Source organism: Mesoplodon mirus (genome assembly GCF_964341445.2).
Source record: "Mesoplodon mirus genome assembly, chromosome: 5".
Taxonomy (NCBI): Eukaryota; Metazoa; Chordata; class Mammalia; order Artiodactyla; family Ziphiidae; genus Mesoplodon; species Mesoplodon mirus.
This window is the reverse complement of record NC_138980.1, coordinates 184,041,848-184,181,392: the sequence shown is the minus strand read 5'-3', so window position 1 is coordinate 184,181,392 and position 139,545 is coordinate 184,041,848. Positions and strand designations below refer to the sequence as shown.

At 59.8% G+C, this 139,545-nt stretch overlaps 2 protein-coding genes across 6 annotated transcripts; one reads left to right on the top strand and one right to left on the bottom strand.

Annotated features, from left to right (window-relative positions):
* The first annotated feature begins 50,823 nt into the window (after nucleotides 1–50,823).
* Nucleotides 50,824–78,316, top strand: NKD2 (NKD inhibitor of WNT signaling pathway 2). 2 transcript variants are annotated; one of them, XM_082621659.1, is made up of 10 exons: nucleotides 50,824–51,006; nucleotides 51,100–51,135; nucleotides 51,468–51,565; nucleotides 72,662–72,722; nucleotides 74,143–74,270; nucleotides 74,604–74,699; nucleotides 75,412–75,559; nucleotides 76,001–76,085; nucleotides 76,571–76,698; nucleotides 76,872–78,316. In XM_082621659.1, exons 1-10 carry the CDS (start codon nucleotides 50,982–50,984, stop codon nucleotides 77,435–77,437), a joined length of 1,371 nt encoding a protein of 456 aa, XP_082477785.1. In that variant the 5' UTR covers nucleotides 50,824–50,981; the 3' UTR covers nucleotides 77,438–78,316. The 2 variants fall into 2 exon arrangements, with proteins under 2 accessions (XP_082477785.1, XP_082477786.1); XM_082621660.1 differs by lacking the exon at nucleotides 51,100–51,135.
* A 3,577-nt stretch (nucleotides 78,317–81,893) lies between these two features.
* On the bottom strand, nucleotides 81,894–124,061 carry SLC12A7 (solute carrier family 12 member 7). Of its 4 annotated transcripts, none has more exons than XM_082623795.1 (25): nucleotides 123,918–124,061; nucleotides 109,361–109,455; nucleotides 108,961–109,083; nucleotides 106,191–106,337; nucleotides 104,916–104,988; nucleotides 103,811–103,941; nucleotides 103,337–103,578; nucleotides 102,499–102,710; nucleotides 101,814–101,981; nucleotides 100,212–100,310; nucleotides 99,584–99,641; nucleotides 99,099–99,273; nucleotides 98,337–98,455; nucleotides 97,993–98,091; nucleotides 97,564–97,683; nucleotides 96,667–96,771; nucleotides 96,058–96,226; nucleotides 91,161–91,356; nucleotides 90,761–90,930; nucleotides 90,252–90,383; nucleotides 89,520–89,627; nucleotides 88,273–88,451; nucleotides 87,673–87,687; nucleotides 84,488–84,621; nucleotides 81,894–83,370 (listed from the first exon to the last, which is right to left on the bottom strand). In XM_082623795.1, exons 1-25 carry the CDS (start codon nucleotides 124,039–124,041, stop codon nucleotides 83,279–83,281), a joined length of 3,285 nt encoding a protein of 1,094 aa, XP_082479921.1. In that variant the 5' UTR covers nucleotides 124,042–124,061; the 3' UTR covers nucleotides 81,894–83,278. The 4 variants fall into 4 exon arrangements, with proteins under 4 accessions (XP_082479921.1, XP_082479923.1, XP_082479922.1 ...); XM_082623797.1 differs by having other exon boundaries at nucleotides 104,916–104,970; XM_082623796.1 differs by lacking the exon at nucleotides 87,673–87,687.
* Between the last annotated feature and the right edge of the window lie 15,484 nt (nucleotides 124,062–139,545).

The window sequence follows — 139,545 nt, the reverse complement described above, 5'->3', positions numbered from 1 at the left end:
GTCAGAGTGGCCATCATTGGGGAGGGGGAAGGGTAAGCTGGGACGAAGCGAGAGAGTGGCTTGGACATATATACACTACCAAACGTAAGGTAGATAGCTAGTGGGAAGCAGCCGCATAGCACAGGGAGATCAGCTCGGTGCTTTGTGACCATCTGGAGGGGTGGGTTAGGGAGGGTGGGAGGGAGACACAAGAGGGAGGGGATATGGGGATATATGTAATGTGTAGCTGATTCACTTTGTTATACAGCAGAAACTAACACCCCATTGTAAAGCCATTATACTCCAATAAAGATGTTAAAAATAAATAAATAAATAAATAAATAAAATACATTTTCAGAAAAAAAAGTCTATAAACAATAAATGCTGGCGAGCGCATGGAGAAAAGGGAACCCTCCTGCACCGTTGGTGGGAATGTACATCGGTGCAGCCACTATGGAGAACTGTATGGAGGTTCTTTGAAAAACTAAAAATAGAACTACCATATAATCCAGCAATCCCACTCCTAGGTATTTATCCAAAGAAAACGGAAACACTAATTAGAAAAGATACATGCCCCCCAGTGTTCATAGTGGCATATTCACAGTAGCCAGGACGTGGAAACAACCTAAGCGTCCATCAACAGATGAGTGGATAAAGAAGATGTGGTGTAGGTATATATGTATATATACAATGGAATACTACTCAGCTATAAAAAGGAATGAAATAATGGCATTTGCAGCAACATGGATGGACCTGGAGGGTATTATGCTGAGTGAAATAAGTCAGACAGAGAAAGACAAATACTGTATGTTATCACTTATATGTGGACTCTAAAAATTAAAGCAAACAAATATAGCAAAGTGGAAATAGATTCACAGACACAGAGAACAAACTAGTGGTGACCAGGGTGAGAGGAGTAGGGGAGGGGCAAGGTAGGTGACGGGGATTTAGAGGTACAAACCACTAGGAATAAAACAACAAAGTTACAGGGATATAATGTACAGCACAGGGAATATAGCCCATATTTTATCATAACTTTGGAGTATAATCTATAAAAGTACTGAATTACTATGTTGTACAGCTGAAACTAATATAATATTGTATGTCAACTATATTCAAATAAAAAAATGTGAAATGGGGATTTAAACCACTTCATAATTAAATTACCTTAGAATTTATTTTTTTTAAATTTTAATGAATTTAAGAAAATAACAGAAAAACAGGAAATGCCAGTGGGAAGACTTAATCACAGAGGCACTGCCGACTGGCCTAATGTTTCCCAGTAACATGGGCTGGTGCTGCCCCGGGGCTGCTTCATCCCTGCGAGGGCCCAAGATCCCCATGGGCGGAGGGCTCCCCTGGCGGGGCTGGGGTCCCCACGGTGCAGGCCCCACGTCGCAAGTTTCGGGAGCCCAGCAGCTGGGCGGTGGTGATTAAGTACAAGCGCCGCCCAGCTCTGGACAAAGAACAAGCTGATATTAAACACCTGATAGACACTGATGGATGTCGGAGGCCAAGAGTCTCCCGCTGTGTCTGTGAAGCAGCACGTGCTCAGTGACCCCCGTGTCCTCTGAGGGCCTCACAGGAGCCCCCTGCCCCACCTAGCAGAGGGCATGTGGCCCCCGGGATCACAGGTCTGGCCCTGCTGAGACCCACCGGTGCAGCTCGGTCCCGAGCCCACGGCAGGGCTGGCTGGGGTCCCTCATGGGAGGCTTTGAGCTCTAGCTAGGGCCCTCTCCTTCACGCCTGGTGCCGACTTCCCTTCCTGCTGCCACAAAACACGGGAACTGGGGCCTAAATAGCAGATTCACTCTCTCCCGGCTCCGGGGCCAGACATCTGGGATCCAGGTGCCCTAGGGCTGCGCTCCCTCCCGAGGCCCCAGAGAGCGTCCTTGCCACCTCTTCCGGCTCCCGGGGCTCCAGGTGTCCCTGGGCTTGTGGCCATGTCATCACGTGGGTCTCCTCTGTGGCTGTGTCTCTCTTCCCCTGTCCCTTGTAAGGACCCTGTCTTTGGGTTTACAGCCCGGCGGATAAGCTAGCATTCTCTCACCCTACGACACTCAACACAATCACATTTGAAAGAATCTTTTCCTAATAAGCCAATACGTTCATAGATTCTGGGGTGAGGCGGTGGACATCTTTTGAGGGCCACCCTCAGCCCACACGGGGCTCTGGGATCAGCCTGCAGGCCTTCCACCCTCCCCTCCTGAAAGCAGCGCATCTGTCCTGGGCAACTTCCCTCTGGGCCGGCCAGCCTTCCAGACGCAGCATTACTTCCAGAGTTTGGCCGTGTCCCAGAGGTCCTTCAGAATTTGTTCCAGAGCTAGAGCAGCAAGAGAGGAAAGCCCAGGCCCTGCACACGGGTAGGGGTCCCCGCACAAGGCCACCCCTGCCCTCGTGGGCATCAGCGGGGCTCACCCGTGGCCTCCCGGCCTGTGGGTGCCCCTGTCACACCTCTGGACCAAGGACGTGCCAGTGTCCCAAGGAACTCATGGGGTGTGGGATGCCTCATCACCCCCTCTCCTGTGACCCCGAGGCCCTTTGCCACTTCTGGTCCCTGCAGGTGACAGGCCGGAGTGCCACACCTGGACGCGAAAGAAACAACAGCTCTTGTCCAGCCTCTCGCGACAGAGGCTGACTGGTTCCGTGGTGGGAGTGGCTCCAGGATGCCCCGCCCTCTGCTCTGTCCGCCATCCCAGGACCACCCTCCTTGTCCACCTGACAGTTGTGTTAGTGCCTGGGGCCCAGAGATCACCCTCAACCCTGCATACTCGGGGGGAAGGGTCTCCCTCTCCCCTCTCCCCCACTTCTCCGACGCTCTGGTTCTGTTGAATCCCACTCCCCCTCATCCCCGGCCTGGTCTCTGCGTCCCCCCCACTCCACCTGGTAGACATGAACCTGGTCCCCACTTGGGTCGCCCCCCCAGTGCTCCGCCATCAGCCCCCCTGCATTCTGGTTCCCTAGAGGGAAGCACTGCATGCTGATCAAATGTGCAAATGACAGGAGGCTGGGAGGGAGAGCTAATGTACTGAAAGATGGAATCAAGATCCAAGACGACCTCACCACCCTGGAGAAAGGGCTCAAGTTAACAAGATGGAAGATGGAGGGAGAAGTCCGCAGTCGTGCCCTCGGGCCCACTCGGTTCACAAGAGGAGCAGGCAGACCCAGCCTGACAGTCTGTGAAGAAGATCTGAGAGTGTCAGTGGACCACACGCTCATCAAGAGACAGCTGTGTGGCTCGGCTGCTTAAAAGCCCTGGTGGAGCCTTGAGCAGCCCGGAGAGAAGAGGACCCTCAGGCCAACAAAGGAAATAACCCCACCTTGCCATGGTCTCCCCTGGCCGGTGCCCACCAGTCAGACACAGGGCAACAGCAGCCCACACCGATGGGGCAGCCCTGTGGCCCTGTGTGGACATTTCATGGGTTAATAAGGGTGTGACCCTCACATCATGCAGTGGGTCTTTCCGCTGAAGGGGACAGGAGGTGGGCCCAGGCAGTGGGAGGCGAAGCTCCGTCCTCGGGTGCCTCTCAGGGGTCCTGCAGGGCGTCCGGCCCGGCCTCAGGGTTTCCAGAGGGGCAGTGACAGACCCGTGAGCTTTCAGCAGAAGGGCAGGGTGGCAGGAGTCACGCACTGTGGACCTGGACGTCGGCGGTGGGACCGTAGACGCTCAGCCCCTGGAAGAGCCTTCACTGAAAAGGGAAGGGAAATTGTCTTCTCTGTGGCCACGAGGTGAGTTTTCAGAGCCGTGGGGATAAAGCAGCCGGGCAGGGGCAAAGCAAGGCTGACTGAAGGGCCCAATGAGCCACGTAAGCGGCCCTGGCCACGTGCTCGTGGTCTGTTCTGTTCTGGTTTGGTTTTAGAATTATGAGACAAAGCAAGGTGACAGGACAGCATACAAAAGCGTGTGTGCACAGCTTAAGGGACACGGTGGCCAAAGAGCCTCAGGCCAGACCCCACGGGAACGACATGCCTTGCTCGCCCTGATCAACGCCTCTCTCTTCCTCAAAAATAACCACCATCTGGAGGGTGTGTTTCTACCGGCATCCCTGGAGAAGACGCTGCTCGGTCCTGCCCAGTGTTGGCCTCTGTGAAGGGGGCCGCACTCTGCTCTGTGACCTGCTGCCTTTGCTCACTTTGCGCTGGAGCCTCCCCTGTACTTTCACAGACGTTCGTTGGCTGCCACAGGCTGCGTCGGTTTGTCCATGCTGCCGCCGTCGAAGCCCCTGGTCCAGACCCCCCACTGCAGCAGTGACGCACGGCGCACAGGCACCGCGGGCCGCCCCGCGGTGAGCCCACTGGGACGCATGTCTGGGGGCCTGACTTGACCACGCGGCGGTAGCTGCTCCCTGCAGGGCTTCGTGGTCTCCTCCTCGCCTGCTGTGGGTGAGAAAGAGGGCCGCCCTCGGTGTCCCTTCTCGCCAACTCTTGGTGTTGCCTGACCTGTAAATTCTGCCAAATGGTTGGTGTGAAATGATGTCCAAATATATCTGTAATTTCCACTCACCTGATCACTAATGAGGTTGAACATCTTACAATTATTGGGTCGTTTGTGGTTTCCTTGTCGAGCATTGGGGGTCTTCACGTAGCCTGAGTATTAACCCTTGGTGAAGAGTGGAAGGGATACCTCTTTCCTGCTTTGTGACCTCTTTACTCTCTGGCACGGGCAGACGTTCTTCATCTGAACGTGGTTGAATAGATGAGAATTCTCTTTGCCGCCTGTGCCTTTTCTGGGTTGTTTAAGGAATCCCACGTACCTTCAGGGCTTACAGATGACCTCCTGCCCCAGCTTCTAAGTTGTTGTTAACAGTCAGGGCTATGAGGGCACTAGGATCTCTCTACGTGTGGGGTGAGGGAGCAGCGCGTCCTTTTTTTCTTGCGATGACTAACTTCCCTCTGACTTTCACATGGGAGTCCAGCCACATGGTCCCCAGAGTGGGCTGGTCTATCCCCGCACCAAAGCCACCCGGCCCCTCAGCAACAGCTCTCAGTGTCGGTGGGGAAGGTCCCCGCCGTGGTCTTCTGCTTCTGGTTCATCTCTGCAACTCGTATTCCTCTGCCCATCCACGTGAATAATAGAATCATCTCACCAGGGTCCACAGCAAGCCCGCTGGAAGCTGACTGGAATTGCGCTGGATTCACAGACCCATTGGGAGGCCCTGGCGTCCTCACAGCATGAGTCCTGCACTCTGTCTGCGTGACAACCTCTCCTGGATTTAGGTCTTTATTAATGTCTCAGTAAAGTGTATGATTTTCTCCTCAATTGCCCTGTTCATGTTTGGTTAGCTTTTTATTTTTTTTATTGATTATTTTTTTGAGGGGGTGGTGTGCAGGCCTCTCACTGTTGTGGCCTCTCCCGTTGTGGAGCACAGGCTCCGGACGCGCAGGCTCAGCGGCCATGGCTCACGGGCCCAGCCGCTCCGCAGCATGTGGGATCTTCCCGGCCCGGGGCACGAACCCGTGTCCCCTGCATCGGCAGGCGGACTCTGAACCACTGCGCCACCAGGGAAGCCCCAGATATTTACATTTTTAAAATGTTTTATCTGGGATATAGAAATGCAGGTGATTTTGTGTGTTGGGTTCACATCCGACACACTTGCTACATCTTGTTACGTCTAAAGTATGTGCAAATTCTTTTGGATTTTCTATCTTTATTCTCTTTTATTTCTTATCTTTATTATTCTTTTTCATTTTGTTCATTTTCCCTAATTTCTATAATATAATAATACCATTTGTGAATAATACATTTTTTCTTCTTTCCTTTCCAATCCTTAGCCGTTGTCTCTCTCTCCATCTTCCTGTCTCTCTTTGTCTCTGTCTCTGTCTCTTCCTGTGTGTGTGTCTCTCCCGCAGATGACGTGACCGCCTACCTCTCTCTGAACGTAGCAAGAAGTGCAGTTGGAGGTATACGTACCCATCCTGTTCTTAAGGGGAATACTTTCTGTTTCACCCTTTAGTGTTATATTTGCTGAAGGTTTTCTGAAGAGACCCTTCATCCAGTTAAGGAAATGCCTTTCTAAGTCTGATAAAAAGTTTTTCGTGGATGACTGTGAGTGTTCTCAGATGTTTTTCTATAAGCTGATCACATGACTGAATTGGAATTTTGTCTGTCTGTTCGCTGCTGAACGCCCACTGCTTAGAAGTGCTGCCAGGACAAAGCATCTTGACTCCTCCATCTGGAAAATGGGTCCATCTCGGTGACCCAGGCCTGGAAATCTGGCTCCTGGGGGCTCTCTGTGGCCAGGTCCGGGTGGCACCAGCTGGGCCCAGGGCTTGGGCCAGTGGTCAGCGTGAGCCGTTAGGCCACCAGGAGGGACGGTCTTCCAGCTCTGTCTGCTCTCCTGGCCCAGGAGACGTCCCAGATAGTGGGGGCCCGTCGTTGCCACTCCTCTGGGGTCTCAAACCCGAGAGGTGGCCTTCAGAGGACTGCTCCGGCACGAGGGAGCCACGGGGTCTTCGGACTTGCCCGTGAAGCCCGCGACCCCTGGGGGCAACTCCAGCGCCCATCCCAGGGCAGCTGGGCGTGGAGGAGAGGCCGCAGGGTGCCGGGCGCTCCAGGAAGGGCTCTGCAGTCTGGGTCCGGGCGTGAAGAGCACACGCAGCCCGAGTTCACCCCTCCATCCCCCGGGCGCCCTGCAGGCCCTGCCCCCCACCCCGGGCTCAGCCTCCACTGGGCTGGCGGCTCCCGTCGGCCTCCCCTCCCCTCACAGGCCCGCAGCCAGCTCACGTCTCCAGGGTGATTGCACGTTCCTTCACCCCCCAGAAGCCGAGAGCAAGCGAGGTGCCGATGCTCCAGTTCTTGGAACGTTTTCCGGTTGTTTGGGCCGAGCTGAGACCCCAGGCTGTGGGGCTCCATGGGGAGCCTGGCCTTGGGGCTCCTCCAGAAACCCTCTTTTGTGGCATTTCATCAAACTACTGGAACAGAAAATGAAAGGCCCTTGATGACCAGACAGTGGGGACCTGCCGGCCCCACAACTCTGGCTCAGTGGACGCCAGCTCTCTCCCCAGACACCCAGCCCGGCTGCTCCTGCCCCATTGCTTCCTGTTCTTGACCTTAATCTGCAGCGGCCACGCTGCAGGGACAGAGCTTCTTCATGTTTCAAGACCAGAAACACCTGTGTGGGTCCTGCCCCAAAGGGGGCTGTCGGGAGGAGACCGGCGATCCCACCCCGAGAAACCACGTGGTCAGCTGGGCCCCCTACTCACCTCCTGCAAGTGCCAGCTTTTGGGAGAGACGGACAGACTCAAGCTGCTCTGTGGGCTTGCCAAGTATTTTAAGCAGTCATTTGATGAAATCCCATGTGGTTTTGGCCAAGTCCTTTTCCCAGAACTGTAAACATGCATCACAGAGGGGAAAAAAAAGCGGCACAGATGTTTCTGATTCCTTCGCACTTGAGGGACCGTTTCCTGCTGTTCGGAGACTCCAGGCCCCTCCTGGGGTCCCTCCCCGCTGGGCCAAGAAGGGGCGGTGGGTGACCTGGGCGGGAGGGTGGGGAGCCGTGCTGGGGGCTCTGTGAGGGGGATGGGTCTTCCCACGCTGGAATTTCAGGGTTTGTAAAATAGGCAACTGCCCACCTCTCAGGGCAGAACCGGTGCCCCAGGAGGGACCTGCCTCTCTCCGCCTTTGCGTCCCAGGGCCCCGCACCCCTCTCCGCCCCAAACCCACATTCTCCTCCAGGTCGCCCCTGAGCATGGAAAGGGGGCTGTGTGCCTGCGACCTCGTCTCACGTCTGAGCGCCGCGTCCTCCGCCAGCTGTACGTTAAGATGTTATTGCTGTTGCTCCGAGGATGGCCTTCATGCGGGAGTTTCCCTTCCTTCCTCTCTTCCTTTTACCAGTCCCGCCCTGTTGATGATTTACAGATTCTAGGCTGAAACCGAGGAGGAGAAAATGCATGACAGAGTCGACAAAACCTGACCAGAACTCTCAGCCAGCCCCCAGTGGCCAAGGGCGCAAGCCTGGTGACACACGGGGACGAGGCTCAGCAACGCCGTGTGTCGGGGACCCTGGTTGGGACAGCCAGCCATCAGCACCTGCAAGGTGGTCAGGATCGGAAGCCACTCCCAGCAGATTCCTACCTCCATCATTTTCTCTGAGGAAAGCACATTAGGTCCAGGCGAGGGTGAAAACCAAACGAAACACGGACACGGTTTGGGAACGTACGTCACACCACAAACGCCAGCGCCTTGTGGCTCTGTGTGATCACCACCAGCTGGCAGATCATCACAAACGTGTCAGTTCACAGCTACAGTCACAGGCTGGTTCCGAACAAGGAGAGAAGGGGGCTTTCATGTTTCCAGGAGTGAGGATACAACAGGAGTTTAAGGGACACAGAAACATTGTGACTGAATCAAACTTGGGTCCCCTCGCCCGTGTGCAGTAGAGCCAGTCTACTGACCCCGGGTTGTGGTGAAGGAAAGGGGAGCGTTTATTGCAGGTGCCACAGCCGAGGAGTCCGGACAGCTAGTTCTCAAAGGGCTGGAACGCCCCCAAAGGCTTCTGGGTGGGGGTGGCTTAAGGGCAACATCAGGGGTGAGGATTGTAGGGTGCCCGATCGGCTTGTGGGCACTCTTCTGATTGGCTGGTGGTGAGGTCATCAGGAGTCGGCATCATCAACCTCCTGGTTCCAGCTGGTCTGGGGTCTACATGCTTGTGGGCAGCAGACAGTTAACTTCCTCCTCCTGGTGGGGTTTCAGTATCTGCAAAGCAGCTCAAAGATGTGGCTCAGACTAGTAACTATAGCCCTTGAGGAGGAACTAAAGGTCGTTAATTTTGTGACGGTTTTCCTTGGTTTCACATTTTCTCACTTCTCTGATGAAACTTTCTCTTTGGAACTCAGGGAAGTCCTAGGAGGCTAAAGCTTTTCTACAGACAAGAGGCAGGAGGAGGACATGGCAGGGTCCTGCTTGGTCTCAGCGTGCGGTTGCAGAACATCTATAGACTCTCTTCAATTCCTTTTCTAAGGGGCTGACCCAAAAGTCAACCTGGGTCTATGATAATGGGAAGTAGAAATGTCGCAGGGAGGGGGAGTCAATTTGCAGTGATGTCATTTTATTTGTGGATGTCACAGCAGAGCCATTTCTCAACTCCACGTTCACATTCAGTGTTCTCTCTTCACAAACAAGAACCACAGATTAACGCAGAGAATGTATTTTTGGTAACCAATAGTCTCTGAGAGCTTCTATGTACAAACCATCTTCCAATCAGTTCACGTATGTCAATACACCCGGTTCTCTCCTCAACACCGTGAGGGGGGCGCCTTCCACCCCATTTTACAGATGTGGAAACAGAGGCTCCAGAAGAGAAGCAGCACCCTCAAGGGTGCCAGCTGGAAGGGCACATCCAGGCAGCCGCATCTCTGAGAAGTGGCTCCCTGGGTTTGGGACTCCTAACTTGGGGAGCAGACGGGGAGGAGAAATCCCCCAGGCGTCAGGGAGCCAATGCCACATCTACTGGTGCCGATCTAGGCCTGGAGGACAAGGGTGTCCTCGGGACTTCTTCCTTCCAGGAGCACCAAAATTCAGAAACTATCAACAGCAGTTTCCTCGGGGCTCAGAGTGATGCTGAGGACTGTTACTTTTTAGCTTTGTGTACATTTTAAAATCCATGGACACTACTCTTTTGTACTTTTTGTTTTGAGATAATTTTAGACTTAGAGAAAAGTTGAGAAAGGGTCCAGAGCTCCGGTGTACCTTGTGCCCAGCTCCCCGTGCCGGCGTCCTGCGCAGGCACACCGCAGCGCTCCAGAGCGGGGATTAACACGGGTAGAATACGGTCAGCTACACTGCTGGCTTGGGTCAGATTTCACCAGTTTCCTCACAAGTCCAACCCCTGTTCCAGGTCCTACAAAGGACCCCACTGCACTTTGTCTCCTCGTGACCTTCACACTTCTGAAGGTCAGGGGTTTGCCAAATGTCTCTCCATTTGAGTGTCTGTTATTTTATCACGACTCGGTTGAGGTTACGTATCTTTGGCAAGAAAACTGCAGAACTGCTGTGCGTTTTCTGGTGTGTCTTGTGGGGCTCAGGAAGCCAGAGTGGTTTGACTTGATTCCCCTGGGAAAGGTGGTGTCTGCCAGGTTCCCCCACTGAAAAGTTACTATTTCCTTTGTAAGTAATAAACATCTTGGAGAGATTCTTAAAACTATGCAAATATCCTATTTCTCCTCAAACTTTCGCCCACTAACTTTAGCATCCACTGGTGGATTTTGCTGCGACAATTACCCCTGTGGTGTTCTAATGGTGACTGTGTGTTTACCTCATTCCTTCTACATTTAAGAACTGGAATTTCTGTGTAAGGAAGAACTGTCTCCCTTTCCCTCATTTTTTGCTTATTCCATTATTTATTTACATCAGTATGGATAGTGGATACTCACCTTACACTGAGGGTATATCCCTGTACTGCTGTTAGTTGTTTGACTGCTCAAATGGTTCCAGTTCTGGCCGTGGGGCTCTCCCAGGTTGGCTCCTGTGCCCTTTGACACACACCTCCCTCCTCACCATCCTCTTCTGAGCGCTTCCTTGCTTCCTGGCACAATGAGATACTCTGGGCTCATCTCATATTTTTGCCCAGCCCTGGAATCAATCACTTCTCCAAGGAGCCCTGGTGCCTTTTATTGGGAAATGGTATTAGAAACCAGTATCTGGGCATTAGGTGTGCTCTCTGCTATTGGGGTGTCATTGAACAAAGAGAAATTTAAGCAGAAAATTAGCCTGCAATTAGTATTAAAATAAATGTGTATCAGATAAATCAATGAAAGAGTGAATGAAGGAACTGATTCTTCAAAATAGTCAAAAGATAGATTTTGACTGACTCACTTCCTCTTTATAAGAAATAATTTAAAAGTAAATAAACCTATTTTACTTGCATTGTCTTTCCTTCTCATTTCTCTCCTCCTTGCATTTAGAGAAAGAAAATTGCTGAAAATATGTTGACTAAATAATGTTGTAGTTCCCTCTCAGCTCCTTTCCAACTCTGAAACAGCACCTCTCACTGTCAAAAGGAATTCCTGGGGGTCTTAATAATGTAAATGAACTTCTCAGCTGAAACAGAGTGATCCAGATTGGGCTTTTTCACCTGAAAGTAAATGCCTGCACGATGCTACATCAGTAAGAGAAGTGCAGACAGCAGTGTGTTCAGAAGGCAGGGGCACAGCCCCAGGGGACCTCTGGAGCAGGACCTGTTCCCGATGCACTGGGCGCTCCGCACACACATCGGCCTCTTCGCCTCGGATGCTGCTCCTTGACCTGCACTTACACTGTTGTACTTTTCTTTGGTACTTACATTATTTTGGTACCGTGTTAACTGCATTCGTAGCAATTACACAAAACGTGTAGGAGGCGCTTCTGTCCCTCCTGAGACATGGCTTGTCTGGGGCAGCCACTGCTCCCCTGCCCCCTGCTGCACCCAGACTGGACGCTGGGTAAGAACACTTGTCACACCGCAGCACAGCCTGAGTGTACGTTTTCACATGTGCTGACTCCATCAGACTGTGGTGAGGGCAGGGTTCGAGAGCTAGAGGCCCAGCCGAGCGAGGGCCTTGTCATCTTCCTGTGTGCAAGCTGCTGAGACACATCAAAACGCAAGAGACACCCCACTGCGTGCAGACAGAAATGCTGCACAAAACACAGCAAAAGCAAAACAAGGATTGTAGCGGAGTAGCTGTGCTTACGAGAAAGAAACACCACGTTCGGAGACATACCTCCTCCCGACACAATGAGGTGGATCAAGGAACACAACGGAGCCCACACTCACATCACTTCTGCGATCCGGGAACCCCCAAGGTACAACGACAAAGAAACGTGTTTCCAAGCTGCTGATAAGCCAAGATTCCTGCCGAAAGTACAGGCCAGAATGTGAAGGGGCCCCCCAGCCAGCCTGCTCGGATCCCCCGAACAGTAGCCCGTAGTCCTAAGGACAAACACGCAGGGAGACGGGGGAGCACGACAGGGAGTGGGCAGAGGCCAGAAAGCAACGGGTTCAAACCCTGGAATCTGCCCCAAGGCACTCTGTTTAGAATCATTAATCATAAAGGAGGGACTGGAAGCCAAAATAAAATACAAAAATGAAGAACAAACGTGAAATGTAGAAAATAAACAGGAATAATGTTTAAAAGGTCAAAATAAAACTGTCTTATCAGTTCAGCTGCTATGACAAAAACACCACAGACCAGAGGCTTAAATGACGATGTGTATGCCTCACGGTTCTGGAGGCTGCGGGTCTGGGATCAGCAGGATCGGGTTCTGGTGAGGACCCTTCCTGGTTCATAGACTGCCATCTTCTCACTGTGTGCCCAAAATGCAGGAAGTGTGAGGGAGCTCTGCAGGGTCTCTGTCTTCAGGGCGCTGATCCCATCACGGGGGCTGCACCCTCATGACCTCATCAGCTCCCAAGGCTCCCACCTCCTAACACCATCACGTCAGGGGTGAGGGTTTCAGCATATTAATTTGGGGGGACCCAAACATTCAGTTCATAATAAACTCCTAAGAATGAAGTATATTGTTCATTGAAATTAAAAATACAAAGAATGGGATAAGCAACAGATGAAACATGACTGCAAGTTATGCTTTGAAGAAATAACCCACAGTGTTCATTCATAGAGAAAAAGAGATGGAAAAACATGAAAGAGGAATTAACATACATGGAAGAGAGAATGAAAATGTTCAGCTAGTTTTCATGGGAGTCACAGAAGAACAGAAAAAATAAACCTTAATGGCTGGCAGTAAATAGCAAAAGAGATAGAATAAACCAAACTTAGATCCATTGTATTGTAGTGAGATTGCAAGATACGAACAGTAAAAACAGCTTGAAAGCATGTTGAAAAAAGGCAATTTGCCTGCCAAGGAGCATTTAGACAGATGCAGGCTTCTCAAGATCAGCAGCGGTGGCCAGAAGACAGGACAGTGACACCCAGACGTGAAGGAGAAGGACGTCGGCCTGAGGTCCACGTGAGCCATAGGGGTGAGAAGTGCTCAGCCTTGATAGTGGTGATGGGTTCACAGGTGTGTATCTATGTGATGAAACTCACCAAATTGCACACTCTAAATACAATCACTTTTTGTATTTTTGTATATCAATTATTTCTCCATTAAGTTATAAAAAGAACGTTTAAGACAACTCTTCATAGGCAGGTTTAAAAGCAGATTAGACACAGGAGAAGAGGGGATTGGAAAGCTGGACTGTAAGACGTAGGAAGTACCTGGGCTGGAGAAGAAAGACAAAAGAATTAAAATAGAAAAGAAACATAGTTTAAAAGGTGAAGATGTGATGAAAACACCTAACCCCACGTACATATTTGGAGTCCTAGAGAGAGAGTCGGGAAGCAAGACCAATTTCAACGCCAAGATCAGTGCTAAGAAAACCATGTATTGATGCGTCGACAAATCACAGGAGAACTGCTGAACACCAAGGGCCAAGGGACATTTTATTTTGTTTTTTTATTAGTTATCTATCTTATACATATTAGGCTATATATGTCAGTCCCAATCTCCCAATTAAGGGACATATTTTAAAAGCCAGAGGAAAAACACAAATATCACTTCATAAGGGGCAATAAAGTGATGCAACCCAGAAAAGAACAGACTGGCATCTTTGTGGTGCTAAGAGAAAGTAAGTACATCCAGACTCCTGTACCCATGTGAGTAGCCTTCAACATGAAGACGGAACAGACATTCCAGGCTGAACACCAGAGATAAGACATTGCCAGGGGCCGGCACCGAAGGAAACGCCAGGTGAGTTACTCAGGTGGAGGAAGCGCATCCCAGGTGGAGGCACGAGAACGCAGGTGGAGTGGAGGCCACGGAAGGGCCGCCCGCTGCCACATCAACAGCCAGGGTGTCGTGTGGGACCCGGGATGCTGCGGGCTCACGGGGTGCCTCACGTGGGAGGGGCGGAGCAGGGGGGCACCGGGCCGGCGCTGCGAATACCGGCTGGACCCTAAGGTCAAGGTCGGGGCAGACCGTGGGGCTGGAGTGTTCACGGGGGTGAAAAGGCCATCCCAGCGGGCGGTGCAGTGATTCTGATCTGTCCACGAGACACAGCCTAAGTGGTGACGGATGTCAGGTCCACAGAACCAAAGGATAAAGTGGGTGAGTCCACAGTCATCGCGGGAGATTTTAGCACACGAAGCTTAGCAACTGGGAACAAACTGCCTAAAGACATAGGTTTGTAAAACACATTTACATAATTGACAAATGTAGACCAGCGCGTTCAGTGCATACAACACAAGCCTTTCAAGGGTACGCAGGACACAACTGACAACAAGTGGGTCACGAGGCAAGACTCCGCAGAACTGAAGGACTGGATCGCTCGAGCGTGTTTCCTCTAACTGCAGCGGGACAGCAGAAACACGATTTAAGAAATCCTCAAACGTTTGGAAATTAAGCAATAACCTTTTGGATAACCCATGGGTCAAAAGTAAATCACCATGGAAATTAGAACGTATTTGGACTGAGTGATAAACATGACAAATTTAAACTTGGGGGATGCAGTGGTTTTATAGCCTTAAATGAACATTAAGGGAAAAAAAGAATTTAAAAACAATGACCTAATTTCCATCTTCAGAAATTAAAGAAAAGCAAATTAATGCCAATGAAAGTGGCAGGAAGGAAATAATAAGGATAAGGACAGAAGCTAATAAAATAAAAACCACAGGGTAAAGCATTGTTTTTAAAAAGCTGGCTCTTTGAAAAGATCAAAAACACTGATAAAACCCTGACAAAAGTGAACGAAAAGGGGAAAAGGCCTAAATTGCTAACATCGAAAATAAAAAGTGATGTTGCTGTGTGTTCTGTGGACAGTTAAAGGGTGTAAGAAAGCGCTCTGAAACACTCTGGGCTGTTATATTTGAAAATGCAAAAGAAATGGATGAGAGCCTCAATAAACACAATTTTCCAAAACTGACACAAGGGAAAAAGGAGAAACTGAATCCCTTAGCGAAATGAATGTGTCATCAAACCTCTCCCACGGAGAACATGCTACGCCTCACCCGCTTTTCTCGAGAATTTTCGGGCGAACCCGGGCACCGGAAGTGCTGCCTTCCCTCCCCCGCCAGGCGCTCAGGGCCCGGGTCTCAGGCGCCCGGAGGGCACAGGCAGGCCACGTGGGTGGCGCCACCGCCTCCCCTCAGCCCCGGGCCAGGGCTGTCCGAGAACCCAGAGCACCCGCGGTGCCGCCGGCTCTGTGCTCGGCTGGTTTCCGCCGAGGGACCCAAGGCCTGGGGCCCAACCCTGTGCGGACCCAGCCCTGAGGGCGTCCGCGCTGAGAAAGGGTCCGAGACAGCCCTGCCGGGAGCGGCTCCTCCCTCCAGCCCGAGGGCCAGCTTTTCCGGGAGAAAAGCCCCGCCCCGTTGCCATCAGGGTGTCACGTGGGCCCCACGGCCGCACCGGGCCAGGTTGGCTGTGTTCCCATGCGCATGCGCACCCCCTCCCCCCCGCGGGACTTCCGCCTGCCGCCTTCCGCGCAGCTGTCGCCGTCCTGCAGGCAGGCGCGCGAGTCCTCCTTCGCTGGTCCCTTCGTGGTAAAGGTGCCGGAGGCTTGGCAGACAGGATGGGACCAGAGTCTGACGCGTGTCACGGAACTCACACCTCACCCTCCAATTTGTACAAAGGGAACCAGATGGACCACGAACAGCCCACGGAGTGGGGGGGCTCTGGGTGTGGCATGTTGTGCCCCCTCTTCTCCACGGGAGCCCAGCTGGGTGACAGGACGTCCCCACAGGCCCCTGGCGTTCCCTCTGCTTCGCTCTGAGTGCTCGCCTGGGGAGGGGTGGCATGTGCTAAACCTGCCTCGAATCCTGTTTTCATGACTTGGAGAGTGTGTCGGTCCTGCCCAGAGGGCCGAGAGCCGGGCCGCAGCCACTCTGGCCCAGAGCACCCGGAGAGGCCCCCGGAGCGGAGGGAGGACCTGGGGAGGATGAGAACCCTGACCCCGCACCACACCCAGCGGGGACGCGTGGGAGAGGCCCGGGGTGCCCAGGGCTCAGCAGGGGCCGGGGGGCGATGGGCGTGTGTCCCCTTCCTCCCGAGGGGCCGCCCCCAGTAGAGGGACCCGCCCTCCTCTCTCTTCTCTTTGGTGCTTTACTTCCCTCCCTCTCGGCTTCCAGGGCTCTCACAGCAGGAACTGTCTCCCCGACGTCCCTGCGCCCACCGAACGCCCTACACACACTAGGGACCGATACACGCCGTGGGGGCGAGCGGTGAGCCGTCAAGGCAGGGGACGCAGGAGCTCCGAGCCTCGTACAAACTCTGCGGGCCCGGCAGGCTTGGGGGAGCAGGCTCGCCGGGCTGCTGGCCTTTCTGCAGGAGCCGGAGCCTGGGAGGGCTGGCCTGCCTCCCCTGGGCAGGTGACGTCGCCCACCGCCGGGCCAGGTGAGGGAGGAGTGCGCCCGTCTCCTCGGAGACACACGGACGCCACACTGGGACTCTGGGTGGGTGAGGGGGCTCCTGAGCAAACTGTTCACCTCCTGAGCTCTAATGAACCGGGGGAGAAACGGGGGCCCAAAGGAGATCAAAGGTTGACAGATGGTTCGGGCGGCCACATCAAACAGCCTGTCAGCTCTGTCCACTGTTCAGCCCACGTGGGCCAGCGACTCGATTTTTGCCTTAATTGACTTAACATGTTGGTGTCATGGAGATGCTGACAAAGAGTGAGTTCCTGGACAGAGCTTAAACTTAAGAGCGGATTTCCAAGGGGGCCTGCGTTCTTCTCCCCTCCGGGGACTCTGGGCAGAGGAAAACAGGAAGGGAGGCTGAGGGCTTTAACGCGGTTGGTTTCTGCCCTCCTGGACCACCAGAGTCACGAGATGAGATGCAACACCGACAGGTACATGTTAAAGGATCTTGTGTGCTTTCCGGAGTGACGGGGGTCTCGTCCGGAACCAACGACTAATTCTCAAGTAGGTCGGTGTGTGATGAACACTTACAACTAATCTTTTATGCATTTTAACACATAGCTCGTCTTTTTAACAGACTAACTTTTAGTGAATACTCATGCATGGGAGGCCCTGAACTGAAGTTTCTAGAAAAGGCCTGACGGGGAGAAGGGCTTGTTCTAGGAAGTAGCATAGCCTAGAGCGGACCTTTAGACAGCATCTCGCTGGGCGTTGGGCAGACTCTTCTCTGAGCAAAGGGAACTTCTCTCCTCAGAACAGCGAGGACAGACGTCCTCCTGTCCTTCTGGGCACGAAGCTGTGTCATGACTGCAGAGGCGGGGAGGGCATGGCGGCCTCCTTCCAAAGTGTTTTGCAAGCCTCTCAAGATTAGACCCTGGGCCGCTGGTCGGGTTTCAAATCCTAACTGGAAACAGATTTGTTTTCTCTGCTTTGATGAAATTCTGCTGTTTTGTGGGGCTTTGAAGTTTATTTTTTTGTCCTTAAATTGCATTAATTATTTTTGAAGTTTATACTTTTGTTCACGAAGTCTCTGTGAAGGGCATAACGTGTGTAGATTCAAATAATTCAAAGGGACGTGTCTAATAGTTACTCTTAATTGGTAGCAGGGGACGGCATTCAACTTACTACAAACCTACATGCTATGGTTGAGAACTAATTAAACTTCCCCTTGAAGCTGGAATTCAAAGCCTCACTCATGGCCTGAAGTGGTATTATCTGGGGAGAATGTTTGTTTCATAATTTGAAACAAGAACCAGGATCTTATATGAGGCGCAGTATTACTTCCATATGAGGGGGCTGGATGGAAGGACAGAGCTGGACCCCTGACTAGCGCCTCTGCCCTGGGGGCGCGGGCCCCTGCACTGGGGGCTGCCCTACCCTGGGCCCGGGGTGCAGCCACCTGGTGAGGCTGGGAAGCCATGAACATGTCTGTGTGCCATGTCCCCACAGCGACCGTGAAAGCAGGGGCCCAGGGGATGGGGTGTGTCCATGGTGCAGCCTCTGAGCAGAAACTGAAGGCCTGTGAGACCTGGCCCAGAGAACTCCTATCCTGGGGGCAGGACAAGTGGGTTGGGCTGGAGGAAGCTGGGGAGGGCGGGCAATGACCTGGGGCTGCAAGCGTTTTGGGGACTCTAGCTCCTACCGGGAGGGAGGAGGATGGGCACGGGGGGCTTCTTAGGGGGTGGCTGGGCCTGACTCTCAGTTCTAGGGATCCTTTGGCTCCCCATGGAGGAGACACTATGGGGGGCATAAGAGCAAGACCTGCCAGGAGGCTGTGGCCAGTGCCCAGGGCGGCTGGATGGGGACAGGGGTGCGAGTGCCTGGGTCCTGGGTGGGTTGGCAGGAGAGCTGAAAGCGTCTGCTCATGGCTGGGTGGAGTGTGAGGGGGCTGCCAGGAGAATCCTGGGGTTTCATCTGGAACCCCTAGAGGAGGGGCTGCCAGTTCCTGAGAGCAGGGGAGATATGGGGGACATGTAATGAACGTGCTGGAGGGGCACCCAGAGTGGATGTCATGGAAATGCACATCTGGGGTCCCAGGGGGAGGAGCCAAGGGCATCATGTGACCATGAGCCAGAAGGACACACCCCTGCATCCCAGTACAGAGACCTAGGCGCTTGAACTCTGAGGCTGGGGACCAGGAGGAACGGTCAGTGAGGTGAAGGGAACTGAGAAGAGGTGTCCAGCAAACACAGGAGGCCTGGCGCAGCCCTGTCAGCCCACCCAGGTTTTCAGAGATTATTGATGTATTTGGACGTTTCCTATCACCTCTTAAATTTCAATTTGCTCTACGTTTTCTCATTCATTTTTCTTGTTTTTGCCTTTATTCAGATTGATAGCAAACGCTCACTCGACCAGAGGAGGGTTTAGTGGCTCTCAGAACGCCTGGTCTCCACGTCCTGGTCCCTCATCTCTTGAAACTACTGGGAGTTCTTGTTCTGGGTTCGTACATACGTGTGTCCATGTTTCTTTTCTTTGGTCTTAGTTTTTTCTTAAGACAACAACAAACTTTATAAAGTTATAGTTTTAATCTTTCTTTGTATCTTCTCACATCTCTTGCAGCTTTTCTGGGTTTGTTTCTTTATATTTTGAGGTTTCCTCCAAAAATGTTTTCATTGTGGGTTTTGTTGGCAAATCTTTTGAGACCTTGTAAGAATAGCTTTATTATGCCCTCAAAATAGTTTGTCCTTTCAAATATTGTGTACCTACTATTTCTACTTTCTTCTTTTTTTAGGGTATTTTTTTCTTTTTCCTATTGCTAATGTCTTCCTTTATTTTTAAAGCATACTTGTCATACTTATTTCAGATAATTTGTCCTAACACTTCTGCTTCAGATGTTATAAGCTCCCTGGTTTGTGGCTCTTTCTTTGTGATTTTTAAACTTCTTGGGTGTTTAGATTTCTTGACTCGGAGCTCACTTCCCACTAGAAGTGAATTAAGTGATCTTTGGAGGAAAATACATCATCCAAGACCTCTATTTCCATGCATGGCATCCAAAACACACTCAAACTTTCCAACCATACCAAGGACCAAGTGGCCAAAAACCTTGGGACAAAAAGACAATGTAAACAGCATCAAATGTGAACAGATGCTGGACTTGCCAGATATGCTTTTTAAATTAACTGTTTTTAACCCTTCCCTGCCAGTTTCTAACAATTAAATTAACTATTAATATATAAACAGAAATATGACAGGATGACCAATTTCACAGGAGAACTGAAATCATTTTTTTAATCAATGGAAATACTAGAGCTAAATCTACATTAATTGAAATTAAGTACTTGAAAGGTGGATTTAGTGATGGGTTAGAGCACAGAATAGAGGTCAGTGAACTGGCAGAGAGGTCGGCAGAAAATATCAAAAAGAGCATAAAAACACCTGAGATTTAGTGAAAAGCTATAGCATGCATGGATGGGAATCCCAGAAGGAGAAGAGAGAGAACGAGGGGCAGGAAATATTTGAAGAAACGCTTGTCAAGAAATTCCCAAGGCAATGGAAGACATCAAACCACATATTTGTGAAAATGTACAAACATGAAGCAAATGGACACAAGGAAACCACACCTGGGCACATCATAGTCCAACTGTCAAAAATATAAATAAAAGGAAAATTGTAAACAGGGTTACAGACAGCTGACTTCTTCACAAAATGATGGAAGTTGGGAGACAATTGAAGGGTATATTTAAAATCCTTGGGAAATAACAGCTCACCTAGAATTCTCTATCCAGTTAAAATGCTTTTTGGGAGTAAATATGAAGTTAAGATATATTAAAATGAACAAAAATTGAGAGAATTTGCCAATAGCAATTTTCACTAAAATAAATGTTAAAGGAAAATTTTCAGGCAGAAGGGAAATCTTGTTATTTTAAAGAAAGATAATAGAGAAAATTGTGGAAAACAATAGAAAGGGTACATATGCGGGGAAACCCAGATGGCTGCTGACTGACTGCAGCAATACAATATCTCATAGAATTTAAATAAATGTAAAATTAGGATACAGGGGAAAAAAAAAGCCAGGATAGGTAAATGGGATTCAAGAGTTGAAGTGTGGTTGCTTTGTCCAGGAGGCTGAGTACTAACTCTAATATATCAAGGATGCATGGGGGAAATCATTAAAAGAAAAATAGAAATCGTATTTAGGGGAAATAATAGGAGATATTTAGATATTAGTCAAAATCTGTCGGAGAAAGATTTAAAAGGGACAGAGGAGACCACTGCAAAGCAAACTATAATATGGTAAATTTGACACAAATGTACCATTAATTACACCAAAAATAATTATTATTTCGTTAAATCATTAAAATACATAATCCTCTAACTGAAGACAAATATTGTCAGGCTGGATCACAAAAAACAAAACAAAATAAACAATTGTTCCTCCAAGTGACACATGTAAATGTGAGTACATCAACATGAAAGGATGGGGAAAGGTACACCATGCAAACAGACAAAAATCAGTAGAAATATTGAAGATCTGAAAATCATGATAAACAAATCTGACCTGGTTGACATGCACAGAACCCTGCATCTAATCGATGACTGCAGAATACACTTTTTTTCCAAGTGCACAAGGAACATTTACCAAAACTGATTATCTTTTGCATCCCTCAACAACTTTTGAAGTGTTGAAAACATATAATACTCTATGACCACATTGAAATTAACCTAGAAATCAGTAACCAAAAGATACAAAGCGGGGAAATCCCAAATGTTTGAAAATAACATGATAAAGTTCTAAATGATCCATTAGTCAAAGAGAAGTCCCAATGGAAATTAGGAAATATTTTGAATTGGATGGTGATAAAAATATGAAGTATAAAAACTTGTGTGACATAGTTAAAGCTATACTGAAAGGAAAATGTACAACTTTGGGGAATTTCCTGGCAGTCCAGTGGTTAGGACTCAGTGCTTTCATTGCCGTGGTCCCAGGTTCGATCCCTAGTCTGGGAACTAAGATCCCACAAGCTGCAGCCAAAAAAGAAAACAAAAAAAGAAAAAGAAAAAGAAAATATATAACTTTCAATAGCATATATTAGGCAAAATGCTGAATATCAAAGAAATAAGTACTTTACTCAAGAATTTGAGAAAATATTGCCAAAATATCAGCTTCCCTGTGCACCAATGCCGAACAGAAATACGGAGACAGGGATTTTGGAGGAAGAGAGAGATGGCTTTACTTTTCTGCCAGGCAGAAGGGAAGACACAGCTGGCTAGTGCCTCAAAAACTGTGCGCTCCCTTGAGAATCAGGGAAGATTTTATATGTGGAGCTCGCAATCCGGGGTATATGATAAGGATCAAAGTAGTGAAGGTCTTGTACTCTTCCTTTCCTTTGCATTATTTCAAAACAGTCATAGCTGGTGTCAGGCCACCCAGTAATGGTAATTGGGGTCCAGCAGTCTGGAAATTGCATCCTTTTGCCTCTGGTTTATCAGGGGCGCTGGTGATCTTGTTTCTGAAATGCAAAAACTACAGGGGGTGATTTGTTACCAGGGACATGTAGAATGTAAGCACTGGAACGTAATAAGGTTAGGGAGTGAGAGGCAGGGGATGTAACTCACACAGAGTTAGGGGTGATGGGTGCCAAATGTAAATTACATGGTGTCAGGGAGTGAGGTTAGCTTGGTAAAGTACAAATCTAGTTACTACAAATCAGTGACAGCTAAAGTAAAACAAGGAGTGATTAACCCTTTCAGGCCAGGCTGTGTTTCTTCTCTAGCCGGTTTGCCATTCCCTTTGTTTTCCTCGCTGTCGGGAGAAGAAGAAAGAAAACTCTCACTTCTATTTACATTGCAACAAAAAGAACAGAAAATTAAACAATTGCACTCAATTAATTAGAAAGAAGAATACAGAAATGATAAAATCAGTAATTAATGAAATATAAATCATACAGGAGAAAAAAATCAATAGCCAAAGATTGTTTGCTTGAAATAGAATAATTAAAATGATAAACTCCTAGAAAGTTTAATCAAGAGGAAGATAGGGAGGCACAATTAACAGTGTCAAAGATGAGAATGGAGACATCACTAAGGATCCCACAGATATTGACTCATGAAAGGACATGCTGAACAATTTATGCCAATAATCTTGACAATGTAGATAAATAGAACAAATTCTGAAAAATGCAAAACTAATACAAGAAAAAAATTTAAGTCTAAATAGTCCTACTGGGGCTTCCCTGGTGGTGCAGTGGTTAAGAATCCGCCTGCCAATGCAGGCGACATGGGTACGAGCCCTGGTCCGGGAAGATCCCACATGCTGCGGAGCAACGAACCTGTGAGCCACAACTACTGAGCTTGTGCTGTAGAGCCCGAGAGCCACAACCACTGAGCCCGAGTGCCACACTACTGAGCCCATGCACCACAACTACTGATGCCCACATGCCTGGAGCCCGTGCTCCACAACAAGAGAAGCCACCACAATGAGAAGCCTGCGCACCACAGCCAAGAGTAGCCCCTGCTTGCCACAACTAGAGAAAGCCCACATGCAGCTATGAAGACCCAATGCAGCCAGAAATAAATAAATTAATTTAAAAAACCCCACCTTAAATAGTCCTACTAAAAACATTCCCACAAAAACTCCAGATCCAGTTGGCTTCACCAGTAAATTCTTCCAAATGCTGTGGAAGAAATGACATCAGTCTTACACAAACTCTTCTAGGGAAGAGAAAAAAAAGGTGATACATCACAACTTGATTTAAGAGAACAGAATGACCTTATTATTCATATCTGACCACAAGGTCATTGCAAAAAAGAAACATTACAGCAATCTCTGACATGAGCATGGACACAAATGTGCTTTAAAATTAGCAAATCACAGTCAACTGTGTATGCAGATATACACCATAGCCACCTGAGGTATAATCCGAATATGCAAGAATGGTAAAACATTAAAAAAGAAATCAATATAAATCATATGCAATCAAACAAGAAATGCTACAACATGGATGAACCTTGAGGACATTATGCTGAGGGAAATAAGCCAGTCACAAAGAGACAAATACTGTGTGATCCCACTTATACAAGGTACCTAGAGTCATCAATTCATAGAAATGGAAAGTAGGTGGTGGGTGCCAGGAACCAAGGGGGGGAGGGGCTTATTGTGTAACGGGTACAGGGTTTCAGTTTTGCAAGATGAAAAGAGTTATGGAGCTGGATGGTGGTGATGGTTACACAACATTCTGAATATATTTAATACCACTGAACATACACTTAAAATCATTAACGTGGTAAATTTTATGTGTATTTTACTAAAATTTTAATTTTTTTAATTTTTTATTTTTTTGGCCGCGCCATGTGGAATGCAGAATCTTAATTCCCTGACCAGGGATGGAACCCACGTCCCCTGCAGTGGAAGTGCAGAGCCTTAACCACTGGACCGCCAGGGAAGTCCCAACTTTTTTTTTAATTGGAAAAAGTAATAAGGGGAAATAGCTATGGAAAGAGAGTAAATTTTTAAAAATCAGAATTGATTATTGTCAAAATCAACTTAAACCTCTGTCAGATGGAAAACTTTATAGAAAAATATACTTTACCAAATGGAACTTGAAGACATATAAGCTTTAAATAGACCACTTTCCATGGAAAAAAATAGTGGAATTTGTCAAAGACCTACCTCTGAAAAAAAGCACCAGACCTGCCCTTTAAGCTGTTTCAGAGCATAGAATAGGAATAGACAATTCTAGATTCTTTTTACAAATTGCATGTAACATCAAAGTCTGGAATGCATCAAAAATAAAACAGGCCAATCTTGCATCATGAATATTGATGCAAAAGTCTTAACATCTTAGCTAACAGAATCCAGCAACACATTAGGACCAAATGGGGCTATGATGATCAGATATTAGAAGACCTGCAAATATCATAATATGTTCTCAATAGATGCTGAAAAGCCAACTGACATATTTCAAGGATAACTTGTCTCTTTTGTAAAAAGCGGGGACAGACTTGTGTTTTCTTGTATAATATTTCTTGTGTGTAAATTAAAAGAAAAAACCTCTGGAAGCATGCACAAAAAAGTATTACAGCTGATTACCTCTTGAAGGAATGGAACTGGGAAGGTTAGCAGGGGGGATAATTTTCACTATCTTTCTATATATATATTTATTTATTTATTATTATTATTATTATTTTTTTTTTGCGGTACGCGGGCCTCTCACTGTTGTGGCCTCTCCCGTTGCGGAGCACAGGCTCCGGACGCACAGGCTCAGTGGCCACGGCTCACGGGCCCAGCCGCTCCGTGGCATATGGGATCTTCCTGGACTGGGGCACGAACCCGTGACCCCTGCATCGGCAGGCGGACTCTGAACCACTGCGCCACCAGGGAAGCCCCTTTCTATATGTTTATTAAACCATATGGATATATTATTCAGGACTGTTAACTAAATAATAAAAGAGTCAATTTGTGCCAACTATGTAGACAAGAAAACAAAGGGAAGATTATCAACTAAACACCAGTAAATTCAAGAACCTAAGTAAAACAGAAACATTTCTGGGAAAATAAAGAATGCCAAAATTAGTGTGAGAAGAAACAGAAAATGTGATAGTCCAATACCTACTGGAGAATTAGGGCTGCAGTCAGAGACTTAGGGCCACCAAGGCCACAGCCCCACCATGTCAGATGCACTTTATCACCCTCTTCTACAGGACACGCAGCAGAGGAGCTGGTGCACTTCTCCAAGACCAGGAGCAAAATAAGGGTGACCTCCATCCGCACTGCATGTCATGAGAGCTTTGTAGGTTCCTGACTCCAGAGTAAAGGAGTTAGGAGTAGGCGGATGATTGGATCATCTACAGACAATGCACAGGATCCGTCGACAAGCAATCTGACCTAACCCAGGAGAAAGTCGATATTACAGTGTTATCCTTCTACCAGCAGCAGCTGAGTTTAAGAGGAACAGACCCTCCAGAACTGTGAAACAGGAAGAGGAGCCGTTCTTGCGGCTGCTGACTCCGAGACACGGCGTGGCGATAAGGCAGGGGGCTGGTTTGCAAGGACAGGCAGGGAGAGCCAAAGTGCAGCCCCACATGTGGGACCAGCTCTATGCCAGATGCAGGCCAGATATCCACGGAGAAAGGATGCCCGGTCCAGTCAGAGGTGTGAACACTGGCTACTACCTGTGGCATCCCTGCCTCACACCATATGCAAAAAGGGGGAGCTGGAATAAAGCTCCAAAAGTGAAATCATAATCCTTAAAGCTAACAGAGGAAAATGTAAGTCTGTCTTCACAACCCAAAACCCACAAACCGTAAGGTGAAAACCTGCTGGGTTTGCCTGCGTCAAAGTTCGATGCGTGTGTTCCATGGAGGACATTGTAGGCAACGCTGTGGATGAGCAACAGGCGGGGGGGAGCCGTTTCCATCACCAAAAACCTGCCAGGGTCTCTGCCCTGAAGAACCCACCGGAGCTCCTGCCCACCACCAGGCAAGGGGCAGCCAGGACTGGGGCAGAGGAGGTGTGTGGGCGACGCACAGAGGGGCACTCAGGTGAGTGAGCAGCCTCACCTGTAACGGGGAGTGGGGGCCGGCAAGAGCAAGCAGCAGGCTGTCGCTTCACGCCCACCAGGTGGGGGGGAAGGTGGGGTGCTGGGAAGCACCGCCCGGCGGGGGAACCGGCATTGCGGGCATCTGGAGAGCAATGGAGGAGAACCTGGGTGATGGGCACTTACCCTGCCCCCGGGGCACCATCGGGGGGTGCAGGCAGAGGGCCAGAGAGACGGGCTCGCATATCACTGCCACCTTGTCTGGGGAGGAGGATGGTGGTGGCCACTGGCTAAAGGTGAGGTGGTGCCTAACCTGCCCCCAGAGGCAGTGAGCGGGGCAGCCCTTCACCTCTGCGCACGTGGCAACCACTTGGCCTGCTTTTAAGGCACGCGGCACCCAGGCTGCACCCCAGATGCAATCAGTTGCAGTCTCTGGGGCTTGGGCCAGACACAATTTGTTCTGAAGCCCCAGGCTATTCCAAACGCAGCAGCTTTGAGGATCAGCAAACCGCCTGTGTGGACAATAGTGTAAATCTGGATGTAGCTTTAAAACAGTGTTAAGTTTTAAAAATCAACAATTATGAGTAAGACCATTGCAAATATCAATTATGCCACTAAAATCAGTTCAGGAAGCACCCTGTGTGTCTGCACGGTTCATACACAAACAAGGACATGCCCAGTCGCATTGGGGGACTCCATGGAAGTTGCTGGAGGAAAGGGGCGGGGCATAAAGCAATGTAGCTGAACCAGAAGTGACTCACTGGAACGGCGCACGTTCCAGAAGCGAGAGGTTTGATGAACTCTGCACCCAAGCTCAAAAAGTAAGCAAAAGTGGGCTTCCCTGGTGGTGCAGTGGTTAAGAGTCTGCCTGCCGAGGCAGGGGACACGGGTTCGTGCCCCGGTCCTGGAGGATCCCACATGCCGCGGAGCGGCTGGGCCCGTGAGCCATGGCCACTGAGCCTGCGCGTCCGGAGCCTGTGCTCCACAACGGGAGGGGCCACAACAGTGAGGGGCCCGCGTATCGCAAAAAAAAAAAGTAAGCAAAAGTCAGAAGTGAAACCATAAAGGATTAGAATAAAATACGGATGGATCTTTTTACATAGTGTAATCAACATACCGGTCTTGGCATAAGACATGAAGAAGAGATCAGTGTTATTTTCAGTGTTAAAGCCAGTTTAAAAAGCTCCACCTCTTCACACCCGACCTGAAATGCTGTCTCAATCAACAGTAAATTCCTGAAATCCTGGAATCCACTGCCGGCTTCACACCCCTGCCACATGGAGTTTCATATATTTTAACATCTCTTAGGGAAAGTCACTCCTTCTTACTCTCTTTTTAGGACTTCCCTGGCTATTATTGGATTCTTTTTTCCAAATAAACTTAAGAATTATTTTGTTACAAGTTTCCAACATCGACCGCTGGGATTCACTTTACAGGCCAATTTGAAGGATGTTGACTGAACACGGGGGACAGCAAGTGTCCCACCTTCTCATGTGGCCTCTGCTGTGTGTGCTTTACTCTTTGTCTAACCGAACATTTCATAAAGCTGGTACCGCGTGCTGTTGAAGCCCGAATGAATGAACTGGATCTTTCCTGCACATCACCACACACAGGTGCGGGGAAGCCACGTCACAGCCCCTGTGGCAGTTCTCGTGGCAGCCCCCGTAGCCCGGCCCGCACCTTCAGCAAACAGCCACTCTCCACACTGGGAGGCGGTCAGGGGCACCACATCTACTTGAGACCCTGTCTTGGTCCACGAGGCCCCTGTGACAGGGCAGGAGGGGACACCGTGCTCTCAGGCAGGTTGTGCAGGGGACCTGAGTGCTGGTGAGAGAGAGTCAGGCTCAGAAACGAGGAGCCCACGTCCGCTCACGGGAAGCACGTGACTCCTCCCAAATCAAGTCGCATTTGCAGACAGTTGCTGGGACGGGGTGTAGCCGTCGGAGCAGTGGTGAGGGCCCAGTGGGGTGTGGACCCGCCCCATCCGGCTGATCCACAGGGACCCGCAGGGTGGCTCCTGGAGACCTGCATTCCTTTCTTGCATTTGCTTTTGGTTTTCTTATTTTCATGCAGTTATCAACATATCAGTTGTTGCTTCCCTACCGCAAGGATGATGAGAGCAGTTCTCAAGCTGCCGTCCACCCTCCCCTGAATGGCCGTCGGCCGGGAAGTCACAGGCTCTGCGGCCTGCAAGGCAAACATCTGCTTTGTCTTTGTGGGCGCTGCCTTTTAAAACAGGAATAAGTAAAAATTGTTCTGGTTCACTTGATACGCTTTCTTTTCCTCTCGACTTTGGTAGGAATTGTTTCTTCCTGCAGCCATCGAGCTCTAAAAGATGCCGTCAGAGGGGAACGTCAGCCCGCTCCCCGTGAAAGCCACGGCGGCGTGAAGCGGGCAGAGAAGGGGGGGATCAGGCCAGAATGCGTCTGTAAAAACAGCCTAGTCTGAACATTTTCAAATAAAGGATTCAATTGTGCTCATGTGTTCCTCTTGTGCCGTCTTGGCTGGAGGGCCTCGTTAAACGCTTTCCTGGAAAACAATGCGTTCCTCTCTCTCCTCTCGGGAGCACTTTGGACGCCCCAGCGGCTCATAAAGGGCCCTCTGTGGGGCTGAGCCTGCGGAGGTGACGGGAGATGGGCCTGGGGGGGCACACCTGTCTCCTCTCCCCCCCCAGCTTCCACACCCCTCAGACCCTCAGGGGTGGGCTGTGGGCGGCCGTGGACCCTCGGGGGTGGGGAGCAGCGGGCGAGGCCATGACAGTGAACTGGACCCGAGCACCCGAGTCGCGTGGCCTGGACAAGCGCACCGCTGCCCATAAGGGAAGTCTCAATAAATGGTGCCCAGTCGACCGAGTATCTGCAGGGGAGGGGAACACGGACCTTGACCCACACTTGACATCAAAAACGAAAATAAGTTTGAAATGGATCTGAAAGGACACAGGAAAATAGCCTCATGACCCGGGGGCAGATTTCTCAAACTGGACAGAGACAGCATGACTCATAGAAGAAAAGAGGGAGGAACGGGACAGTGTGAACGTTGAGGACGTCTGTCCGTCCAAGACTCCAGGGAATGAAGTCCAGCCCCAGCCTGGGAGACTCTGGGACACGCGGGTCTGACACGGGTGGCTGGAGCCCGTCAGGAGGGAGCTCACTCCGGACAAGAAGGCAGACAGCCCAGCACATCCAGGGGCTTTCCAGGCGACAGCAAGGGGCTCTGCGTCCCATTAAGCCGGGAGACACAGCTCAGACCACAGCAGCAGACTCTGCGGAGGCCGGGTGGGTGGTGGAGCCCGAGGGGCAGGGATGGGGGCCGCGGGAGGGGAGAGTCGGGGCTCCCGCCGAGGCTGCACCCGCAGTCGGTGAGTTCAGGGCCTGACCACCCCCAGACGGAAGCTGCACCGACCAGAAAGCAGAGCGGAGACCGGCCCGCCTCCCGGGCAGGGGGTGCAGGTGGGGGGAGCAGCCCTGCGTCCTGGAGCCAGCCCTCGGCGGCGAAGGCAGGGACAGGGGAGCTGGCACCACTTCTGTCTCGGGCTAATCAAACTGCATGTGGAAGCCACCCTCCCGAGCGTTTACCCGCGTCTAACAGGAGAAACAGACGCACACTGCTTGCCGCTCCTTCCCCGAGGGAGCAGCACCTTCGTTCCCGAGGAAACCACGGGTGTGTCTGGGTGCAGAGCCCTCTGCCCGCCCCCTGCACCGCAGTGAGTGGGCTGCTCCTGGCCCTGCTCTGTGCCCTCGGGTGAGAAGGGATTCGGAAGACGTTCTCAGAGGCACTCAACCACCCGTTTCCAGATTGGGGCTCCCAGGGCCACGGGCAGCCGAGCAACACCGCCTGCTGTGTCTGGGCAGCCGTATCCCCTGCCGGAGCCTCGGCTGCGGTGTCTCCCGTGCAGAAAGAAGCAGCGTCTCACCCTGAAAATGGCTCAGTCCACACTGACGCTCGCCATACACTCTGTCTCTGTCTCTCTGTATCTCTCTCTGTCTCTGTATCTCTCTCTGTATCTCTGTCTCTCTGTATCTCTCTCTGTTTCTGTCTCTGTCTGTATCTCTCTCTGTCTCTCTGTGTCTCTCTGTATCTCTCTCTGTCTCTGTCTCTCTCAGCCTGGGCAGGGCTGAGTCTGCTTTGGGAGCTGCCGTGAGGGTGTGGGTGAGAATGGGAATGAAGTTCAGCAGGAAGAATCCATGATTCCCTGACACTCCTCAGAGGCACGTGTGGTCCCTGGGAAGAGATGGCATCAAGGCATCCATGCACATTCCCCAAGGTCACCTCTGCGCCCATCTGATATACGTGCATCTGAATGCTGGATGCAACGGGCAGAGCCCCCAAAGACCTCTGCGTTCTAATCCCCGGACCTGGGAGCAGATACGTTAGGCTATGTGGCAAAGGGGGATTAAGCTCTGACCAGCTGGTTCGAGGTGGGGATGTGATCCTGGGTCATCGGGGTGGCCCGGTGCAGTCACAGGGGTCCTTCCAGTTGGGGGAGACGGGGAGTCAGAGGGTGCACTCAGCTGCGATGCCGGCTCTGGGGCCGGAGCTGGGGAGGGCTGTGAGCCCAGGGCCACGAGGGGCCTCAAGAAGCTGGGAGGGGTGGGAATGGAGTCCCCCCTGTAGCCCCAGGGGTCCGGCCCCCTGCACACCTGGAGCGGAGCCCAATGAGACCTGTTTTACTTGTGGTCTCCGGAGCGGTGGGGCAAGAAATGTGACACTCATACCTGGTCACCAAGGGCTAGGCCAAACAATCCATCAGGATGGGACCTGGAGGGTGGGGAGGGGAGGGGGTCCGGGGGAGGGGAGGCCACGGGGGAGGGGACAGAGCTGAGCCCTCCTCCTCCCTCAGGGTCCTTTCCCTGGTACCTTCCCCAGGGGCCCCTCCTGCCAGGCCGCAGCCCAGTTCCCAGGGAGGGTCAGGGTCTTGGTCTTCAGGGGCAGCCCGGCCCACGGCCAAGGGGCCGAAACAAGCGGCTGTCCTACCGACTCCATGCCCTCTGTCCTGCGGCCCCTAATGTCTCACATGCACGTCCACTTTGTGTCCAAAATCTTTTGCAGTTGCCATAGACATGGGGCCTGTGGTGGCTGGTGCGGGAAGCTGCCCCTCGGGGCTGCCCTGCCTGGTGTCCCCCGTGACCCCTCGCCTGCCCCGTTCTCCCGGGGGATGTCAGACGGCCCGACAGTGTTCCTGGGCGGGGCGGCAGCTTCCCACAGGGCTGCAATGGGCGGGAAGGGCAGGGCTGCACGGCGATGCCCCCTCCAGGCCGGAACTCCTGCTTCTCTTCCAGAGCCTTCTGTTCATCCCCTTCCCTCTCTCAGCTCCAGCTGATGCAGCTGGAGGGGGGGGGGTGCGTCCCCATGAGGGCAGGGGGCAGAGGGCACGTGGGATACTAAAGGGGACGCAGACAAACCACGTGCCCACGTGTTCACACCGCCAAATGTGCAGACAGCCCGCGTTCCCCAACTGATGCTCGGGTAAGCCGGGTGTGGCCCCCCCTGCAGCAGGATCCCCCAGCGGTAAAAAGGGACGGGCTCTGGTGAAACCCCGTCATGGATGAGCCTCGAAAACATCGTGGAAGAAGCCAGACACACATTCCATGAATGCGAAATGTCCGGAACAGGCAAATCACAGAGGCAGGAAGTGAGTGGGTCAGCGCTGCAGCGGCTGGGGGAGGGGGTGGGGAGTGGCAGGGTTTCTCTTCGGGATGACGAACATGCTGTAAACTTGGATCCAGTTGATGGCTGTGCAATTCAGTGATGAGACTGAAACCACTGGAATATACACTTGAAATGGGTGAGTCGTGTGACTTGTGAATTATATCTCAATAAAGCCATTAAAATTTTAACAAGACCTCTGAAAATAATAATGTTCCCACAACTAGAAAAAAATTAATGTAACATTTTTCGGTAGCTTTTAAAAGATCAAAACAGTATATGCTCAGTGTAGAAAAATTTTAAATACAGAAAGCTAGGAAGAAGGACATTGAAACCACACCTACACCTTTCAGTGTAGGTACCACGTGTTTTCTGGTTTTACGTCTGACTTACTCATGTAAAATTATGAGCATCTCCTGTGTCATCAGAAAGTTTCTCCGACGGCACTTTTACGTTTGCGTGGGCGTCCGTGCTCCGGTCACCAGGCTCCACCAGCTCGTCCCCGCTCGGCCCTCCCGGTGGGTCCCTGGCCTTCGCTGCTGTCAGGACAGCCTCTGGGCAACAATCCTGTTCAGTGGTTCCTTAGAAATAATATCTAGAAGTTAAATTACTGAATGAAAGAATGGACTGTATTTTAAAGACCTTTGAAGAAAAAAGGGAGTAAGCGTCTCTAGGCTGTGGGCTCCTTCGGGCTCTAGTGTGATCGCCGGCGCCTCAGTGAACCTGGAGGATTCTGGCCTGAGTAGCGCTGACGTCTCTGACTGTCATTTGGCCACAGCGGACAGCGAGCTGGCTGTTTTCCGTGGAATGACCTTACTGAGGTTAGAACGACAGCAGGAGTTAATGCTCTTTCCTCGTGGACAGCATCTGGCCGCTGGCTCCTGGGGTCTGCCTGCTCCTCCAGCCCCTGGCAAGGGCGTTTCCGGGGCCCCAGTGGGACGCTGCGGGGAGCCAGGGCCGCCAGCTTGCCCACGGCCAGCAGGGATGGCCCCAGAGCACCCCCCAAGCAGGGCCATGCAGACGCCCCTCCGGGGCCCCCGTGCGTCTCACCTGGCCCTTCCCGGCCTGGGGGAGGGCGTTGTCATCCTGAGACGGCCCGGGACTCACCCAGGGGCCACCCCTTCGGACCCCAGGCCCCGGGATCATTTCCCTTCTCAGGCCTGGTCTCAGAGCAAGCTCCAGGGCTAGTGGGGGAGGCAGGGAGCCTGGGGTGCCAAGGCCTCCCCAGCAGGGCTGGGCGTGGGGTGGGGACCTCCCCCTTTGCACCCAGGGCGGTCACAGCGGAGCCTCCCCGACGTGCGTCTGGGTATTGCACCTGCTTTAGGCCAACAGTGCAACCCAGCAAAGGAAACCCTGCCCTGGGCACGACCACTCCATCCAGAGCTTGGTGTGCAGAAGCCCACCTGGGGTGGTCTCCGGGGCCTCCATGCTGGGCCCACCAGCTGGGTGTCCCCTCCGCGTCCTGGTCTGGCTGTTGAGGAGAAGCCAGGCCACAGGTGGTTGGCCCCCAGCCACCTGGGCCTGAGCTGTCGGGGAGCACGTCTGTTCCCAACTGTTAGGAGTTCACTCTTGCTTTTGAAATTCAGGGGGAGGCGGTGACCTTTGGCTCTGACGTGCAAAGGGTCAGATGGCAGACGTGGGTGTCTGGGGAGGGGACATGTAGCGGCTCCCTCTGTTCTTAAGGCCTGGAAGGCTTGGTGATGTTGTGCACAGCTGTGTGTGCACGCGTACTTGTGTGTGTCTACATGGGCACCACGGGCATGTGTGCTGTGCGTACACCTGTGTGTGTGTGTGTGTGTGTGCATGGGTGGGGGCAGGTGCTGAGCCAGCCCTCGGTCCCCCCGGCTTCCTGCCCCTCGAGCCCTGTTGGCTGCTGCCCCTGCTCTCCTGCAGGAGGGACAGAGGTCGGACCAACGACACTTCCCGGGGTGAAGGGTGCGCTGGGGGGTGCAGTGTGGCTGCAGGGGAGGGACCGGGTCTCCAGCGGGGAGGGAAGAGTGACAGGCAGAGGGAACAGCTGAGACGGCCTTGTCCACAGGTTGGCCCCTGGCTTGGGGGTCCCTGTCCTCTGCTCAGGCCCCTGGTCTCCGCTCCACACCACGTGCCTGTTGCCCTCTCAGCACGTGTGTAGCTGAGGGGAGTTTGGGGTAAAGGAACGAAAGAATAATATCTTTTCTTCCCCTTCAGCTTTTCTTGGGTCGGGGCCATTGGTGTCTTTAAAGCCAGAGAGAAGCTGTTTCTCTTTCTCTTCACTGAAGGAAGAACACCCACTTTTTCCAGCATGACTTGTGTGGCTGATTTACAGAACCACCTGGAAAGAGAAAGGTCTGCCCGTGGGCTGTCCCTGCAGAGCCCCCATCCCACTCCAGGCTGTGGAGGCAGCACGGGGGCTGGGGGTCCAGGGTCCAGCCTCCGATGGTCAGAGAACCAGCCCAGCGCTCGGGGTGCGGTCGCCGGAACGGAGGGTGGCACCCAGAGTCCAGCCGCTGGGCTTGACGTCTGCCTGGTGCTGGTGAGACACCGGCCTAACCATCACGGCCCTCTGCATCAGCTTTCACCCTGGACATCGGCGGAGGAGCTTGGTGCTTATTCTTGTTATACCTTTAAAGCCAAATGAATAAAACTGTACCCACCCAGGCCACGCAAACTCGGGTCCCATGCACTGGTCTAAAGAAAACAAAGCTCTCAAAGCATCTCCTTGGCCTCTCTTTCTGGAATTCCCCCTGCCCCTCGGCCCTCCCTAGTGGAGGCTGCCCTGCCTGGAGCTGCAGAGCTAGTCAGTTACCTTAGAACCAAAGTCAACTGCCTGAGCGCTGGCTAACCAGCTAACCAGTCCTCTGAGCAAGACTGTCCTGCAGAGGGATCCTTGCCCACCTCTACCCCACACACAGTCCCTGGAACGAATGCTCCCGGGTAAGAGGGGGCCACACTGCCACACTTCAAGTCTTCTCCTTACACTTGTAAGTTTTGAAAGTTTTCCCCCATCTATTAAAAAAATGTGTTTATTGTAAAAAAGAAAAAGTCCAGAACTGAAACAAAAGTCTCCCACCCCCAATAGAAGTAACTTCTGCTAACAATTTAAGGGGTGTCTTTCCAGAGGTTCCCCACGCAAATGCAGACAGAATGATTTTTGTACAAACAGGATTCTGGCAAAAATATGTCCTGAGACCATTTCATCTATTAAAAGCAGGGCCGCGATGAGGACTCACACGTGCACGTGTGCACATGTGTGCACCCCCAGGTGTGTCTGTAGGAGGAGGTCCTGTGGGCAGCGCCCCTGCTTCTCCGTGGAATCCTGGGCCTGACGAGGCCACCACGTTCCAGCTCAAACACCCCCCCGGACGAGCCCGCCTGCTGGGAGAAGGGGTCGCCAAGCCCCGAGGCCCCTTCCTTCTCTGTCACGTGTGTCCAGTGCCCGCCCAAGACTCGAGGCCTCATCACCGAGATCAACAGAACCCCCTGGGCTCGGCACTCAATGCAACATGGCCCTGGCATTAAGAGTTGTCAGAGGCCAGTGCTGGGCCGTGGACGCCAGCTTCTGAGAGGTGGATGGAGCGTCCGGCCCAGCCTGGGTCCTTCCAGGCCACCGTGAACATGGGGCTGAGTTGAGTTTGCGGCGCCCGCAGGGACACTGACGGGACCACCAGAACCGAACTCCGTGAGCCTCATTCGGGGCAGCAGGTCCCAGTCTGGACAGCCGCCATGACCGTGACCGCAGTGGCCCCGGGGCGGACCCAGCAGGTCTGAAGCGTCAGGAAGCCTTGAACTAGGGAGGCTTGGGCCCCTCGGTGGGACCCCCATGGCCATGCCCTGGGAACTCCTCAGAGCGGCTGAGAGGCCCACTCCCAGAGGCCTGGGGGCCCCGAGGACTCTGTTGAGGAGCCGGGTGGCCTGCAGTGGACTCAACTGGGGGTCACTTTGCTCCCCTGCCACTTTCAGGGAGGAGGGGACACTTCCCGCGGCCTCCTCTTCAGGCCGACTGGCCACACAGGCCGGGGTCATCCTGTCTCTCTTTTCCGCCTCTTTCTGCAAATTCTTCTGGGCAGCACTTGCCCGGTGCTTCCCAGAAACCAGCCCCCAGGCGGTGAGAGCCCAGAACAAAGTTTTCCTGGGTCCCCGAGGAGGGAGGCTCCGGTGAAGGTCTGAGGGGCTCACGGGGAGGCCGGCCCTCGACCTGCGAGGTTCTACTTTCTCCGGGGGACTGACCACAGAGAGGCAGCCCCTCAGCGGAGGGTGTCCTCAAGGGGGGTTGACTGCACATCTGGGACCCTGCGATCCTCTGCACACCAAGGGGGCAGCCTGCCCTGTCCCCTTGAACCTGGGGGATTCTGATGACCTCAGAGAACAGAACACAGCACAAGGGACACCCCACCCCACCAACCTCAGGCCCAGGCCGGAAAAGACCAACCTTTCCCCTGCACACGCCAAGGGCCTTGGGCCTTCAGCACTTCCAGCTGTCCTGGTGTCTGGAGGAGGCACTTGGAGCCATCCACTCCTGCGGACCCCGTTCCATCACCCCAGACGGAGAAACAAGCACAGGGGTAGCAGCTCGGACCACACCCTCGAGGTTCCCGAGAGAACATTTCAGGGGATCCGTCAGACGTGGTTCCCACACGCCTCCCCCATCCAAGGCGGACATCCACTTGCAAACTGCCCAGGACAGCTCCCTGCCCCAACCTGAATCAACCCGATACGTCCAGGTTCCCCCTGTGGAGTCGCGTGGGAATGCCTCCCCTTCTAAGCTGGACTTGGAAGATCCTCGGGGGCCCCCTTGGACCAGAGTATTTCCCCCCACCCCCCTGGGCATTTAGAATGCTCAATTCATGAAGTTTCTATTGACCACGTGATATGAATGGGGTGCCGTGTCCTGCCGGGTTCATACACTGAAGCCCTAACCCCTCCGTGAAGGTGTCTGGAGGTGACTCGGGGGAGGTGAGCCCGTGAGAGTGGGGCCTCCTCGGGGGTCAGTGTCCTTGCGGGGTCGCGAGGGAGCCTCCGCTCTGTTCTCTGCCTGCGAGGCCACGGCGAGAAGGCGGCGTCTGCACCTGAGAGGCCTCACCGGAACCCGACCCCGCTGGCACCCGGTCTCGGGCCTCCAGCCTACAGGACCATGAGAAATAAGACCCCCCAGCCTGTAGGTTTCTGTTAGAGCGGCCTGAAGGGATTAAGACACACAGCCTCTCCAAGATTCTATATCCACCTGCAGGGGGAAGGACTCTCTGGACTTCACCTGTGAATGCAAGTGCAGGGGATTTGCCCTGAAAGGTTCGCTGGCTCTTTTCACTCACCCATTCACTTGTTCATTCATCCAGCAAATGATCTCTGAGCACCTGTCCTGTCTGGGCAGTTGTGCAAACACTCAGATTCCCAGGCTCCATGGAACTTAGAGTGGCCGGAAGGTGTGTTCAGGCAGTCAACAAACACACAAGGAGGGGGGCTTCCTGGGGACCGAGGACGAGCCACCCACGTGGAGGAGGTGAGGAGGGGCCGCAGAGGTGTGGCAGAAGCACCCCAGCTCCGGGGCCACACGTGCAGAGGCGCCGAGGTGGGACCGTGCTGGCACGTGTCCTACAGGCAACGAGGCTGCTGTTGCTGAAGCAGGGGGGCGAGGACCCTGCAAGGGGCGTCCGGTCAGAGGGGAGCGGGAGGTCTTGTGGGTCCTGAGCTGGGAAGTGGCCTTGCCACCCCGCTGGTTAAGGAGTCCCTACGCCTGGAGGGCTGGGCGGCAGCAGCAGGGACATGGGAGAAGGCGGCTGCCCCTCCCGGGACAGGGCCCAGGAGGCCAGGGCCCCAAGCTGCCACGGGCTGTGAGGAGGGGCTGGACGGCGCGTGGGCACCGCAGGCGGAGCACACGGGCCACCACAGGTGTGAGAAGTTTCTGTCGACTTGGGTGGATGCGAGGGGAGATTTGGGGGGACAGGAGTTGGGCTGGGACCCTCTGAGAGTGTCGTCCCCCCAGACATCCAGGTTGGGGGGATGCAGGCTTTCCCTCTCCTCCCTGTGGTCACATGTGGTTGCCTGGGGGATGCTCCTCAGCCGGGTGCCGTGGATGCCATGGAGGACACCGCCCGAAATAGGCCCGGCCCATCTGGGCAGGTTTCTGAGCCTCAAAGGGGTCAGAGCCATCCCTTCAAAGCAAAGCCTTTACCTGCTGTGTGCCCTTGGCAAACTCAGAACAGGAACCGTGCAGTGATGCTGAAAAAGCAAAGGTGGGCGAGCGAGGGCGCCGGCTCAACCTTGGAGGGAGAAGGCGGCTTAAAGCTGGGGGACTCGGGGGCCCCTCTGGCTGCCTGTGGGAGGACGGCCCCCAGACACAGCCCCGCCGGGACGAGGGTGACACCCGGGGCTCCATCTCCCCCAGGGGGAGAGCCGCACCCACGCCAGGCCCCGCACAGGTAGGCAGACGTCTTGGGTGCCAGACAAACCCAGCGTCCTGCCTGCTGACGGCTGCCTTGCCTTATCCTCACCACCCATCTTTGTCATCTTTGGAGAGGCCATGATTATCCCCATTACAGGGATGACAAGGCAGAGGGACTGCCCAGCATCACGGGGCCACTCAGAGCCCTGACCCCGGAGCCTCCCTCCCACTTGCTTGGCTACACACAGGCAGGCACCCGGGGCCTTGAGAAACAGTGTATGGGGCCCCCACCGACCACTGACTCAGACTCCTGGGAATCTGGGGGGCTCACCGGAGGCCGATGCCCCAGACACAGGATGAGAGAGGTGGGCCCTTGACCCCGCCCGGCTGAGGAGGGAGCAGGTGCACAGCGGCCTCAGAACAGGGGTTTGCAGCATGAGAATCCCCTGCCCTGGGCCGTCCCGGGGCTGCACGTTCTCCCACCTCCTGTATGTAGACGCCACTCAGGGTGGCGCTCGGGAGACTGGAGGCCTCGCCCTAGGTGCCCCCCATGCCCTACCCTGGCCAAGCTGCACTGGGGAGACAAGAGACCCTCTGTGACCGCCAGGCAATGGGAGCCCCGGAACATTCCGGATGTCCCCGTGCTCCTGGTCACTGGGGTCTCTCCCTGTGCTGAGTCACGGCCCTGTACCCCGCCCCTTCCTGGCCAGGCCTGCCCCCCACGATCACCCAACTCCCCAGCAGGACACCAGACACCCAGACGGCCGACCCCCCTGCGGCAGGGGCTTCCCCGACTCCCTCTGGCCACTGGGTGGCTGGGTGTCACGGGGCTCGGGGGGTGCGTGGGGCCCGGGGCCTGGCCTCAGTGTCCGCCCAGCCAGCCCCAGGCCCTGCCCGGCCTCCGGCCGCTGGCATCGCTTCCGCAGTGGGGACTTGCTTACTGTGGCCAGGGGCGGGGGCAGCAGGGGAGGCAGGAGAGAGAAGGCTCTGTGCCGACCCTTCTGATCGCCGAACGGAAAGCAGGTTGTGCCCGGCGCCCCCCACTCAGGGGCCTCCCGCAGCCGCCCAGGCTCCTGGCCGCTTCCAGCTCGGGGCCTGGCCCGGGGTCTCTCTACTCTATCTCCCGCCCCTGCTCCCTGACCCGCGTCTCAGCGCTCAGATGTGCACCTGGCTTCCCCCAAGTAGGGGGCCGACAGGAGGGGCCTGGCCCCGGGTTGGCCCTGAAGGTGGGGGGGCGGGTCGAGCTGCTTCCCAGCTCCCTGGGTGATTTACGGGGCTGAGCTGCGTGGACGCCCAGCGCAGGGATGGTCTCTCATCCTCCCCCCTCCCCGCCCACCCACTGTTCTCAGTAGCACGCAGTTATCACTCCGTTTCCCACGTCTGCGGGCGCGACCCTGACCCATTCAGTCAGGGGTCACCACGTGAGGACTGAGCCCCCTTCCTAGGGGAGCAGAGAGCCCAGCAGCCCGGGGTGCCCCCCGTGGGGAGCCCTTGACGGAGGTCCCGTCGGAAAGACTGGGCTCCACGCCGAGGCCCGGGATGAGAGGCCGGCTGAGGCAGAGGGAAGCGCGGCCGGGAGGGGCCCTTGCGCCTGTGCTCAGCCCCACAGAACGTGCGGGCTCTTCTGAGGCCTCCTCGAGGCCGGAAGGGGGGACTTGGGGAGCAGAGAGAGACTTGGAGGCGGGGGCCCCCTGGCAGCAAGGGGAAAGCGCCCCGAGGGGCCTGGGGACACTGGGAGGGAAGGCCCGGGCGGAGCCGCCTGTGCTCGCCTGAGGGCATCGAGCCAGGTGACCCAGCAGACAGCGGCCCTCGGGCAGGAGGGACTCAGTGTTTACGGTGCGTCCCACCTTGGGATGTCTAGGACGCCAGGAAACCCAGGACAGCAGAGGTCAGTCCGGCTCAACGGTGCAGCACGGCTCATAGGCCCTACTGTGTGCCCTGAGCGTGACAGGGCCCGCCCTCGGGGGCCACGTAATTCTAAGTTCCCGGGGGCTGGCTGGGGCTCCGAGGCGCTGAGGATGGACTGGACAGAGGGGACTGAGTCTCGTCCCCCTGAGGCCCCCAGCTTCCCCAGTAGCCGCCAGCTGCCGGTCGCAGGCTACCCGTCGCCCTCCCAGCCCTGCTCTGAGGGGTCCTAGGACTGGTGGCCAAGGGCACCCTTGTCTGGCGCCAGGGTCCCCACCCCCACCCCGGGGAGAGAATCCTGGCTTTGGGCTCAAGGCCCCTGCTGTGCAGATGAAGGAGATGATCCCCTGTTAACAGCTGGCCCAGCACCGGGCCCACCTCCTCGCCTGCATCCTGGCTGTATCGGCAGGAACTCACCTGCAGGGCAAGCACTGGGTGGGCAGGGGGCGGAGGTCAGAGTTCAGCCCCCCGAGTTAGCCAGAAAGATGGAATTTGTGGTTATTTCCTAACAATCTTGTGCAAGCAGGAAGCAACTGGAAAGAGGTGGTGACAGCTTCAAACCCGTCTCAGTTTCTTGGCTGATTCCGAGTTTTGGAGGCTTGCAGTCGCGCTGGCCCTACCTCTGCTGCCGGCCTGGAGGAGAGACGGGGCTGGCGGGGCACGTGGCCGAGGTCCCTGCGGGGACTAGAGCCAGGATCCCACTAAGGGGTCAAGACAGCGACAGCAGAGCATTAAACCAAGCGTGTGGCCCAGGAACCGGGGACTAAGTGCAGAGGGTGGGGGGCCCTGGAAAACACCGAGGACGCCTGTTCCCACGTGCATGTATGTGCGTGTTTGTGAGCACGCGTGTGAGCGTGTCTGTGTGTTTGTACAGGTGTGTGCACATACGTGTATGCATGTGAGCACCTGGGGGGAGGAGGGAGGAGGGCCCGCCCCACAATCCCCTTCTGCCTTCCTGTCCCAAGCTCACCCGGACCTTCGGGGGGGACACGGTGAGGGCCTCCGCATGGGGCCCTGCAGGACCCGCCCCCCCCAGCCAGTCGCCTGAAGAAAGGCGATGTGGGCCCCTATGTGGCTTATTGAGTGCACGCAAGGCACTGGCCAGCAGGTGGGCCTGGGGCCCAGGAAACCGACTTGATGGCACGGGAGCAGGTGGCATCCTGACTAAAGGGCCGTGAGGAGGCCCCTGGAGCAGGCTGACGGGAGGCTGCATGTGGCACCCCTTTCACCGGGGCAGCTGGTCCGGCCCCATCGAGAGGCAGCCTGAGCCGAGGCCACCCACCTCCTGCCAGCGTCTCCAAGGGCACGGGCTGACTGGACCCCCAGAGCCGGGAAGGGCGACTCAGACAAGCAGGGCTGTGGCTGCCTGGCCAGGCTGCATCCTGCTCGGCCACAACACCACAGCCCTCGGGGAGAAAAAGCATGCATCCCCACTCCTCAGAACTGGCCTGGGGAGCTTCCCCCCCGGAGTCACGTGACCTGGGCCCCTCGGTAGCTGGCCAAAGACATCAGGCAGACGTCCGAGCAGGCGGCAGGGCTTCCTTCCTTCAGGGAAACCGGGGGTGGGCCTGGGCCCACGGAGGAGAGAGGTGGTGACTGGGGAGTGTGCGGAAGACCCTCGCTTCTATGTCTCCTCTGATGGGGGCCTTTTGGGAGCCAGGGGTCCCGGGGCTCCTCCCACCAGGGTCTCCCTCTCTGGCCGGACGTCCAAGTTCAAGTCACGGGTCCCTTCTGAGCCAGCTCTACCGCCGGGACTGCAGGAGACGCTCTTTTCCTCAGGACAGCCCGGCCCCATGGCGCTCCTGCTGGCTGGAGCTGTGGGCACACGTTCAGGACGACACAACGCCTGTCACTCAGGCACCCTAGCCCCGGGCTCGGCCTTGCCCTGCAGCACATACTCGGCCGGGCCCCTGGTGCTATGAGTCGGTTTCTAGAAGCAGGTGAGCCTGAAAGGGCAACCCCACTGCTCTCCCATCCTGCCGAGGCTGCCAGTTCGGGGGAGAGGAGCGGCCGACGGCCTGGTCAGCCCTGCTGGACCTCCAGGTGCTCCAGTGGTGGACAACGGGCTTGGGGACACCACTGGGTGGCCACCGTCCACACCAACTGTAAAGCAGCCTGCTCCAATGGGCAAGGACTCTCCAAGGATAAACACTGTTCAATTAAATAAGAAGAGAAAATGTAGGTTTTTTTTTTTACAACATAGAAATGTTAAACTTCTGTAAATCAGAAAAAAAATACAAAAACCAAGTCTAATGTGGCACATATGTACAATGGAATATCACTCAGCCATAACAAGAAAGGAAATTGAGTTATTTGTAGTGAGGTGGATGGACCTAGCATCTGTCACACAGAGTGAAGTAAGTCAGAAAGAGAAAAACAAATACCGTATGCTAACACATATATATGGAATCTAAAAAAAAAAAAAAAGGTTCTGAAGAACCTAGGGGCAGGACAGGAATAAAGACACAGACGTAGAGAATGGACTTGAGGACACAGGGAGGGGGAAGGGTAAGCTGGGACGAAGTGAGAGAGTGGCATGGACATATATACACTACCAAATGTAAAACAGATAGCTAGTGGGAAGCAGCTGCATAGCACAGGGAGATCAGCTCGGTGCTTTGCGACCACCTAGAGGGGTGGGATACGGAGGGTGGGAGGGAGATGCAAGAGGGAGGAGACGGGGGATATACGTATATGTATAGCTGATTCTCTTTGTTATAAAGCAGAAACTAACACACCATTGTAAAGCAGTTCGATTCCAATAAAGATGTTAAAAAACAAACAAACAAACAAAAAAACAAGTCTAAGAGCAAACTGGGTGAATGTTTGCAACAAAATGATGGGGCAAACATATCCTTCATATACAAAAAGCTCTTACCCATCAATAAAAATAATACCATAATAGCAATAGAAATGTAACGGTAGACATTAATACAGAGGCCAACCTTGATCACAGCCAAAGAAAGAAATATTGAAGCAAAAATAAAACTTCATTTTCCAGTTTATCATGGTTTTGGAATGTGATCGGCTTGCCTATTGGTTGCCGATGGAAGTGTAAACTGGTGAGGGCTTTTGAAAGGAATGTACCTCTAGACATCACAAGTAAGAGCAGTTCCATACCTCTGCCAGGCAGTTCAGGGGACAGTTAGAACAGAGACAATGATTTGTGACAGAGGCCAGGTGTGATGGTGTCACCTGTAATCATGACAGGAGGGAACCAGTGATACACGTGCTATGGTTGTGCCATGGAGCATCAGGTAGAAATGTGAATTGTGCTTTTAAAGACTATTCAGGTGTTCAAGAAAGTGACCATGAGACAGTTTTCGGTAAAATGAGCAGAAACAAAACCCTGGATAATGAAGCGGTTATCTCAGGGAGGTGGCATTGGGGACAGTTATATTTCCTTCTTCATATTTAATGTCTACATTTTCTAAGTTATCTATAATGATCAGCCAGAACTTTTACAACAAGAAAAGGTAAGGAACTTTTCTTTTTACAAAAACCCAATTCTCATAAATGTGTATAATGTATACTGTGAATGTTATGAAGCTTTTTGATCCGCACAGGCAGATCTCAAAAAACTGCAGGCGTTGCTGCCAACGTGCTGGCCCTTGGGCACTGCCAGGACCCTGGGTGGCTCTGGGCCCCTGCTCCTGCCTGGCTCCCTGGGGGGACGGCCATCCCGTACTGGAAAACCTTTCACTCTCCGCTTCACGGCCACCTGGCTTGCATGGAAATACCCACCTCTGCCCAGCTCTGCTGATTCAAATGCACTGGGCATCCGCGGTGGGAACCGTGCCTCCACGTGGTCCTCTCCTCTCTCTCGTAGTTACATGTGTGTCATCCTTTCTAAGGAAGGCATTCAGTGTGGCTCTATTTGCAATAACTTGAGTCAGTCCCACTCGGTGGTGACAACAGAGGAGATCGGAGGTCTGAGGGTCAGAGACCGAGAACTCGCCGCGCTCGCCGGGCCTTCTGCTTCGGGCTGGAGGCGCTTTCAGGACCCAGCAGGCGAGGATGCTTATTGGCAGAGAAAGGGCTCTGCTGATCCTGGTCCGGCCCGAATTCCCTAAATGAATGATCCAGGCACCTGGAGCCGCCACAGGACGATAAGCAGGAAGGAAGGTCCCGCTGGCTGCGGCACAGCGGGGACCCCCACAAGCTTGCAGCCAGCTGGCGGCTGCCACCCAACCGAGTGTTTCTGCCCGGGAAGGGGCCAGGCCCTCCGTCCTGCGTCCTGTGGGGTGGCCTATCCTGGAGGTCCTTACGGGACTGCTAAGCACGTCACAGCACACAGACCCAAGCCTTCACTGACATGGTCAGACGGAAATTATTTTCATTTAGCAAAGATGATGCCTGACAGAAGCCTGGCCTGCGGGCGCTTCCTCCCAGGTTGAGCTCCGTGGCCCCTGTCTGCCCCTCGAGGCTCTTGTGAGCTTCCTGCACGTCTGTGCTCAGGCCTCCCTCGGGGCGCGGGGTGTCTGGGCCAGCACTGCCCTCCGCCAGCTGGGTGTGGGCCCCTCTCCATGGACGTGGGTCCTGGCGGGGGGTCCCAGGGCGGACACCCCTCCCCCCAGCACCCAGGCGAAGGCTCGGGGTAGGTGTAGGGCCCACAAACTGTGCTCCCCAGAAGTCGATGCAGGTTTTCAAGATTGGCCACTAAACACCCTGGGGGAGGGGGGCGTCCTCACGATGGACCCCAGCAGCCACGAAACCCCACTCACCATCCCCTCCCCCGGCCTCTGTACTCGGCACGATGGGGAAAGAAGCCCCAAAGGAACGCAGGCATGTGACCCCGAGCCCCACGGCGTGGGAGGTGGGGACCCCTTGGGGGCCTCGGGTGGGAAGGAACGTCCCAGATCCTGAGCTGGGGTAGGGCCGCTGTGCACACGGGCCCACCCCCATCAACCGAGCCCCTCCCAGCAGTCAACGGAGGCCACGGGCAGGGCATCCTGGGAACACAGGGCCCCCAGGGCTACGACGCATTTTCAGAGCAGGAAATACCCCAGCCAAGCTGAAAGTGGTCTGGATCCGGCCTCCTCATTGCCTGCAGCTTTTCTCAATGGAAACTCTCCCCGTTACCTGCCCGCGGATGTGCTGGGTGAGGGACATGGGGAGGACAGCGGCCGAGCATCCCCCCTCGGGCTCACCCCACCTCCAGACATGTCTCCTCATCTTAGAGACATGCCTGGGTCCTGATGCGATCGTGCAGACACAGATTTATGACTAGAGACGCGGCTTCGGCACAGCCCTGCCCTTTGAAAGTGCTGAGAACTGATTTCTACCAACAGTGGAACTGTCCCGAAGGTGCCACGCCTGGAAGGGGGCTCAGGACGCGGGCAAGGCTGCCTCTGAGGGAGCCTGAGCTGGTCTCAGCTCCCGGTCCGCCCCGGTTCTCCACCGGCAGAGGACAGGACACTGCAAGCATCCCCGCCCAGACCGCCCATCCTCGGGGGACCAGGACGCTCAGAGGGGCTGAGCTCAGCAGAGGGGAAGGGGCCTCGGAGGCACGGGGGCCCAGGCAGAGTGTCCGCCCTGAACGTGGATGGCGTCCCACGGACGGGCTGTGGCGAGGCCACACCAGTCAGTGCCACGTGAGGGGGCCACACGCAGACCACACTGGTCTGAGACTTGAGGGAAGAACAGACGGCAGCCCCGCAGGGGTCACATCATAGCGGAAGCACCAACGCAAACACGATGCCCACCGAACTAGTGGGCGACAAGGAGAGGCCGCCCCAGAGAAGGTCCAGGACAGGGACGGTGGCCAAGCACACCCCTGCCAACCAGAGTAACAGAGGGCACGGCCACATTGCACTGAGAATGGTCACAGTGGCTCCAGGCCTGAGTCTCAAGAACGCGCAAGCCAGCGGCTCTGCTGGGCCCTGGAGCTGGTGGCGCATCCTGTAGGGACCCCAGCTAGGCTTGGCCCCACCTGGGAGGGATGGTCAGAGAGGGGAAGGGTCCAGCAGGCACCAGGGGCTGGGAGCCACGGCGTCCCAGGGCCACCTTTGAGGGGGGATTGCCGGCAGGGTGGGGGACTGGGGGTCCGGTGGAGGGTGGACGTGAGAGGTCTGGGTTCAGCCTGGGGTGCCCGTGCCCCGTCCCCCAGGGATCCGGCCCCTCCCTTGGCGCCAGCGCATGTGAGCTCTCTCTGGGGCCTGGGGCGGAATCCGTGAGCTGGCTCTGGGTCAGAGCTCCACCCCTTGACCGCTATCAGGGCTTCTTGTCTGCGTCCCTCTTTAGGTAGGGGGCACTTTTACGCGGCGATGGTGTCGGGGCTGTGGCAGGCGCTCCATTCCGCTGTGCGCGGTGGCACCAGTCAGACTCCCAGCGCTGTTGCCAAGTGTGTGCGCTCAGCCTGAGATCCGAAGTGTGCATCAGCAAAGAGCCAGCTGTAGATTCTTAACCTGGAGGTTCCTCCTGAGAACTACAGCGATCGCTCCATCATTGTGAGCAGGGAAGGACTTGCCTTCCTTGCATCCGTGCCCTCCAGCTGGGCGGAGCCAAGGTCAGCAGGCGAGTGGCCTTTCTCGGGAGCCCAGGCTTGGCCGGGAGCCCGCGGCAGCCTGCAGGAACGGGAGCCCAGCCGGGGGACGGCACGGGGTGTGGGGCTCCGCGGGTAGCCCGAAGATGGATGGAAGGCAGCCTGAACCAGCTTCCGCTGAAGGGCCTGGTGGCCTGGGGCCCAGACGGTGGGTGCAGCCTCGGCCCCCGGGGCCCCGTGGGCTTGGTCAGTGATCTGGCCAGGACTCAGCCCTTTGGTGGGGAGGCTGAGGAAGCAGTGCCATCAGGACAGGGGCGGGCACAGTTAGAAGATAGAATTTTCAGTGTTTTTTATGGAGAAAAGGGCCTCCGAAGGCCAAAGTGTCCGGTCTGGGCTGCTGAGCCCAAGAGCTGGACGGACGCCCACATTTTCCAAGCTGGCACTGCAGACCCTCCTTCCTGAGCTCAAGCGGCGAGTGCACCCAGAAATCTGGGAGCAAGGGCTCCCCTCACCTCCCAGCCCCCCTGAGCCTGGGGGCTTGCCGGACACTCAGGACACCCTTGGCCCTGTGTGGACGACGAGGGACACGCACAGGACCCACCCGCGTGGGAGGCGCCCGTGGGCACTGACAGCCAGGCCAGGAAGCTGAGCTGAGGAGGACTGAGGGCCTTTCCTGCCCCTCAAGGCACCCAGATGCCACCCTGAGCCCAGGGAGCAGGCAGAGCAGGGCTCGTGTCCCTCCTGCGGCAGGGGGAGGGCGCTGCGTGTCCCGTAGGGACGCGGCCACAGCCTTGCCCTGTTGGGAAGCACAGTGTCCCAGGCTGGAGGGCCTTTCCGGCATCTCTGAGGTCAGCGCCCCCAGACAAGGGCCCTAGGTGAGAAGGGAGCCTGTGCTCATCCCCGGAGTCGGCAGACATGTGGTCTGAGGCTCAGGAGGGACCACATGGAGTCGGGCGGAGTAGCTTTTACAGGTGTGAACAGGAGCCCGGGTGGCCTTTCTGAGGAGCAGGTGGGGGTCACCAGCTGAGGTGATGGTGGCACCAGACAGCGAGTGACCAGATCGCAGGAGCCACGAGCAAAGCACAGCCTGTGGCCGGGCCCAGCCCATCCTAGCTGCTGCCTGGGCCTCGCCGGGAAGGGTCTGCTGGGACCTGGGCCTGAGGGCAAAGGGGGCCTGGAGCCCGGTCTGCTGTCTGCTCTTCTGTCAACGATCCGCCTGTCCAACTGAGGGCACTGCGGTAGCAAGGGGGGTGGGAGGACAGCGGCCATTCTCTGGAAACTTCAATCCACACCCTGTTTTTGTACCCACTGTGGACCACCTGGCAGCCTTGCTGGGTGAGGCTGGGAAGCCATGGGCCACTCTCTACCCAGAACAGGACCAAGCGGAGGACACAGGACATTGCAAACAGCACTTCTGCCCGGACGAGCCAAAGATGATTCAGGATTTCATAGAGGGCGCGCGGGGCACCACATTGCCTCTGTCCTGGCTGGGACCCACACTCAGCCGGGGCTCTGTGAGGTGACGGCCGTGGTCCGTGTCAGTCCTGCCCTGCCCCCTTCCGCCATCAACCCCCCCCCCGCAAGCACAGGAGTAGACATTCAGCAGGCTGACGGCCACTGCACACAGGCCCTTTCTTGGGACCTGCCCAGCCAGAGCTGGTGGGACCGTCCTTGCTTCTTCCCCAGTTTTTGGGTGTGAGTGGGGCTGCTGGAGCTGCCGTGGCCGTGTCTACACGCACCGGGGGAGCCCAGTCTTCGGGCAGAGAGAAGCCCCAGAGTGTCCCGGTGGCTGAGTCCCCTGTCCCGTGCCCAGGCAAGCCCCACCTCTGCTCGTTCGTGGCTCTGGTTCGTGACCCTCTTTGGGGTTCAGAGAGTCTGAGTTGAGTTTCTTGCAGTCGAGAATTCCCGGCACCGATAAGCTTGAGGGACTTCCCAGGATGACCGGCTGTGCCCTGCCCCGTGGCTGCAGCCACGTGAGCAGAAAGCCAAAAATTAAGACTCAGAGAAATTGGAGGTATGCCACCAAAAGCACGATCAACAAAAGATGAAATGGATACACTGGAAATATCAAAATTAAAAGGACACCATTAAGAAAGTGAAAAGACAACCCACAGGATGGAAAAAAATATTTGCAGATCCTATATCTGATAAAGAACTTGCAACCACAATATGTAAAGAACCTTTACAACTCAACGATAAAAAGGACAAAGATTTAATAGACTTTTCTCCAAGGAAGATATGCAAATGGAAAAGAAGCACACGAAAAGGTGCCGACATCGTCACTCATCAGGGAAATGCAAACCAAAACCATGTGAGACACCACGTCACACCCACCAGGACAGCCAGAACCAAACGTCCCAGGACGGCAAGGGCGCGGAGCCTCCCACACGGCCGGCAGGCTGTGAGGCGGGCGTCCACATTGAGAACACCTGGGGCTCAGTGGGGTCGTTCCTCTCGACGCGAAACAGAGGCCCCACGTGACCCAGGTGCGAACCCAAGAGAACTGGAAACCTGTCCACAGGCTTGTGCATGAACATCCACAGCCGCCTGAGAGAAGAAACAAGCCAGGTGTCCACCAGCAGATGAACAGACCAACAAAACGGGGTCCATCCACACCACAGAATGCCCTCAGGCAGGAAGAGGAATGAAGCACTGACATGCTACAACACGGATGAACCCTGGACACGTTATGTTGAGTGAAGGAAGCCAGAAACAAGGCTGGATGTCACGTGATTCCCTTCACATGAAATGTCCAAAACAGGGCCATCCATGGAGAACAAACACAGGTCGTGCGGCTCCCTGGGGGTGGTGGGAAGGCAGTGCATAGTGGAGTTTCTCTCTGAGGAGGGCAAAGATGTTCTGAAATTGCCAACGATGGTTGTGCACATCTATGAAAATACTAAGAATCATGAGTTGTACACGTCACGTGGGTGAATTGTGGGGCATGTGAACTAGATCTCAATACAGCTCAAGAATGAATTTAAAGCAAACAGTCGCCAGCGAGCCCAGGTCAGGGTGGAACAGGCGTGAGGTTTCTGCCTTGCGCTGTGTGACAAGGTGGCCGTGAGGACAGACACCAGGCAGCCCCGGCCTCACGCCACCCGCCTTCCCAGGACCCTCGCTCTCCCCCTGGGCCTTCTCCAGACCTTGTGACACCTGCACGGAACAAGAACCAGAGCCTCTGCCAGAAAGAATGAGGCTCAGTGGTCTCTGCCAACACACCTGGCTGCGCTCCTGGCCAGCGCCCCTCCGTGGAGTATGGGGAGTCCCGCTTTGCAGCCGCTGCACCAGTGAGCACGCAGGCGTCACGCACAGCCCCATCCAGGAGCGGATCTGCACACGGCGTCGCACGCCTACCCGAGCTGCCGCCGCACGTGGACATAAACACGATGCCTTTGGAAAGGCTGTAATCCCCAAGCGGTCACTTTGCAGAATGCACAATAGCATCATCATTATTGTCACAAAAACATTAACAAGACACATGAAATCACAAGATGACGAGCCATTATATTCTCAGTTGGGGTCAAAGGCGGTATGGATGATGGAGACAGAGAGGGAGGGCTGCAGCGGTGAGCTGGGGAGGCCCAGCTCCGTTGAGGGGGCGAGCTCAGCCACCCACGACGGCAGCCCACCTCCAGGGCTTGGTGCCAGCCCTGGGCTATGTGGGGTCACCACGGAGACTGGCGATACGGCAGTGACACAGAGTGACGGGCACCTGCTGAGCTGAGGCCGCTGCAGGAGGTTCAGGTGCTTGGCGGGTGCTCGGGGGGCTCAGCTGAATCGAGGGGAGAGGCAAGCGGGGGCCCAAGCAGGAGGTGAGGCCGGGCAGTCTCCGAAGGCAGGCGGGTAGGGGCCGATGCAGGGCAGGGGCTGCAGGGCAAGATCAGGGAGAGCGCCCAGGGTCTGGGCGACATGGAGGGGGCCAAGCGCAGGAGACCCCCTGCCCACTGCCCAGGAGTCCAGCCAAGGCCAAGGGGATGGGGTGCAGGGCGAAAGCAGCCCTGGGGCCCCACCCCAGCCCTTCCCTGTCCTTGATGCACCCGAGGCAGAAAGAGGCCAGCGGGTCCCCACCAGCCGGGCCAGGACCCGCAGTTGGCTTTTCCCAGAGACCCCCTCCTCTACCTCCTGTCCCTCCAAAGGACCCTCCCTAGGGGCCTCCTGTCCACTCGGATCCCCCTACCGTCTCTTCAAGACCCAGGCTACCACCAGACAGGGAAGCCGGTTGCCTCTAAAGTCGCGGGTGGTGCCCCAGGGTCCTCTCCTTCAAGTGGAGGGGCCTCTCGGGCGCCTCTAGAATGGGGGGTGCGGGGACACGGGGTGAAAGGTAGGTGGGGTGGGGAGCTGTCCCCCAAAGGGCCCGCGCAGAACCGCGGGGTCCACTGCACCCTCGACACCCTAAGAGGCCGCCTGCCCCGGGTCCTCGTCGCCGGCTGGCGCCACCCGCCTACGCCCCTGGTTTGGCTCCGCCCCAGCGGGAGGCGGGCGGGAGTCCCGGGGGCCGGTGCGCTGCGGGCGGCAGCCGCGAGGGGCGCTGCGGGGGCCGCGGTTAAAGGCCGGGCACGGGGGCGCGCGCTCAGAGGGAGCCGCGCCGCAGCCGCCGCCCGCCCCCGCTCCCCGCTGCTGACCGGAACCCGGTCGCCGGGTCCCTGCGGCCCCCGCGGACGCCCGACCCCGCCCCGGACCCCAGCCCGGCACCTGGGCTCGGCGCTGGGAGCGCGCGCGGGCGGGCGGGCGGGCCGGGGGCGACATGGGGAAATTCCAGTCCAAGCACGGTGAGATGCGGGGCGGCGGGCAGGCGGGCGGGCGGGCGGGCGCGCGCCGGCCACTCACTGTCCCTTCCCTCTCCCCGCGCCCTCCGGCCGCAGCCGCTGCAGCCTTCAAGCGGAGAGAGAGCCCCGAAGGTGAGCGTGCTGGGCGGCGGCGGCCGGGGCGCGCGACTGCCACCGGGGCTGGGACCCGAGCACAGAGCGCGACGCGCTTTCTGCCGTCGAGGCCTGCGGGGGGGGGGCGGCGGCGGGGAACCTTGCCTTGGGGCCTCCGGGAGCGCACAGATTTCCCCGCCCCAGACCGCGACCCCGGCCCCCCGCCGGATCCCCGCGCCCCAGGCCGCGCGGCGAGGAGTGGGCGCCCCGGGCGGCGGGGCATCGTCCAGGCGCAGCTCCCGCGGGCTTACCGAGCGTCTCCTTCCCTCCTCGGTGCCCCGTTTCCCGCGCGTCTGCTCACGGGGCCGCAGGGGACAGCTTCGTGGTGTCTGCGTACCTGGGTGGCCGCAGAGGCACGGAGGAGGCGGAGCGGCGGGGCTGCGTGGAGCACGGCCCAAGGGACAAGCAGGTAGGCGTGGTGGGCCCGGCGGCCCCGCCGGGGCCAGGGGACCTGAGTAGCAAAGTTGTGCCCTCTGACCCGGACCCAGGACCCCAGGACAGAGAAGGCGAGGGCCCCGATGGCCCAGCGAGAGTGACTCGGGCCGGGCCAGACGGCCCCTCCCTCTGGGGGAGGGGGGATGTGGTGCGAGGCCTCACTCTCCCAGGCTGGAGCAGTGGGGGCAGGGCCGGGGAATGACCTGCTCTAGGATCAGTGTTCCGCTCAGCAGTGGTGGCCAGAGTTAAAGGCCACCGTGCCGCCCATCTGCCGTGTGGGTGACCGCAGGCCTGCGGGGATGCTCACGGGAAAGCCAGGCTTCAGAGGACAACCAGGGCCACCTGGGCTGCAGGTGCTGTCAGGGGCTGCAGGGGTCCCACTCAGGACCCAGCACCCCTGAGAGTGGATTTGGAAGGTGTTCCATCCAGGCCTGGGGCACCAGAGGGGCGTTGGGCAAACCAGAGTGCACACGTTCGCCAGGGAGGAGAAGGAGGCCGGTGGACGGTCTCGGGCGTCAGTGTGGACGGCAGTTGGGTAGGTGGCCGTGCCGGATGACGGAGACCCCCTCCTCGACCACTGCTTGCCCCCCTCAGCATCCCCTGCGGACAGAGTGCAGCAGCTCACGGGCACGTCAGCTCTCCTTTTGGAAAGACACTTTTCTGGCCAGTTGATAAATGAAAAGTTCTGAGTGTATTTGTAAACACTTGTGTGGCCTCGTCCTGTGAAGGGACCCAGATACGCCCTGAGATCAGACACACTAGAGTTACGATTCCTGCTTTCTGGGAGTGAAATTTTAATCCCATACCTGTGAAGGTAGGAACTCCATTTTATAGTATTTGCTGGGCACGTCGTAAGAAGGTTGCATGGACAGGTGCTCCTGGGTACCCGGGGGCCGCCCCAGCTGGTCTCTGTCCCTCCTTTGGGCTGATTTTGTTTGCCTGGGCAGGTGGTTGTTAATAACGGGATGGTGTTTCCTTCCCGCTTGGTCCTCCTGTGTGTAGGGGGCGGCAGGTAATCCAGAGCGGTCAAGGGCATGTCCGCCACCTAACCCTGTTCTGCCAGCCACCCGTCTGGGGGCGTTCTCCTGGGCGTGGACACCGTGGGCCTTGGAGCTCTCGGGCAGGGCCGGCGTTAGCTCAGGACGTGGACAATGCAGCACAGCAGGTCCCACACGCAGGCGGTGTCCGTCCCGGGCTGCGGGCTACGGAGATGGAAAACAAAATGCTTCCGCTGTGGCCGCGGGTTATAGTGCCAGGTTATGATGGTGTTTAGGCCAATGGATTCCATGCTCTCGGGACGTTCTTGAAAGAACAGTGTGGGGTTTGGCTTGGGTTGTCCCCTTGTTATTTTGTTCTCAGCTGTGGTCTGAATGTTTGTGTCCCCCCTAAAATTCATGTGGTGAAACCTAACCCCCCGTGTGATAGATTCAGAGGATGGCCTTTTGGGAGGTGATTAGGTCCTGGGGGCAGAGTCCTCACGATGGGATCAGTGCCCATATGCGAGCCCCAGAGCACCACGCGGCGTTACAGGCAGAAGGCCAAGGCTGCCGGCCCCTGGGTCTTGGACGTCCAGCCTCCAGGACTGTGAGCAATGACTTTCTGTTGTTTGTAAGCCACTGGCCTGTGGTGTGTGGTCGCCGCAGCCTGAAGGTACTGCCACAGCCTCGTGTCATGACACCACGACGTAGGAAGAAAAACATCTCAGAATAAGGGATGGGTCTTTAAATGTAATACAGTTGATCTTTTCTCGCCTTTTCCCATCTTTCCTCATTTGGCCATGGGGCTGTGAGCCATGCTGGGAGTTCAGACGCCCTGGCCCAGGGGCTCAGGTGTCTCGCTGCCACACCACTGACCCCCCTCGCCGGGCACCTCCACTCCTGCCTCTGCCCGGAAGTTGCTCTGTTGGGGGATATTGGGGTGTCAGGTCCTACGTTCCTCCTGTTTCCTGTCCTTCCCCTTGTGTGGTGTCCAGAGCCCCGTCACTGTCCCTGCCCTCCCAGGCGATGTCCCAAGGAAGGCCAGCCTGACTGTGCAGTGCCCCCAGAACACCTGACTGGGGTCAGCGAGGGGACACGTCCTCCTTTTCTGAAGGCCGCCCTCCCGTGCTTCCACGCAGGTCAATCCTGGTGCGCCGTGTTGCCACAAGAACTGTCCCAAATGTCCTCGTGGAAATTAAGTGCATGTCCACCACCTAACTCTCACCTGCCCTCACTCACCATCCCCCCCCCAAAAATAAAGGAAATGAGGTTGATTTTGCCCACTAATTAGTGAGTCATGCTGGCCTCTGGTGCCCACTTAGTGCATGTCTAGTAAGGTCTCTGGTAACTATTAGTGTTTCGGGCAGGTAGACGCCCGCGTCACGATCTAGGGTGGTCCTCCTCGTTGATTCTGAGAGACGCTGCCTCGCTTCATTGCCAAGGGCCCCCAGGGGCCTGGGGTTGTGCAGGTGCCGGCCGGTGACGCGGGACATTGGCAAGAGCGGCACAGGATGCAGCAGGGGGTGACTGAGGCTGCACGTGTGTTACGGTCAGGAGGAGAGACGGCGCTCACAGCGTCAGCGCTTGACCGTGCTGCTCCAAAGGTGGGGCTGGCGGAGGCCAGGGCGAGGCCCTGTGGGGATACGGCTGCCCCTCCCGGGCACGCGCTCACTCGCCATCTGCCCGTCTGATTTCTCCATGCTCCCTGCGGGGCGGGAAGAGTCCAGAAGACAAGAATCATCACTAACAACTGAAACTTTGTTGTGACTCAAACACAGATTTCTATTGAGTAAGCCCAAGAAAGGGACTTCCAGAGGCTCCAGAGGCGTGGGAGGCGCCCCGTGGCTTCTGGATGCCCCCCGTGCCCCGCCCCCGTCCCCAGTCACCGTGGAGCTGTGGTGTGCGGTGCACACCACACGTTACCAGGCTGTGTCCTGTCCTGTGGATGCCGGGCCCCTCCTCAGCTGTCGGGCCGCGGCCACGTGGAAGGTGTGGCCTGGGTGGACAGGTGGTGGCGTTGTAGCCACCGTGCAGCCCCACAGGCTGACCCCTGGTCTTCCATGACCCGTGCTCTGGGGACGCGTGATCTGTGGAGTCCTGGCCTGTGTGGGGCGTCTGGGCACCACTCCAGGACCAGCCATGGGGCCTTGGCTTTCTCTCGGGCCCACTGCGCACCCAGGGCCCTGTTTCTGCCCTTGGATGTGGCCTGGCCGTGTGTGAGGCCAGCACAGGTGTGCACACAAGCCTGGGAGCTCCTCTGGATTTGGGGGCACCAACCACAGGCCTGAGGGCCCAGACCTCACAGATCGGCAGGGAATCCCCTCAAGGTCGGGCGGTGTCAGTGTCCCTCACCCCGCCCAAGCTTCCAGAACTGCAGATGGCCTCCCTGGACCCCGCTTGGCCTACGGATGAGCCAGGTGGCCCTGACTGATCCACCTCTGGGGAGCCGCTGGGCTGGGGACCCTGGAACCACAAGGCTGCTTTGTGGGAAATGCCTGGAGGGGGCGGGGGAGATTGGGCGGCCTGAGGACCCCGGGAGGGAGCCAGCTGCTCTGAGTGTGTCCAGGGGTGAGTGGCTAACGTTTGCCTCTTCCTCACCTGGAAACCTGGGTGGGTGCTGTCAGCAGGCGGGCCTCCCGGTGGGGAAGAGGAGCCACCGTGCCCACCTGGCTGTCCCCGGGGTTGGGGGGTGCAGGAGGTTGGGGTCGTTTGCGGGCCTGCAGCCAATGGCATCTGACGACCAGTAGGCGCTGAGGGCACACAGACGGGCCAGATGCCATGCACATGGCACCCGCCCCAACCAGGTGCCCAGGGAGGGCATGAGGGCAGAGCGTGTGCCTGCCTCGTACGTGCTCTGGCATCCTCACGTGGGTGGCAAGGACTCTGGGATGTGGACCCGGCGAGCCTGCGGCTGGCGCCCCGACCTCAGGGCCCAGGTGGTGGACGGTGTTAGCCATGGCAGGGCCAGAGGCGGGCAGAGGCTGAGCCCCAGGGCAGGACAGTGGTGGACGTAGACACCGCACTTGGGATGCTGGTCTCTTGAGAAGCCCCCAGCTTCAGTGGGAGACGTGGCATTTGCCTGCCTGCCCTGGGGACACGTTGGCACGTGACATTGACCCACCACTCTCACGTGTGCCCTTGGGGGCAGCCCCAGAGAAGCCCCATGTGCAGACCAGGGATGGTGCTCGGACGGAGGGCGGGGAAGTTCACGGAGCACCCCTGCTCGGGGACACTGTTTTGAGAGGAGGGGCCTGCAGGACGGCAGGGGGTCTGGAGCAGCCCAGTTGGCTGCTGGGTGAGCGGAAACATCAACTTTGCAGGAGTAAAAGCAGAGACCTGCCGTCACCCTGCTCTCCTCAGGACGTGACTGGCCACCGTGGGAGAACGTGGTGCCACATCCAAGCAGCACCTGTTCCTTATCTCACCTTCATTTTCCTTTGTGGAAAAGTAGTTAAATGAATGACTTAGAGGGGTTTTGTTGAAGTCTTGCTTGTTATCTTTTCTTTAAAAATCCATGCCAGTTTGCAGTCTTCAGAAGTCAGCCCTCAGCCCTGGTGGCTGTCTGGCCAAACTGCCAGCTTTTAAAGGGGGTGTGAGCACAGACCCAGATGCAGTGGTAAACCCAGAGTGTCGGTGTGGCCCCGGCCCCTGACCCAGCAATGCCGCGTGACCAACTCAGAGCCCTGGTGAGGAGTGAGCCAGGTCCTTACAGCCTCGACACTGTGGGGTTCGAGGTGAGCTCAGGGCCATGAGCATCAGCGAGTAGATTCTGTCCTGGGCACTGAGACCTGCCGTGCACACATGACTCCTGGCCTCTGGAGTGATCTTCCTGGACACTGTGACACCGCCGTGTGTGCCGGAACAGACCGATCTCTCATTTGAGCCACAAAGTGACCAACAAGATCTGTATTTTAGTTTCATCTCCCTTGTTGGCAGCACCTGGTTCTTCTTCAGCCGCCGTCACCTGGGCGGCCAGCGCTTGACCAGAGCTTGACCAGAGCTTGCTGGCAGGGCAGCACGGCCGTGGCTGAGCCAGTCCGCAGACCCTCCCTGGGTGGGAGGAGGAGGACGGTGCTGCCCTTCCCCTCTGACCTGCCTCTCCAGGGGTCAGGAGTTAGGTCACGGGTCCCCATTCCCCGGGCCGTGGAACCGGGCCGCACAGCAGGTGGTGAGCGGCGGGCGAGCCAGCGAAGCTTCACCTGCTGCTCCCCGTCTCTCCCCACCTCTCCCTGTTGCTCCCCGTCTCTCCCCGTTGCTCCCCGTCGCTCCCCGTGGCTCGCACTACCGCCTGAGCCATCCCCCACCCCCGTCCGTGGAAAAATTGTCTTCCACGCCACCAGCCCCTGATGCCAAACAGGTTGGGGACCTCTGGGTTAGGCCGTCTCTTCCTCTGGAGGTGAGACATCAAGGCCACCCGTGTCCCCTGTTCTCACTCCCGCCATATGGCCAGGGGGTAGCCAGACAGGCAGCCCCAGCAAGGTTGTCAAAGAAATATTGCCCATAGGTAACGACCTGGAGCCCCGTGATGTGGCCCTTTTGAAATGTGGGCGGCTCCCCCCACCCCCCAAAGCCTTCCTCTATCCCGTTGTTCACGGGACGCAGCCTACGTGGTGACCTCATTGCCACCCAGACCCCACTCTGGGCCTGGTGCTACCGCCTGTCACTTGCCCTCAAGTCTCTGGGCCACAGCCTGTGCTCCGTGGCTCAGAGGCCACATGCCTCTGCTTGGGTTCTACGAGGAGAGGTGAAGTGAGGGACGTGCGGAGAGCGGGATGGGAGCCGTGCTGGTGCCGCGGGGCCGGCCTCCGCCCTCAGTCCCCACAGAGGCGGCGGTGGATGGCGGCCCACCCGTGGTCAGTAAGCGTGACGGGCCCGAGCTTCGTGGCTTTCACCCCAGGGCCCTGTGAGCTGTGCCCGCATGTCAGCAGCCCCCTGAGAGACTGGGTGCTCCAGTCGGGCCTGGCAGGCGTGGGGTCGTGGTGGCCCCGTCCTCTCCTGCTCCCTGAAGAGGGGAGGCCTGGGGCTGCCGTTCCCAGTTCCCGGTCCCCAGAGCAGAGGCTCGGCTTCGGAGCAGCGGTTTGGGCCCGGCCAGTCACGGCCCATCTCCTGAGTTTGTCCTGCGCTGGGATTCAAGGGAAGCCGCCTGCTGGGTTGCTGCATGTCGCTGTCCCCGGGCCTCAGCCCCTCCTGGGCGTGAAGTGCAGCCTCTCCCAGGTTGACCCTGCATCAGACCGCCGCTGGGTTTGGAAGAAAAAGCCTGTGTCGAATGGAAGCCCTTGAGGAGGCTGCCACGGCCGGAAGCAGGCCTGGCGTGCGGGTCACCGCAGGGCCGCCGGGTTGGTGACCAGCCCCCAGGAGCGCGCGGCGGGCCTGCTCTCTCCATGGGCCCCGGACGCCTGCTGCCCTTTGTACCCAGCAAGGTGCCTTCGGGACAGTTATGTGTGTGGAGCGAGGCGCTGACCGCATTGCAGCAGGAACCCTGGCTGCTGGGAGAGGAGGGGGGTGCCCGGCCCTCACAGGGAGAGGTGGCCTCGGCCATGGGCCGAGTATGGGTTTCCTGGGGCAGCCATAACAAAGCCCCATGGACAGACGTACAGGCGGACGGACGGGGCGGCTTAAACGACGGACTGCTTGTCTCCGTCCCGGAGGTGGAGGGTCCAGGCGTCCACAGGCCACTTCCCACCAGGGCCGCGCTGCCCTGCCTGCAGGCACCGCCCCTCCCGTGTCCTCGCAGGGTCACCCCCTGAGACGGGACGGTCTCTTCGTCAGGACACAGGCTGTGGGATCAGCGTCCGCCCCGGTGACCTCATCTTACCAGAGGGCCTCTGCGGCGACCCCACCCGTGCACACCGTCACCTTCTCAGGAATTGGGGTGCGGTGCGGCCCTAATGGGCTGTGAGGCTTTCCCCGGCTCAGGACCGGCTCTGTGCCCTGCATGTCCACCCTCCACGTGCACCCCGTGCAGGCCCCGCCACTGCTCTGGCGGCCGACACTCGGCCAGCTTTCTGGGCTCTGCCGTCCCACCCAGGCCGGCGGCTTGAGTCCCTGTGCTGGTGCACCTCCGGGGCGGGGTCTCCTAGTGACAGAGGCCCGAGGGGGACCTGGGCCTCGCACAGGGGAGGCTCCCGTGGCCACGCTGACCAAACGCTTATTTGCCCCCGTGCGGCAGCCGCCTTTGCACCCCAGCTGGGAGCTGCATGGGCGTTGCTGCCCCGGGTCCCCCTGGAAGGGCTTCTGGGGAAGTGGGGTCTGGGGGAGGGGACCGCGTGCCTGCCGTTCTGGTTCCTGCCTCCGGAGCTGAGGTCTGTAATCCTCCGGTTGTTGTGCTTGGAAGAGGGTGGATATTTCTGCGCTGGTTCCACGGCCTCCCTTTGACAGCACTTGTAAAAGAGCCGCCTCTGTTCTGTGGAGAAGAAACCCTTGAAACGCACCTCCCTCTCTGAGCACTAATTTCCTTTCCCTGCAACCAGAAGGCAAAGAATCTCTAGGAGGGCCGGGCCCTGGGGTGTCTCACAACCCACGGGTCTAAGCCTTGCCCGTGGGGGTCTGTCTCCAGCTCCTGGTCTCACCCCCTCCGCTCTCTTCTCCCCCCACCCCTTCTCTTCTCCCCCTCCCCGCCTCCTTTGGGCTGTAGGAGGTTGGCGACCCTATCCAGAGGCCAGTGGACCCTGACATCCTGGGGCACGTTGCATCCTTCTGGCCTGAGGGCCATCTGCCCCTCAGATCTTTCTCCCTGAGGAGGACAGAGCCGTCCCTGCCTGGGGGGTTTGCAGATGCCCCCGTGTACACCCTAAACCCACGACGTGCCGGCCCACTGCCCTGGGGTCCCTGGATCCTCAGGTGAGGGTTGGGCAGACCCCAGGCTGTGGTCAGCAGGCACTGGGGCATCTGACCGTGGATCTTTCCAGAGTTCTAGGTCTTTGATGGCTAAAAGCACACATTGGGGATGCTTTAAAGTTAAATATTTTAAAATAGTTATATAAAAGAGCAGCCTTGGGCTCCCTTCGTTGGTCTCCTGGGGTGGCCATGACAAAGTGCCACCAACTGGCCGGCCTAAAATGACAGACGTTTACCCTCTCACCGTTCTAGAGGTCAGAACTCTGACACTGAGCTGTCCCAGGGCTGCGCTCCCTCTGGAGGCCCTGCGGCGGGTCCTCCCTGCCTCTTCCAGTTTCTGGGGGCTCCAGGCCTGTGAGAATGTAGTCTAACGCTGCGGATTTCCACGTGGGCGCGAAAGGGATTCCGGCACTTTCTTTCCGCGAGCTGGTCGGGAAGACGCCCTGCACCTCGCGGCCCGCAGGCCCGTCCTGGGCACCTGGTTTCTGTGTCGAGGGCTCGCAGCCTGCGGCCTCCCCTCCTCGGCATGCGCCCCTCGGTGGCCCCTCTGGCCCTTTGGCAGCTACAGGTCAGACGTCTCTGTTGGCCTCTGCCCGGCCCGGGAGCACCTGTCCGGCTGCCGCTGGGACGTCCGCTCCCCACAGCCTGGACAGAACTCCTCATGTACCCCTGGGCCTGCGTCCACAGCCTGGCCTGCTTGAGACAGCCCTGTGGTCCCCGGGCCCTCAGTCTCTGGCACCCCCGTCGCTCAGCAGATCTGCCAGCCCCCCGGTTGGCCTGGAGTCGAGAACTGCCCATGTGGGCCGCCTGCTGGGCCTCTGTGCCGGCCAACTGTCCACACGCGGCCAGGTAGGCACGTCCCTCCGCCCAGAGCCGCCTGCTGCCCCTTGGAGCCTGTGCTGACCGACTCCCGCCTCCCTCCCAGCCACCCCCGTGTCCGGTCTGCCTGGTTTCACGTGTTGCTCCGGCCCCTGGGATTTTTGCTCACTCCTTGGCCTGGGCCCTGCCGTGGACGTCTGGCCTGTCCAGGGGGCCTCAGGCTGCCTACCAGGACTGTCCGCCTTGCCTGTTTCAGAGCCCTGCCCTTCTCCCTGCCCGACTGAGTCATCTTCCCGACACTGGCCAGCGGAGCTGGGTCACTGAGGTCCCAAGGGTCCTGGGCTGGGGAAGCCCCACTGGGGGGCCAGAGTCCAGCTGGCGACCTCTGTGACCTCGGCCGATCACCACGTCTCCACCTGTGGGTGGGGGTGGGATTTGGGTGCTCCCAACCGGCGCTGGATGTGGTCTGTATCCATGCTGCCCACAGCGGTCACTGCTGGCCACGCTGATGCCCAGAGTGTGGCGAGTGACGGGGGAGCTGGATTTCTAACGTGGTTTCATTCATAAATTTAAATGTAAGTAGCCACATGTAGCTGTGGCTGCCACGTGGACAGCACAGCTCCAGAAAGCTCCATTTGATGTCTGCTAAGCCCCGGGGCCCCTCCCCCTGCAGCTGCAGTTTGGAAAGTGCAGAGCCCCAGTGAGCTTGGCGGGTCTCATGTATTTCAAGGAACTGTCAATGGCCAGTGTCCGCAGGCATAGGCAAGTCCCTGCTCATTCTGAACATGCTGGAGGTTTGGGTTTTAAAATTGGCCGGAATCCTTTTAGATGCAAGAAAGCAAAGCAGGTCATTAGCACCAGGGGCTCAGTAGTTTTTGTTTGGTGAGCATGTAACGCACGTAAACGTACAAACACGCAAATAGGGGAGAGGACCGTTGGAGACACACACCTCGGCTCGGGAAGGAGGATACACTCACGTTCAGGAGCGTTGACTCCCCTGCGCCCCTTGCTGGGGCCGTGGGAAGGAGAAGGCCATCCTTGGTGGTCCCGGGTCCAGATGATACACCGCGGTCTGCTTCTAGCCCACAGAACCCTCTCCTCAAAGGGGTGTCAGCAGAGCAGCAGAAGCTGCGAGGAATCCGTCTCACACCACAAATTAAATTGGCGGGGACGCTGCCGAGGGCCCTGCTTTATAATCCACGGTGGAGCTGCCGCAGGGCCCACGGGAGGGAACACGGGCGGGCGTGGCCGTGCAGCCGTTCGTCTGTGTCACGGCTCTTCCCACACCCTCGTGTAAACGTACCCACGAAGTCAGAGGTGCTGGAGTTCGTGGGTGAGGAAGGACAGTGCAAGGATACCTTGGAAGAGAAAGTCTGGCGTCCAGACTCCACCGGCATCAGCGTCCACGGCTATCAGGTACACGGAGCCCTCCCGGGCTGCCCGGGCAGCAGGCCGAGGATGGCAGGCTCAGGGCTCCTTCGTGGGACAGCGCACCCTGCGTCTGCAGCTGGTGTTCGGGTTTTTCTGAGTCACATGGAGATCCCAGGTGACGGTAAAGGGCGAGCAGAGGGTGCTGGGGTGTCTATATGGTGGGGACACCTCCTCCAGGGGGACTGCAGTGCCCTGGGATGGAGGACCCCATGCCCACCCGTGAGCCCGGGACACCCGCTCCTCCTTTGAGGCTTCTTGAGGAAAACCTGGAGAAGGGCTGTGAGGCAAGAGCGGGTCTCCTGCACTCGGGGTTCTTCCCATGCTCCCCAGAGTTTCCCTAACCACGCGGCTGCCCTGGGCCTGGCGTCGCTTCTGAGACAAGATCATCGTTTAACAAAGACGCTTTTCAAGGGAAGAAATGCAGATGGTCAACAGGCCCAGGAAAAGGGGCTCAAGAGCGCTAATCATCAGGGAAATGCAGATCAAAACCACAAGACGTCACCTCCCACCTGTCAGGATGGCCATCATCAAAAAGACAGGAGATAACAAGTGTTGACGAGGGAGTGGAGAAAAGGGAGCCCTCGTGCACTGCTGCTGGGAATGAAAATCGGTGCAGCCCCTGTGAACAGTATGGGGATTCCTCAGGAAGTTAAAAATAGAACTACCACGGGATCCAGCAGTCCCACTCCTGGGTATGTATCCAAAGAAAGCAAAAACACTAACTCAGAAAGATAATATATGCAGCCCACGTTCACTGCAGCACGGTGCACGATAGCCAGGACACGAAGCCACCTAAATGTCCGCTGATGGGTGAATGGATAAAGAAGATGAGGTGTGTATATACAATGGAATATTACTCAGCAATAAAGAAGAAAACCTTGCCCAAAACATGGACGGACCTTGAGAGCGTTATGCTAAGTGAAGTAAGTCAGGCAGAGGAAGACGAACGCCATATGATCTCTCTTGTACGAGGACCAGAGATATGCGAATATGTGTATAAACCAAACTCACATATACAGAGACAAGAGCTCTGATTGCCGGGGCTGGGGGTGAGGGTGGGAGGAATGGTTGAAGGAGGGCAAAAGGGTTAGACAAGGCAAGTGCAGGTCTCTTCAAAACATTTTCTGTCTTTCACGGGTGGGGTCTGAACTCCGTTGCTTGAAGGGTGGGTTTTGGTTCCTTTGTGTAGAATTGGGGAGGGGGCGCTGGGCTCCGTCGGCTCTGACGCACGGGGGCAGGAAGCAGCCTCAGAGCCACGAGGAGGTGTTTCCACCTGACACCACACAGGTGCCGCCAAAGAGGAAAACCCTGATTACTCTCCTCAGAGAGCTCGGCCCTCGGGCTCTGGAGCCGTGACCAAGTATAAGCCTTTACATCTCCAAGTCTGTTTATCTCTGCTGTGGGCACTGGCATCACTTGTGGACACGTGGGGCCTTCTAAACTAAAAACACAAGTGCATGGGGTTCTTTTCCACTTTGGAGTTGATCTTCCTTTGAAATAGGAGACACGAGGCTTTAATATGAATGAAAGAGAACGAAAAGTCCAGTGGTTTTTCCAGAGGAAGAAGTCGTCAGATAGAGGAAGATGCATCTGGGTCTGCAGCTCAAACCCAGTGGCATTAAACGTCTGAATGGGAGCGGTGGAGGGCACGGTGGTTCAGGCATGTGGGGGACGAGGGTCTTGTTGGTATTTTGCGTGTTGTGACCTTTGCGGCCAGGAAGCTTGGAGGGCAACAGTAGGCGCTGGAAGGATGATTGCCCGCGATCTTCCGTGTTCTGTGAAGTTACTCGTTGTTAGCTCTGAAGACGGAAACAGGAGCAGGCACGACCGGGAGAAAATTCGGTCTGCAGATTTGTTGCAAAATGATTTAGTGATAAACAAAAAACAGAATTCCAGGGTGTGAGAATTGAAAACACTGAAGACGTTTTTGGCATATTTTATGGCCACTTCTCAATTATCTGGGGTAGAGATTATGTATGTGGGTGTGTGGGGGCATGTGTGTGCCTGCATATATATATATGTGGAGGTACGTGTGCATGTATGTGTGTACACGCACATGTATATGTTTTCATGCATATGTATATGTGTGTACGTGCACATGTATATGTGTGTATACATATGCAGGGTGTGCGTGTGTGTAGGGGTATATGTATGTATGTATGTGTGTATATATATATATATAGAGAGAGAGAGCTTCTCACTGACCCTCCTCTTACTATGTTTTCCTTGCACATATCTTAGGGTGGAGTTATTTCCCCAGCAGGTGGCCTGGGTGCCCCTACCTCCCCGCTGTAACTTATTCACAGCCGTGGGCTGTGGGCCAGCTCCTGGGCTGAGTCCCCCGTGGTGCATGTTTTCAGGCTTTCCTGCCACACGCGTGCCAGCCATTCTCCGGTGGGGTAAGGTGACATCACCCAGGAAGCAGGTTACAGCCTGTGCTGGCAACGTGAGGTCTGTAGGCATTTATTTTAGGAGACCCTTTGATCCTCAACCGACTGAGTTTCTAGACCTTAAGTTCCAAATTTGGTTATTACCCAGCCTGGTTAAACGGCACTAACGCAGGGGCACCGATGGTCAAATCTAGAAATGCCGCTTGGCTCTTGAAGTGTGGTTGTAACTTGGAAAGCAAGACGCTGAAGGCCTCTGTGGTTGTGGGCAAGCCCCGCACCGCCCCTCCCCCGAGGCCTCGCTGTCCTTAACTTTCGCTTTGAAATCAGGAGCCACAGCCTCCGTGGCCCCTCGAGTGGAGACCCTCCGTGGCGTCGCCGTCCTTGAGTAGGAATTACTAGGCCCCAGAGCTGCGTCGTCACATCTGAAACTGTTCCGCCGCTGAAGCTGAGACGCCCACCGCCTGGCGTTTCCAGACAGATGCGCTGGCCTGGCGCCTTCCAGCCAGTTCTGCCCAGGCTGCCTCGGTCTCCCTTGCGGGTGTTTCTGAGATGTGTGCCCACCAGGCCTTCAGGCAGCGGCGTGGGCAGACCCCCTCTGCCCTCTGTTCTCTCCCGCCTGAGGCCACTGTCCCCCCTCCTCCTGCTGTCCCACCCCGCCTCCTTTGCCGTCCACTCTGCTGCACCCCTGACCTTTGACTCTGGGGTGTCTCCCCCCACAGTGCCCCAGCCCTTGGGGTTTCTTGAGCCCTGCCTTTGCCTCCTCCCGCATGGCCCGGTTCTGTCCAGTGCATGGTGCGCCCAGGCCTCCCCACCTCTCACCCCACACCAACCCCACCACGTCCGGCGTCCTGACTGCCCCGAGCAGGAGCCCAGCTTCCTCTCCGGTCCCCCCACTTGGCCCAAGGCGCCTTGCCTAGATGTCACGTCACCCCCGCCCCTTACCCAGCCCCAGGTTCCTCCCAAACTGCCCCGAAGTAGCCTTGGTCACCTTGGTCACTGAAGTAGCACAAGCCCACTGGGCACGTCCCCTGAGGACCCCGGCCCTGCTCCGCGGCCTCCTCCCTGAGCCCCGCGAGCCCCTGGCTACCTGTGACGCTCGCTCCGGCCCCGCATCTCCACCCTCTGCCACGACCAGGTCCCCATCCTGGTCCCCAGCGGGCCGCCCAGCACCTGGGGCTGCCATTTGAAGGATTAACCAGGGGTGGACCTGCCGTCCCGGGCGGGTGCGGCTGTCCTCGTGGCTTCTGGGGAGCCAGTTCCCCGGCAGTGCTGACCGCAGAGCCAAAATCAGTGTGGTTCTGACGGCCCCTTCCAGCCGTCCCCAGGGCCCTCCCACGTGCCACTTCAGAGCTACCTGCTTCACCTGCCCACGGTGTCACCTGCCCAGGGCGGGGGGGGGGAAGGTCAGGCTCTGTCTCTGATGATCAGAAACCCTGCTGGACTGATCAACATCCCACGAAGGCCGACAGCCCACGCCGGGGGGCTGGTGTGAGCCGGGGCCGGGGTGGAGAGCCAGTGGGGCAGCCAGGTGCTGTGGCTAGAGAGGTGTTCTGTGTCCCCGGGGGAGGTTCGCTGGGGTGATGGGCGTGGCAGGAGCGATCCGTCTGGTTTCCGAACGGGCGGGAACGCGTGGTGGACAGCAGCTTCGGGATAGTACCTGTGACCCTGGGCGTGGGCCCCGCAGGCCCCAGACCCCAAGCGTCCTCCTGGCATTGAGGCCACCCTCTCCTGAGGGAGCTGGGGAGCACCAAGGCTCTGTTCTACTAGGAGCCATGCGCTCTGGAGGGTGACCCCAGCTGGCCTGCTAGGTCCTCCTCCTCCCCGCAGCCCTCCCGCTGCTCCCCCAGGGGAGCCCCTCCCCCCTCCCTTCCCCTCCCCCATCTCCCCTCCTCTTTCTGACTTCCTGTGTTCTTTACTCCCCCTGCTTGGGCTCCCATCCACACTGGGTCCCCCTCCTACCCCCACCTGCAGACATCTCATCTCGGGACTCCGGAATTCACCCAGTCCAGGCTCTCAGAAGCGGCCTTGAACTTACATCCCGTGGGGCTGTATTTCCAGACCCCAAGATGCTCTATGGGCTTTAGCTCCTGAGCTGCAAGGGGGCTGCAAACTCCTCTGAGTGGGTCACCCCATATTTTTACTGTTCCAAGATCAGCAGTGGGACCAGGGCAGTTCCTGGGGGTGGTGCATGCAGCCTGGCTCTCCCAGAGGACCCTCTGGATTCTTGGGACAGCAACGTGTCCTTGGACCCTCCACAGAGAGGAAATTGGACTCAACACACAGAGCTCGTTTTCCGTCCTCTGGGGAAAACTAGTTCTCAGAAACTCAGGCCCGGGGCCGCTCGGAGTCTAAAGAATCCACTGTGGGAGCAGACGCGGCTCCCAGTCTGTCCTCGCGGTTTGCACTGTGACCCTGGCTTTGGAGCAGGGCTGCGGTCTCCCCACCCCTGAGGCCGGAGGAGGGGCCCGGTCGCAGCTGGGTTTCTGGCCAGTGTGCTTCCCTGTCTGCCCCCCGTTTCAGGAGAAGACCCTGTGGTGAGCGTGTGCATGGGCGATCACTCTGCACCCCGGCCTCGTGTCACTGGGAGGAAAGCCGAGGCTGCGCCGTCGGCGGCTGGTTCAGGATTCTCAACCGCCTTTCGGCTTCCGGACGGTGCTGGGCGCATTCCCATCCCAGAGGCCACGACTGTTACCGTATATGGAAAACGGGTCTCTGCGGATGTCATTAAACGCAGGATCTAGAGATGAGAGATGGTCCTGGTGGCCCAAACTGCCACCAGCTGTATCTCTGTGAGAGGAAGGAGGGGGGTGGGGGCGCTGACCCAGAATGGAAGATGCACCCAGGAGACGCCGCGTGGCCACAGAGCAGAGGTTGGCGGGATGCGGCCACGAACCCAGAGATGCTGGGGCCCCCGGGAGCTGGGAGAGGCAGGAGGGACCCTCCCTGGGGCCTCCGGGGGAGCTCCCTGCCAGACCGTGGTTTCTGACTTCTGGCCCCAGAACTGGGAAAGGATACATTTCTTTGTTTTAAGCCACCCAGCTGGTGGCCATTTGTTAACGGCCGCCCCAGGACCCTGACACACTGTCCTCCAGGCCCTGTGACCCTTGACACCTCCTGTTTGTTGAAGCCCAAATCCCGCAGACCCCTGCACTAAGCCCTGGTGAAGAATCTGGGTTGAATCAACCTGGATTTTTGAAGGAAACAGTGCAGGTTTATCTGTTTGGAAAAGAGGAGACGCCTGCCCTTCCTGGAGCAAAACAAGGTCTGAACTAACCCCAAGGGCTGCTGCCTGGAAGGGCCTTGAGTTTTCCCGGCAGCATCGGCGGGGGGCGGTGGCGGAAGGCCGGGATGTGAGCCCCCGCCCGCCCCGAGGCTTGTCAGCTGCCGAGGACTCACCACAGACCCGCGGCCACGCCAGGACCCCGGGTGGACCCGGATTCAGGAGCCAAGCAGCCTGGTGGACGCCGGGCACCCCTCACGGCCGACTCTGCAGGGAAGCAGGTTCCCATGCAGGTGGGCGGCCACAAGAAGGGGCGGCCGGGCCAGAGTGGCTGGGGAGCTGGGCTGCAGGATCTCCCAGGAGGTCCCCCTGGGGTCTCGAGTTTGCAGCGGACTGTGAGGTCCTTCCAGGATGCCCAGCGTGTTTGTCAAGAGCAGTTTCTAACCAGACCCTTTAACAGGCCGACGAGGAAGCAGGTTTATAAAGGCCATCTTATCACACGCTCCGCCCGGTTCCCGGCTCCATGGGAAGAGCAGAAACTCCGGCCGCACCGTTTCCCTCGGGGATCTTCCCGGGAGTCGGGGGGCGGAGAGCCTCCGTCAAGAGTGTGGGGTTTCCAAGGACAACGGGCGGCCCCGAAAACCCGGGAACATGTTTCCTAAGGTCTCAGAGGCACTGAGTTTTGAAGGAATATGTGAATGTTGACATTTGGAAAGCGGCCGGTGTTCGGGAGGTGATCGTTTACGTCACCAAAGGTTCCTCCTTTTCAATCACCCAGACGTCCCCACATCCACGTGGCCTTAAACTGGGGCCCATCTCCTGCCCCTCAACCAGGCTCGCACGAGGGGTGGACGGCCCAGCATCGACAGCTCTGGTGGATGGAGGGGGCACCCTGGCCGTGGGAATGTGCGGCTAGACCTCTTGGCTTTTTCATGGGAGGCCAGGGTCTGAGCTTTTAGGTGGTATGTCCCAACACCTCTGTGCCTGTAGGCCTCACCTGGGCAGATGGGCCGTCGTGGGCCTTTCAGCAGGACCTGGCCAGGCTAAGGGCCGCTTGCTGGGAAGGACCAGGAATTCAGTTCTGTGCCGTGGCTCACGGAGCAGACGTCCTCGGGAGTCTGAGCTCAGGACAGAGGCATAGCAGGGTACGTGGCCTCTGGGGGCCGTGGCCCATGGGTCTGGTGGGCTCCCCCGAGAGCCCCTGCGGGTGAGAGGGGCACGGATGGGACCATGGGGACCCTGCAGCGAAGGCCGTGGCCACCTGACGTTGACATCCAAAGAAGGACGGAGAATAAAGCATCAGGATGTGTGGGCCCTGGTGCCGTCCCAGGGGGCCAGCAGAGCACCTGGCGAGAGGAGGGCCCAGTGGATGCCGAGAGTGAATGCAGATGCTGCAGGAGCGAGGGGGGAGCCGCCCCTGCCGGGTGCCCCAGGGGGTCGGCAGCAGCTCAGGCCCCACGTGGATCGTAGAGCATGGTGATCTCGAAAGCCCTGCTGGCTGATATTGGAGTCCCGGGGCTGCATGGGGATGGAGCCCGTCACCAGGAGAGTCAGGAGGTGGTTGGTGCCGAGGACCATCCGGTCAGGCGGGGAAGCGGGAAGGTGGGGGGCCAGAGCGGAAAGCGAGGTGAGGTTGGAGGGTTCTGTATGCAGGAGGCCGGGGCTCCTCTGGGGGGGCAAAGGGGAGCGAGGGGGGGAGGTTGATGCTGGGGAGGGTCTGCAGCGGGGCTCAGAGCAAGGGGGGTGCACGCCAGCATGGGAGGGGCATCCCAGGAGGGGTGGGGCTGGACCGCCCTGGGGAAGGTGCTGCGGCGGAAGCGGGGCCCTTGAGCGGGGCCATCAGAAATGGGGCGTGTGTTTGCACCCCGGTCGTGCTTGAGGGCCCCGGTTTTCGGGCCACTTAGGAGGTCACCCTGCGGGGAGTGGCCGCACATCTGGTCAGCAGCCCTGTGGGAGGTTTTATATGTTGCAATTAAAGCTCTTGGCCCTTCTACTGAGCCAAAGCAGTGAAGATTAAAGGGCATTTATGTGTAACCAGGACGGATTTGAAATCACCAGCCACAGGGAGAAGCACGGGTACCTTCCCTGAAGTGCTCTTTCTGTCCCTTGATTGCTCTGCATCACGGAGGTTGTTGTTGACTCAGATCTTAAACGCTGCGTGTTGTCACGTTGGGGTGTACGTGGATGACCAGTGTTTCAAATGTTCTGAGCGTCCAGCTACGTTAGGGAAGGGGGTCACGACGGGCTGTTGTATCCGTTGCTGATCAGGTAGCGTCCTGGCCCGCTGTGTCCTTACTGTGTTTGCGATTGTAGGGGAACATCTCAGGGTCCAGCCAAGGGTCTGTGCAGACCATTTCTGTCTTGACCCTCCCCCAGCCCAAAGCATTTATCATCTTGTCTGTAACCAACACAATACGCCAAAAGCAAGTGCTCAAATTATTTTAAAACAAAAAAATGGGATGAAGTTTTGAACTTGCAACTGTTTTAAGCTCACACGTAGAGGACTTGGGTGGGTCTTGTTTTTCCTTTGACCTCTCAGCCGAGCCAGGCGAGCGATGTGGAAACCCTGGCTTCCTGCCTGTCGCTCTGGCTCCTGGTGGCCGAGGCCTCCGGGCCAGCCGCTCTAGCAGCCGTGGGGCCCCGGCCCTTTCCCAGAAGTGGGTCTCGGGGCCTCAGCTGTTCCACCCCGAGACTGGCTCTTCTAGCAAGAAACGCTGTGCTGTATTGCCAGCTGACCTGCAAGCCTCCGGCACCTGGTCCGGGAGCTCCCGCTGCTCCCATCAGATGCCTGGGACCTCGGCTTCATGGCTTATTTTGATTTTACAGAGAAAAATTTAACCAAAAATCAGGTTTTTAGAAAAAGTGACTGCAAGTTATCGTAATGTCCACCCGAGAGAGAGCTCAACCCTGTCTTTGGGTGGGAGAGGACCTTGAGAGCCTGGGCACTGCGTGGGCAGTGCGTTCACAGGACCCCAGGGACGCTTGGAGCTAGGCGAAGCGGGTGCTTTCGATGCCAGCAGGCTGGGTGGCGGAGGGGGTGATGTCTTAATAATGGGTGTCTTTATTTTTTATTAAAACAAGTTCACTGCCCCCCTGGCGTGCTGAGAGTACTGTGGGCCCCCAGCACAGCCTTGTTCTGAAGGGTGTGACGTGGAGGGGGTTAGGGTAGGGGGTTAGGAGAGAGGAAGACGCTAGGGGCACCTGTAGGGGCTCTGGAGACAGACGGCAGGGGTCCCCCTCCTTCCTGGGCCCAGCGACACCGGCTCCACCGCATCGTCCTCGAGGCTCCGTCTGGGCAGCGATGGTCCCTGCACCGTCCGGGTGCTCCTGTGGCGCCCACGGCCGTCAGAGCCCCAGGCCAGGTTCCCTGACGTCACGTGCGTAGGGGCCCCCAGCACAGCCGGGATCTCACCCAGAGGAGCCCCCGCCCTGCCGCACCCGCGTTCCTGGGGAGACCCCAAGGCCTGGGGGGGTTCCCTTCCCCACGCAGAGCGGGACATCTGGGCCGGCCCTCACTGAACCCAGGGCAGCGTGTGCCGAGATCAGGAGGTGTGCGTTTGTCTTCTCGTTCCCATGGACCCAAGTATCTTAGGGTGTGTTTGTGGTTTGTGTTTGTCATCAAGGCCTTCTTCAAAGTAATTAGTTTGAAAATCTGGGTAAAAGCATTCTAAGTGTTTTTCGTGGTTTTTGTTTTGATTTGCTTGCTCTCAGAAAGAACAAGCCAGAGACACAGAGCTGTGTTTGAGGATGGCCTGTGTCCCTTCTCCTCCTGCCGACGGACACGGCCATCCCGAGGGCACTGGTGGGCCTGATGCGAGGGGTTGGGTCTGGCTGGTGCCATCAGGCCCCTAGATGAGGAGCCTGGGAGCAGGGACCAGTGTCCCAGCCCCGTGGGCCGAGCCAGCACAGGGCCTTCTGCTGTTCCGGTGGTGACCGGGGCACCTCAGGCTGGCAGAGGCTCTTGCAGTCACCGGCCAGGGCAAGGATGCTGCCAGGCTGCCCCCGCAGGGCGCAGGCGCTTGTGCTCCTCAGACTGTGGCCCCATCTCCCTGCCACCCAGTTGGTCCTGCACGTGGTCCCTCCTGACTGGGCCTGATCAGCGCCCTCTGAGGCACCGGCATGGTGACTGTGCTTCCCACCCCAGTCCGTCTGCGTGACAAGGCGACAGAGGGACGATCTGACCCAACAATACCACCACGTGGAGATGACGTCAGGCCTGTTTGTGGACAGGTCGGGGCTGGTCCCCGGCCACTGCCCGCAGCCTGAGGGGCAGCGGTCGGAACCCTCCACCATCCCCTGTGGGACCCCGAGCTTGTGGGGTGTCAGGCGACCTGGCGGGGCAACCCCGCTGGGCCTCCTGCCGAGTTGACTCCAGCCTGGGCCTGAGCCCTTGGGAGAGATGAGGGGCCCCAAGTTACCTGGAGATGCTGCGTCAGGAGGTGTGATAGAGCCTTGGGGCCCAAGAGGGCCGTGTAGCCAAGCAGCCTGGGGGGCCGTGTCCACACACACGTCTGAATGTTGCATCCTTGGCCGGGCTCTCAACAGCTCTGTGGCTTCGGAGTCAGAACGGAAATGTGGGGAACAGAGACGTCCGTCTGCCCAAGAGTCACCTGGGGCAACGCCCGGGTCCTGGGGGCGGTGCCACGTGACCCGCCACAGGGACACTGGATGGAGCCAGGATCCGAGGCAGCTTCCCTGGCCATGTCGCCCCTTCTCCCCGTCTCTGTGCTCTGACTTCTGTGGGCTGTCTCCTCGGGCCACGTGAACTTCTGTTCTGTAGTTTCCTGGCTGAAACACCCTTTGGATACGTTGGAAGTCTTGTTCCGTTTTTCTGTAACTGGTCTTGGGATCGGCCCTGGAAGCCGGGGGGCTCCTGTCTGTGCCCTCGGCCCGGCCGCCCTGGAGGAAGTGCCGTCCCCCTGCAGCCCCAGCCCCTGGGTTCGTGGGTGTTTCAGGGGCAGGTCACTCGGGTTCTTTCCCAGCTGTGACGGGAGATGCTGTGTGCGGGCCAGGGGGCAGAGGGCAGGCGGCTTCTCCTGTCCGCAGCCTAGGGTTCTGGTCTGTGCCCACATCTTGCAGCAAAGGCCAGGCCGGAGCTTTGTTCTCACTGCGGCTGTGCCCTCGGGCAATGGCCATGTCCCTCGTGCAGGGCTCTTGTTGAAGCCCTGGCGCTCTCACAGGCGCCATGTCTCATCCTGGAGACGCTTCTCATGGAACCAGACAACATCCAGGGATGTGCGTGTGTTTTACTTTCAAAAATCTGAGGCTTAGTGAGTGTGGAGAGGTTGGTATTTCTAGACCAAGAACTCTTGACGCCCGAGGAGGTGGGGTCCGGTTCCGGCACCCGGAGCTCATGTTGGGGTGCACACCGTCTGCCCCGTCCTTTCTCCCTGCAGGGGCTGCCTGGCGGGGACCCCAAGGAAGGACCTTTCCGGGACGACCCGTGTCCCCTAGAGGGTAAGTCCTGCTCTCCAGACCTCAATGACGCCACACCGTACCCCAGGCACCTGCCCCCAGGACACCCTGGCGATGGGGACCACCCACGCCCCACGCTCCCCGACCTATCCCACCACACCCAGGCCAGCCCTGGCTGGTCGCAGGTCCCCACCGGTGGCCGTTTGCAGGTGCAAGCCACGTTCCCCGGCCTTAAAAGCAAATTGTTCTGAGATGTGCTTAAAAGCACATCTCGGGCCTCCCTGGTGGCGCAGTGGTTGAGAGTCCGCCTGCCGATGCAGGGGATACGGGTTCGTGCCCCGGTCTGGGAGGATCCCATATGCCGCGGAGCGGCTGGGCCCGTGAGCCATGGCCGCTGGGCCTGCGCATCCGGAGCCTGTGCTCCGCAACGGGGGAGGCCACAACAGTGAGAGGCCCGCATACCGCAAAAAAAAAAAAAAAAAAAAAAGCACATCTCACGTGGGCTCCTCCGTGGAGCAGACGACGTGGACTCTGGTCTGGGGGGTGGAGAAGCAAAAGGCGAATCTCAGGGCCTCTGCCTGTCCGCGTCCCTGGAGTCCCGTGAGCCCATGGGCAGGAGGACAGGTTCCGCACACGGGCGTTTCGGTGAATTCACGGGTCACCTGTGGGTGTGATGCGCCACATTAGTGTAAGGCTGTCCAAAACGGTCTGCGTGTGAAGCACGACTGCCCTAGTCACCATCACACGTGTGCAGCTGCCGTGGAGTGGGTCCACCTGTGGAGTGTGACAGGTGACCACCAGGCTTCTCTGAGGGTCAGGTACCGGGTGAGTGTTCTCAGCATTACGTGGGCGGGCAGGGCTGCCTTCAGAGGGGCTCCGCGAGCCCTGGTCAGGAGCTCGGGCCCCGGGTGTCTCCTGGCAGCTGCGTGTCTCCCAGACATGCCCGGCTCCTGTCCTGGGGAGTAAGTGAGCCCGGAGACCAGAGAGCTCCTTGTCTGTCGGGCCCAGAGATCGGGGAGGGGACTGCCCGGCACATAGGCAGCCTCACAGGCTCTGGAGTTGCGGGCTGTTGGGAAACTGGACCGTGTCGCTGGGGAGGGGAAGCCAGACAGTGAGTGCAGCAACCCTCCTAGAGGCCCCTCGGGCCGGGCCGCCTGCCTGTGGGCCTGCAGGGCAGCCCTCTCCCTGCCCCAGGCTTCGAAGCCACTGCAGCCAGGCAGGCAGAGGCAGGAGCGCGCGTCCGGCCACGGCTCACCCCGGGGAGGGCCGCCCTGGCGTCCGCTCAGGTCCCTTGATGCCGCGTGCTCCAGAAGCCCAGGCCCTCAGCTCAGACCCGGCTGGAGAGGTCACAGGCCCAGCAAGGACTCGGTGGCCCCGGGGCCACACCCTCTCCCCAGCCCTGCGTCAGCCCCAGGGCCAGGCCAGGGGAGACGGGCCCGTCCCACCCCTCTCGTCCCTGCAGTGGCACTGCCGCCGGAGAAGGCCGAGGGCCGAGAGGGCCCAGGACAGCTCTTCGGCACAGAAGATGGAGAAAGAGCAGCGAACCGCGAGGGCCCCCGCGGGCCGGGCAGGCGGCGCCTGGACGTGGACGTAGGTCTTCGCCCTCAGGCGGCCAGGCGCCGGGGGAGGGGCGCGTACTGTGCTAACATGGGGTCCCTGCGCCCTGCAGCTCCCACGCAGCAGGCTCTGCTGGGTGGAGGTGTCGCCGTGCACTCGGCCAGAGCTGGCCAGTGTGGCCCCAAGTAATTCAAGGGACTTGCCCAGCACCACGGAAATGATCCAGGAGTCAACTGTACAGACCTCTCACCTCCCCGGCCCGCCCGGCGGGGAGGGGTCCGTTTCCTGGAGGGCAGGGTGGGGGTCAGGGGCCCCGGTGCGAGGACGAGGATGACCCTGCCTGCCTGTCCCCGTGCACCCCTGCAGGCGCTCCAGTGTGACGTCTCGGTGGAGGAGGACAGCCGCCAGGAGTGGACGTTCACGCTCTACGGCTTCGACAACAGTGGCAAGGCCACCAGAGAGGTGACACGCTGTGTCTGCGTCACACGGTCCCTGGAAGGGCGCTGGCAGCAGACAGACGATGCCCGGGTCTCCACGATGGGGACGGGCTGAGCCCCCTCCAGGGTGGCAGGAGAGGCTGGCACCCTTCATAGGACAGGCTTGCGGGGGGCGGGAAGGGAGCCACCGCAGGACCCAGGTCACTGACAGAGCCGGCTGGCGTCCGCGTCCCCTCCTGCTCCCGGCTGCTGTCTGTGCGGTTCCTGGCAGAGGGCTGCACGCCTGTCTCTGCCCGGGCCAGCAGCCCCTCCCCTCCGCAGGGTGGTGAGGGCCCCAGGGGTGCCGCCGGCGCTCTGCCCTGCTGGCTTGTGCATCCAGGAGGGGCAAAGTGCCTCTTGAAAGGAAGCAGACACGTAGGATGACTAAAATAAGTGTGTTTGAGTTAAAAGCAGAATTTGATAGTTTATCTGATTGCTAAGTCTTTTGAACATAGATTCGGTTTGAAATTCAAAAGTTCGGAAAGATGTGATTCCAGCAGGGCTCTGGCTCAGGTCGCGTGGTTCATTCACGGGAGCGGGGAAAGGCGTCTCAGCTGAGCTGTGTCCTTCAGCCGGGCTCTGCTGGGATGCCGAGTGCGTCCATCAGGCAGGCAGCCTGGAGGTGGCGGCAGGCGCTGTGGGTTGGGCGGCCTTCCCCCCGGTCTGCCTGTGTCCATGACGTCCACACCCGCCCTCAGGACATGTCCAGTCTGATGCACACCATCTACGAGGTTGTCGATGCCTCGGTCAACCACTCCTCGGGCAGCAGCAAGACGCTCCGAGTGAAGCTGACTGTCAGCCCTGAGCCCTCCAGCAAGAGGAAGGAAGGCCCCCCCGCCGGCCAGGGTGAGGGCCTGGGCTCCTGGGCTCCTGGGCTGCAGCAGCTCCCTGCTCAGGTGCCCTGAAGACCCTGCGCTAAATGTCAGCCCACCCCTCCTCGCAGGCAGGCTTTCTGCACCCCCTGCCCCCACACTGCATCTCCCCAGAGCTCCCACTCACCCTGCCAGGGGGTGTTAACTGTGTCTACTGTTCAGTGCCCCCAACACAGAAAAGATCTCTGTGGCTTCCTGAACGTGGAAAGCGGGGCCTGGCACCTGGCGAGGGCTCGGAGCTGTTTGTTCAGTGAAGGCATGAGTGCGTGGGTGCCTGAGCGAGTAAATGAGTGAGTGAGCGAGCGGGTGGGTGAGCGAGCGAGTGGCTGATTGAATGAGTGAACGAATGAATGAGTGAACAAGTGGGTGAATGAACGAATGAATGAATGACCGAGCACCCACCCGCCTCTCTCAGGCCGGGAGCCCACGCGATGCAGGATGGAGGGGGAGCTCCCCGAGGACCCCAGGGTGGCCGACAAGAGGCTGTCCACGTACATCAGGTGAGGGGCCGGCGTCCAGCTCTGGCCTCCTGAGGTGCGAGCAGCCCGGCCACACTCCTGCGTCCCACAGGCCTCGGGCTGTCCCCTCGGGGTGGCCCGCCAGGATGGGCACCTGGGCACAAAGGCCTGGATGCAGCCAGGGAGCCCCGGTCACTCCCTGCCGTCGGGTGGGTGGCCGGCACTCGGGCTGGAGCTGGGCGCTTCCAGTGTCGTCTGAGAGGCCGTGGGGCTTGAGGGCAGCGGGGGTTCAGCCTCCAGACCCTCAGCCCAGCTGCTCCCGTGCCCTACGGCTCCACTCACTGGGGCAGCAGCCGTGGAGCCCTAGCCGGAGTCCTAGGTGACGCAAAGACAGCGGAGGACACTGGGTGGGACCATGGTCCTGGGGTCCCCTCGGGCCCCTGTTTGTCCCAGCACCCACCCTTGCTGGGTGAGCGTGCTGCTCAGAGCATGAGAGAACAAACCCTCCCCCGGCCATGCTCCGCCAGGAGGCCCACCGCCGACCCCCACCCCTGCTCCGAGCGGGGGCTGTACTGCGTGGACGAGAACACGGAGCGGAGGAACCACTACCTGGACCTGGCGGGAATCGAGAACTACGCGTCTAAGTTCGGACCAGGTGGGTCCTGGAGACCGGGCCCCTGGCGCCAGGCCTGAGGGTCCCGGGTCCCTGCGGCAACCCCAGCTGGGGCCCCGAGTCCCAGAGTGGGCCATTCAGGTGTGCGGGCGGGACCGGGTCCGGGTGGGATGTCCCAGGCCCTGCAACGGGTCTCACGGGTGCCGTGTCTGCAGGGTCCCCCCCGGCGCAGGCCAGGCAGGAGCCCCCAGCCAGGGCCACGCACCCGCAGGGCCGGTCCCGCTCCCAGGAGTCGGATGCGCACACCGTACACCATCGCCGCTGCCTGGGGCTGGCGGAGCCCGCTCTGCTGGCCGCCGAGCCCGCGCCCCGGGCCCTGGACCTGCCGCCCCGGCCGAAGGGGCCAGAGAGGCCGTTCCTGAGGTCCCCGCAGGGCTCGGGGCGGCCACCTGGGGCCCCCAGCGGGGGCAGGCCCGGGAGAGCCTTCAGCTTCCACCCGCCGGCCCCCCAACCCCAGGCCCCGCCCCTGGACGGTCACCATGTCCCGCAGTCCCTGCCTCCGCCCTACGGCCACAGGCGGTGCCGGCAGAGGGGCCGGGAGGGCCACTCGCCGCTCAAGGCCACACCAGGCCAGCCCGCGGCGCTGGAGCACGAGGCGGTGCGGGAGCTGCCACCCGCGCTGCCGGGCGAGGCCTACGCGGTGCCGGCGGTCCAGCGCCACGAGCATCACCACCACCATGAACATCACCATCACCATCACCACCACCACCACCCGGCCTAGCGGCCCCGGCGGCACTGGGGACCCACGCGGAGGAGCCTCCTCCCTCCTCGGCAAGGAGGCGTCGCACACCGGCGGCATCCCCATCCCGAGCTTTCTGTGTCATCTATAAACACGTTCGTACGCTGACGCCTGCACCTGCTTCTGTCACGATGCCAAAGCAAGGCCCGCGGGGTCGAAGGGACCCTGCTCGGACGGCCTTGGCGTGTCTTCCTCTTGGAGCCCCACTGTGGGTGCTTCTCCTGTGTGGCAGGGGGTGCGAGACTTGTCACTGGCCCCGGGTGGCCGGGGGCTTTGTGGCTCCCATGGCTCATCCATCCTGAACCCGGGAGGGGCGGCTCAGGGGGCCACGTGTGCGGTGGTGAGTTCCAGTGTGCGAGGCCGGCACGGATCACGGGAGGAGGCTGGCCACGCGGGGGCCAGGGAAGCGGCTGGAGTCCAGAAAGGCGGAGGTGAAAGCCAAGAGGAGGGGCGGCCAGGCAGGGCCACAGGCGGTGCCACCAGCATCCTAAGAGAGAGGTGGCCAGCGGGGCCAGGCAAGTGTGGGCGCCCCTGAGACCCACACACGGACAGCTGGGCAGGAGGCGGGCATAAATCATTGAGTGCCGGACACAGCTTCAGCTTTGGAAAAGCGCGATTCCCTTTGGGAGGCTGGGAAGAGGGCTGCAGGCAAGCAGGAAGTCTGGGCGTCCTGGAACCTCGGCCCGCGGATCCCCCTGAGGCAGGACATGCCGCTGCTCCGTCTGAGATGAGCAACGTGAATTTGTGCAGCTGGTTTTGTATTTGCCTCCTTGGCACTGTTTTTAAGGATAAAGCAAATTGGTGGTTGACCTGTGATTTATTCCCCAGTCATAATAAAAAATACGTGCATTTTGTAACACATCACACCTTGTTTTAAAGTGAGTTTTCAGTCGAATCGGTCTGTCCCCCTACACCAGCGTGTGGCCATGAGTGCAGACAGCTGGCCGCTCAGCTGGGACGGGCCCACGGTGCTCGGAGAGAGCATGTCCTATATAAACGCTGTTTATACGTTTGTAGAAGTAAAATGAACGCACACAGGGCTTCCCTGGTGGCGCAGTGGTTGAGAGTCCGCCTGCCAATGCAGGGGACACGGGTTCGTGCCCCGGTCCGGGAAGATCCCACATGCCGCGGAGCGGCTGGGCCCGTGAGCCGTGGCCGCTAAGCCTGCGCGTCCGGAGCCTGTGCTCCGCAACGGGAGAGGCCACAGCAGTGAGAGACCCGTGTACCGCAAAAAAAAAGAAAAAAAAAAACGCACACGCAGGCACACACAGCTCCGCATTTATGCGTAACTCTTCCCCCACTTTACTGCTCTAAAAAAGCAAAATAAAAAACCCCTAAGCCTAAAATTGGGTTCACGCTATGGGGACACTTCACACCCCTGCATGGGGCTGCGCGGGCTGAGGCTTCACACCCCTGCGTGGGGCTGCGCGGGCCGAGGCTTACGTGGAGACGCTGGCTCTTTGTGGGTGCGCCTTGCCTCCATTTCCTCCTCCCCCCTTCTAGGCGCCGTGTTCGTGGCTGCTTTAAAAACCCCTCTGGGCTTCCGAGTAGCTGGCGTCTCTGTGAGCTGCACCCCGCGTGCTTAGGGAGGCGCAGGCGTCCCACATCTCAGAGCTCCGGGGATCTTGGGAGCAGACGCGGGCCGGGCCTGGTTGGCCCAGAGGCCAGCGGCCGGGTGTGGCCCCGCGTGGACGAGTCCGCGTTCCATTCTGTTGTCGTGAACCCAGCTCCATGTCACCTGCCCCTCGGCACCAAATGTTGGCCCCGACCCCGGTCCCTTCCTCTGTGTGCAGAGCTCCTGCACCCGGTCCCCACATGAGGGGACTTGTAGTCCCAGCAGACCCAGCCAGCCCTGCCACCGCCCACACCGCCCTCAGGCGGAGTTCCCTGGCCGACCGGGAGTGTGGTGAGGCCTCAACTTCAGCCTGAGTCCAGACCCCGGTTTTAAAGACAAAATGTAACTGAAATGCCATCGGACGCACCAGAAGCCGAGTGTGTGTGTCTGATGCCTGTGGATCCGTGGACGAGAGAAGCCCACCCTCCCTGCCGCCAGTGCAGGTCCAGGACGGCTGGAAGGGACAGAGAAGCTGTTTGAGAGCAGCGACGAAAAAGACCACTTACGAGCACACACAGAGCGCCGTGTGGCCGTGGACACATAAATTAAACGTCCACATGTGGAGAACAGCTTGTCTCTCGTGAATGCAGCGGCTTGACCTGGGGCGGGGCCCCGGGACCACATGGGTCAGGGGAGGCAGATGCCCTCCTGGAAGAAAGGCTGTGAGACAGAGGTGGACGGGGTCAGCGGAGCTGTGTCCAGCCTGCTTTGGGGGCAGCTCCTGCCCGCTGGGCCCGGGCGGGGGTGAGGCAGGGAGGAGGCCCCAGCGCCGAGTCCACCAGGGAAGCTTCATGGTGACTAGTCAAGTGCAGAGAGATGCCTTCTGTAACAGAAACAAAGAGCCTCGTTACTTATTTGTTTTTAAGTGTAGATTTGGCTACTGGACGATCTCGAAACTGGACCAACCTGTGTCTTACTTCCTAAGAAGGCCCTCCCGGAGAGTGTGTTGCCAGAGAAACCTGGCACGAGTGAGCGAAGGTCTTCGTGACACTAGTGGGCGTGGCCTCTGGGCCTCGGCGGATCAGGGCTGTCGCTTGGCCACCCACCTCCTGGTCCCCCGTCCGCACGCCGGCCTCCCTCGCGCCCCCTTCCCGGGCCCGTGCCCTCGGCCGCTCCACTCGTGCGTGCGGCCCCTGCTGGCCCCCGAGCCCGGGAGTCTCTCTCCTCGTGTCCCTCTGAGCAGAGACACGACGTGGTCACTTATGTCTCTGCACTTGGGGCACCTGGCCCCGTGCCCCAACCCCACGTGCCGGGCCGGCCTCGCCTGTGCCTGCTGCCCACGGGCCCCGTTCCCGTCTGCTCCTGGGGGACCCACAGCTTGTCCTGGGACCAGGCTCTTCACGGGAGCCCAGCGAGCACGGAGGGTGAGTTAGGGAGCGAGTGGGTGGATGAGTGAGTGGACGCTGCCCAGTCTGAGCCTGGAAGGACGGGGAGGGCGGTGCCCGCCACTAGCCATCGTCTGAGAAGTGGGACCCGGGGCCTCCCATGGGCTCCGTGAGCCACACGCTCCCACCATGCGTACCCCCACGGCGCCTCCGTGAGGGTTGGGGGTGGCTGGGGGTCGCTGCCCTGGGGGGGCCAACCAGGGACGAGCCCGCGCCCCCAGCTGCCTCTCTGCCCTCCAAAGCGCCTGGCGCCGAGTCCGGCGGGGCTGCATCCCCACGGCGACCCCAGGCGGCTCCAGGCTGAGGGTCCATGTGCACCGTGGTGAGGGCCTCAGCCGCTCGGTGCCTCCACAGACTCGGCGAACAGCAGGTGGGAGACACAGCTGGGCGGCCGGGGTTAGAGCCGCTGCTGGCGTCCACGGTGAGGGGGCAGCACAAGGGGGTCACTGGGAGGGAGCAGGGGTCGGACGTTGCCAGGGAAACCGGGGAGGCCCAGCTGCCAACACAGAGGTGGGGAGGCAGCCGCCGGGGGCAGCGGCCGGGGAGGCTGAGCATTCACCTCCTCAGAACATTGCTCTTCGCCCTCAACAGAGACCCCGTGCCCACCACGGGCTCCCAGTCTCCACCCCCGCCCGTGACTGCACCGTCAGCCGGTCCGTCTCTGGCTCTGACCACTCTGGACGTGTAACGGAACACGACGGTCGTGCGTGGCACCTTTCTCACAGCAGAATGTTCTCGAGGCTCAGCTGTATTGCAGCAGCGCACTTCATCCGTCTCAGGACTGAGTTACACACCATCGAACGCGTGCACTGTGCCCGTCCACGTGCATCAGCTGACAGGCACGTGGGCTGCTGCACAGCAGGGTGGCTGTGAGCGCTAGGAACCGGCGCTTCCGCGTCTGCTCGGGCATCCGTTCCTCTTGGCTTTTACGTCCAGGAGTGAACTGCTGGGTCTCCTGGCCGAACACGTTTAGGAGCTGCAGCACTGGCCCCACGAGCAGTTTCCCTACGTTCGGGCGACACTCGTCAGTCTTCCTTTGGTCACGCCTACATCCTCGCAGGCGGGAAGGGCTGTCTCGCCACGAGCCCATGTCAGAACAAAGGGCCCCTCATCACAGATTCTTTGCCGATTCCACCGATAGAAATCACAGGTGGAGTCATGTCAGCCAACAGCAGGATTTCACTGCTGTGCTGCACACCCAGCCACGGGGGGACACGGGACAGCTCCCTGTTGACAGCAGCTTTGGTTTTTACTTCTTTCAACCAATTCACGTGACGATTCTTTCGCCATCCGAGCGTGCTTTGGCTGATGAGACCTGAAATAAACTCCTCCAAGAAAAGAGAGGGAGGGGAGCATCTCCAAACGTTTAATTTCTGAACGAGTCTCGGGAGATTCTTCAACATACTCAGATTTTATACAACTTTATTCTTCTACTAACAAAATCATACAAAGAACCTAAAAAAGGAAAACATGAAATCAACTTTAAAATGGCTGCAGTTACGGTTACACAGTTGACGGCATGGAAAGGATGCCCAGTGTGGACAGACACAGGAGGAGGCAGGTGGAGGGCGCGGGCAGCTCCGTTCCACGTGAGCTGGGGTCATGTGACCTAAGAGAGGGACTGGCGGGCCCTCGCCAGATGCGCGAGGGGTCTGGAAGCCACTGAGGTGGGTTTCACTGCCTAACTCAGCACTGAACCAAGACCCCCCCATTCCCCAGCCCAGCTGTGGCATTTGGCACATGCTGTGGCCGCCGAACGCTACCCAGCCACCCCTCAGAAGCGTCTGGAAGCACGTGCTTAGCCCCTGCCTGACCTGAAATCCATGCACCAGGCCGATTCCTTCGGGAGCCCACGGAAGCCAGAGAAGGCCAACGGCTGGTCTGTTTGGAGCCCCTTTCACAGAAGCTATCTCCTTATGGTCAACTTTTATCACTCAAACTCCCCCAGGTGTTTAAATAAATAAATAAGCCATCGGGAAAGTGAGGCACACATTACTGCGACAACATACAACGGACGTGATCAGCGTGTAAAGTGCAAACAGTCCAGGATCATTGGAAGGTATCGTGTCAGTGCCCTCGATGCTGCTGGGGACCACCCGTCAGTGCTCTCAATGTGGCAGGGACCACCTGTCAGCGCCCTAAACACAGCTGGGACCACCGTCGGTGCCGGTGGGAGGGCACACACAGGCTCAGCTGACAGCTGGGCGCCGTGGCCGCTGACGCCACAGGCCCTCCCGTAGCTGCAGCCTCGTCCCCTTTCTCCAGCGTGAGGTGTGGAAACTGAGATCACAGGGGCAGACGCACATCAGATGCTAAAGTGTGTGGCGCTCCCAGCCCCGAAGGCTCCCCCGCCGTTGCCTGCAGGTTTCCGGAGCATAAACGCAGGCGGACACCCAGCTGGGAAGAGCCGGCGCCTGAGTCCGGGCCGCCGAGGAGCCTACACGGAGCCCTCAGCAGCCGAGGATCAACCTCAGTCTGTGCGGCTTCTCACAGGAACCCTGGTGGGGGGTGTGAGTGAACGTAACTGCACGACAGCCCAAAGATCCAACCTGGGGAAATCGCTTCTAGAATCCAAGGGGCTTCCCACCTCCTCTGTCACCACGAGACGGCCGGCCATGTCCCAGGTCACGGGCAGCCTCGCCGGGGCGGGGGGGAAGTGGGGCACAAGGGCTTCGCGCCTCCCCTTGGCCGCGAGGAAAATATGAGTCACGTGCCGGCTCTTGGCCTGGACAGGAGAGCCCCCGGTGGTATTCAGGTGCCGGTCAGCAAGCGTTGCGGCGCCATCCGCACAGCCGCCGGGCACATCCCCGGTGCGGCCGAACGTTAGGAGTAGATGGTGACCACCTCCCGGCCGCTGCCCCTAACCAGGAGGACCCTGTTGAGCCCCTCAGTCAGGACCTCGAGGAACTCCATGTCTGGGGGCTGAGTTAAGGACAAAGCCAACCCCGCCAGGTGCATGGCTGAAACGGTGCACGGAGCGCCTGTACCACCCAAGAGCCCACGTCCAGTTAGGCCTCGGCTGGAGGAGGAGGTGAGGACGGGACGGGGAAGGCCGGGATCCAGGGCCTTCGGGGAGGACACTTGGGGTGGGGGGGGTAGGGGAGGAGGGGGCCAGTGTGAGGGAAGAAGGGCACTGACCCTGCCAAGGAGGGGCCTGTCCATCCCCAAGGGGCCTCCTGGTCACCACGAGGCACAGACCCCTGAAGCGTGTGCTCAGCCTGAGGCTTAGAACCTGGGCACCAGGCTGCGTGCCTCCTCCCACCTCGTCCTGCCCCCAGGGGACCGACCTGTGACCGCGAGGCCAGGATGACAGCCTCGTGCCTCGCGGCTGACCCACGAGGGCTCCACCCGCCGGGGGGCTTCAGGGTACCTGGTGCTGGTGAGGGCTTGGGGGTGGAGCCACGGCTCTGCCACATCCTAGAGACGGGCAGGAAAGGACCCGGCCAGGCGGGAGCTCAGAGTCCAGCGCCGATGAGGACCCAGAGCCGGCGCTGCAGCAGGAAGGGTCAGGGTCGGTGATGTGGCGACTCCCCGGCCAGGCGTTCGGTCTGAGCCCACGTGCCCCTCACTTACCACCCTGATCTAGGGGCCACTGTGATCCTCGGGAAGGCCCCCTCCTCAGTCACGTGGCCACACTGCCCCTCGGCCCCGGTGCTCATGCCCGAGGCAATCAGGGGTGACTCCTGGGGCTCCCCCGCCCGGCTGCCCTGGGGCCCCAGCAGCTCAAACGTGGGAAGGAGAAGCACACTCGCCCGCTGGCTCCCGGACCCCTGCCGGCCACGTGGGGCCCAGGCAGCCGGCAGGAGCCGCCCGCTCGCAGCCTCTGCGTCTGCCTGCCCACAGCCCTGAGAGCGGCCCGTGGCAAAGCGGCTCCGGTACGGGCCACCTGGGCTGGCCGCCCCACCTGACGTCGAGGGCCCTGCGGCTCCCGACCCCTGCCCCGGGCGTCTCCACTGAGCAGGAGAGGAGAGGGGTGTTGTCCTGCCGCGGCAGCGGTGCCCCGACGTGGGGGTGGCGCCCGGGAAAGGATACAGTTCTCATCCCCCTGACGGTTTCTGGGGGGGCCTGGCATGTTGAGCAGGACCAGCTGGGCATCCTGGGACTTGTCAAGGACGACGCCATTGAGCTTCACGGCCGTGTGCATCCTCCGCACGTTGGACTGGTCCCTGTGGGAGGAAGACAGTCTCTCGGCACCTCCAGCCGGGGTCCTGGGTGCCGGGCTCAGGCCCCACCCTGCCCGCTCCACGTCCATCAGGAAGGGCGGGTGGAAACAGATCAGACCCGCCACCCGGAGAACCCCCGGCACGGCGATTGCATGCGGAGGCCAAGCTGACAGCCGGGCGAACCAGCTTCTGCTCCCCAAGCACTGCCCCTCGGGTGTAGGGGGGCAGCCCCTTCGACGGCACAGTGTGCACCTCTAGGTCACAGAGTGTCTCCCGTTGAGACCCCCGCCCTGCAGCTGAGCCTGCCCTAAACGCCGCCCCTCGCTGCTTCCAACGCAGGCTGGGGTCCAGGGGGCTGCACAGAGGGTGGGCGAGGAAGGGCGCAGCCCTCCACCCGCTCTGGAGGCCCGAGGTCCTGGAACAGAGCCGGAGATGCCGGCTGAGAGCGCGTCCGCCATGAGGCCCACCCCCGGCTCTGTGTCCACCCCGCCAACGGTTGAAGGATGAGAGCCCCCGCCCTCGGTGACCCGGACCCTGTGCCCGTATGCTCACTGCCTGCCCGGTCCCCACACTCCTCGAAGCGGGCAGAGCATCCACTGTGCACCAGTGGTTCTCGAAGGGTCCCGGGCAACCAGGCCTGGCGGTGGCCCCCAAGGGAGGATCCCCGGGGAAGCAAGACTGCGGACACCAGGTGCTCAGGCACCTGCGTGCCTGCCCTCCCCCCACCCCAGGTCCCTCCCCACTGAGCTGGGTTCCAGGAAGCAGGGGGCAGACCCCCTGGCTGGGAAGACCGGCCTCACTGCACCGGCACCTCCGCCAACTCTGGGGCCGCACACAGGATACGCAGCTCAAAGGTCTCCATGCCTCCGACACGCGAGGGGTGGGCAGATGGGCAGACACACAGACAGAGGCCGCCACGCAAGGGGTCAGGGACAGGCCCCCAGGACGCGTTCCGGGCCACAACCTTTGATGAACGCAACCCTTAAGCCAAATAAATCCAATTACAGCCTCCAATTACAGCCTCCAATTACCAGGAGGGAAACGGAGATGGAGCCCTTGCTTTCCTCTCTCCAATTTTATCTGGCAGAATTACAGGTTGGGTCTCTGTCCACAGCAGTCAGGGGTCTTTCGTTACAAGAACCGTGAATCAGTTACCAGGATGGACCACAATTACCAGTGCGTCTGGGGACAAGGCGATCCCAGGAATGCGTGTGTGACACTGAAGGGCCTCTCAGGGTTAACAGTCTGAAAACACTTATAATCTTAAAATCAGGAGTTTGGGTCTGGACAGGCCCGCAGCTCCGAGATGACAGGCCCCGTGGAGGCGCGAGAGGCGTGGACGTGGGGCGGGGCAGCCCGTGTGTCCAGGAAGTTAACGGAAACCTGCACTGCCTCCACAACCGGCCACGAGGCCACCAAATGGAAGCACGTGGCCGTGTGCTGAGCCTGGAGAAGGGCTTCCCACACGGGGTCCTCTGAGGCTGGGAACTGCGGCTGGGGCGGAGGCCGCCTGGGGCGGAGGAAGGCTCCATGGGGGCAAAGCTGGAAATCCAGACCCTTGGCTCCTGACGGAGACACGGAGGCGGCTGGTGAAACAGAGAGATGCCCACACGCCCGGTGGCCAGCGAACCCGCCACAGGGCGCCCACTGTGGGGACCTTTATTTGGGCACGTGCCACCTGTGGGCCGACCTCCAGCCTTCCGGGAGCCCCTCCAGCCCAGCCCGAGGAGAAGCCAGACGGGAGTGAGGTCCCGGCTGCCACTCGCACCCTGCTGACCCCTGCCAGGCGCACGCGGGGCACGGGCCCACTGCTCACTGCACCTTTTGGTGGGGGGGACACGCACTCCTGTGTCCACGGGTTTGTTTTTGTCTTTTTAATTAGGAGGCTCTACTCATAGGGCACCTCAAGGTCGTGAAAACACGGCAAGAAGCGCAGTACTCGGCCCAGCGTTTCCCAACTCATCTGCACATTTTGCTCCTTCAGTGTGTGACGCACTCGGGTTTCGGGGCTGGAACAGGAAGTGCACCCCAAGTCCTGAGGCTCCACGGAGCACGCTGGCTGGGCTCCCACGGGAGGGAAAGCAGTCCGAAAATCGTGGGGGAACAAGGGGTGGACAGATGCACAGACAGACAGCAACCCTGGGCGGGGCCTGGAGCCCCGGCCCTAAGCCTTCGGGGCCGGCCACGCGGAGGTTCACCCACATCCCTTCCCACGAGACTAAAGGTGGCAGCTTCCTACGGGGCAAAAAGGCACCCGGTGCTGGGCAGACAGGAGGAAACGCCGTCCCGGACGAGCTGAGATGAGGTCCAAACCCCCAGCCTCAAGGGATGTGGGTGAACGATCACTACCAGCTACGGGCACAGCACACACTCTGCTCTGCTGCAGAGCCGCTCGGGACCAACCTCCCTCCAGCCTCAGTCCTCACGTGCTACCCAGAGAAGGGATTTTGGGTGTGGGCCCTGAGCCGCTCCCAACAGAGCGAGCAAACTAAACAAGAAGTTACTGAAAGCCACAGTGGGCGAGCGCCACCTGCACACGGACATGCGCACGTGGCCCAGGCACATATACGTGGACACGCACACATGGGCCAGATGCATATATGAGGATATGCACACACACCCGGACACATACACATGGCCCAGGCATGTATACATGAACACGCACACACACAGACATGCGCACACGGCCGAGGCACACATACACGGACACATGTACACACCTGGCTGAGCACATATACTGGGACGTGCATGCACACACAGAACTTGGCACACACATGTACATGGGCACACCCACACATGGGGCTGAGCACGTATGCATGGACACATGCACGCACAAGGCCATGCACACACACCGGGGCGTGCACACACACAGGGCTCTGTGCACACACGGGACTGCACACACATGTACTCACGGGCACACCCACACATGGGGCCCTGCACACACACAGGGCTGTGCACACACTCGGACATGCACACGTGGTTCACGGGGGCTGTGCGTGCAGCGCATGCCAGGCAACCACGTCTACGAGGTCCCGCGTAAAGGGAGTGACTTACAGGTTTCCCCATTCTCTACATGGAAGAGAAAACAGAGAGCATGTTACTTTAAGAGGAAACACGACACACACCTCGAACAACTACTGGGCTCACCCCCGGCTGCCCTTTCTCAGCTGACTGTGGTCCTCCTCCAGCAGACTGACCCCTCGGGCCCCCTCGGGCCCCCCAGGCCCTGCCGATGACTCAGGGTTCCAGGGCTCTGCCCCGCCACCGAAGACCCGGGAGATACTGTCCTAGTCTCCCACTCGGGACCCCTCCCCAGGTCCGGCCACGCCACCGACCGGCACCTGTGCCAGCCCTGGGGGCCCTCAGCTCGACAGCACAGCCAAGAGCCACGGAGGGGGATGGGCCCTGGCCTGACGGGCAGCCTGGAGGTCACCGCGGGGGTTCAGGCCTGACCTCTAGGTGCTGGGACACCCACCAGGAACACTGACGGTGGCATCGCCGCCAACCCACCACCCGTGTCCCCGCTAACTGGCGCTGGAAGGAGGCTGCGGCCCTGGGCCGGCCCCGCCCTCTCCGAGGCTGGATGTGCCCGCCGCTCCTCACGGAGACAAAGGGGCCCCTCGTGGCTGCGGGCTGCTGCAGGGGGACACTCACGGCTTCAGGCTGAAGAGATCCTTGAACCCGGACACGCTGGAGTCCTTATTCCGGTGCTTCTCGGCCACCAGCTTCTCCTTCGTCCAGGTCATCTGCACCTTGTCCAGCGTGGACGGGGCCTGGGTCCTGGCGGCCATGGCAGAGTGGGAGATGGTGTTCCTGTCGTGGATTAGCTGAGCCTGGAGGGACAGCAGGGCAGTGAGCAGCCTCGCCGCGACGGCAGGAACCCAGCCCAGGGGAGGGCGCGTGCACGGGGCGAGGAGCCAGCCGGCCCTGGGCCCCAGACAGAGCACAGCCGGCGGGGCCTGGGGACGTCTGGACCGGCCCTCCCAGCCCCGCCTGGCCAGGCCCCTCCTCCTGGGCTTCCAGGCCAAACCCATCGTTACATTTCTGTCTCCTGTCCCAGCTCTGAGAGCCCCTGAGAAAGGACCTCTTCAGATTTGTTGACGGGAGATGTTGACACGCACGTCTCTGCACTGGACACAGCCCCGCACACACAGGCTCTGCCTTGACCTCCTCATCCATCCGTTCACTTGCTCGTCCTTCCATCCATCCATCCGTCCATCCATCCTTCCCCTCACCCATTCACCCACCCTCTCACTCATCAACAGCAGAGGGGCTGTCAGGGAGCCCACGTCCTTGGGGTGAGGCCGTCAGCACCTCACCCCAAGGAAGGAGAGGTGCAGGGGGAAGGAGCTCCCATGTCACACAAGGTGCCCGAGGAGCTGTGTGCAAAGAAGGCACTGACGACAGCTAGAAGGAGCTGGAGGCCTGTGGGGGTGAGGGGTCAGGGCCCCCAGGAAACCGCAGTGGCCTGTGTGGTGAGAGCGAAGGTCACTCAGGCAGGGACAGGGTCAGGCCGTGCAGGGCCGCGGGGACACGTGAGCTGGGGACAAGGCTGGGAGGGCTGTAATGAGTTGGCGGCTGCTGGTTTGAGGATGGAGGGACAGGAGGAGGTGGCCGGTCGGGATGTGATGTAAGAGGGGCGGGGCCGTGCATGAGCAGGATGGCCGGGCAGACGCGGGCCCTGACCGCGGAGGCCCGTGAGGGCACGACCTCGAGCCACGTGGTGAGGGGAGGTGAGGGCAGAAGCCACGCCACTGGCTGTTCACAGAACCAGGTGTGGGGACAGAAGCTCGAGGAGGCCTCAAGGACCCTGTCCTGACAGTCCCACGGGGCCCAGGACTGGTGGACACACTGCACACTGCCCAGGGGCCCAGCAGCGCCCCCGCGTGGCCCCCACGCACCTCCCGCTCCTGCTCCGTCTTGGACAGCTGCATCTGCTTCAGCATCTGCGACCTCTGCTCCATCACCAGCGTCCGCTCGTAGGTGAAGGCTGAGATGTCGTTCTCGACCTACAGGTTCCGAAGCACGGAAGCAGACACCAGCACAGGCTGATCACTACTCACCCCCCATCCCCCAGCGAGCATGCTGTGGGCCTGGGGGCCCCCGGTCCGCCCTCTGTGGCTCATAGCCCCGGCCCCGGCGTCCCCACCCCTACGTGTGAGTGTGCAGGTCATGACTGAACGCTCTCCACCTGCCCCAGGACCCACATTCACTGACACACGAGACACCCACGAGGAGGCACCACAACCGTGGGCTCCGGACACAGGCTGGCCCACAAGCACCCCACTGGACCGACCGTAACCCTCCCGCTGGCCCTGGAGGTCAGATTCCCCAGGAGGCGGCCAGTCCCATGGTCACACTCGGTCCAGCCAGGTCCTCCTCCCATGAGCCCACGACCCAGTCCAGCCACGAGAAAAGCATCAGGCAAACCTAAACTGAAGGGCTCACTACAAGTCGCCTAACCCTCCTTGACGCTGTCGAGGTCACGGAAAAGGAAGGAAGGAACCCGAGACGCCGTCACAGCCAGAGGACAGAGAAGATGTCGTGGACGGCCCAAGCAGGCCAGCCCTGGGCTGTAAGGGCCGTGGGGACCCTGCAGATGAGAGCTGCGTCCGCCCGCTGCCCGCGCTCACCATCTCCACCACCTCCACCTCGGCGCTGATCCGGAGGTGGTACAGGAACGTCTGCAAGTCCTTCTTCATCTGGATGCTGTTGTCGTGCACCTGGGCCACCGTGAAGATGCGCATCTGGCACCTCCTCCACACCTGGGGGGCAGGGGGGAGTCATTCCTGCCCGCTGTCCACTCCCTCCCCCGTGTGACCCCCTCCCCCGTGTGACCCCCTCCCCATGATCCTGCTCCCCGTGTGGCCCCCCTCCCCCGTGTGACCCCCTCCCCATGGCCCCGCTCCCCGTGTGGCCCCCCTCCCCCGTGTGACCCCCTCCCCGTGTGGCCCCCCTCCCCCGTGTGACCCCCTCCCCATGATCCCGCTCCCCGTGTGGCCCCCCTCCCCCGTGTGACCCCCTCCCCATGGCCCCGCTCCCCGTGTGGCCCCCCTCCCCCGTGTGACCCCCTCCCCATGGCCCCGCTCCCCGTGTGGCCCCCCTCCCCGTGACCCCGCCCCCTACGTGACCCCACCCGCACCTTGTGCTGCCGCAGCAGGAAAGGCAACAGCATAAGCAGACCCCCGTCGTGCACGATCCACCACACGTCGATGTGCCCGTCGCTGAAGCGCTCCTGGTTTTGTGGAAACAGATCCACGTTCTTGGCCACCAGCAGGGCCTGCTGCGCCGCTGTGGTGTCACGGACAGTGTCTGTGGAGAGGTCACGGGGTCACAGGCCCACACAGCAGAACCAAGCAGCCTGGACTTACTAGCAGGATGGGGGCGGGGGAGCCCGGGGTCCCCACGAAGCCCCTCGCGGGGCATGGCCCTTGCCCCCCATCGCTCTGTGGCCCAGCTGGGGTGCCCCCGGGAACCGCCAAATGGGGGCAAGACCAGGGGAAGGGGCTCCCGTCACAAGGCTTCCAAACGGCCCAACCCACCAACAAAGTTCTTCCAGGAGAAGGGACTGTCCTCCCGCTTCCAGGCCTCGGGCCAGGCCATGAGCACCGTGTTGTGCTTCATGCCCCCCAGGCCAGCCGACTGGATCAGGTGGGACATGCCGTCCCGAAGGTTGGACGACACCACCAGCTGGCAGAAGCCCTTGGCCTTCTCGGCGCCCATCAGGGCCCGGACGTTCTGCGGACACAGGTGGGTCGGGGTTGGGGTGAGGGGCGGGCTGGGGCAGCAGGTGCCAGCGCACACCCGCCTACCACAAGGGGCCCGGGCGGGCCCCACGCGGACTCACAGCCTCACACGTGGAGGCCAGAGGCTCAGTGGGCGCCCCTTGGTACCTGGAGTCGAGGCCAGGGCCCGGTGCTCTCGGGCGCCGCCTGCGTGTGCACATGAGCACGAGTACTCGCACGTGTGTGTGCCCACAGGAGAGTGGGGGTGAAGGTCACCACTGCGGGCACAATGGGACCTGTGGGGTCACAGACCACCCCCTGTTGCACATGGACACCCTGGCCCTCACTCCTGGCTTGTGGGAACCTTGGTCAGGAAGCATCAAACCAAATAGCTCGTCCTAGAAGGTGGTGGTGAGGGAGCGAAGTGCCCGGCGGGTGCAGTGCTGCTCCCTCAGCCACATGCCAGGCACCCGACCGGGGCAGCTCCATGTCACAGCACAGCCCGGCACACCGTGGCCACAGCAGGCCTTCTGCTGACGTAGCACCACCTGGGCGGTGGGTCCTCTGCCGGCCATGCCGACTGGCCCTTGGTGGCCTGGCTTGGGGGTGGGGCCTCAAGCCACAGGGAAGCACTGCCGGCCGGACACCAAATGAACTGCCCCGCTGGAGTCCAAACCCCCCGGCTCCTCCAATCTGTGCCTCCCCGACTGGGATGTGTCCCCCGTGCAGGTCCCGCAGTGCACTTTGGAATGCGGACTGCTCATCTCCAAGTCACACAGGCTGTGGGCAGAGGGATTCTGCCCCAGGATGGACTCCACTCAGAATCTCACCCACACCTGAGTCAGGTGACTTAGAAGACGAGATTTGGGACCTCTGAACTGCTGGTTCTTAGACGAGATTCTGCACTTAGTTGACATTGTAAGGGGCTGAGACTTGGGAGGATGCAGTGATGAGATAAACGTACTTTGCACATCAGGCAGGTGTGCATTTTGGGGGCCAGAGGACAGACCACAGTGGGTTAATTGATGGTGGCCCCCAAAAGATACACCCACCTCCTAATCCTGAGAACCTGTGAATGTGGCCTTATTGGAAAAAAGTCTGTGCTGATGTAATTAAGTTAAGGGTCTTGACGTGAAACCATCCTGGATTATCCAGGTGGCCCCAAATCCAATGTCAGGGACAGGAGAGAAGATAGACACAGAGAAGCCACGTAAAGACAGAGGTGGAGACTGAAGGGACGTGGCCAGGAGCCCAGGGACACCTGGAGCCCCAGGAGCTGGACGAGGCAGGAAGGACCCTCCCCTGGAGCTCAGGAGGGAGCTTGGCCCTGGGGCACCTCGATGTGTGACTTTTGGCCTCAGAGCGGAGACACAGTGAATCTTGGTTGTTCTAAGCCCCTGTTGCTGGTACTTGGGACGGATGCCCCAGGACCTCTTATGAAAGGTTGGAGCCACGTCGACCCTCGACCACCCGGACTTGAGCCACCACGTCGGAGGGCTGCTGGCTGAAGAAGGAAGAGTCCAAACAGGTGCCTGGATGTGACCCAGGGCTGCCTTGGTGCAGCCGCAGTGCAGTTCAGGGATCCCTGGACCCACGCTTCCTGGAGACCAGAGGCCAGGGGCTCGGCCCCATCAGGACACGGTCGCTCAAGGGGCTTAAAGGCCGCATGTTCCAGCTTTGAGACCAACAGCTTCTCGGGTCACTGGTGGAAATGCTGACCTAATGCTACAGCTTCAAGGAGACACAGCGGGGTTCTGTGGTTCTTCTATCCCACTGCTGGAAAGCCCACTCCGCTGCCCGGTGAGGTGTCGGGGCCCCTGCTACCCTGGCCTCGCGGGAACTTCGAGGGACAGCCCAGCGGTACATCTGGGGCCTCAGGCACTACCTCCACACCCAGCTCCTGGAGCCCTGGGGACCAGGTCCCTGTGAGACCTCGAAGTCAACGTGTGAGCCCTTCCCTGCCCCGGAGAAGACCAGCCTCGTTCACGCACCCGGGAAGGGGAGGGCAGAGCACAGCCTTTCCCACGTCCCGGCCAGCACGTCTCAGCTGCTGAGCCACCTGACATGAGCCGCTCAGTCCCCCTAACCCAGCAGGAACCTATAAGGCCCTTCCCTCACGAGGCCTTTGCTTCCGCGGGCGGGACACACGCTGAAACAATCGAGGCAGGTCCAAGTGCACTGCCCAGCCTTCGACCTACAAAACCGGGTGGGTGCCCAGTGACCCTCCAGCGGGTGAGATGCTGTGGGCTGCACAGCAAAACTGGCTGCACCCGACCGCAGCATCCCTGGGGTCCTCACCCTCTGAGACCCCGTGAGTGCCTCCACCCAGCCCCTCAGATGCCAGCCCCTCCCCTCGGGAACACACTTGGCTCTGAGCTGCATCCATGCCGGACATCTGGGGCGAAACCCACCTGTGCCTTCCTTTTCCCATGGCAGCAACGGGACACAGCCCTCCCAGGAAGAGACGGCGGAGAGGGGCCTGAGGTCCCCCTGTTCCCGGCCACATGGACCAGCCTTTACGTAAACTACCAGGCAGACCAGAACTGGAACTTGGCTCGGAGCCTCGGGGGCACAGCACCAGGGAGGGAGGCTCTAACTCCAAGAATCCATCCTAAGAGCGATCCCCCATGGACTGCGACACACCTAAGTGGTGCTTACACCACACTTCCTGACACCAAAGCAATGGGAACCACCTCCATCCCCAGACAGCAATTTCACGGAATAAAACTCAGAGCACATCCATGAAACAAACACCGTGCAGCCGTCATAAACAAAACAAGCACCCAGCCAATTGGAAAAGCAACAGTTCAAAGCAAAATAAGTGTGTTAAATGGTATTTCTGCAGGATCATCTGTTTAAAAAAAAAAAAAAACAGGAGAAAGTCCAAAAGGACACATATCGGGTTATGATGTTCTTGTCTGGAAAGAGGGCTGTGAATCCAGCCGAGTCGGTGCCATTTCGGGCAGGGGCCCGGAGCCACTGAGCCCCCTACTCAGTGCTGGAGCCCCCCTCCCCGCCCCACTGTGCCCCCTGCCCATCCCCAGAGACGCTGGGAGAACAGAAGGACCTGCGAGTGTAAGAGAGGGAAGATGCTCTGTCAGCGCCTGGGCAATGTCACACATGACAGCTGGGACCTTCCCACCCTCGGACACGGGTCTGGAGCTTCTTCACACCGACGCAGGGAGCTGTCGAGAAGGCCACGGCACCAGCACAAGGAGGCTGTCCCACCAGCGAGGATGACACACCACGTCTACACCCAGGATCACGGCCACGACCCCGGCATCTATACCCGGGACCACAGCCACAACCCCAGTGTCTAAACCCAGGATCACGGCCACAACCCTGGCGTCTACACCCATGGCTCACAACCAAAACCCTGGCGTCTACACCCATGGCTCACAACCAAAACCCTGGCACCTACACCCATGACCAAAACCCTGGCATCTACACCCAGGTCACAGCCATGACCCCAGCGTCTACAGCCAGGATCACGGCCACAACCCCGGCGTCTACACCTGGGATCGCAGCCACAACCCTGGCATCTACACCTGGGATCGCAGCCACAACCCCGGCATCTACACCTGGGATTGCAGCCACAACCCCGGCGTCTACACCCCCAGCCAACACCAACAACTACCCCGTTAAAGCCCTGGGTCACGACAATGCTGAGAGGACGGCTGGTGCCTCTGGAAAGATGAGGAGGAGGACACACTACGTCCCCTGAACAAGCTGCACCAGAGCCGCGTGCTGCCAGGGCGGGTCCCCGGGGGCCGGCTGTCCAGCCAACCAAGGAAGGGGCTGTCGATGCCTCGGGCTACACAGGCCACGACCCCCTCCAAGCAGCTGGGCCTCCCCCACGTGCTCCAGAGACCTCTGGGTGCAGCCCGGTTTACAGACTCCTGGACAGCAGGGCACAGTGGGCAACCCTGACGTGGGAACGGCTGACGAAGCACCCACCCAAGAGCAAGACTCAGACGCCCCAGCCGGACGGGAAGCCGCCTGAGCCCAACAGCCGGGGTGGTGAGCAGGCAGGCCGGACGCGGCCTGTGGACGGGCGTGGTGGGGCTGCTGTGAGAACCGCCTCCTGTTTCAGAGACAGACACGCGGGGTCTGGGGTGAAAAGACAGTGAGCGGTGGATCGGTGTCGACACTCCCGGGGTGGGGCGGGCAGGCAAGGGGACAGGACGTGGGCCACGCTGGGACGGCCATGTGGTACCATCTACTGTTTCTACACGTTTGAAATTGCCCATGAGATGGGCTTTGAAGCTCAGGCACTGGGGCTGCCCCAGACCGAGATCAGAGGTCGCGGTGGTACCAGCTGAGCATTGAGTCAGGATGACGGAGGCCTGGCCTGGGTGCCCTTGATCCGCTGTCCCCTCTCTGGTCCGTGGAGCCTCTGGACAGGCAGACCCGGCAGCACAGGCCCCAAACGTGGGAGCAGACGTGACGGGTGCTGGGCCCGCCTATCGGGAGATCTGCCCCGCGGCTGCCCTCAACAGCCCCGAGCCCCACCCGCTGTCTGAGGTCTTGGGGCCACGCACGTCAGACCCTCCTGCGCAGGTCTCCCTCCTGCTCGTTTCAAACTCAAAACCTGCCGTCCAGTTTGAGACAGGACGCAGCACAACACGCAGGGCTGCGGCCGGGCGCACAGCTGGAAACACAGCGGCTTGGACCCGGCGCGGCCCCTTCGCCCCCTCCCTGGCGCCTGGCCCACCTCCTCGGCCCGCCGGGCCTCCACATGCTTGTCCAGGAAGGTGCCCTCTAGCACGGAGCCCACGATGGTCAGGCCCTTGCCGGCCTTGAGCTGCGAGGTGAAGGACAGCAGGCGGGGGTGCTTCACCTGCTGCTCGGCGTCCAGGTTCACCATCACCAGCACCTGCGGCCTGCCGGGCAGCGGGGGGCAGGAAGCTGTTACCACGGCAACTCGCCACCACTCTCACCCCAGGGGAGCTGCGTGAGACCCCTCCCGGGCCACATGCCCAAGGCTCCCTGCTGGGCAGCGGGCTTTCAGTGCAGGTAAAACTCGGGGTCTGCGAGGGCAGCCTCCCCACCCTCCTCCCAGAGGCGAGAAGACTGTCCATGCCCTCCACCCACGGCAGGCCCCCGAGTGGGTCAGCTCGCCTCCCTTGTCCCCCTCCACCCCCGATGCATGACCAGCGGGCGCTGAGACCCGAGCTGACCAGCCCAGGCTGACGTAAGGGACAAAGGTGCTAACAGCTTCCTTGACAACCGTCTCCTGGCGGGGGGGTGGGTACCGTCTTCTCCCTGCAGCCTGCTTTTAGGAACAGGCGTCCGTGGGGTCAGAGGGCGTGAGGACACTCACCTCCAGTTCTTGGTGTGGAGGGGGCCGTGCTCCACGTGCAGCAGGGCGTAGCGGGCGGCGTTCAGCGACAGCCCCCGGATGCCGTCACCCCACTCCTTCTCGGCCCTGCGGCGGGGGGGGCGGTGGTGAGGCCCCGCCCACAGCGCACCCAGGTGGCCGCTCAGGGCCTCTCGGTGCTTCCGTGCCAGAGGAGGGGGCTTCCCAGAATGAAGCAGCAGGACATGGGGAGGGGCACCTGGTGGCACGGGGAGGGTGGTGGCGGCACTGGCATCCACGGAGGGTCTCAGAGTCGAGGCCATCAATGGGGCAGAGGAAGGAGAGGGCGCTGGGGTGGGGACTCTGACTCACGGGCCGTGGCCCGGCTCACCAGCAGGAGTGGTCATGGCCCCCAGACCCTCCTTCCAAGCCACCCTGGAGGAGCTGGGAGGGGACTTCAGGCAGTGTCCCTGGAGGTCCTCCCATGCCCCGTGCCCTGAGAAGCCCACCCCAGGTCCCATCTCCCCAGGGCCTCGGCCCCTGGAGGGATCCAGGGGGTCCAGGAGAAATGCCCCAGTGATGGGCCAGGGGCTGTGAGATGCACTTAACCTGCCCACCCTTTCGGTTTTTTACGGTGTACCTTTCAGAAACATCTATTTCTGAAAATCCACTGCACATCAGTGCTACCGTTAAGCACTGCTAAAAACGTACGTTATACTTACACATAGATACACGTAGACAGACCTAATGAAACGTCGTAACAAACGTGGAGTCAATTCGAAGGAGCAAACGCGGTCATCCCCCGGTTAGGAGGTCACAGGCAGAACCCACGCAGCCCCCGCAGGAAGCACGGGCTCTGACCCCTCCGCTGCCCGAGGTCCCTGAGCACCCACCCCGGCAGAGGGGCCAGTGGCAGCTCACCCACGGTACTCGATGTACTTGTAGATGCAGCCGGCAATGAGCATGGCGCAGAGTGCGTAGTACCAGGAGCAGATGAACATGAGAGCGAAGCACAGGCTCATGCCCAGAAAGGACAGGGTCCTGGGGGACAGGCAGCTCAGAGAGGGCCCACGCCTCACCGCCCGGACCCCCAGATGGGCACCTGAGCAGCTGCCTCGGACCCCAGCAGAAACCCTTGTTTTGGTTTCGTCAAGAGCACAGCAAGGATGCTGTGACTGGCTCCTCCACCCGGACCATCCCAAGGGCTGAAACGGCCCCGAGGCGCCTACAAGAGACCGGGCTCGGAGACCGGGCTGGTCCCACGAAGGAGAGCCAGGAACCCACGTGGCCCCCAAGACACACCACGTGCCCCAGAGAAGGGAGGGGACCGGGCTCCCCACGGCCTCTCACCAGTGGTAATACTTGAAGCGCGGGCGCCAGTTGGGTGTGCGCAACAGGGTCTGCAGGGCGCAGGCCAGGTTCACGAACATGTAGCACATGAGGAAAAACCTGGGGACACGAACAGCGGCGTGAGGGGTGGGCCAGGTCCCGCAGGGTCCCGCCGAGCCGCCTGAGCCGCCGCCACCTCCCCCGGAGCCCCCCTGCCCACATCGCGGTCCCCTCCCGTGGGGTCCACCTGCCCCGTCATCCACCGCCTGACCCCCTACTCTGCGCTATGCCCTCCCGTCTGCCGTCCCCTGAGCAGGGGCCTCACGTCCCCAGGGTGGCTGCCAACGGGGCCAGCGGCCACTCACATGGAGAGGATGGGGGCCACGCTGTCCAGAGAGGCGATGAGGATGCCCGTCTCGCAGATGAGGGCCGTGAGCAGCAGGGCCCACGTGGGCTCCCCGTTGGCCTTCCCGTGGCCAAACACCTGCCAGGAGAAAGGCAGGTGGGCTGGGGGCCATGGGGGGGTGGCCGTGGCGGGGGTAGGACGCAGGAAAAAAAGCTCCTGCTCAGGCGAGAAGCCGAGCTAGTCGGGTCCAACCCAAAAGAGGTCTCAGAGTTGCGGCAGAAACAGAGACGGACTTCTCACGACACGGCCTGGACCTCACCCAGCCACGTCCAGGAAGAAAACCCGACACCCAGAGGGCAGACGGCGGCCCAGGTACCGTCAGACCCCAGACGCCCTCATCGAGCACAGGCAAGGAGGCGACACCCTCGAGCACTGGACGGGGCTCTCCCCACAGCACACGCCCGCTGGGAGGATTCTGTGCGGGCCCTGCTGCAGGCCCTGGGTCCTCGAGCACAGCCCTGCGGGAGGGCAGGGCTCGGGAGGCTTTCCCAGCAGCCTTCCTCCTGCGCAGCAGGCCTGAGAAGGGAAATTCAGAACACGTGGCAGACACAGGGTGGGACAAGAAACGCAGGCCTCAGGGTGGGCTGCCAGTCTGGAGGCGGGGACGTGGGTCCCACCGTCTTCAACCGTAAAGATCACGCCTCGGGGCAGGATCTCTGGCCCCTCCTGACACGCTCCTTCCAGGGTGGGGGGGTTTCCCGGCTCTCAGCAGCGGGCTCACCTGAAGGAAAGGGATGATGCCGTCCCGGGCGATGGCCTGCAGCAGGCGTGGGGCCCCCGTCAGGCTCTGCAGGCCGGCCCCACAGGTGGAGAAGAAGGAGCCAATGACAATGACCCAGGGGGACGGCCAGGCCAGCATGCCAATGACGAGGTTCCCCTGCAGGGCCTCCCCGAACCTGGAGGGGCGGCGAGCTTTCAGACATGAGCTGAAGACAGAAACCTTCTCCCACCTGCTGAGTGGGAACGGCCTCTCCCGGGAGCCCCTGCACCCCAGCTCTACCAGGATCTGAGGTCACCGTGCGGGCCCCCAGCTCCAGGCTTGAGCAGGAGACGGACGCACAGGTCAGACCCCAACACGTGGGCCACAGGGCCACCTGCTACACACAAAGCTAGAAATCCTGGGGTTCTCAATCCCAAAGCTAAAATCACCTTCGAGAAAACCAGCCCTGACCCCACGAGTTCCCAGAAGCCATAAATGAAACGTACTTATCTCGTAAGATCACGCCTTCAATGCAAGCCCCAAACAGCACAATGCAGGAAAGGTCTGCGGCTTGGGTCAAGGACGCAGCAGGCATGATGCAGTAGCTGAAGCCAGCCCTGGACCGACCCCACACCCTGCCCGCCCTGCCCTGGGCCCCGTGCCGTGGCCTTGCTCTGTGGGGACCTCAGGTCAGTCACGACAGGCCTGGCCTGCAGGGTGACCACCACAGGCACCGGGCTAGAGACCTCGCCGGCTGGGAAAGGGGTGAGCTCAGTGAGAAAGGCTCCACTGGCACCTCTAAGCCAGTGAGCCCACCTGACAAGACTGTGATGTGAGCACACGCGTGGCTACACGTTAGTAACATGACACACGTCACAGTGTGGGTACTACACGCAGTTCTCGGACAAAGCCACGTTCTACCATCAACCCAGGCTGGCGTCCAGGAGTCTGTGTTTATTTTCCTAAGTCAGGCCAACGCCAGCCCAGCCCCTCTGAGAACGGGTGTGTGGCCAGAACTGCCGGAAGCAGGGAGGCCCGCCCAGAGGCACAGAGGGCCCGGCGGTGAGTGGAGAAGGGCACAGAGCCGTCCGACCCTCAGCACTTGGCCCCCACGCTCGATCCCCCGAAAGATACAAATGAAAGACGTGGTCACGATGGCCAGAATGGTTCCAGTGGGGATGGACTTCTGGGCATCCTTGAGGTCCCCGGACCGGTTAGAGCCCGCCATGATGCCTACGGAGATGGAGGGAGAAGTGATGGGTCACAGGCACTGATGGCACCTAGGAGATGCCACCCCCCCGCCCGCCCGCCCGCCTGCCCGGCTGCCCGCCCACCCTGGCCCATCTGGGGCAGAGTCAGAACGGGCCTGGGACTTCCTCACGACGCAAAGGAGAGACCCCCAGCCTGCATGCCGGGCCTCACAGAGCCAGGCTTGACCTCTCTTCACATCTTGGGTAGGCTGCTGCAGGACACGTGGGCAGGTGCCCATATGTCCCCCACGCTCTCCATGGGGACAGCCAGCCCAGCTGTGAACTAAGTCACGGTGGAGACCAGGGAACGGCTCATCCCAGACGCTGGCCACAGACGTCAAAACCAGACCTGGCCTCCGCGTGCATCCGGCTCCGACCTCATCCCCACTCTGATCTCTGCTGATCCCCGTGGCCGGGAGTGAGAAACTCCCTGGAGAGTGAGGCCAAATGCTGACTCACTTCTGGGGCCAGGCCTGGGTCAGAGCGTAGCTCAGCCGCAGCACAGACTCCCCGCTGGCCTCAACCCTCCTCCTTCCCACGCGGTGACTGGCCACCGCCTCCGCTGCCGCCGCCCCCCACCCCGCACTGGTCACTCCACTTGGCACGTAAGTGTAAGTGATTCCTACTGGGATCAAAGAAAATCCAGGTGGTGGCAGGTTCGTTCGACACCTGTGATCCTATCCCAGGCGTGGCCTGATGCGCAGGCACAGAGCCCGTGGGCATGCCACAGGGCGTGCAAAGACCCACACCCACAGAGGAGGTCTCCCGCCCTGATCACTGACGGGGGGGGGGGGAACAGGAGTACAGGAGAAAGACCCCCCAGGGGCCAGATCCACACACCCCTACACCTGTCCAGGTGGCACCGTGACCCCGCCTTCGCAGGGAGGCCACCTGCCCCAGCTCCGGGCCTCGGGGAAGGCAGAGGTGAAGTTCGGAGCAGGGCGAGCAGCCCCTGGCAAGCCAGCCTCCCGGAGCGTGGGGACAGGCCTGAGTGGGGGCCAGGAGCAGGGAGGACAGGCGCGAGGATGGCTCCGGGGCCCTCGGTTGCCCAGCACCAGCCTGGGGGGCCGGGGCTCCGCTGTGCTGGGCCAGGCTGAGGAGCACCCAGGAGCAGGTGTGCGCCCACGGGTGTGTGTGTGAGCGTGCGGACCAGTGTGTGTGTGGGGGGGACTGTGCACCGGGGCCCTCTGGGAGGTCACCAGACTCTCTTATAAGGACAAGGACGCTGCAGTTCCCGCCCTCTGACGGCCCTCGGGCCCACTGCTAAGGGCCAAGGTCGCAGGGCCACTCTGAATAACCTGGGCCTCTCACAAGAACACGGACAACTCCTTGACGCCAAAAGCTCCTGAGCCCCCTGCTCAGACATGTGGAAGACGGAGACCCTTAAGCTCATCTTTGAGCCAAAAGGAAAGGAAAGAGGGGGCGGGGGTGGGCGTGTTAGAAGAGCTGAGGGGGCCCTGACCCGCCGGGAGCACCGAGGCCTCACCGGTCACGGAGGGGAAGTAGATGCCGACCAGCATGGTGAAGTAGGTCGTGATGTCAGTCAGCACGTAGGGCAGCCCGCTGGCTCCGCCCTCCTCCGGCGCGGGCACTGAGGGCACGCCCTTCTTCTCCACAAACACCCCCTTGTCCGCGTACGCACTCCACAGGTTATCTGTGGGGGGAACGGGCGGGTCATGAGACTCCACACCTGCCATCAGGGCTCCGCCATCGGGTGACCCATCCCCACCCCAGACTCCAACTTCACACCAGGACAAGGACGACTGACTGGGAGAAATTGCCCTCTAAGAAAACTATTCTCTCCTAATCTCTGAATGAAAGATTTTGGTCCTTGAGTCAAGTTTGATGAAAAAACTTACCTTGTACAACAATCTACCCCGGAGGAGCTGCCTGAGGGACCCCACCCGTTAATTATTTCCCTTATCAACATCCTAATCCCCCGTGCCTGCTGCTTTGCAATTCTAAAGATAAAGGATCAACTCTGAAGCCCTGACCTGCTGCCTGCACGATTCACCTGGCGTCTACGCCTCTGGGGAGAATCAGCCTAGAGGGACCCCAATGGGCCAGCAGCTGGGGACAGGGTGATGTGGCCACAGGCTGGGCAGAAGCACAGGACCCAAGGGACTGAGCTCAGACGGCCCAGCCCCGGCAGAGACCCGCCAGACGCTCACCCAGGAAGACGCCGCTAACCACACCGGGGATGCCCTGGATCTCCGTGAGGTTGTTCTGGACAAAGTACTGGTCGCAGGAGACGCCGGCCGTGGATCCGTTGCAGAAGAGGCCCCATAGCGCAGTGGTCGCTGAGCCATTGTTGGCGGCGTGGACTTTGGCACAGACGTCGAAGCTACGTCGGGACAGCGTGCGGTTCCCCAGCAGACAGATCCTGGGCAGGAGCAGGTGGTGAGACGCCTCAGCCACCGCTCTTCTCCGTAAACAAGTGGAGTTCACAGGTCCCTCGTGAGGGGCTTCGGACCCCCTCCACTCAGGGTGACAAGAGCATTCGCGTGAGGGACCGGCCCTCAGCTGGGTTCCGGCAGCACCGGGCCCCGGTCCGTCCTGCCGCCCTCTGCTCTGGGGCGCCTGACGCGGAGTGAACGGCCCGCGTGGCGTGTCCACGTGTGCATAGCGGCCGCCCACCCGGGCTCCTCCTGGCCCAGACCGGTGGGGCGGCACGGGGGCTCGCGCGCTCGCTCTGTGACCCGGAGCTACCCCCTTCCGCGCGGCATCCTCACCCGAAAGGGGACAAGAGAAGACCCTGCTCAGGGGCTTCCACGAGGACAGGGCCACAGCCGGGAGGAGCTCGGTGCTGCTGGCGTCACCAGGCCTGTCCTGTCCTCGCAGACAGCACGGCCACGAGAGCACCGCGAGCTGCTCGCCCTCGACCCGGCCACAGTGGGGACGTCTGCGGACACAGGGCGCCATGCCCAGCCCAGCCAACGTGGTCAGCGGTTAAGGCCCGGGCCACAGACTGGGCCAGGAAGCCGGCCCAGAGCCGGGCGGAGGACTCACGGGATGTCAGGCGGGTCGAAGGCGGTCTTGACGACGCCGGCGTAGATGGCAAGGATGGACAGCACGACGCAGGCCAGGAACACCAGGGCCAGCTTGTTGACGTACTTGACACCCACGAAGACCACCATGGCCATGAGGGCCAGCGTGCAGGTCCCGTACAGGCGCATGTTGTGCAGCATGGCTGTGGCCTCGCCGCCCGGCCCCTCAGCCTGCACGATGGCCGCGCTGGGGGAGATGTAGGTCTGCAGGGAAAGGGAGGTCAAGAAGGGCCACCCACCCCTCCCCAAGATGACCACACGGGAGCGCGGGGCCAGGCACGCCCCTGCCCCTCCCAAGGGGCCCTCTCTGAGGGGGTGCGGCACTGGGATCCCCCTTCCCCGTGAGCCTCCACGCCAGCAGACGCCTCTGGGACAGACCCTCAGGGCGCGCGTCTGCGGCCCGGACAAGGGAACCCGCCCGAAACATAGCACTTACCAAAAAAATTTCAATGGTTCCCAAAATGTACATGGCCCCCGCGAACGTGGTGCCCAGGTAGAAGCAGAGGCCCACGGCCCCCCCGAACTCCGGCCCCAGAGACCGCGATATCATGTAGTAGGAGCCGCCCGCTGCAAACACGCCAAACGGGAAGCGGCGGTCACGGACCTGCCGCCGACCGCGCACACAGACCTCCCGGGGCAGACGGCCTCGTCCACGGGACGGGGAGCCTGGCTGCAAGGGTGGGGACACGCGCCTGCGTCCACAGGCGCCCTCCCCCTGCTGGCGGCCGTCTTTGGAAGCTGTGACTAAAGGAGGTCGGGCCACAGTCAGGAGCCTGGACCCCGACGGCCGTGCCCGTAGGAAGCCTGAGGCTGACGTCACACCCGAAACCTCGACTCAACTTTCGCCCAAGATTTAAAAAGCCTAGAGCTCTTTAGTCATCCTTAGTGTGTCACACCTACGGATACAGTGACACCCACGGCCTCGCCAGCCCGTCCCTGGTCGTCCTGTCTGTCGGCTGAGACCCCCCTCGGACACTGACCAGGGACCATGCGGGACACTGGGCACTGGAGGACATCTCAGGGTGCAGCCCCCTCCTGAAGAACAAGCAGGGGACGGCGTAAACGCGACAAGAAAATCCCTGGAGGCGTTTACGTAGGTTCCCCGAGGAGAACCCCAATTTCTCAGGGACCCCACGTGCACGGGCAGGCACTGGGGACGAGCCACAGGGGGGCACCCCACCCTGGCCTTAGAAAAGCCCCACTTTGCCCTCGGTGGGGGGGGGCACGCCGGGGGGGAGCATCACGTGCAGGTGGGGGCCGGGAGCCGCCTGAGTTCCACTGCCCGACGGCAGGGTCACTGCCGACGGGGCCTCTGGAAGGGAAGGGCCTGGCCGCACCACAGGGATGTCCACCCCTCCAGATGTGGAGATCCATCCTGTGGGCGGGTGAGGGCGTGTCCGCGCTGGGACCCGCCTTCTGCCGCCCCTGAGGCTGCCCGGGGTGAAGGGTGAACGTCACACGAAGTGGCACGTGTGCCACCGTCCACAGCAGAGCCCGCTTGGTCACTCCCCGCCATTCCCAGCTCTCCGCGGCACCCTTACCTGGGACCACGCCATTGGTCGCGATTGCACTCATGGAGATTGCGGTCAGCATCGTCTGCAGAAAGACGGGGGCCTTTTAGAAGAAAGAGTATTTGTAAGAGCCACCCCGGGAGGTGGACGGCACCAGGCCTGGGGCAGCGCCCGCCTGCCGACTCCCGGCTCCTGACCTCAGAGGGCTGCTGAGTAACCAGGCGCCAGAACGCTCAGGACCGCAACCCTGTTCTCTCCCACTTAACCCCCAAAGCTGAGCTCCTGTGAGCCCCCCAGGAAACACCCGACTCAGGACCGCCTCCTGCTTCCAGTGGGCGCCCACTTCCTGATGGGATGCAGGGGACCCCCCTGTAGGCCCCCACCTAGGTGCCCCCCGGGCCACCCACCCCGTGGGGCTGGGGGACTGCAGAGCCTGTCCAGTGCAGGCCTTCTCACTCGCTGCCCCGGAAAGCGGCCACACCTGTGGGTTGGGGCGCATTTACTTCACAACCCGAGGACCAGAAGAAATAGCCCCCAGGAAGCTTGCAGCCTCAGTGCCCACCTGACTGGTTCCTGCCAGGGACGTTTCTAGCTTAACAAAGGCCCTGCTCTGTATCCTGCTTTTCATCGGTTTTTATTGGGGAGAGGCGGGGTGATTACTCCAAAGATACTTCCAGGCTCATTAAGGGAAAGCAGTGCAGGCAGAACAGCAAGAAGCTTCAGGCAAGACCTTCAAGCACGACCCCACAGGGCCAGGAAGGCCGTGGACACAGAGGCGGCCCGGGGCGGTCGGGGGACGCAGCTGGGATCAGGCAGGGCAGCAGACTGGGGTCGAGGGGACTCTGGCTCATCTGCATCGTTTGATTCTTTCAGGTAGATGGCACTTGGGGGGCTCAGAGCAGCTGAATCACCCTCCTCGTAACAGCAACGGAGAAAGGGGAGGAGGGAGGCGGGGGGCAGGTGCTGAGGGCCGCTTAGGGGCTGAACCAGGCACGACAAGCTGTCGCAAGGAAAGGCTCCTGGGCCGCCAAGGCAGACGGGGACATGGGTGCGGAGGCCACGTGGAGGAGGGCCTGGTGAGCCGGGTGCAGGGCTGAACGTGTCACCAGTGGGCAGGGGACCTGGTCTAAATGCAGGACGGGATGGCCGTGAGTGGTGGCCACCAGGGGACGCTGACCCCTGGCTTTGCGGAGGCGGGCCCACGAGACTGCCCCTGGCCCGTTGGCAGCCAGCGCAGGTGAGGGGCGCCCTTGGGGCTGGGGACCCCGGAGAGCCCCGACGTCCAGCTGCCCCCGCCCCACTCACGCAGGTGCAGCACACGGACACGATGAGAAAGGACTCCAGGACGCCGGCTGCCCCCACAATCCAGGTCAGGCGCAGGAAGAGGATGACCCCCAGGATGTTCTGCAGGCAGGGCAGGTAGACGCCGATGAAGGTGCCCATGCGGGGGCTCTGGAAGGGAGGGGGCAGGTTCCAGGGCCGGCAGCGCCTCCCCCAGGGCCCCCCGCCCCGCCGGGAGCCACGGCCACACCGTGGGCCCCAGAGACCGTGAAGAGGTCAGGGGACAGGAAGACAAAGGAAGACCAGCAAAGGCCACAGCTTCAGCTACGTGGAAAACAGCTGAAGCGAGGCCAGGGCTTGGAGAGAACCCAGAGTAGGACCCCTTGAAACTGTGTACAAGGCCCTGAGTCCCTGTCTTCGCAAGTAAAATGCTGACTCAAGAGTGAATGATTGGGAAACGTGAAGACGTATCAACAGAAACAGAGAAGAGCTGCTGGCCCGGGGAACCGGCAGTAATTCAGCCTACAATTCTGCCGCATCTCGGAATCACGAACTCCCAGTTCCCTGAAACATATAAAGGCCTGACACACCTTCCTAAGTTGTTTCTGCAGGAAGCAGACACCCACCAGATGGAACCTGCTGGCCACAAGCACACAGACCCCAGACCAGCTGAAACCAGAAGGTTGATGATGCTTGAAACTTCACCTTGATGCCAACCAATCCGAGAGCTGTCCACGAGCTGACCGCGCCCTGCTCCCTGACCACTATAAGACTACCCCTTGCAGGGTGGGCACAGGTTCTGAGGCGCTAGCCCGCTGTGTCCCCGCTTCGCCTGGCAAAGAAATAAAGCTATTCTTTCTCTTTCCTCCAAAACTCCGCCTCCGTATTTCTATTCAGCCCTGGTGTACAGAGGCCAAGATTCTGGCAACACCCTCACTGCCCAGGAGTAGGGGGGGTGGGGGCAAAGCCACATCACTGCCCCGGGGCAGAGAGGGGAGAAGGGCTCGGCCCCCTTCTCCATCAGGGGCACAGCGGGAAGGTGGGGAAGTTAGAGAAAAGCTGAGGAGCAAGCTGATCTGGGCTCTGTCCGAAGCGACTGCAGGCTAGGTCCCCAGGAGACCACGCGGTGAGGGGAAATGGGAGGCCGGAAGGAAGGTTAGGGACCGGCCACCGTTCCCTAAGCTACACGGGGTGCAGAAGCACCATGTGCAGAGAGAAATCTGCCGTGTCTTGACCCACCTGGAGGAAGTGACCAGCGAGGGGAGGGGACCCAGCGAGAGTTCAGAGAGGCCGTGCCACCTGTGAGTCACTCCCTTCCCGAAGGCCCCGCAGCACGGCCGACCAGATGCGGCCTGGGAGAGGGTCGCCCCGCCGTGGGGTAACTGCAGGAGGGTGCCTGACAGAAACGTCTTCCGTAACCCCAGACAGACTACAGCCGAGCAAACCTGCCCAGAGGAAAGCTCAGGAACAAGGCCGGGGCCAGCCCGTCCTGCCCGCCGGCCAGCGTGACAGCTGCGTCAGGCGACACAGTCGGGATCTGGGGACGCCTGGCTAAAAAGACAAGAGCACGTTTAATGGGGGAAGCTGCTGAAACTTAGATGAATAAAAGGAAGAAAAGCTGGAAAGATCTGCTCTGAAAACATTTCCTGTGAAAGGGGCCAGGCTGCCTGAAACGAGGCGTCCTGTGGAGGTTGCGGAGACGTGGCCCAGCCCGCTCGCTGGGCTGAAAGGCGGATCCCCCTCAAAGGAAGCCGGGGGGCTTCTCAGGGTGAGAATGGAAGGTCGACACACAGGAACGCCCGCGCCAAGAGAGCTGGCGTGGGGCTGGCTTGGAGCAGGGACCCCAGGGAAGTAACCCAAGGGGGCGCCCGGGGAGCGTGGAGGTGGGTCAGAAGCCTTGGGCAGACTCGGCCTGAGGCCTGGACAGCACCCAGCAGCTGGCTTTTCACGCCTGGGCCCTGAGCGCCAGCGTCCGGGGCAGCCCGCCCCCCCGCGGACCCGTGCCCTGTTTGTGGTGGTTCCTGGCCCCGGGCGCAGGACGGTGGAGAAGGCTGAGGGCAACACAAGCCGAGAGCGGCTCCGGCCCTGCCTTTGGCCTCAAGGACCATGAAACACCAGAAGCAAACCCTCCAGTCTCACGGGCGTGGGGCCAGCCTCAGGCCCAGCCCCTGTCCCCGTGCAGCGGCGAGATGACCCTGAGTCATCCTGAAAGGCCGTGACGGGGCCCCCGGCACTCCCATAAAAGGCAGCTTTGAAGGATCAACCTGGCCGGTTACGAGGCCCAAGATACTAGAGGTGCCCAGACCCTGGAGAAGGCACTTTTGGGGGACCGACCCCCCATCTCTGTGCCCCTTGGTCAGGGGGACAAGGGCTGCTCCCACGGACCCATGCCCGGGGGTGGGGCGGCCGGGTCATCCCGCCAAACCCGCCCACCTGGCCACACAACGGTTGTGCTGAGGGTCACGGGCGGCCTGCGTCAGCCTCTGGCACCGGCTCCCGGGTCCCCTGGGGACGGGGGCCAGGAGCTGCCCGCCCTCTGGACCTGCCCTACGCGCTGCGTGCAGCTCATCAGGCTGGGCTTACGGGACCTCCCCAAGGTCTCTGCACAGAATCCTCCGAGAGCTGGGCGCATCTTAGGAGAGGCTCCCAGAGGTCAACCCTCAGAAGTAAGGCTCCCAGGAAGGCGGCAGCGGGACAAGTCCCGAAACGGAGAAACCAAGTCGGGGGAGGGGGGTCCAGGGGGTCCGGTGGGGGAAGGGAGGCCCTAGTGCGGGGCAGGGCGGGGCTGGAGCACCTTGGCCTGGCGCCGCCGGCTGTCCTCGGCCTCCTCGTGTTCTACCACGCCCTGGCTCAGGTTGGTGTAGTTGGCCAGCTTGTTGAGTAGCGAGGACACCATGGGGTTGCTGTCCATCTCCTCCTATTTGAGGCCGAGATGTGGAGTTAGTGACCCCCCCCAGCCCGAGACGCCCCAGACCGACCAGACTGACCTCCCAGCAGGGCTCCCGCTCTACGTGCCCAGCGGGTCCACGGTCAGGGCTCAGGGCCCCAGGGCTCCCCGGACAGCCCAGACCCAGCCCCTCCACGGGGCTCCCCGAGGCCTCTGCCCGGACCCCAGGGCACCGTTGGGCTGGGGTCTTCTCCCGCGGGCACTGCCGCCCCCGCTCTCAAGGGGACAGCAGGGGGTGGTCGCCTACCTCGAAGAGCGCCATGCTCTTCCTCTCGAAGGCGTTCTCTCCGTCCACCTCCACGCTGCCGATGAACGGGCTGTTCTCCCCGGGGTTTCCATCTCCTGTGGGGAAGGGCTCGGTCAGATGTGAAAGGAATTAAAGGAGGAGGGGCCCCGCCAGGCGCTTCTCTACGTGCCCCGGACTCTTCTAAGTTACCTGTCAGGGGGCGAGGGACAAGGCAGAGAGAACGCCAAAGGTGGCGCTGGGTCCAGGAACCTCAAGTCCCACCCCGGCCCTTTTGGGTCCCGCAGGACAAACAGCTCAAGACCAGCAGATCCAGACAGGCTGGCCCGTGACTGTCCACGGTGGGGACGGGGTGGGGACCGGCACTTGTACCAGGTGGCACAGAGGTTCGCTGCTTTGTTCTGACAGCAGCTTCAGGTTTCCCCCAATCCTGGTGGACCACGGCGGCCTCACTGGTGACCCCATTAGCTCAGAGCACAGTCCCCACGGGGAGTGTCACGGAGCCCACACGTAGGTGCACGGCTGGCAGGGGGCCCACCGCGGCCCTGCTGTGTCCGCGGCTGTTTCTGTCAGGAAGCCCTGACCCGCCGTCCCCAGCTAGAGTGTATCAAGGCCCTTGGCGTGGCCAGGCCGCAGAGGAGCGAAGGGTCAGCCCCGACTCACCCTGGGAGCTCCTCCCAGATCCTGAAACGTGAGCCTTACCACGTGCTCCCAATTCAAAGCAGAGAGAAAAACCTCGATGTCATTGCTCTGATTCCCAGCCCTGCCCCATCCCACCGGATCAGGAGCAATGCCATCCCAGAAGCCGCCAGCAGGGACATGGGGCGAGCTCGGAGACACCGGCACCCCTACCTGGGCCCACCTGCACATCCGCCCCACCCACAGGCCTTCCACGTGTGATGTGACCCTGTATCAGAAGGACCGAGTGAGGACACCAGGAAAAGGCACTCCCAACTGGCTTTCCTCAGGCCCCCAGGGGCCCTGGGCCAACCTGGAGCATGACGTTAGCGGGGAATCACCTGCTCACCAGGTCCCGTCAGGGGTGACACCCGACCTTCTGATGGAATCCCCCAAGTCCCCAGAAGGAAACCAAAGCCCAGACGCACAGGAAAGGGGAGCCCCCAGTCCATCCCCCGTGAACTCGGGCCGGCCCCTCGCAACGGACACAGATTCGGGAGCCACTGGGGTCCAGGCATCGCCCCTCACCCCCCACTCAGCTGTCCAGTCCCCCTGAAATCCACAGACCCACGCCCATCCACCAAGGCCTCCCAGACCCCTCCCCGGAAGGTTCCCAGGGTCCAGCCCGCGGAGGCCACAGGGCAGGCAGAGCCCTGCCCTCCTGCCGGACGGACCCTGTGCCCCTCACTGCCGAGCCCCAGTGACCAGCTCGGGGGCAGCAGAAGGCCCGAGGAAGCCAGTGGCCGGGGAACCGCTTAGTGCAGGAACCACCAGCAGATGCCGGGACCAGGGGCGACACCTGGAGGGGACGGGGCAAGGACAGCCCCGCGACCATGGCCCCACGAGCCACCCGCTCAGCACCACGGGGCAGGGGCAGTGCCAGGAAGAGCCGACCACCCACCGAACCAAGGGTCAAGGTGAACACGAGGGTCGCAGGCTGACCGACACCCAGGAGAGGACATGACTGCCTGGGTCCCCGGATTCCAGCTCGAGGAGCTTGAAGCAAACCAAAGGAGCGACCGGCCCTCTTCAGAGGCCTCGGAGGACACGGGCCGGCTCTGGAATGTTCTGGAAAGAGGAAGAAGATGGAAGCAGCCTGATTCTTTCCATAAAGGACATTACTGGGCTGACGGTGAAATCTGAGGAAGACTTCAGTCAATGAAAACGTCCTGACTTTGGTGACCGTACTACAGGGATGAGAGAAAACGTGCTTGTTTTAGGAAACACACAAAGGGCATCGCACCTGCTGCCTGTTCTCAGCAAATCAGGAAGGAACGTGTGAAAAGGGGGCGGGGGGGAGGTGTAAGGCAGGTGGGACCAACGCTCAGGCAGATGGCACGTGATCCTGTGCCCTTGAAAGTTTTCTGAAGTCAACGTTCTGAAGTTGGGTCAAAACAAAGCTTAAAAAATGCAACCACATTCAATTAAACAAGAAATCACTCCTGAGCGTCCTCCCCCCGCCCTGCAGGTGTCTTCAGGAGAGCCCCCGCCTCTCTCCCTCCTTCCTGCTTCAAGCGGGTTCCTGCTCAGCAGCCTCTTCCTGGTAGTAATGACTGTATTTTTCTGGTGGTAACCTGTTTCTGGTAACGAGAGACAAGCATTTCCGACTGGGTTTCTGGTGTAAACGGAAGCTGCAAAGAGCTCTCTGCAGAGCAGACTCTGGAGGACACGCAGGCCGGCTCTGTCCCGGTCAACAGGCTTCAGCCACGCAGGCCAGACAAATTCGTGGCTCCCAGGTCTCGTGTTTGTCATCCAGGGAGAGGTGGCCACCGTGGACAGGGCCTCCACTCAGCTCAGGCCCAGGTGCCCCTGCCGCCCCCGCCAGGAAGCACAGCCCGGTCCAAGGGGCTCCAGAGGGTCTGTCTGAATGCCCACCAGGCACGGGGCGGATAGGCACCTGCAACCACGTTCAATCCACAGAAGCAACATCCTTCTTGGAGCATCTGATGCTCCCGGTGGCTGGGAAAGTGAGACCACGACCTCAAACAGGAGCTAGACAGCTGCCCATCCGCCGTGAGGAGGGCTGGGGGTGGCCCCGAGCAGAGCGTTGGAAAGGAGCAGAATGCGTGAGAAGGGCCTGGGCGAGGGGGCCCAGGGAGACCACCAGGACCAGCTGATTCGAGGCAGGTGGACCTTAGTGGCTTATTTACACACAGGACGACCGTGGAGACCGGAGAGTGGGAAACGGTGCCGTGAACGCCCCACAAAGGCCAGAATGGCCCGCCCCATGGGGACATGTGTGCTGGGCATGTGTGCACAGGAAGCCCGGGGACGGCCAGGACTGGGCTGTCAGGCTGTGAGGCTCTGGTCTTCCATCTCGCTGCTTATAACCAGAATTCACACACAGAGCGAGCACAGAGAATGGGGAAACGCACACAAAACGCACAGGAGGAACAGCAACACACGCCCCAGCATCTCCGTAAATCCCCCCCCTCGCCGACCCCCCTGGTTTGGGGGCTGCACCGCCCACACCAGAGGTCACGGCCAACAGTGAGTCTCCTGATCCATCGTAAACCATGAGAACACGTTTCCCATCATTTCTGAGAAGGCAGCCCTCGGGCATGCTTTCCAAAGCGCTGGGGGACCCAGCGGAAAGAGGCTCACGTGGGAGCCTCGGGCGGCCATCTTCTCCTCGACCTGCTGGAGCCGGGACTCTTGGTTAAAAATCAAAGGCTTCGGGCTTCCCTGGTGGCGCAGTGTTTGAGAATCTGCCTGCCGATGCAGGGGATGCGGGTTCGTGCCCCGGTCCGGGAAGATCCCACATGCCGCGGAGCGGCTGGGCCCGTGAGCCATGGCCGCTGAGCCTGCGCGTCCGGAGCCTGTGCTCCGCGATGGGAGAGGCCACAACAGTGAGAGGCCCGCGTACCTCAAAAAAAAAAAAAAATCAAACGCTTCTACCTGAGGGACACACCTGCGATCCCATCCCCAAAATGCAAAACCGTCACAAGCTAGCCGGGTGAGCCTTAAAAGTCCCTTAATTGCCTTCACCGCTGGAGAACACTCAAATCTCAGTTTTTATTTTTCAAGGGAGGGGCAGGTTACAACTCAAGTCTTCACAAAGGAAACTGGTACAACCACCCCAGGGCCTGAGCCCTTGGCACACGCTAGGGGCTCTGAAGGCCTCAGGCTCTGGGTGGACACCTCTCCCGCCTCCCCCGGGACTCTGATGGCACCCGGCACGACCCTGCCAGGCCCGGTCGCGGCTCTGAAGAGCAGGGGTCCTCCTCTGGCTGAGCCCCTCCCCCTACGTTTCAGGGAGGAGGTCGCTCACCTGGGCTTGCGCCCGCTGCAGACTCTGCTTGTTCACGACAATGAGGACCCAAGACAAGCCCGAGCAGAGGGGATCCCGGGGGCGCAGGGCCCGCCTCACCGGCCCCACCGCCTCCGTCCTCCTGGGGCGGGTCCCCCGTGGTGCCCCCGCCGGGCACACAGCCCGGAGGTCACCGGGCGCCCTCGCTGCGCAGCGGTGGCTGCCGGGCCGTGCAGGAGGGGCCCCCTGACGGTCAGGTGTCCTGGGCGTGCGGTCAGGTGTCCTGGGCCATGCCGGCCGGGAGGGCAGGACCCACACCTGCTGTCTCCGGGCAGGAGCGCTTGGGGCCTCGTTCACCTGCTCTAACGGACGGGCTGGGCTGGGCCATCGGATATATAATCACAGAAACGGCCTGGAGGCCACGCGATTAACACCCCCCCACACCACCAGAGCTGGCTCCCAGCCTCGCGCACGGGCGGGGCTTTCAGCCTGCTCGTTTCACGCCGCAGGGGCCGCCGGTGGGGCTCACCGCGCAGAGATCACAGCCTGACGCGGTCCAAGGTCACAGCCCCCAGCAAGCCCGGGACCCCCGGACCCCTAGTGTCCAGCCGGGCGGGCGCTGTGGGCGGGGAGGCCCTGCCAGGTTGGGAGGTCCCTCAGAGCCCAGCCACCTTGCATGTGACTCACCCCTCTCGTCACCGAGAAAGGGTGCTGATTCGGTTTTAAAACAAGGATCCTTCGGCCAGTAAACCCACGTGGAACCAACAAGGCTCAGAATCTCATCACACTCCTCACCATGGGACACCGTGTCTGGGACACGTCCAACCGGCGGGGGTGCCCGTGTGCTGGGGACGCCCGAGAACGGCCACGCTGTGGACGCGGCACCAGGAAAGCGGGGCCGAAGGTGCCCGTGGCCCGAGGGGACAGGAGGGAACTGGGGGTGACGCACAGAAACAGCTGACGAACACGGACACGCCCACAGCACCGCCCCACACCCCGGCATCGGGAGGGCGGGCGCCCGCGCGCAGAGCTGCCCGCCAGAGTCCGGAGCCTGGGACAGGTGACCCCCACCGCACTCACAGCTGGTGAGTTCCAACACCCCGGGAGCCGCGGGCAGGCACCACATGGCCCGAGCGCCAGCCGCTCCGTTTACAGCCCCTTGGCCTCTGGCTGCACCACCAGCTATGGGCTGCCGACGTGCGCCCACAACCGAGTTTTGCTTTTCTAGGACACAGCAGCCATGCGCCAAAACTAACCTTTTCAAGCCTTTAAAATGTATATGCACTGGCCCCCCCTGCAGCGCGGGCAGCCCCTCCGTCCTCCAGCCCCCCAAGTCACGGCAGGCTGAGTGGGAGGACAGATGGCTGGAGAGGAGGCGCCACAAAGCCAGGAGCCACTCACTCCAAAGGCTGGAGAGGGGCTGCCGCACCTGACGACTCGTTTCCCACAGATGAAGTACGGAAAGCAGAAAAGAGGGGCTTCACGGCAGAACCTGACGGCCACTCTAGTGCTGAGCCCCGGTGACGGTGGCACGTTGCATGCCGGTGAGAATTCACGTTCCCTCCGGGGCCTCCCGTTAAACCCACACCCCGCCGAGCCGCGAGAAAACCATCAGACAGATGCCAGTCGAGGGCACCTGCAACACACCTGGCCAGCACCCCTCAGAACTGTCCAGATCACAAAAACTAGGAAGCTCTGAGACACCATCAGAGCCTAGGAGTGGCCTGTTTAAAGCCCCCTCCCGTGCTCCTGGCACCCCCTGCGCTCGCCAGGCCCGAGGAGCCCGAGGAAGCCGGTGCTTCAGGGGTGACTCCCAGTGCGGCCCAGCCAGGTCTTAGTGTCCACCCACCTGCTGGTCTCCCTCCAGGTTCTAAAGAAAGTTCCAGTAACCTGCAGCACCTTTTGAACACGGCACACCAAGCCCACCGCCCCCAGAGGCCCGGGCGGCACCCTGCCCGGGGCTCCCAGGATGACTGGCCAGCAAGGCCGGGCCACACCAGGCCCAGGACCCAGAGCTACAGACCAGCCTCGGCCCAAGACCACCGAGGAGCCCCCCCAGAAACGGGCGGGACAGCGGGTGCCTGGCAGTGAGAGCCCAAGGCCCGGGGAGCAACCGTGGCCAGGAAGGGGCGAAGTGGGCAGGGCATCCCTCCTCCTCCCCGTGAGGGGAGGCAGAGCAGTGAGCTTCGCATGAGGCCGTGTGTCTTGTGTCACCACGGGCGTCCTGAGAAGCCCCCGTGCCCGCAAGCGCCGGCCACACATCCAAGCGGACCCTCCCCATCCGGTGCAGGCCTGACGCAGCTCAGAGCACCGCTGCCTCCACCAGCCTGCGCACCCGGCCCTCGGAGACACACGGCCCCCCGCCGAGGCGGCCTCTGCTCTTCCCACCCGTCGTCGATCTGCTTCACCCACATCCATTTGGATGCCTGGTTTCTGGCTCCATGAAATGCAAACTTAACCCGGACCTGAGTAAACGTGGTGGTCACCAGGGACACCGTAGGAGCCGGTGCTCTGAACGAGGGGGCGGGACCAGGAAGCCGCCAGGAGAGGAGCTTGCGTCCTCAGCATCAAGAGAACGCAGCAGGGCCTTCGGGGCGGGAGGGGACGGCCCAGGCCCGAGAGGCGGGCGGGACGGGGGCGCCCACTCAGGGGCAAAGCGGAGGCCGGTAGGCCCAGACCCAGTGGTCTGCTGTGGACACCGGGTCAGAGCCCCATCCCCGCTGAGGGTCCCGAGCGCAGCGTCCTCCGTCTCTGGTCACAGCCTCCGCCAGCCCCACTGCAACCTCTGCGGACAAGGAGCAGAGAGGGACCTGAGGCTCAGAGCCAGAGGCGTTCCCGAGGGTCAGCGGGGCCGGGCCTGCACCGAGGCACGGGCAGTGGGCAGCCTGCAGTCCTCCCCTGGGGCCGCGGGGCCAACTCCAGCAGAACAGTCGCACCTGCCAACCTAACAGTGTGTCCAACTGGCCGGCCCCCGAGGCTGGATCTTCTTCCAAGTGGTTCAGCACTGCAACGGGGTTTTAGGTTCCACGACCCTCAGGGTTAACTAATGCCTTCTGGCCCTTGTCCCCTGCCCTCCGTGCTTTGCAGCCAGGATCGATGCTGGATCTGAAATCCAGCGGCCTAGCCACCTCCTGGGCCAGTGGACTCCCCGAGGGGCACAGCCTGAGAAGAAACCGTTCTGCATTCAAGCCAGAAAAAAAGGAAATGCTTGAGGCCGAGAGCTCCCGTGCTTTCACAGCAAGTTTCTGGCTAAAACAGAAACCCGTTCTCTGGCGAAAACAGGGGAAACACTGACAGGACAGGCACCACCCACAGCCTGGCCAGCTGGACGCGGCCCCTTGCCGGGGCACCTCCCAACGTCCTCTCCCGGAGGGCTGCCTGGCCCTCCCACCCAGGCCTCTGGAGCGAGAAGCGCCTGCCCACAGGCGAGAGCCGAGAGGGCAGGAGGTGGATGCGCCCCTGCCCCTCGGACCTCCATGGGCCCTTGCCCGACCCTCAGGCGTGGCCTGCGGGGGCACCTTGCCAGCTGGAGGCCCAGACACCCAGAGATGCTACTTCCCAAGGGCCTCGCCAGGTGACCCTGTGCGCCTGGCCCCCAGCTGCCCCCACCAAGCACAGACCCCGCTGCCTGGGGCCAGAAGCAGCACCGTCCAGGCCCACGGACGAGGGCATGCGGGTGGCGGCAGGCTGGCTCCGCCCTACCCGAGAGTGCTGTGCACGTGCGCCTGGCATCTGGAACCCCGCACCTGGTGGGGCGTGGCGGGGGTCCGCTTGGAGAGGTGGGCAGGGCCGGATCACAGCACCTCTGCGAGGCCTTCCTGAAACGACACAGCCCTCACTTCTGGGAGCACCCTGCCACCAGCGCACCCCCGCCCCCGACACCAGGTCCAAGCCGAAACCAGAAGCAGGCGGCACAGCCGAGGGGAAAGAGCCTACCTGGCCCAGATGTGCCCCCTGCCCCGCTAAGCTGCCCCCACCACCCCGCAGCCCGAGGTGAAGGTTCTCCTGGGCGACACCAAGGACCGGGGTGCTCACAGACAAGGACTCAGGAAGGCTCCGGGCACTGGAGGGACACAGCCTCCCTTCAACCCGGACCAAGGTCACGGCCACCGCCCCGGCGTTCGCTGTTCCAACCAAGGGCCTCAGCCCAGCAGTCGGGCCAAAGACACCAGCTCTGGCACCTTCTCCTTAAACCCGACACTCGCACAGTCGAGACAACGAGGAAAGTACCGGGATTCTCGGCTACTAAGAGGCACGAACACAGAGGAACCAGCCAGCCACGCACGTTAACACACGTGTGCAGGCACACGGGGCACAGCTGGGGAGCACAGCTCTGTGAGCTGCTTCTCCAGAACAGTAAGTGTTCCAGGGACTTCCCGCCCTACCAGGCTGGATGAGCTCCCTCCTGGGCAGCGTGGGCCTCTGGTGGACTCAGGGACCCGGCTCCCCGCCAGCCCTAGGTGTCTGCTGCCGACCCGACCTCTCCCTCCTCGGGAACTGGCCGTTGTGATCCCAGCCTGGGGGTGGGGGGAAGGGCTCAGGACGGCAGGGCCGGCCCAGCCGGGGCAAAGGCGGGAGGTGGGCAGCCGGGAGCCCCACCAGCCCCCAGAGGCGGCTCCCGTTACCGACTCAGGCTCCTGCCAGGCTGTGGTCAAGACCCTCCATCAGCGGGAAGAGGAAACCCAAGAACCATCTGGCGCGTCTCTCCTCTGATTTCGGCTCCACAGGATCCCTCCCCGGTGACCGTCCCGAGAGCCTCCCTGAGAACCCAGGCCTGACCCGTGGGCGCTGTGACCAGGCGGGGCAGGACACGGCCACCTCTGGGACAGGCCGGCTCCAGGAGAGGGAGGCAGGCAGGAGAACCCCTGGGTCGGCGCGGGGCCCGCATGAGGCCTCCCCATCACCCTGGGGGGACGTCCCACTCACGTGGACTCGTGGGGTGCCCCCGCCTCGCAGACGGCGCCAGGCCACAGGCACATGCTGACCACGCGGACGCCCAGACAGGCTCAGCTGCGGGGCGGCTGCAGGCTGGTTAGACGGGAAGCAGTTCTGGCTGCGAGCAGCAAACGCAGGCCCAGGAGCCCAACACCCAGCAGAGACCCCAGCGCCACAGGCACATGAGCCACGGATTCTGGCCGAGAGCAACCCGAGCACAGGGAGCTCACAGCAGGTCACAGGGCCCACCCAGGCCTCGGGAAGCTCAGAAACAGAACCTCCACCTCCTCCCCATTGTGTACTCGGAAAGAAAGAGGAAACAAACCCAGCCCAGGGCCCCAGGGCCTTGCCACCGAGCCCGGCCAGAGCACGGGCAGAGGCCACGCAGACGCACAGGCCCCAGGCAAGACCTGGCACCCACACTTCACCCCCTTCCCGGCCAGGAGCACGGCCCTGCAAACCCCCACCCCCCAGCCACAGGGGCACCTGGACGCGGCCCCTCACCAGCGCTCCCGGCATGGGGCTCCAGGGTCGACACGGTGCCAGGGGCCACAGACGGAGGAGCGGCCATGGATCGGGGGGCCAGGGAGCCTCATTCTTCGGCTGGTCCTGCTGAAGCTGCAGGCTTATCTGCGCAGACCAGACCTCTGCCCTGAGGAGGGAGTTCCCTCTTTCTCATAAAAGAAAGGTGTAACCCTTTGTGCTCTGCCCTCTGTGCCAGGCGGCACTGCCCCAGGGTCCCCCAGAAGGGAGCCCACGGCAGCCACCCACTGGAGCCCGGACGGCCCCAGACCGTCACCCTGGCCGGCCTCACACTCCCAGAGCCGCTTGCAGACGCCTGCTCCCCGCAAGCAGCGCTGCTGCAAAGGGACTACGAGAGGGACACCCCCAAAAAGCACCTGGCTGCGCGCACGGCGCCAAACAGCAGCCTCTGCCCTCCAGCCTCACGTGCCCGGCAATGCGCAGCCCTTCAGGGGGGAACGGGAGACCCACAGAGACCAGACAGCGGCACCGTCTTCCCATCCGCCTGTGCCTCCAATGTCCGCCCCGAGCACGACCACAGTCCCGCTGCTGTGCCCCGAGGATACTGGCCCTGGGAAGGAACCCCCGGCCCAAGGCCACCCATCGGCCAGGGCAGGAGCCCGGGCCAACCCAGTCAGGTGCCAGGAGCTGCTCAGGTCTGCTCAGGACCGTGGCCACAGGCCTGCTGAGCAGAGGCCTCCCTCCCCAGCCGGGTCCCCCGGGGGCAGGGAGGTGAGGACTGCCCCCTCGCCTACTGGGTCCGACCTGGCAGACGCCTCTGGCCATCCCGGCCGCCCCCTGCTCGGTCTGTGATGCACTGAGCTGCAGTAAATCAAGACCCTGGGTGACCTTGGCCCTGACCGGCTCTGGGCACACACAAGGCCCCTCACCCTATCTAGGCAGGCCCCTCCTCCAACAGCCCGGCGAGAATCCCCCCCCACCAAGCGGAGAGTAAGCCCGCTGCCCACCTCCAAGCAGGGGACACGTGGGATCAATTATTTGAAAATAACGGGGTCTGCACGCAGACCATGGGCTACGGGGCCGTTCTGGTTCTGATGCCTTGGCCGTGTGACTGTCTGGCCGGGGGGGCCTCTGAGCTGCAGGCTCTCTGTGCGGTGGGGACCCCGTGTCACTGGGAGCTGCTCTGCCCAGGTGAACCCACCTGCCTCCGTTCATAAGGTGGCTGTGGCCTCAAGCGCGGAGTGGCTGGCCCTGCAGACAAACCCTCTGCTCGTGTAGCCACCTCCAGTGACGTGGGCACTCGGGCCTGAGGCTGTCCCGGTCCCCTGGTGGGCCTGGCCGCACGAGGGGACCGGCGGGATTCAGCCTGATGGTGACAAGGACCAGCAGCAGCCTGTCCCCAGAAATGCAGCCCCCGGGATGGGACGGGGTGAGCCCGGCCTGAGACAGGCACCTCGGGGCAATGAGTCAGGGTCTGATGCCATGGGGCGCTGAGCTGGCCCAGGGGGATTCCATGGAAGGGCGGCAAGGAGCCAGCTGCGGTGGGGCTGTCCTGCCACGTGTGCGTGTGTGTGTGCGTGCATCTGGGGGTGGCGCTAGGACTGCCTGGTGTGTGTGTCCCGGGCGGCCCCTGGCAGAGTGGAGCCGTGAGCTTGTCTGGGCTGTTAGGCAAGGAGAGGGCCCCAGAGGCCAGCAGGGCTTGCGTGTGGAGGGGCCACTGTGCCGAGCGTCCTGGGCCGTGTTAACTGCCTCTCCGCCTGGCGCCTCTTGCGGGCTGGGGGGCAGTGGAATTCCCTGCTGCTCCAGCACTTGGCGGAGCCCGCTGGTTGGTGATGCCCTGTGCGCTGTTGGAGAATGGGGGGCCCCTTCTCGCCCTGGGGCCCCGGGGGACCGGGAGACACACGGAACCATCCACTCTTCCCTCCGTGGATGAGGTTCAACCATTTTCAGGGGTCGGCCCTTCGGACAGCCTGCGCTGCCTGCGCTTCCTGCTCAGACGTCCCCCGCGCCAGTATGACGCATCCCTTCCTTCCTGGACCCGGTGGCGGAGCAATGCTCCACGGCCTCGGCCCGGCAGGACGGAACCTCGAGGCTTTGTCTTGGGCCCACTCTCCGGCCACACTCACGTCCCAGCGCCCAGGGCCTCGGCTTTGCGCTCTGGCCATCCCAGCGGCAGCAGACCCTCGAGGGCAGCGGGCACACGCATCGGCACACAGCCTGCTCCCCGTGACCCATGAGCCCCACAGGACAAAGGTGATGCTCCCAGAGCTGCCTGGGTCAGTGGCTGGGGGCGCGGGTCCCCTTCACAGGGGCAAGAGAAGACCCCCGGGTGACCCACAGGACCTGAGCGGCAGAGCATGAAATCACGGGAAAGGAATCCAAAAAGAGGAACAACAAGAAAGGAAGAGGAAGCCCCAGCAGAGCTGCGGGCAGCTCCCAGGGAGGAACGGGCAGGAGACGGGCAGGAACAGTGGCCCTCCATGGCCCAGCCCACGGGCCCTGCGGTGGGGGGCAGTGGGGTCGGGGCCACCCCTCTAGGGGTGCATGTGGACCCCCCCACCTCACTGCCTGCAGGCCACCTTCCCGGCTCTAAAGCACCAACTGTGGGCCTGCCGACCGGACACAACCAAGGTCAAAATAGCAGGGGCAGTTCAAGGTCAACACTTCGTATCGGCCACCCCACTCTGATGAAGGCCCAGAGCCTCCGACGGCCAGGAAACGGGCCCCGGCTTCACAGGCTGACAACAGGGCTCCCCGGCAGGCCCAGCCTGGACACAGGGACCAAAGGCAGCCCAGGCGGCCGCCCCGTGTCACAGGCTCACCGACTAGGCCCTCAGCCTCAGGCCGGGCACAACCAAGGCTGGTCCCACCAAGCTCTGGGTCAGCCAGGCGGGCCTGCAGACGTGAGCGCTGGCCCCTCCTCACCTCCCTCCCACCCTCGACCTGGCGTCCCACGCTCCCTATTCCCACGACAGCCCCAGGTACACCTCGGGAGGGTATCCCCAAACCTGCTTCACCAGCACCACCGGGAGGCCCACCCAGAAAGCCAGGAGCCTCCCTGGAGGTTCAAAGGCAGGCCATGGACTCAGGAAGGAACTTCAGTGACTCTGCGATGAGCAGGTGTGGCCACAAGCTGGACCACAGGGTAAGGGCCCCGCACGCGGGTCTTCAAAGGGGCTCGATCCAGCGGTTCCGGCTCCCGCAGGACTGTCCCACCAACGAGCAGAGCGTGAGGCTGCTTCCCAGGCTCCCCCTGTCACGCTGGCGACACAGGCCTGTCACAGGGCCTCTCTGGGCACCGACTGGTCTGACGGCTTGCGTTAAAACTCAGAACCCAGCTGAGCAGACCCCGAAAGGCAACAGCACGCCTGCCTGTGACCCCACAGGGGGCTCCGGCCAGTTCCCCAAGGCCTTCTGCGGCTGCCTCTCTAAGGGAACACGAGGACGAGTGAAGAACACAGGATTCCCAGGTTGAAGTTCTGCGCCCGCTCCTCTAAGTGTCACAGGTGCAGCTCAGACCCTAAAGGGTTTGTTCAAAAGCATGCAGGACGCCCACACTGAGCATCTGCCGGTGCTCCTGCCTCTGAGAGCACACAGGCAAAGGGGGTTCTAGACGAGCCGGGAGAGGGAATGAAGTGAGATGAGGGCTGAGAAAGCAAGAGCCTTGGACTGAGGGCGGGCTGGGGGCTCGAGGCCAGCCGGGCAGGCGACACCACGGCCCTCCTGGCAGCCCTGAGCGGAGGTCCAGGGGCACCGAGCTTACAGAGAGCCACCGAGGCCTGTCCGAGAAGGAGCCAGCAGGCAGGGGGCCGCACACCCGGGAGGGCCGAGGGTCACCGAGGACACGATGGCTCCTGGTGGCCGGTGAAACGCCGCTCACCCAGAAAGGCCACACCGGGATGCGCTAGTCGGAGCCACAGTGAGAGAAAGGCTGGGCTTACGGACTCTGCCTTCAAGTCCGGCCTGGTTTCGGCCTCCGAGGCGTCGGCACCCGTGCCCACTCCCACACCCACACCCACGTGCAGAGGAAAGCCGGCGGGCACCTGAGGGACGGGCGGGACCATGCCGACCCGCCCCTGCCCACTAGGACGGCGTGCTGCCCCCAGGGGGTGCCCGGCCTCTCCTGCCAGGCCCCAGGACCTGTGGCCTCCACTGACCTCGCCCCTTTTCCTGCCTGGAGCAGGACACCTCTTCCCCAACGCTGCAGAGTGACCCTCCATTTCTAGAGGGGCGCTGAGCCCCAGATGAAGCAGCAGACTCAGGGTGACCAACCTATCAGCTGCAGAGAAGCCCGGGCCTGGAGCCCAGATGATGGAGGAACAGGCCTGGTGATGCCCCCGCACCAAGAGAAAGTGAAAGTGCCAAAACCCTCCTGATTCCAGAGCGAAGTGGGCAAGGACCCTCAGCCTGAGTACAGCTCCCCTCCCCCGCCCCGGCGGGGACCTGCAGTCCTTCCTGCTAAAGACCCCCCAGAGTGCGGGCCTGTCCCGGGGCAGCCGGGCTTATCTGACTGGCGGCCCTTTGCCCCACCGCCCAAGAGCAGAGACGAGCAAAGCAGAGGTGGCTGGGACGGAAGCAGCCAGGCGCTCCTGCCCCAGGAGCCTTACCACGGGTGGGGACCCCACCGGGTCACCGGGCCTGGGGGGCCTGGGAACTCTCGGAGGAAGAGCCCCTCCTCGGTCTCCATAGCTACCCAGGGCGTCCCACACCTCCCCAGGGGCCCACCCCGAGTGGGAGAAAGGTGCTTCCTAGGCCCCGGGGGGGGGCCATGGGGGCGCAGCAGAGGAGGGCCCACCGCCCCTGAAGCCCTCGCCCAGCGCCTCCACCACTAAGCCTGGAGAGGGGGCTCGGCAGGCAGGAGTGGGGGGCGGTGAGACGGGAACCACAGAAGCAGGCAAAGGGTGGAAACTAGTGAGGAGTGAGAGGAAGGCGCGGGCCGGGAATCAGGGGGAGGGGGAGCGGAGAGCAGCCCCACACCCCTTCCTCGGGCAACGTCCCGGGCCCGGGTCGCCCTCTCCTCCCTGCCACCCATGCCACCCCTTCCGCCGCGGCCTCCCTCCCCTCCCCTCCCCCTCCTCCCACCTCCACCCCCTCCCTCCAGGGCCGCCCCCTCCTCCCTCCCCTCCCTCCCCTCCCCTCTCCTTCCCACCGGCCGCCAGCCCCGCGCAGCCCGGCCTCCGCCTTTGTCCCGCGGGCAGGTGCGGCCGCGCTCACCCGGGCTCGGGCAGTTGGGCTCACCGCCCTCGGGGGGGCCCGGCGCCTCGGTCTGCTCGGGACCCTCATCCTGGCCGCCGTCCGCCCGCGCCTCCACAGGCACCACGGTGAAGTTGGTGGGCATGGCTCGCCTTGGCGCCCCGGCCACTCCGCGCGCTCCCGCCGACGAGGCCGGACTAGGGCGCAGGGGCGGGGTCAGCGCGGTCCGCCCCCGCCCCGCCCCGCCCCGCCCCACGTGACCGCACCTGGCTTCCCCGCGAGCCCTGGAAAAGTTTGCGCTCCGTGGGCGGGGGCAGAGCTCCTACCCGCCCCCAGCCTGCGCCCGGGCGCTGCCCGCGCCCCCGACCCCCAGTGCCGCCCCGCCCCCAGCGGCTGACTTTCGGTTCCTGCACAGCCTGCTCCCCCGCTGCCCCAAGCAGGCCTCTGGCCGGTCTGTCCCCCTTGCCCCCGCCCGCATGGCCATCCCCCTGCCCGCAACTGTACCCCCCTCCGCCCTCACTGTCCCCCTCACCCCGAGAGTGGGACTGTCCACCCTGGCCGAGATCTGGTCTCCCCTCCCCTCCCCTCCCCCTTGCCTGACTGAGGCTCACCGGGCGCTTCGTTTAGGGAAGCGCTTCCAGCTGAAGGGAGCCACGGTTAGCAGGGCGCCGGGTCCACAACGGACACAACCGCGAAGCCACAAGTCACCAGGGCTCTGCGACAGGACCCCGCCCACCGGGGACCCCAAGCCCATCCCTGCTGGCTCGGGGGAGACCTCCCCTGCCCCCACCCCACTAGGTTCTGTCTGGGGAGGCCCCGGGAAGGGAAGCTTGCAGGCTAGAGCAGGGAAGGCACAAGGTGGGACTCCAGACCCAAGCCAGGCACTCACCAGGATGCCCCCTGCCTTGTAACCTGCCATCACCTGGTAGTTTCTTAAAGACACAGGAAATCTGTGTCCAAATGTCCATCAAAGAGAAATTAGTCCAAAAAGTTGTAGCATTTAGGTGCAATGAATCACCCCAAAACAGTTTTACAAAAATAAGGCAGAAATATAGGTGGTGTGGGCAAAAATGGTCACGACATACTGTAGCAGAATAATCAGACGCTCTGATCCTGTTTGAAAGTGCATGTGAGTGTCTATGGGCCTGAAGGCAGGGGAGGCCCATGCGTGTCTCTGGGCAGGGATCACGGGGATCTGCATTCCCCTGCACTGTGTTCTCATCAACAACCAAACCACAGAAAACCAAAACCCGAAAAGCCGCTTCCAAGAGAAGCAGGCAGGGTGGCCCAGGCTCCCACCTCTGTCCCGGGTTCCTGGCAGAAGTGCTCCCCTGTCAACAGCCCCACCCAGCAGCAGCAGCAGCCTCCTGAGGCAGGGGTGCCCTTGGCCTGGGCCACGGTCACGGCCCACCTTGCCCCGAGGGCAGATCTGCAGGCCCGTGGAAGGGGTAGCAGCGTCAGAGGTTCGAGATCAGGGCTGCGATGGTGCTGGGTGGTGTCGGCGGCTATCCAGGCCGGCAGCGCGGAAGGTGGGTAAGGGCCGCCCCCAAAGGACAGGAGCATTTCCAGACGTCCTTCCGGGGAGGGACCAGCTCAGAGGGGAAGATGGGGGCGCCACCTGGCAACACGGCAACAGATGTGGCGCTGAAGGGGGTGGGCGGAGCACAGACCCTCTCCCTGACGTCGCCCACAAGGACCCCATGTCTGCCCCCCATGTGGTGGCGCAGAGATGGGCTGTGGCCTCTTCCCTGGACCTGGGGCCCTCTGCGCATGCGACCCCGGCCCCTGCACACCCTCCCGGACAGCAAGTCCCAGCCTGGAAAGATGAGTCTGCAGCTGAACCTTGGGCGGCAAAGTCGGAGAACCAAACACAGGCTCTGCACAGGAAAGAAGATGCCCCCCCAACCCCTGCCGACAACCCCTGGCCTCTGGCCTCAGTCTCCTCATCTGTAAAATGAAGGGGCTGGACTTGCTGATGAGCTCCCGTGGTCACCAACACAGCTGGACGGAGCTGAGACCCCCGGTCTGTGGGGAGGCTGGCAGCCCCCCTGCCCTCGGGGCTCTGCCCCCAGAGGTGACAGTCACTTGGGGTGGCGGTCAGTACTGAGCTTGCAGAAGCCTTTGTAGGTGACCCTGCATCCAGCTCCCCACTGTGACCCACTCTGTGGCCCCAAGTCCAGGACCCGGACCCCGGGCTCCAGCTGTGCTGACCCAAGGCCCACCCACGCAGAAGCCCGGCGGCCCTGCGGCCAGGCCGCCTGCCCAGGACCTAAGTGGCCCTGGGTTCTGCAGAACAATGAATGAATCACGTCACTGTCATCTGAGAAGCAAACAAAACCCAGCCCTCAGCAGGTGAAAGGGCTGAAGGGGTGGGTGGGACGGCAAGGGCAGATGTCAAGGACATCACCGGGGGGGGGGGGGGGGGGGGGGGGGGGCGAGTGCATGTCCTCGCACCATTCTTGTGCTTTTCTGTAGGTTTGGAATTTTTCAAAATAAAATAATTTTATAATTCTAGGTAAATAAAGTTCCTTGTTTCACTACACGTAAAATAGATAAACAACAAGGACCTACTGTATAGCACAAGGAAGTATACTCAAAAGAATCTGAAAAAAAATATAGGTATGTGTAACTGAATCACCTTGCTGTACACCTGAAGTTCACACAAGTTTGTAAATCAACTAGACTTCGATTAAAACAACAAAACAAACAAACAGAAGTTCCTTGTTTTTAAGTGACGCACAGCCATATCTTGAAACTCGGTCTCCACACCCTCCTATCCTCCTGCCACCAGCTGGCCCCGCTCGGCCTGTCCCCAGCTCAGGATGTCATGTGCCTGGTGGCTGGGTGGCCCACTCTTGGTGCCAGGATGCCCCAGGCCCGCCTACCCTGCCCCTCCGCCTGCGGGATCGGGGTGAGCACACAGGAGCGGGCAGCACCTCCCCGAAAAGTCCCTGTCGGGTGGCATCTGAAGATGTGCAGGTGGGACCCCCACCAGCACACACCCCCCGCCCCAGAGACCTTGCTGGGCGGAGGAAAGGAAGTGACGTTAAAAGAACACACAGGTCAGAAAGCTCAGGGCCTGAGCACTAGAGGGCAGGGATCCAGTCATAAGGCCCACCCTCTGGGAGACCCCAATAGGCTGTTCGGGGCATCTCATGGGGGTGAGGTAGGGGGATGGGGGGATGGGGTGGGGTGGGGGGATGGGGTGGGGGGATGGGTGGGGTAGGGGTTGGGGTAGGTGTTGGGGGATGGGGGATGGGGTGGGGTAGGAGGGTGGGGTGGGGTAGGGGGATGGGGGATGGGGGATGGGGGTGGGGTAGGGGGATGGGGGATGGGGTGGGGGGATGGGAGGGATAGGGGGTGGGGTAGGTGTTGGGGGATGGGGATGGGGTGGGGTAGGGGGATGGGGGTGGGGTAGGGGATGGAGGGATGGGGTGGGGTGGGGGGCACAGCCCGGGGAAGCTGGTTTTGCCCGAGTTCCACCAGAAGGACCCAGAGCCCCTTGACAAAAGAGAGAAGCCCCCACCCTGAGAAAGCTTTCCCTGTAACCTGAGGATTTTGCAAAGAGCTTTCCAAAAACCGCAGGGAAGGAAAGCAGCCCAGCTAAGCAAAACGGCGAGCAGACCGGCCAGGCCCAGCAGGACTTTCGACAGTCACCCGTGGAATGTTCAGACAACCGGACAAGCTCAGTCACCAACCAGGGCCAAAGAAGGCTGCTCTGGGCATGACTGGTCTCGGGGAGTCTCCTGCCGGAGACTGGGGTCTTCCCACCAGCAAAGTGAGAGTGGGTCTGGGAGGAGGTGGGACATGGCCCAGGACAGGCCAGAGAGGGCTTGGGTGAGTCGCCGGCTACAGGCTGACCCCAGACAACCGCACTCAGAATGAACTGAGCTGAAACCCCAAAGACGCCGACCATTTCTGGGGGTTCTTCCCGGCGCGCCTGGGCAGCTGGCGAGCCTCGGCCTGGTTTACAGGGAAGAGAGTCGGGGTCCGATCAGTTGTGGGGGGCAGGGAGAGAGGCAGGCCCGGCTCCCGGGAACCCCACAGCCTCGGTGATCAGAGCCCCTATTGTTTTAATTCTCAAGGAAGTGGTGGCTCCCCATTGCCAGACCTTCCCGCCTGGTGGACGGTCCGGAACAGGGTGGAGCTGCATTTTATAGCTGGTCCAGCAAGGAGGGCCCTGACCCATTTTTGTGAAACCAAAGTCTGGTGTGTGAAAATTCAACCTGGGAAAGTACAAAGGCTCCTCCTCACCTGAGAACATACATGCTGGAGGCGAAGAGGCTCTAGGCGAGCTTAAAGAATTCGTTCTCTGATTCGCAGGACATTTGAAGTCTCACCAGTGACGCTGAAGGAAGCCCACTGACAACACAGCGTTTTTCAAGCAACTGGGATCCGGGGATGCAAAGGCCAGACCCACGGTCACCGCCGCCACCTTCCCCAACCCTGTCCTGGGGGCCACAGCCGGAGCCCAGACGCCCAGGGCCCTCGCCAGCACCCCACGGTGCTCCCCAGAACCCCCGAGGACCGTCAGCTCCATGGAAACTCTGGGAGCAGACGCACGCCTCTGCTGGGCAATGCGCGCATGTGAAACCGTCTCCCGTCCACTCCTGTCCACATACAGCTATCACACTGCCCGTCTCACCCATGGTCAAGTACGCCAGGGCCCCGGCAGCCAGTCCCAGCCTCAGGAACAGCCGGGACTCTCAGGGCATCAGGGGTCCAGGCTGCATGTCTCACCCACCCTGCCATCTCTGTGCCAGCCCACAGCCCCCTGGGCTCCCCTGCCACACACCCCCAGGCCCGAGATGGCTCAGGGCGCCGGCAGGGGTCCTCCCACCCTTCCCCAGGAGGCCACATCTCAGGGTGCAGGGCAGGGACACAGCCACCCACTCTGGACTTCCCCAGGGAGGTCCAGGATGGGCAGCATGGCTGGCCCTGGCTTCCTGTGCCAGGACGGGGCAGGGGCTGGGGGGACAGCAGCATCCAGCTTCAAGCCCTAGTGCTTCTGACCTCCCTTCAGGCCCGATGGCTCCCCTTTGCTGCTCTGTCTTCCCTCCAAAATCCTGTCCACCCCAGCCTGGCGCACGTGCAGATGGCTCCCAGCCTTGCGGTCCCACTAAAAGCCGTCAGGTTCCACTACGTGGCACTGGTGTCGACTTGGGACCTTTCTGCTGATGTGGTGGCCAGGCTCCCCTTTCACCCTTCAGACTGCCGTGGGTCTCTCTGGGGCTGCAGTGAACCTGGCCACCTGGCAGGCTCCCAGGGCACACTGTGGGGCGGGCCCTAGTTTGGCCATCCCGTGAGGCCATCGGGGAGGCCTGAGGCCTGCAGGAGCACAGCCTGAAGTCAGGGCTGCAAAACACACAAGTACACAGAGGTGATGGCTGGGGACTCCCTCGTGGCCTGGAACACTCCATGAAAGGAAACTAAGTGGTCTTCAGTAGCATCAGCCACCGCTCCTCAAAGACGCCATCAGGGGCAGTAAAGTGGGTCCCAGAGCCCAAGGCAGCTGCCAGCTGTGTTACCGACCCAGGCCGGCCCGGACTGTATAAGGACCACTGAGAAAAGAAGGGCGGGCGTGGACTCCACAGTGGAGGTGAGGCAGCTCCTCCAGGGACGGGGTCCACCCACCACTGCAGCAAGGCCCACTGCGGGCCAGGGCAGGACATGGGGACTTCCTGACACGCCGCGCATGTAACATGGGCTCCGTCACCACCCAGCAAAGTGTGTGCACCAGGGACACCCAAGACGGTCCCAGCAGCACCATTGGGTCGGCCCGGCTGTGAACAACGCACATGCCCATCAACAGCGACAGGCAAACGGGAGGGCGTGTGCATCGGGTGGGATGCGCGCGGCCATGGGACGAGAGGAGGCTGCACCGTCCTGCCCACCAGGCGCTCCAGGGCAGGAAGACCAGCGCATGGCCAAGCGCCAGAATGGCAGCTCCCAGGCAGGCAGGCGCATCTGGAGTGCAGACCAGGCCCCGCTCTGACCTGGATGGGGCTGCGCGGGCATCCCTGGGCACAGAATGCTCAGGGCACAGAACGGTGAGTGCATCCCTCACAGGAGAAAGACAGAAGGGCTCCGAGGCGTGTTCTGAGTCAGAGTCAGGCTCAAACCGACCCGCGGCATCCAGCCCTGTCTGCAACTCGCAGGGAAGAACGCGGCTACCACCCTCCTGGAGGGCTGTCACCGCACCCCTGAATCACGGCAGGTCCGCATCCCTCATCTTCCTGGCAGCTTCTGTCCCGACCTTCTGTCAACGAGGAAAGAGCAGCCAGCAAACACCTGTTCAATCACAAAGCCGTCTGCCTGGCATCGGAGCCCCATCTGGCTGGCACACCCCCATCAGAGGTGCCTCGGTCCCCAGACAACGGTCTGCTTAGCCCAGCCGGCAGGAGGCCCTGATGGGGGCGGGCGCCGAGTTCACCAAAACAGTCAGAGCACAGCGCCTGTTCCCCTCAGGTAGCTCACAGCCTCCTGGGGAGGGTGGAGGCAGGCGTCCAGGCCCCAAGGGCCCCCAGGCCCCCCGCAGGGCTTGTCCCTGGTGCTCCCTGAGTCAGGGGCTGCTCTGACTCTTCGTGCGGATGAACTCAACTAATCATGGAGAAAGAAAAAGACAACCGACCGTGGGCACAATAAAGACACCCGTTCTGTGGGGCCCAGAGAGGCTGTGTGACTTGCTAGATGTCACACAGCCTATGGGGGCTGGGATGGGGCTGTGCCTTTCCTGGACGTGAGCCCGCTGTCGTCGGGACCTCGCCTGGCCCACATCCACGGGTGTCCTCGGGAGCCAGTACAAGCTCTCCTAGGGAAGGACAGCTACGTGCACACGCAGTCTGGGTGGGGCCGGGGCAGTGGTGTCCCTGATGGGGGCCGTGAGAGGGTGGGGGTCACAAGGCTTTGGGGGAAGCGTGGGCTCCTTCACTGACCAGTTCCTTCATCAGCTCAACGCTCCATCCCTCAGCACTGCAGCTGAGGCTAGACACACAGTGTGGACCAGCAGGTCCATCTGGTCTGGGAGGCGAGTCCCCAGGCTGGAGGACGGAGGTGGACCAAGCACAGGGCACGAGGAGTGGGCATGGGGGAAGGAGGCCCCAGCCAGCAGGCGGATGGAGGGGGCAGCAGCGTGGGGGGGCCCTGTGGTACCAGCTTGGGCCCCAGGCCCAAGGGGAGCAGACTGCAGGCATCTCCCCAGACAGGCTGTGGCATGGGGGCTGGACAGGAGGCCACCGGCAGTGCTGGGTGCTGCGTGGATGGGGAAAACGGAAGACGCTGGGGCTGGGAGGACGTCTGCCTTCCTCTGGCCAGCGTCTGCTCGAGGCATCTCGCTGGTCACCTGGGGGTCTGTGCCCCAGACTCCCAACCCCGGGGCAGCTGAGTAGGGCCTCTAAGCCTCCTCAGGGGACTGGCCTGCCTGGTGGGCCAGGAAGCAGGCCAGGTGCTCTCTCAGAGGTGAGACCCCTGCCTCCCCAGCCCCAGCCTCAGCCTCCGCTATTTCCCACCCTTTGTGGGCTCACTGAGCTCAGCGGGGGACACCCTCTGGGTCCCCACGGTAGTCCTGGGAGGGGCCACCGCCTTGCACCCCACTCCTGCAAGCTCCCGAGGGGTCTCAGGAAGGCTGGGCGTTGGGCACTGCAGCCCTGTGGCCTGGGTGGGGCTGCGCTGTCCTGGCCTCTCTGGTCCCAGCGTCCCTACTCTGTCTCTCGGGACCAGCAGCCACGTCGCTGCCCCTCTCCCCGAGCCCCCATGGGGGGTGGCCGCTGGGTCACTGGGTCGGCCTGGAGTCCATCACCGGGCAGACACAGCGTCCACCTCTGACCCCCTCGCAGGCCTGGCGAGGACCAGCTGAGGTTTTGGGGCACAGCCTCAAACCCGCCGAGTGTCACCTTAGGTCAGCGGGGACCTCGGGCTGTGGCCCAGGCCACGGGTGCTGCCAGGCCTGCCTTTAACAGCAGGCTCAGAAACGCATCAAACCGTCTACTCCTTTCAGCTTTTCTTTCCCTTTTTAAAAAAAATGAATGTTGTTTAATTGTGGTAAAATACCCATAACATAAAGTTAACCATTTTAGCTGTAATTGAGTGAGCAGCCCAGTGGCATCAGAACACTCACGCTGGCCACCATAATAAATCAAGGAGGCCACTACGTGCGGTCACTCTGGTGCCTTGGTGGCCTAAACGTCCAACAGAAGCCCAGCCAGAGTCAGAGCAGGAAGCGCGAGAGGCCCCGTCACACAGAGCCACCATCACAGAGCGGGGGCTCCCCAAGGAGGCCACACCCAGGCGGAGGCCCATCAAGTCGCCCTGCCGTCTCCACAAAAGCCCCCCATTCCTAGCGGGGGGGGCCCCCACAAACACTGCCAGATTCGGATCCGTGCTCACTCACGTGAGCTCTGGGCCTCAGTTTAACTTTTCACCACGTGGATGTGCGGCCACCACCGCCTCCATCTCTGGGACTTTTTCATCTTGCAAAACCGAAACTCATTAAACCCTAACTCCCCGCCCCCTCCCCGGCCCCAGGGACCCGTCACCCTGGTCTCCGTCTCTATGGACCTCATTCCTCCTGTCCTTATACAGGGAACATGCACGGTGCCCGTCCCTTCCCGACCAGCTCAGCAGAGTCCTCAAGGTCCTTCCCATTGCAGCTTGTGTCAGAAGGCCCTTCCTTTGAAGGGTGAATCATAGTCCGTGGTCTGAATGGACCACATTGTGTTTGTCCATCATCCATCGACGGACACCTGGGTTGCTTCCACCTCTTGACTATTTGCTTTAGTACATGCTTTCCCCTGTATAGAGTGGTGGGGGACACTGTCCAAGTTATGGATCTAAGTAAGAATCACGAGCATCTGAACTAGGTTCCCCTTTGTGTCAGGAATCACACAGAGGTGCACACATATGCACACACACACACACCACCCCCCGGCCCCGGGAGGAGACAGGCGGGAGGAGACAGGCGGCATCTCCACGGCTGGAGGGGAAGGCGCTGACCCTCTGCTGTATGCTTCCCTGGACCTGCTACATTTGGTGGCATGTGCCAGACTCACTGAGACAAAAATACTTTACAATCTTTTAAATTAAACAGCTGCTGAAGCCCAGAGATAAGCGGGTCACCCTCCAGCGCCCAGGGCAGCGATTTCTATCCTATTATTACCCACAGCACAGATAAAGTGACCGGGACCTGTCCCAAGGTCACACCAACGGTCCTGAGGCCCAGGGAGAGGACCTGCCGCCCACAGGCTGGGGCCCCGCGTGGCTCTGGGCTGAGACCGCCGCACACGAGCCTCTGAGGGATGCACGTGTGCGTGTCTGGGGGCCGCGGACACACAGACCTGGGGGCAGCCGATTCTGCCAAACGTTTCCCAAGCAGGCTGAGCCGCCACCCCAGGCTTGAAACTTCAAATCTGCTTGGCAAGCTGAACCAAACCCACCTCCTTTTCTTGGCTTTCTTCTGCTCCATGAAGAGAGAGAGAGAAGGGAAGTATGTCCTTTTTTTAAAAAAATAGATCTTTGTTGGAGTATAATTGCTTCACAACACTGCGTTAGTTTCTGTTGCACAACAAAGCGAATCAGCCGTATGCATACACATGTCCCCATATCCCCTCCCTCTTGCGTCTCCTTCCCACCCTCCCTATCCCACCCCTCTAGGTGGTCACAGAGCACCGAGCTGATCTCCCTGTGCTATGCGGCTGCTTCCCACTAGCTATCTATTTTACATTCGGTTGTGTATATATGTCCATGCCACTCTCACTTTGCCCCTTCTTTCCCTCCCAACCCCTGTCTTCAAGTCCATTGTCTATGTCTACCTGTTTATTCCTGCCCTGCAACTGGGTTCATCAGTCCACTCTTTTTTCTTTTAGATTCCATATATATGTGTTAGCATACAGTATTTGTTTTTCTCTTTCTGACTTACTTCACTCTGTATGACAGACTCTAGGTCCATCCACCTCACTACAAATAACTCAATTTCGTTTCTTTTTATGGCTGAGTAATACTCCATTGTATATATGTGCCGCATCTTCTTTATCCATTCATCTGCTGATGGACAGCAAAAGAAACCATAAACAAGACAAAAAGACAACCCTCAGAATGGGAGAAAATATTTGCAAGTGAAACAACAGACAAAGGATTAATCTCCAAAATATACAAACAGCTCATGGAGCTCAATACCAAAAAAACAAACAATCCAGTTAAAAAATGGGCAGAAGACCTAAATAGACATTTCACCAAGGAAGACATACAGACGGTCAAGAGGCACATGAAAAGATGCTCAACATCACTAATTATTACAGAAATGCAAATCAAAACTACAATGAGGTATCACCTCACACCGGTCAGAATGGCCATCGTCAAAAAATCTACAAACAACAAATGCTGGAGAGGGTGTGGAGAAAAGGGATCCCTCTTGCACTGTTGGTGGGAATGTAAATTGATACAACCACGATGGAGAACAGTAAGGAGGTTCTTTAAAAAACTAAAAATAGAACTACCATATGACCCAGCCATCCCAGTACCGGGCATATACCTTGAGAAAACCATAATTCAAGAAGAGTCATGTACCAAAATGTTCATTGCATCTCTATTTACAGTAGCCAGGTCATGGAGAAAGCAAGTAAGTTTGATTAACCGTTTCTGAGTTAGATACTGTGTCTCAGTTCACCTCATTTAAACCTTAAATACTTGGCCTGAATCACAGGAGAGCAGAGAGGGCTGTGCTAGTAAGAGTAACTTACATCCTGCACTTACAGAGAACAGCTTTTTGTGTGTAAATACTGCAAGCCACTAATTTCTATTTTCTCAGGGCAATGAGTTAAAAATACATTTTCAAAATAAGCTCTGATTGCCACTGAAGGCCAAGGTCACTCAGAATCTGCCAAGTCAATCTGTGCCCAAGGCAAGAGCCCGATCCTCCCAGAGACAAAGTCCAGGGGCCAAACTCTGTGATACAAAGGAGTGCTGAGCACAGAGGAAAAATAAAATCAGGGATGGGACCGTCTAACTGCTACACTTGGCTCCCGAGGAGAATGGGGATGCACATCAAAAAAAGCAAAACCAGGAAAGACGTGCAGCTTCAGCTTGGGAGGCAGTCAGAGGAGGGACAAGGCCAGAGGGGACAGGAAGAGTGTTTAAGGTGCCCAAGGAAAGCGGCTGCCCACCAGGTGCCCACGCCAGCAAATGTGGTAGTTGAAAAAGACAGATGTCTGCTCCCCAATGTCCCCTGCAGCACTATTTATTACAGTGGCCAGGACACGGGAGCAGCCTGTGTCTGTCGACAGAGGAGTGGATAAAGGAGACGTGGCACGTATACACAATGGAATACTACTCAGCCATAAAAAAGAGCGAAATAATGCCATCTGCAGCAACATGGATGGACCTAGAGATTGTCATACTGAGTGAAGTCAGAGAAAGACAAATACCATATGCTATTGCTTATACGTGGAATCTTAAAAAAAAAGATACAAATGAACTTACTTACAAAGCAGAAACAGACCCCCAGACATAGAAAACAAACTTACGGTTACCAAAGGGGAAGTGAGGGAGGGATAAATTAGGAGTTTGGGATTTAACATGTACTCACTACTACATATCAAATAGATAAACGACAAGGACCTACTGTACAGCACAGGGAACTATACTCAGTATTTTGTAATAACCTACAAGGGAAAAGAACCTGAAAAAGAAAATATATATGTGTGTGTGTGTGTTCACATGTGGGTGAGCTGTACACCTGAAACTAACACAACATTCTAAATCAACTATACTTCAATTTGAAAAAAGGAAGGCAAAAATAAAGACATCTCCAGACAAGCAAAACCTCAGAGAGTTCTTCCCAAGCTGAAGGCAGCTAGAATAAGGTTCTCAACAGAAGCACAGAAACACAGAATAACCGAAGCATAAGGACATAGGGAAATGGGCCAGAACGTGGACTGCAGAAGCCGGCAACGGCTATGGGGTAAGTGTTTAAACGCGCAAAACCTTAAATACGTCGGTGGGTTAAACACAAGAATGGCACCCACGAGGTGGGGGGAGTCCTGGGGTCCTGGGCTGTGTGGAAAGTGCTAATTTCCCTGAACAAGCAGAGGGCAGCACCACCGAGAACAGGAGGACGTGTGACCAACCAGCTAACGGGAGACAGTACAAGAGTAAAAAACACATACTCGACACCAAAGAAGGCGGTGGAGGGAGACACACTGAGAGGGGAGCCCCCGACCCCTGCACTCGTGACAGAGCCCCACACGGCAGGGTGACAGAGGAAACGAGGAGACACTTCACTCTGACAGAGAGCCTGAGATGCCTCTCTAACGATAGGACAAGTGGACCAGGAAAACTCCCAAAGCTGTAGAGATAAAGATTTGAACCACGCAGGTAAAAAGACGGACCTAACTGACAGATTCCAGAACACGCACCCACCAACCACAGACTCTCATTCTCCCCAAATTCACTAAAACAGTAAGCAAAACGGATCATGGTCTGCACCACAGAGCAAATCTCAACTGATTTCAAAGAGTGAAATAACACAGCCGCATCTTGGACCCCAGAGACAGGAAATCAGCCTGAGAAGTAATGGGGACCCCCAGGTGCCTGCAGCTCAGCAACTCATTCCAAGAAACGCATGTGCTGGAGAAGAAGCCACAGTTGAAGGCAGATAATATTTTGAATTAAATGATGATGAAAATACAGCCTAGCAAAACGTGTGAGAAAAAGTGGTCAGCACGGCAGAGCCTGCAAAAATGACAAAGGCAGTGTGGTGGGTCCAACTGGGTCCCCCAAAGGTGCGGTGATGCCCTAATACCCAACAGCTGTGAACTTGGCCATATTGGGAATAGGGTCATTGAAGAGGCAAGTGAGTTAAGGTTAGGTGGTAGGGGTTAGGGTGGCCCTAATCCAGCACAATTGGTGGCTGTAAGAGAGATTTGAAGACACCAGAGGAGAGATACAGGGCAGGAGGTCAAGCGTCAACAGAGGCAGAGGGCAGAGAGATGCAGCCACAAGCCAGAGACACCTGGAGCCCTGGGAGCTGGACCAGGCAGGAAAGGTCCTCCCAGAGCCTCTGGAGGGAGCGCACACCTTGATTTAGGACTCGTAGCTTCCAGACTGTGAGAGGGCACATTTGTATTGCTTTAAGCTACCAGTTTGGATCATTTGTTGCAGTAGTTTTAGGAATTTGATACGGATAGTAAGAAGACATTATGGATTCACCTCCAGGGTCCCCAGCGGTGGGGAGGGGGTGGCCTCCAGGTGCCCGGCCGGCATTGGCCGCCTCCACCCCAAATGCCACTGGCCTCGATCCAGGGCCAGGCCAGGGCCTCCGAAACTGCCACGGAATAAACATGAGAGCACCCAGGAGTCATTGTCTTAGGGGAAAGTTACAGCCTGACTCTGGTGGGGTATAACTGACATGATTAAATTGGAAGGAAATAAAAGATCCCGGCTGGGATTACATTCACAGATGCCAGACAGCCCCGCTTCCACGGCGCTGCATTATTCCTCTGCCCCGAAACCAGGTGATTCAGAAGGAGAAGACGTCTGGCTGTCGTCAGAGGCTGGGAATCTGTGCTGCGCCCTGTCACCCGACTCCTGGGCCGCGAGCCTGCAGGCGGGGGTCAGCCCACGTGGGAGGGACGTCCACGCCAGGGCAGTCCAGGGCACCCGATGCTATTTTCCCCTGAAAAGGAAAGTTAAAAAGCTCAGGAAGCCTTTGATGTCAACTCCAGGACTTTATTTCTGGATGTGGTTCAGAAAGTAGGGTGAAAATCACTGGAAACTGCACCTGTTTGGTCTACACGAGGCTAGTCCAGTGACCTGTGCTGCCCCATCAGGGTGGCCAGCTGTGGCAACTCCAGGACCCTCCAGAGGCCACGGCACTTGCTCCCGCCAGGAGACCCGCGGGGCCCCCGGGGGAGGCTGGCCGCGAGGAGGTGCCCCCTCAGTGAGCGCCGGCCTGGGGACCTCTGTGGCGTCAGGGGACATTTCACGGGGCAGGAGAGCGGAGGTTGGCCCGCAGTGAGGGAGGGAGGGGCTCGGCTCGGGGCGCCCACCCCCTGAAGCCTGCCCAGACTTCTGCCCGGGGCCCTTGCATTGACAGCAGGAGGAAGGGGAGAGGCTTCCGCCCGTCCCTGAACCTGCAGGCTCGGACACACCTGGACGGGCACCGGTGGAGAACCCTGGGCTTCCAGGCCACCGGGGTGGGGTGGGGGGAGGCAGAGGACGAGGGCCACCAGGGGCGACAGGGGAGGGGGCCGGGAGGGGACACGGCCCAGCCTAGCATGGGGGAGGCGGAGCTCCTCTCACCCAGGGGAACCCCCAGGCCAGGTATCTTCATCTCTTTCATAAGGGACGGGACCTTGCAGCCGGGGTTGGGGGCCGGGGGTCGGGGGGCATCCCGGTAAGTGCCTCCTGGCAACAGAGCACAGACAGGAGGCCCCGGCACCAGACCTGGCCGCGCCGGGGGCCATCGCTGACCCGTGTCTACACAGTGGCATCCCCCAGAGAGCGGGGGCGGGCAGGAGGCTCGAAGGGCCTCCTGGAGAGGCTCTTGCTTCCGACTGGACCGTCAGGCTTCTGCAAAGAAGTCAGAGACTGGGGGCTCGGCTGCCACTCTAGTCACCTCCCCGGGTACCCCAGGTGAGCCGAGCTACGTCCAGACCACGAGGCAGCGACCCCGTGACAGGCAGGCGGAGGCAGTCCTCCCCCCGCCCCCACTTCAGGTGCGCGTGCGCAGCAGGCGGAGCGGCTCGGCCGGGCACCGCGGCGGTTCTCGGGACAGCCCGCCAGAGCCAGTCGAAAGTGCCGGTGCCGCTGCTCTGAGCGAACACAGCGCTGGTCCCCAGGCGGCCCCAGCTCCCGGATCCGGGGCAGCACACGTTCCCAGCGTGTGAGAAAACCTCAGCACCCGTTAGGGTGGCTATTATCGAGCAAACAGACTAACAGGCGAGGATGTTGAGAAACGGGGGCCCTCGTTCACTCTCGGAGGGAACATGAAGTGGTGCAGCCGCCGTGGAAAACGGAACGGAGCTTCCTCCAAAAATGAAGCATAAAGCTACCGTGTGGCCCAGCAATTCCACTCCTGGGCACCGATCCAAAAGAACTGAAAGCAGGGTCTCGAGGAGATGTGCGTCCACCCGTGTTCACAGCAGCACATTCACAATAGCCAAGAGGTGGAGGCGCCCGAGTGTCCATCAGCAGATGAAGGGTAAACACGAGGCGGTCCATTCACACAGCGGAGCATTATCCAGCCTTAGAAAGGAAGGAAATCCCGACCCAGGCTTCCAGCATGGACGGACCTTGAGGACGTGACGCTCAGTGAGATACACCGGTCACAAAAGGACAGATCCTGTAGGATCCCACTCACGTGAGGGACCCAGAGGAGGCAGATTCCTGGAGACAGAGGACGACGGTGGGGCCGGGGCCGGGGGAGGGGGAGGGGCCGGGGGAGTCGGTGTTTAACGGGCGCACAGTGTCGGTGTAGGAAGACGAGAAAGTTCTGGAGAGGATGGTGGTGCTGGCTGCACAGCAACGTGAATGTGCTCAACAGGAGTGCCAGCACTGGCCTGGCCTCCCGCTCACCGCAGGGGTCCTTCCTGGCCCCTGCTGGACACGCACTGCTGCCCAGGGCCAGGAGATGAGTGGGTCCTTGAGGGGATGGGGA

What these genes read in the sequence shown, in the direction of transcription:
- NKD2 (XM_082621659.1), top strand. Translation starts at nt 50,982, where the DNA reads ATGGGGAAATTCCAGTCCAAGCACG. An exon ending in GCGGAGAGAGAGCCCCGAAG is followed by an intron (nt 51,136 to 51,467) that starts GTGAGCGTGCTG and finishes ACGGGGCCGCAG; the next exon opens with GGGACAGCTTCGTGGTGTCT. An exon ending in CGACCCGTGTCCCCTAGAGG is followed by an intron (nt 72,723 to 74,142) that starts GTAAGTCCTGCT and finishes TCGTCCCTGCAG; the next exon opens with TGGCACTGCCGCCGGAGAAG.
- SLC12A7 (XM_082623795.1), bottom strand. Translation starts at nt 124,041, where the DNA reads ATGCCCACCAACTTCACCGTGGTGCCTGTGGAGGCGCGGGCGGACGGC. An exon ending in CGTGACCACGTCTTTCATTT is followed by an intron (nt 99,642 to 100,211) that starts GTATCTTTCGGG and finishes CCCAAGCCGCAG; the next exon opens with ACCTTTCCTGCATTGTGCTG. An exon ending in TCCTGCTGCGGCAGCACAAG is followed by an intron (nt 90,384 to 90,760) that starts GTGCGGGTGGGG and finishes CCTGCCCCCCAG; the next exon opens with GTGTGGAGGAGGTGCCAGAT.